The following is a 144179-nucleotide window of genomic DNA, read 5'->3' as shown; positions in this document are numbered from 1 at the left end:
CTGACTTACACTTTTGTCTTCGCTTTGTACCAACTTTTCAATAGCCTCATCATAGAAGGCAGCCGCCAGTGCTTTCCGCCAATTCTCCACGCTGGCCTACACCTCGTTGTCTGTGTCAAAATGTTGTCTTCAAAGACAGCGGTTCATGTGACCAGAGATGAAACTCAGGGGGAGACAATTGCGGACTGTATTGTGGGTAATCTAACATTTCCATTTGAAAACGATGCAGGAGCATCTTCATTGCCCCTGCAGAATGCGGCTGAGAATTGTCGTGAAGACGAAACAGCACGACAGTTATGTAATGTTAGCTGCATAGCTTCAGGCGAAATTTCTCACCAGGCCCTCGTACTTGGCGGCAGACACTATTTTCTAGACATCTTTACGCACTCACTGCGAGCTCAGAAATGAGAAGAGCGACGTGATGCTAACTGGGGTTATACTAGAGACACTACCCAACACATCTGTGCAAAGCTTTATCGGACTTTCATAGTCGTTTCCATTTCGCGACCGATCGGAGCTTACTTTCTGAACGCCCCTCGTAAATGCATAAAAGATTTAATTAACATTGACACATTTATTTGCTACAGGAGTACTGGAAAATATCCACCTATCATTGCTCTGAAAGCACGACTTAAGGTGATATGTAACAAACCGTCCTCCAGAGTACAGTGTTCGACAGTACAAGCCAATCTGAAATTATAACAAATCGTTGGTCTTACACTATAATGTGGACTGCTGTAAATCAGATCATGAACCGAGCAGAGCTCTAGCGCCCTCGACACTACACTGAGCGCAGTATGAGGTCACTGCTATACAGAGAGGGAGGGCGTGTCTTTTGAGTGCCCCCCATTGATCATTGCAGATCGCAGCGACCCCTCTCTACTGTCTGTGGTATCGACCTGCGTTGCGACTTTGGCGTATGATCTCGACCTCTGGACGATACTAAAAGCGGCACCTGGCGAGCCGCTTGAATTGGCGCGTGCAACGGTGCGATTGGCTAACTTCAATATTAATTAACTCGGAAACAGCGCAACATGTCGAGCTTTTTCCTCAACAATTATTCCTCTAAGCAACCTAACCTGCAACACAGTTGCAAACTTTTCAGACTGTTTCTGACCACTCTGTTAAGACTTATACAAAACTGAGTCCATGGCAACAATTTACTGAAAATTTTCTAATTTTATTTCCATGGCAAAAACCACCAAACGCATGGTATTGTCATTGTAACAGAACGAGCAGTATTTGGATTCGTGTCGGATAACTTAATTTCTATAATAATAGAGAACAGTAAAAAGCCGCAATGCACTGGGGGACTCTATAAATTATGCGGGAAAGGGGACCTCTACAAATTATGCAGGAAGTGATGAACATCAATACTTCGAAGAACCTACACCAGTACACACACCGCAGGCTACTATAAGGCACGATCCGTACCGCAAACTACTGGAACCACCCGTCAAACTGTAAGAGTTCACAACCTTCATATGAAAGAGTCGCGTGAGTTTCTCCGCAGTCTACGAGTTGATACAGACCGCCATGGACGTCCCAAGAGGGATCACTAATGTTATACAGGAGGAACTACTGGAGAATGTTAAAAAATCCTAAACAGAAGCATCACATGACGCAGAAGGATGCATGTATTTGAGACGATTGTGTGGGAGTGTGTCGTAGGAAACCAACGAGAACCTACCAGAACCTACAGGGTGTTACAAAAAGGTACGGCCAAACTTTCAGGAAACAATCCTCACACACAAAGAAAGAAAATATGTTATGTGGACATGTGTCCGGAAACGCTTACTTTCCATGTTAAACCTCGTTTTATTATTTCTCTTCAAATCACATTAATCATGGAATGGAAACACACAGCCACAGAACGTACCAGCGTGACTTCAAACACTTTGTTACAGGAAATGTTCAAAATGTCCTCCTTTAGCGAGGATACATGCATCCCCCCTCCGTCGCATGGAATCCCTGACGAGCTGATGCAGCCAAGGAGAATGGCGTATTGTATCACAGCCGTCCACAATACGAGCACGAAGAGAGTCTACATTTGGTACCGGGGTTGCGTAGACAAGAGCTTCCAATGCCCCCATAAATGAAAGTCAAGAGGGTTGAGGTCAGGAGAGCGTGGAGGCCACGGAATTGGTCCGCCTCTGCCAATCCATCGGTCACCGAATCTGTTGTTGAGAAGCGTACGAACACTTCGACTGAAATGTGCAGGAGCTCCATCGTGCGTGAACCACATGTTGTGTCGTACTTGTAAAGGCACATGTTCTAGCAGCACATGTAGAGTATCCCGTATGAAATCATGATAACGTGCTCCATTGAGAGTAGTTCGAAGAACATGGGGCCCAATCAAGACATCACCAAAATTGCCTGCCCAAACGTTCACAGAAAATCTGTGTTGTTGACGTGATTCCACAATTGCGTGCGGATTCTCGTCAGCCCACACATGTTGATTGTGAATATTTACAATTTGATCATCAGAATCGAGGAAGTACAGTACATACTGACGAAACTAAAATGAGCTCTAACATGGAAATTAAGCGTTTCCAGACACATGTCCACATAACATCTTTTCTTCATTTGTGTGTGAGGAATGTTGTAACCTCCCCACAAAAATTTTAAAGGAATGTAAAAACAATACTTAATAGAAATGGGAGCCAAACGTAACCTCCCTGCAATTAAATTTAATGACAATAAAAGTGAGAATCGCAATCTGACTCAAATATAAATTCCTCACAAAAAAATTAAAGTCTATTCAGTGATAAGAAAATTCAATTAAACCGAAACATCGGTGTTTGGCCCTGTGTAAATCAATCAGAATTAAAGTCTTACCTCAGAATAACTGGATGTCAAATTTCTGCTCTTATCTTTGCGCACGGCTTGGAGGAACTGCATTGCAAATAATAATATTCCTTTTTTTTTGTAATTTTACTGAAAATTTTGTTTAAAAGAAGTGGAATGAATTGGGAAGTGCAACGAAATCTTTAGTTCAATAAAAAATAAAATTTTTGAAAAAATGCTTTTGAAATTAAAAATTATTATTGGGGCACTTGTTGGAGAATAATTACAATAAATAAATTTTTACATTATCTAATGATTATATTAATCAACAGTATACCTCATTCAGCATCTTGACCAGTGTTGCCGACCGCCTACATCACACAACCGCACTGGGCTGCTACTACTGACCGACCGCTCTGCATGACGACTATTAGCGTACTGCAGTGCACGACTACTACTGGAGTACTGCTCTGCATAGCGACAACTAGACAGAGCTACAGACTCGCAACGACTACTGACAGACTCGCAACGACTACTGACAGACTCGCAACGACAACTGACAGACTGAGAACCGCTCGCAACACTCGCGCGGTCAAGCGCAAACTCTCTGGTCACAGATGCTACAATGCCTCGCCATCGCTGCTATGTTACATACGTGTTTCAATGTTTCCTGAAAGTTTGGCCGTACCTTTTTGTAACACCCTATATATGTAAATAAACGTGGCGTAACCATATCCTGTTGTTTTCCCCTTTCGGGTACCGTGACTTCCTAAAGTGGCATTTACCATGGAGTAGGTTACGAATACGAATGATAATACCATATATATGTTCCAATGTCACGATAGATGAATATTGTCGTGGCCTCTGAGTTAGTGAACTCTGTATTTTCTGCTTCGTCTCTAGGCAAAAGGGCGCAACAAGTACGTGGGAGACCTAGTGCTCACGTTCATCGTCAGTCCGAACCCACCCACTATCTACCGGAATACCGTACCACTATCTTGCATTGAATGCCGCTGAGTTTACCCTGTACGTCCAACATTTATTATCCATAGCTCAGTTATTGTATCAATTGGTGGGTATCTACTAGCACGACGAAGCTGCCGTCAGTGTAAACGGTCAGGTCCATGAACCACAGTCCTCCAGTTCTGATACGACTACCACTTCATCTGAACTTTCGTCGCAGTTTGAGGCTAATGGATGAGACGTTTCTCTCGCGGCTCGTTACAGCTAACAGCGCTTACATCTTCACTTTGAGCCCTAAACAAAAAGCCAGTCACTGGAGCGTAGCCGTCCGCAGCCTCCAAAAGGAACTAAAATTCAAGGCAAAACTATCTGCTAAGTCATGATGACAGTTTCTTTAGATTATGATGTTGTTACTCTCGTAGATGTGATCCAAAAAGAGACTACCATTAATGCAGTGGCACGTGTGAAGGCTGAACAAACTCAAGTATTCTGTCTACTAGAACCTAAAAGAAATCTTGCACCAATATGAAAATGCACGCTCGCATACGTCTCACAGCCTAGGAAAGCATTGCCAAATTTAGTAGGATATCATTGCCTCATCCACCATTTACTCCAGACCTAGTGTCGTTGGACTTGGATTTGTTTGGGTCACTTAGGATAGGGTTAAGAGCAGAGGACAATAGCTTTTATCAACAAATAATACATTTTCTCACATTAAGCTGGCGTAAGGCCATATAATGCGATGGACACTATGTAGAAAAATACACTATCCATTCACATTAATGTCGCCACCACATATATGTTCCACGTCATCGTGCAATAACCACTCACAAATGGCAGGTAGCAACACCAGCAGTGGAAGGTACAGTCGTGCTCAAAACTATCCGAACGACCTGAATTGCATTTCGCCTGATTCGCATGCAACCGGCATAACGCAGCTGTCTAGCAGGTCCTCTAATCGCTCCTTGGTACAGTCGTTTGACTATTGAAAATGGTTCCAACAAGTCACCACTAGATAATACTGCTCTGTATCGCAATAACTCAAGATGTAAAGTAATACCACGATACTATAAATATCGGGGAACACCTTATCACAGATAAGACTGTCCTTAAGGCTTGTAAGCTCACATTTATTACAATAAATGACATACCTGAAACTTTCCCACTCTCATTATTACGTCAGATAGGTAATGCACGTAGTAAGTTCGTGGTAGTCATGATTTACTCTTGGAAGTAACATACCGTACTTATTATTTAACACAAAATGACATTAAAATTTTAAGTTATTCACGTGCAGCTAGCTGAGAATATGTATGAACTTCAAATGACACGACGAACCGTCTCGTTCTGCATATCGATTCAAACCGAGGTCACGCAGACTAAGCAAAGATTTCGTGACTGACGGAAACTAACAGTCATTCCTGATTAGGCATACAGAGAGTGATATACCTCGATTTTAGATAGTATTAGTTAACAAATATCAACTTTAAATTACACAACGCAGACATTTTTAACGGACGCGAATTAATACCCAGCATCTACTGTCCCTGTTAACGAACTACGAGAGATGTTAAATATTGCTTCTTCACAAGTAACTTACTTGAAATGCCGTGAGGTAAAGCTTTGTGTTGGACAGGGATTCGAACCCATAACCTAATCGGATTTTTATCGAAGAACAATCAACTGTGACATATCGGATTTTCTCGGCAGTAGCTAGATGTTTTAACTGAAATGACGAGATGAAACATTAATTTTTTCCTTCCCAGGACTCCAACCCGGCACCTATCGCTGTAATATTCTAGAGAAAATGAACGTTAAATATGGGTTTGTTGCAACAGCAGCGACATGTGAGCATGTTTGAACGAGAAATAACATGACGAATAGTTCAGTGCTGACTGGGAAAAGAGGCCCTCTCATATCGTTGTTGACGGTACACAAAGAGAGGTCAGCTACCGAATTTTTCTCTACCAGCAGCTCGGAATAACATCTTGAACTTACAGTGATCTCGCAAATAGGTCTGTGTCTCACTGGGAGTCAAAAACGTCAAATATCGTTAGTGTTGACTGTGGTGTCACCGCCAGACACCACACTTGCTAGGTGGTAGCTTAAATCGGCCGCGGTCCATTTAGTACATGTCGGACCCGCGTGTCGCCACTGTGTGATCGCAGACCTAGCGCCACCACAAGGCAGGTCTCGTGATACGAACAAGCACTCGTCCCAGTTGTACGGACGACCTAGCTAGCGACTAGATGTACGAAGCCTTTCTCTCTCATTAGCCGAGAGACAGTTAGAATAGCCTTCTGCTAAGTCTATGGCTACGACCTAGCAAGGCGCCATTAGCCTTACCTACTTTGAGAGTTATAGTATAAATGTCTCAAGAAGAACGCTGTATTCATCACATAATAAAAGTTAAGTATAAAGCTGCTACGTACTTTTCTTGCTACCATTCAATAGTTATCCTGTTCCAGAATTGACGCCAGTCGGCGTGTGTGTACGCGTGCCTTTCTTTCAATCGGCTACCTCAAGTGGCGTAACAGTCTTGTTACGTCACTACAATGACAACGAATGAAAATTCATTAAACATCAAAATAATTATCCACCAGCAGACATGTGTTCTCATGCTAGAGCTTGTTAATACATAATGAAATCTTTAATGCCGGACCAGGATTTGAACCCATTCAGGCGCAACATGTGGAGATGTTGAGGAATCTGCAGTTTTGGACAAACAACAAATTGCAGCCGAGCTGTTTGTCACGAAGGGATCAAATTCTGCGTTAAGGGCGATCTGAATTGCATTCCCAGTTCAGAACCAATTTTATCGACATACAGAAGCTCAAATAAAAGATGGAATAAGTGTCCTGTGACGCTACATAACATTTGTTTCGTCACTAGAAATAAATAATTAGTATAAGCAAGGTTACTGGTGATAGAGTTTCTACGTGTCGCGACTCCAGACTTTATAGTGGTTCAAACTAACGTCTACTTGGCAGAGAAGGAATATCAGTTTTAAAGCGAATTTCAGACGGCAATGCCATTATATCATCTTTGCTTGGTGTGGCCAGAAGAGAAAGGAATCTGTCTCTTCCTACATGAAATCATTGACAGGAGTTGGAAACGAACCCAGACCGTAGGTATGTGAACCTATCATCAGTCCAACAGACCACCAAATCCCCTTCTCTGTGGCTCATTTTTCAATCGTAACGCCGTTGCGCCACACTGGATGAGAATTCTTACACACAGGCTCCCTGTAGTAATTTGCAGCATATTCAATAAATTCATTTCCCTGGTTGACCGAATCACCATAAACTAGCTGCATCGGCTACCCAGTGCATACATTGGACTCTATTTTATAATCACCGAAATAAAGTCACGTAACTGCCACCTTCACAGAACAGCCAACAGTGTAGGATGCAGAAATTTAAATAGAAGTGTTCCTTTCTACTTGAGCTACTGTATTGCGCTTTCTGTTTGTTGAAAACGTCGTGCAGCTCTCAGAAGTCTAGACCCGGCCATATGCATTATCTCACAGTGCAGTGGAATGCAGAAGCTATGGAGGAATTGTTGAGTTCAAGGTAAGTGTCGCGCACTGTAGATAAGATGTCGCGAGTTCGAGTACATTCACTTCTACGTCTTTTAAAACGCAATTCAGCTGTCTGCTAAAGTTATCAATCTAATGGAACTTTGAACATAATTCCCTTGACTTCTCAACCCAAAATTGTCACATGTAAAAAAAGAGCTAACTTCTGCGACATTTTGTTCTTTTCAGGTTTAATAGACAGCCAGGCAGCAGATGCATCTCGAAACTTTTGTATTATGTATGGGGAGAGTGCATCGTGCCAAAATACGTCAGAAAAGCATTTTCTACATTAGCTGTGGTGTGGTAGTGACATTTTATTCTTCTTCAAACCTTGTTTGACAGCTTTAACTCAGAACAAGTTTTCTACATGATGTAATCAATAAACTGCATGTGCATTGTCAGACTGTTATAGATAACATCAGAGAATTCGCATGTATTCTTGATGATTAATATCTCTCCCATATTTGCTATTGTTTTAACAACACCAAAGGAAAACTTACGAAAATTGTGCACTGTGTTATAAGAAATGAAATAAAACTACCCACGATAACCTTACGACGAAAGTCTGTCTTAATAAAACTGAGTATCTGTACACAAGCGTGCCTCTATGGACACGAATTAGTAAAATACTACTCATTTAGATTGGGTCTGTGTTTAATTGGTATGCTGTGACATAATCAAGGGGTATACAAATGTGGCATTTCATAGATGAAGTTACATATTCCTGGAACCCAAAATTTGCTTGCCAGCAGCGGAAAGAGGGGTTACCTGTTGTGCAGCATTCTAAGTTTTTCACCATTGCACTATTAGCCGAAATTATTTTCTTGCGATTTCCTTATCGATGTTTGACCTGACTGCTTGAAGCTCTTCCACAGAAGGTATAAAACATTACAGTTAGTGAGACTGGAACTGCGAACCATAACGGACGCTTTTTTACAGGTCAGCACGTTACCAAAGAGCTGGCGAAGAGGTATGTGTTTTAGCTTCGTCTAATGAGGCCAATGGTTACAAGAACTCGTAAACCGCTACTTAAAGGACGAGATTAGTTGCGATTTCCACGTGCATCGACTGTTCTGGGATGAAAACCGTAAATTTTCAATCTTTTGCTACACCTCAAGCGATAATAACTCAGATTATTCAATGGAAATGATAGCAAAATCAAGTGAAGTTTGAGACTTATTTCCGTGCACACCAGGAAGTAAATCATCGATTACAGAGTTGCCAAACATACCCTGCCTTGTTGCCAAATCTCAGTTACAGTACCAGCAGGAAGAAGACGAACCGATGTGATCCTACAGTGGGCTGGGAAGTGACCATAACTGGCGTCTCCAAGTCGTGGCTGCCACGCCCTGGAATACGTAATGCGTCTGATTCGCATTTCTGTAATTAGGTTTAGGGACTGGAGCGTAGTTACTAATAATACTCAGAACTGACTGCAAACTAAGCATCATAAATCAGTAATTCCCATAGTTGTTTTTATATTTCTTTCGTAAGTGTACTCAATACTAAGGACTCATTCACAGAAATTTTCGTGCCTCGCTGATAGTCGAGCACAACAAACAAATAAAAATTTTAAAAAAATGTGTGTGTGTATGTGTGTTTTTGTGTGTGTGTCTGACAGAGAGAGAGAGAGGGAGAGGGAGAGAGAAATCAAAACGAATAAGAGAGAGAGAGTAAAAAATTGTTGTAAAGAAATTAAATCATGGTATGTAAAGAACTCTTTCATTATAGTAACGCGTTCCACATCATTACGAAATGTATTCATGATCTATGGAACAATAATTAGTCTAATGTAATCTAATCTAATCATATCATATTGAGAAATGCAATGAAGAGTCATGAATTACCGAAACTTTTTCCAATTCCAGTAACCAAATCTAAACTTGACAATAAAAGACGACATTTTTTGTAATAAACCGGGACTCCTATCAAGACCATTCGTCCCTGTTAACTAACCACGAAAGATATCTGATAGACCTCCATTCTGAAGTAACAAAGTGTGCATGCATTTAAAGATGAAGTGAATGATGTGGAGTTCTGTGACGGAGATACGAACCCAACATGTAATCGGACTGTTAACTAAGTAAAATCAAATGTTACGTATAGGTTTTTCTTACCAGCTGCTAGGTGTTTGAATCTAAAATAATGATACAGACTTTTGTGCCTAAGCGACGATCGAACTGCACACCTACCGTGCATCAACGAATATAGCTTAAGTCTCAGCTGCTTACTCAGCAACAGTAAGATGTGTGCGTGTTTGACCAGAAATAACGGCACCTAATGCGATTGTTGGCAACACATAAACAGACATTAAAAATGCAACTTAATTTTCACTGGCAGGCCGGTAAGCACGTGATAGGGCTTGAAATGATATTATGAATATTTTTGTATTGGATCAGTATTCGGACCCACATACTTACCTTTGGAGGAGACCTGGAGAAGCTGGCAGAAGGGCCGAAGTGATGAACTATACTATTCCGAGAGATTCAGATCTTTGAAAGAGGAGATACGAATTCGAATCACAGTCCAGCACCAAGTTTTCAACGTCTCTAATTCAATCAAGTATCAGTAAAATAAGAGCCCTGTTCCTTTAAATGGCTATCGGTTCATCAAATAAAATAAAATTTTCTAGTGGAAGTAAGCTTACTGGCGACTGTATTTCTGTTTACCATGACTTCCGCTATGTCAATTCCCAACGTAAACCGGCTCTGACCAGTTGGTAAGAAGGAACTTGATGTTTAATGCGGATTCTGGATTATAACGCCTTTCTCTTGAGGTTACCAGTGGTAAAGCAAATCGGTATGCGCCTCTTAAAAGTAAATGCCTGAACCCATGCTTTGCACCTGTGACAGTCCGTTCCACCAGACCATTGTGGCCACATTTCCCAGCCCCAGGAGTGTGCTGTAACGGATGATGTGCTTCGGTTACAAAATTAGTCACGGTGGAAAAAATGCGATTCTATTCAATGGTTAAGTAGAAGCAAGCTTCTGACGCTTCGTCCTTTAAGTAGCGGTTTACGAGTTCTTGTAACCATTGGCCTCATTAGACGAAGCTAAAACACATACCTCTTCGCCAGCTCTTTGGTAACGTGCTGACCTGTAAAAAAGCGTCCGTTATGGTTCGCAGTTCCAGTCTCACTAACTGTAATGTTTTATACCTTCTGTGGAAGAGCTTCAAGCAGTCAGGTCAAACATCGATAAGGAAATCGCAAGAAAATAATTTCGGCTAATAGTGCAATGGTGAAAAACTTAGAATGCTGCACAACAGGTAACCCCTCTTTCCGCTGCTGGCAAGCAAATTTTGGGTTCCAGGAATATGTAACTTCATCTATGAAATGCCACATTTGTATACCCCTTGATTATGTCACAGCATACCAATTAAACACAGACCCAATCTAAATGAGTAGTATTTTACTAATTCGTGTCCATAGAGGCACGCTTGTGTACAGATACTCAGTTTTATTAAGACAGACTTTCGTCGTAAGGTTATCGTGGGTAGTTTTATTTCATTTCTTATAACACAGTGCACAATTTTCGTAAGTTTTCCTTTAGTGTTGTTAAAACAATAGCAAATATGGGAGAGATATTAATCATCAAGAATACATGCGAATTCTCTGATGTTATCTATAACAGTCTGACAATGCACATGCAGTTTATTGATTACATCATGTAGAAAACTTGTTCTGAGTTAAAGCTGTCAAACTAGGTTTGAAGAAGAATAAAATGTCACTACCACACCACAGCTAATGTAGAAAATGCTTTTCTGACGTATTTTGGCACGATGCACTCTCCCCATACATAATACAAAAGTTTCGAGATGCATCTGCTGCCTGGCTGTCTATTAAACCTGAAAAGAACAAAATGTCGCAGAAGTTAGCTCTTTTTTTACATGTGACAATTTTGGGTTGAGAAGTCAAGGGAATTATGTTCAAAGTTCCATTAGATTGATAACTTTAGCAGACAGCTGAATTGCGTTTTAAAAGACGTAGAAGTGAATGTACTCGAACTCGCGACATCTTATCTACAGTGCGCGACACTTACCATGAACTCAACAATTCCTCCAGAACTTCTGCATTCCACTGCACTGTCAGATAATGCATATGGCCGGGTCTAGACTTCTGAGAGAAAAAGAGTTACAGATTTTCTTTTGCACTGCACGACGTTTTCAACAAACAGAAAGCGCAGTACAGTAGCTCAAGTAGAAAGGATCACTTCTATTTAAATTTCTGCATCCTACACTGTTGGCTGTTCTGTGAACGTGGCAGTTACGTGACTTTATTTCGGTGATTACAAAATAGAGTCCAATGTATGCACTGGGTAGCTGAGGCAGTTAGTTTATGGTGATTTGGTCAACCAAGTAAATGAATTTATTGAACATGCTGCAAATTACTACAGGGAGCCTGTGCGTAAGAATTCTCTTCCAGTGTGGCGCAACGGCGTTAAGATAGAAAAATGAGCTACAGAGAAGAGGATCTGGTGGTCTGTTGGACTGATGATAGGTTCATATACGTATGGTCTGGGTTGGTTTCCAACTCCTGTCAATGATTTTATGTAGGAAGAGACAGATTCCTTTCTCTTCTGGCTACACCAAGCAAAGAACATATAATGGCACTGTGGTCTGAAATTCACATCAAAAATGACATTCCTTCTCTACCAAGTAGACGTTAGTTTGAACCACTATAAAGTCTGGAGTGGCGACATGTAGAAACTCTATCACCAGTAACCTTTCTGATACTAGTTATTTATATCTAGTGACGAAACAAACGTTATGTAGCGTCGCAGGACACTTATTTCATCTTTTATTTGAGCTTCTGTATGTCGATAAAATTGGTTCTGAACTGGGAATGCAATACAGACCGCCATTAACGCGGAATTTGATCCCTTCGTGACAATACAGCTCGGCTGCAATTTGTTGTTTGTCCAAAAGTGCAGACTCCTCAACATCTCCACATGTTGCGCCTGAATGGGTTCAAATCCTGGTCCGGCATTAAAGATTTCATTATGTACTAACGAACTCTAGCATGAGAACACCTACCTGCTGGTGGATAATAATTTTGATGTTTAATGTATTTTCATTCGTTGTCAACACTAACGATATTTGACGTTTTTGACTCCCAGTGAGACACAGACCTATTTGCGAGATCACTGTAAGTTCAAGATGTTATTCCGAGCTGCTGGTGGAGAAAAATTCGGTAGCTGACGTCTCTTTCTGTGTAGTCAACAACGATATGTGTGGGCCTCTATTCCCAGTCAGCACTGAACTCTTCGTCATATTATTTCTAGTTCAAACATGCTCACATGTCGCTGCTGTTGCCACAAACCCATATTTAACGTTCGTTTTCTCTAGAATATTACAGCGATAGGTGCCGGGTTGGAGTCCTGGGAAGGAAAAAATTAATGTTTCATCTCGTCATTTCAGTTAAAGCATCTAGCTACTGCCGAGAAAATCCGGTATGTGACAGTTGATTGTGCTTCGATATCAATCCGATTAGGTTATGGGTTCGAATCCCTGTCCAACACAAAGCTTTACCTCACGGCATTTCAAGTAAGTTACTTGTGAAGAAGCAATATTTAACATCTCTCGTAGTTCGTTAACAGGGACAGTAGATGCTGGGTAGGAATTCGCGTCCGTTAAAAATGTCTGCGTTGTGTAATTTAAAGTTGATATTTGTTAACTGATACTGTCTAAAATCGAGGTATATCACTCTCTGTATGCCTAATCAGGAGTGACTGTTAGTTTCCGTCAGTCACGAAATCTTTGCTTAGGCTGCATGAACTGGGTTTGAATCCATATGCAGAACGAGACGGTTCGTCGTGTCATATGAAGTTCATACATATTCGCAACTAGCTGATCGTGAATAACTTAAATTTTTAATGTCATTTTGTGTTAAATAATAAGTACGGCATGTTACTTCCAAGAGTAAATCATGACTACGACGAACTTACCACGTGCATTACCTATCTGACGTAATAATGAGAGTGGTGAAGTTTCAGGTATGTCATTTATTGTAATAAATGTGAGCTTACAAGCCTTAAGGACAGTCTAATCTGTGATAGGGTGTTCCGTGATATTTGTAGTATCTTGGTATTACTTTACATCTTGAGTTATTGCGATACAGAGCAGTGTTTTCTAGTGGTGACTTGCTGGAACTATTTTCAATAGTCAAACGACTGTACCAAGGGGCGATTAGAGAACCTGCTAGACAGCTGCGTTATGCCGCTTGCAAGCGAATCAGGCGAAATGCAATTCAGGTCGTCCAGATACTTTTGAGCACGACTGTACATAAAGCGTGTCGCAGGGGTGCGGAAAGACAGGGCAGTAGTTGTCCTAATGCAACATGGAGCGTTTCATGTGACGTCCAAAAAGTCTTGAATGTAGGCTTTCGTGACAGGGATGGAAGCATTTCCCAAATGGATATATTTTGTAAACTGTTGGCATGTTGCCACGTTTAAAGTATAACATGGATGGCAAAATGGAGCTTCCGAAACAGGCGCCGAGTCAATTGTGCTGCACCACTTACTTTATTACTTCCGAATTCCTTAACATCAACCGTATTAGGTATAGATCTACTACCAAATAATGAGATACGAAAATTTGTGCCGGACTGGAACTCGAACAGGATTTCCTGCTTCTCGCGAGCTGTCGCCTTAACCAGTTAGTAGACCCATGCATGCTCCCGAGACTGACTCAAACTTCCAGCTGTCACACTGTCTAAATCCTTTTAAGGTAGTCCACCATATTTATCACTTAATGCTCGCAACATTACTTGGATTCCTAAAAGAGGAAGACTGAGACAACGAGAAATCGAGTCCAGTGTTGTTATCGTCATGTGTTTCCTAGGCGCCGGCTGGAGTGGCCATGCGGTTCTAAGCGCTACAGTCTGTAACCGAACGACCGCTACGGTCGCAGGTTCGAATCCTGCCTCGGGAATGGATGTGTGTGATGTCCTTAGGTTAGTTAGGTTTAATTAGTTCTAAGTTCTAGGCGACTGATGACCTCAGAAGTTAACTCGCGTAGTGCTCAGAGCCATTTGTTTCCTATGCTTGTGTTACTTGTTCTCATGTCTGAAAGAGCAGACGCTGTTGAGAATAATCAGCTGAACGAAGTATTTAGAAATAAATTTACTGCCTGAGAATACTTTGAAATCAGCTGCATTAGGTATAGATCTACTACCCAATAGTGCCATACGAAAATCTGTGGCACGCTGAAGAGGATGTCAAGGAATTCACGAGCCGCGAATTTATTTCGAAATATTTCGTATAGTTGCTGAACATTAACAGTTTCTCTTCTTTCAGACATGCGCGTAACGGTCAAATTTCTTTTGGTCATATTCAGTTCTATCCTTTGGATCCATTAAAGTCGCAGGCTTCCTCTGTTTGTTACGTTTGTCGCCCCACATTCAAATATATTTTCGACATTCTTCCTTCTTCTATTCTCTTTAAGTGGCTACACCAAAAATGTTATTTACGTTCTTTTTCATGTATTATGCTACCTTTCATAAGTGTGTGTTCTTTCTCGTATATCCTCATTTCTTCTATGTGTGAAATTAGAGATTCTTGATGCTTGTGTTAGAATGTTTGTTTCTACAGCCTCGATGTCGTTGCGTAATCGTGCTGCACTCCGAAGCGTACATGGTAAATCCAAGTCTTGCAGACCACAAACGGGGTCTCTATTTTGATAATTATCTTCTGTCTGAGCTCAATCTGTTTCTGAAGTCTTCTTCATATGTACCGTCTTTATTAATTATATTGGATTCGTATTTATAGCGTTCATAGTATTGTCAGTGGTTGCATTGTCTGATATTTCAAGACTTACCGACTGCATTCCCTTCGTTCCGTACTCTGTCTTCTATCTTCGCCCCCCATTTGCTATATTCTTCTGCTAATTTTCTCATCATATGAGAGATATCTCTTTCAGTGGTCTCAACCACTACCTGGTCATTTGCGAATAAAAGATTATACTCATTGTAGTCTTCTAACTGAATTTCCTTTTTTTTTCCAGTTCCCCAAAGTAGCTAGCAGATATATTTTGAATAATGTTGGGAGATAATCAGCAGCGCTGTTTTAATTCTTTATTTATTATAAACGATTTACAGTTGATAGATCCTATCCTTATTTTTCTGTACGTATCTTTGTACACGATCTAGTCACACTAATGAGAACACCGCCTATGTTAGACTTTACTACACCCATACACGGCTGGTGGCAGCACGAGTAGTGGAGGATATAGGAAGCGTGATAGGGTGGGGTTGCAACAACAACAACGCTGTACTATTGAACATATAATAATTTTTTCTTCTGATTTTCTATAAATTAATGTAATCGATGTTCTGAATTCATTTCTTTTCTTTTCATGTCATTATGTTAAAGAAACTGTATACAATTTTCGATGTAAATATTAATGTTTATGTCAAATTGCAAGCAATATTATAACAAAATTGAAATGTAAAGAAATGTTGAAACTGTTGTAAGATGTTAAAGTTGTAATTGTGCGCCTGGTCCATACGTAGGCAATGTATTAGGATATGTAGAATGCAAAACCTCGGGTGAATACCCTATCTGTAGGGGAGCGGTAAAAGGTGGATGGTAGGCGAGCGCGGGAAAATGCACACGGGCACTGTACGGCATAACGGGCTCAGCAGTAGGAGTCGGAATTGGGCATCGGTCTGAGAAACACGTTCTGGATCGAGGAGGCTCTCCTGGAAAACGTGATTTCGTTAAGCCTCGGATGTGCCGTTTCCGACGCCTATACAGCATGGCAATATTCCATAGGCACTAAACGGAAAAGTATTGCGACGCTAAGAAGAAGCAAAGTGCCGATACATCAAGAGCCATGGCTGTGATTGTATGTGTGCTCTGAGCCTCGCCATCTCGCCGCCCGCCAACCGCCACATCGATACAAACAGGTTGAAACTTTTAGTACTGTATTCGTGTGGACCAGTGTTACTTTTGTTCCATTCTGTTCAATAACAACTTAAATTTTACCAGAACTGTCCTATCATTTAATTATCCTCACAACTAACCTAGACAGGGTCCTTTCCACATGTTGTGCAATCCGAGTGTCCCGAGATGAAGAATTAAAATTTATGTTAATAATAATTACCTGCAGACCTAGCTATGTTAGAATGATGTTTAAAGAATTTTGTTGTTAAAGAAATAATAGACAAATAATATATGTCTGACAAAGTTGGAAGATAATGTTGAAATTGGTTTAGCAATGAAGTTTAATTAATTTGAGACAAAAATAATGGTAGTTAAATGAGCAGGAAATACGATAAAAAGAGTAGTAATTCATATGTTGGAAATCTTGAGTGCTTAATGCTTTCAATAGTTAATAATTTCAATACAGTGATCATAACAGTTTCAGGCCCCCCCCCCCTTTTTTATTCATTTGAATTCTGAAGTGTTCTAAACTGATTAGAACAGTAAAGTTAAAGCCAATATAAAACCCAAAATTTATCAGTGTTTTACATTTATCAAAATTGACATTGTGTGTGTGTTTCGAAAGTGCTATTTCTAGGGTAACCTATGCCCGATTTTAATCAGATCAATGGACAGTAAGAAGTTTTGTAGTAAACATTATAGCGTAATGTTATGTACTTATGGTTTATCCATATTGGTACTGAAAGTGAAATTATCAGTTCGGTAGATTTCCTGGTTCTAAAATTTGCCATAGTATGCAGTGTTGTTACGTGTTCTTTGGTATGAACGTAAATCAACTTGTACTGGGAAGAAACTCAGTTAATGCCTAATTAGGCTGGCGACCGTATTATTAACAATTTGGTATCATCTGCTGTGTTGTTTCATGTCCGTCCTAACGTGTAGTTGCACTTCAGACTTGCTTGACGTATCATTGTTGTTACTGAGTGGGTGAAAGTCTGACTTTGCCTCCATTCAGGTACACGCGGTCAACATCTATACCAAAATCCTTTCTTATAAGGTGAAGCCCGTCAACTTACCATAGTACAGGCTTTAATAAGTATCGTGCGCCTGAGCGTAGTGTTACAGGGTGGGGGGGGGGGGGGGGTGGCTAACAAGTGGAGTAGTTGCCATAGTGCGGAAAAAGAGCAGCTTATCTGATGCCTAAAAGAGCATAATCATTGGCTGTGCGATCGGGGATGGAAGCAACCGCGAAGCAACTAAGACTGTGAAGTGTTCACCTGCTACCGTGGTTAAAATATAGCGTGCATGGCAAAATGGTGCTGTCCAAAACCAGTAAGGAGGAAACTGTGATGGATAGATGACAGGGGTGAAAGACGGCTGTGGATATGTGTACAGGAGATTACACGTACAACTGTTGAGCAGCTGACTCACCCAGGTGAACCAATCGGCTACTAACAGTGGCCCTTTAAGGACCGTTCAGCGAACGTTGCTGCACATACATCTCCGCAGCAGGCTTCTGATTCGTGCACCCATCCTAAATGCTGTTCATTGGTGGCGACGCCAGTACCGTAAGTGGTCGTCCACTGAGCGGCGAAGGTTGCCTTTTCAGATGAATCACGTTCTATGCTCCATCGGACACTTGGCCATTGGGTGGTCGGAAGGTTCCAGGTCAGAGGCGGGAGAGTTGTGGTTTCATGCCGTTCCCTGGATGACGTCGTCAATTTGATACGCACAGTAGATCAGCACAAGTATGCATCTATCCTTGGGGACCATGTCGACACCTACAGGCAAGTTGTTCGTTCTCGGTGCGATGGCATCTACCAGCAGGATAATGTAACGAATCATAGAGCTTGCAGTGTACGTACGTGGTTCGAAGAGCACCAGATGGGATTTATCATAGTTCCCTGACCACCAAAATCTCGTATTTAAACGCAGTCGAGAATTTATGGGACCACCTGTCGTTCCCGAACAGAACCTCACTGCCTGTCTTCCTGTGTTGGACAGAGCCGGGCAAAGTGTCCAGCTTAAGGTACTCCTTATTTTTAAGCAAAGATCAGCGGTCAAAGTGGCGGCTTAATTTGAAAGTCAAACATAAAGGATAAAAACTGTTTTAAAAGAAGAACTAAATATATTTTACTGCAAAATATGATTCGAATTGAATCAGTTACACTTCTCACAAACAAAGTCAGTCTGTCTTCCTCAAATCCTGTACCGAGTTCGTGGACCCAATGTGAACTCAGTCGGCAATAAATCCACTGTTCTTCTGGCGTTGAATTGGAAAATATTTCTTGGCAATACAATGCGTCAAAAACAGATCTTCTACGCTAGTTCCATGCACTTCCCACTCTTCGTCGTTCTTCTTCTCTTCGACTGCGTTCCGTTTCTCGTTCTTTTTATTTCATTTTCTTCTCTTCCCTTTTTTGACGCTTCTAGGTCGCTCTTGTAAGGACTTCCTGTAACTAAATTTTATTCCTGCCCAATCGCTGACTGGCGGGCAAAATGGCAGGAAACGACAGCCGGCCGCGCGGGATTAGCCGAGCGGGATGAGGCGCTGCAGTCATGGACTGAACAGCTGGTCCCGGCGGAGGTTCGAGTCCTCCCTCGGGCATCGGTGTGTGTGTTTGTCCTTAGGATAATTAGGTTAAGTAGTGTGTAAGCTTAGGGATTGATGACCTTAGCAGTTAAGTCCCATAACATTTCACACACATTTGAACATTTTGAAACCACAGCCGAGATGGACATTTTGACGCCATCGAACAACAGCTGTAAGCCGCTAAAAGCATGACAGCGATTTCAATAATGAAAGTATGATTATGGTGTCAAGATATGAAACTTTCAACACTATTTCATTAAAAATACGCAATTCACATTACTCCTCCACAATAAGTACACAAACTTAACAATTACCTTAGATCAGGATAACTAAAATACAATAATTATTGTAACTCCAAGGAGCTGTGCAGCAAGCAGGTTAAACTTCTTGGGGTGAGTGGGCCCTCCACGTAGCATAAGTTAAAGAATTTCTCGCTACATGCCAGCACTTTATCGCCTCATTAAACCACAATGGCCACTTTGCCCTCATTGGTCTCATTTTCCTGGTTCTCCCCTACTTGACCTCTTCTGGTGTAGATGTTTCCTCTCTTTCACCATTTCCTCATATCCCATTGCTCCCCATTACGGATTTATATTCTTAAAACTATCCTTTATTCCTAAGCTCTCTCTTACTGCGAAAAATATACTCTTCATCTCTCTGTAAAATGATGCCGCCATGGATTCAATGATGTCCATAATATTATTAAATTTGTAGGTCAATCTCCATTTGTATAGGAATTTTACAGAAATTGTCGTTAATTTTCAAAATTTTATCTCATAGCTTCAGCTGTTTTTATGTTCCCTTCTGCCAGCCCGTGTGGCCGAGCGGTTCTATGTGCTTCAGTCTGGAACCGCACGGCCGCTACGGTCGCAGGTTCGAATCCTGCCCCTGCATGGATGTGTGTGATGTCCTTATGTTAGTTAAGTTTAAGTAGTTCTAAATTCTAGGGGAATTACGACCTCAGGTGTTAAGTCCCATAGTGCTCAGACCCATTTGAACCATTTTGAACCATATGTTATCATTCTTACCGTGGGTGTTTTTTTTTTTTTGTAGAATACAGAGCCTTTGCGTTGAATATAAAATAGCTTTGGCTGTAAAATGCTATAAAATTCAGCACTCTAATATATTGCGTCTTAAATTCGGAATTTTTTGTTTGTTTTATGTAGTCTGTTATGAACGTTAAATTTCTTTCAGCTTGCACTCAGGTGTATTTATGTATTTCATTATTGGGTAAGTAGCCGTTCTGTGTTGTTAATGAGTGTGGTTCCACAAAAACCCACCAATCTCTTGACACTTCCGTTCTCTGTTTGCTCACCACATCTTGCCAAGCTTCACTGTTTTTTGTCTTTCTGGCCCGGGAATTAAAGTCTCCCACAGGGTATATCTCTTTCCACAGATTAATGACATTTACAACGTTCGATAAATCTTTATAATAAACATCTATGATAACAACAACGGAGTCAAGAGATGGTGAAGACACACCAACTAATACTGTCTCGAGACCTTTTTTCAGTTCTAAGGACATCATTCTCTTGGGATCATAAACAATCAAATTCTGAAAATTTGCAAGAGCTGAATCATCAGAGAAGAATTGTATTTAGTATAGAACGCCTTCTGTATACCACCAGCAGTAGTACAAATGTGATTCTTCAGTTTAAAGCTCAAACAGTGCACAGATGTACTGCCGGTCCATAGTGTCCAACGGGCAACGGGCACAATATTTTGGCGATCAGAGACGTCGCCATCGTCAGTTGCGCTGACGAACTGAGCTCCTGAGGGTGGAGGGCCGTCTTAAATCCACTTCCCCTGCGAGGCATTCTCTCCACAGTCCGCGCTCGCGGCCAAGCATCAGCGGTCGTTGATACGCTGGTGTCGGCGTCTGTGTTGGCGTCTTTTTAATTGCCTCGTCCGTCCTAGTCACCCGTTCGTTTCCTTTGCTGAGCGTCTTTTTAATTATACTCAACGCTGGTTCCCATCTCTTGTTGTGTTACAAGGGTGACCGCCGATTCTGCACATAAGAAGGCCTCAGAACGTCAGATATCTAAATTCTCTCGTCTCTCTTACAAACCATTGCTGTAGGCCCCACACAAAATGGTCATCAATCTCACGGACTTTGAGTTGACTGGGGATGCAGTTTCTGTTCTGGAGAAGAGGCTTAATTTTGCTCTCACACCTAGTTTAACGCCGGTAGCGGATATTGTCAGTGCGGTTGAACAGGTGCCGTGCAACTATCACCTGAAGCAGCTGAAGAAGTGGGCCGGGAAACCTACCGTATTCTGACAAGGACTAAACCGATCAATTCGAATATTACCAGCAGGGAAAGGGCAGCCATTCGAGATCTGAGGCAGAGCCCTGAGATGGTTGTATTGCCAGCTGACAAAGCCAATGCTATAGTTGTACTTTCCCATAAGGACTACGTTGAGAAGATGCAGAACCTGCGAAATGACGAATCTTACAGGAAGATCAACGCTGACCCCACAAACAAGGTGGAGTACAAGACTAGGGTTATTCTCAAGGACGCGGATTTACCAGAAGGTGTCGCCAAGAAACTGACACCCTCAAGGACCTGTACCGCCTAGACTTTATGGGCTCCCTAATGTCCACAAAGAGGGGGTACCGTTACGCCCAATTGTCAGCAACATTAGGGTACCTACATATTTGCTGGCCAAATACCTGGCAGAATTACTAATCCCTTATGTGTGCAAATGCCCTCATCCTGTTCATAATTCTGCGGATTTCGTAAAACGTCTCGACAACTGCAAGCTGAAAGACTCAGATATCCTGGTGAGTTTTGACGTTGTTCCATTATTCACCATCGTGCCTCTTCGAGAGTCAGTTGAGCTTATTTCACAGAAATTTGACGATAAGGCGACCAGCCTTTTGAGGCACGTTCTGACCTCCACGTATTTTCTCTTTAATGTAGAATACTATGAAAAAACTGGAGTCGCAATGGGGAGCCCACTCTCACCTGTGATCGCGAATTTCTATATGTAGTACTTCGAAGAGGAAGCTTTGGCGTCATCCAAATGGAAACCGGTCTGCAATTCATGGTCTTGCGGTGGCATTCTCACTTCCCGCGCATGGAGTCCCAGGTTCGATTCTCGGCAGGGCCAGGGATTTTCTCTGCCTCCAGATGAATGGGTGTTGTTGTGTCGTCTTCATCATCATCGTTCATCCTCATTAAGGCCGGAGGAAGGCAATGGCAAACCACCTCCGCTAGGACATTGCCTAGTACGGCGGTGAGGGTCTTCCGCATTGTCCCCTACACTCCTCGTAGTATGGAACTTCATAATCATCCAAATGGAAACCTACTTTTTTTCTCCATTATGTGGAAGACATATTGGTGATCTGGCCCCATGGCAGGGACAAGCTCCTAGGCTTCGTTACACACCTGAACTCCATACATCCGAACCTCAAATTCACTATGGAGACTGAAGTAGAAGGAAGATTACTATTCGTGGACGTTATGGTCAAAAGAAGAGCTGATGGTACCGTGGGCCATAGGGTATACAGGAAGAAAACGCACACCGACCTGTATTTGCATGAGAATAGCTGCCGCCACCCCTCGCAGAGGAATGGGGTGCTAAAAACACTGGTGTACAGGGCGCACACCATCTCTGACGCAGAGAGTCTGCCCCATGAGTTGGTAAACCTCAAAACTATATTCCGGAAAAACGGGTGTTCGGAATGGCAGATCAGATGCGCTGTCCACCCCACCTCTACAGTACAGCATGTGGAGACGGAAGAAGTCACGGAGGAAGAAATAGCCACTGCCTATATAGCGTATACTGGCGCACTGTCGGGGAAAATACGACGAATATTGAGGAAACACCGAGTAGGAACTGTCTTTTGCCCACCCAATAAAACACGTGCGTTATCGGGAAGTGTCAAAGACGATGTCGGTTTGCGGAAGGCCGGAATATACCAGATTCTGTGTCAGTGTGGGAATACTTATATTGCCTAGAACATCAGAGTCACACTCGAGTTAGGTGCCCCAACAATTAGGCGGTCGCAGAGCACTGTTTGTCCGAAAATCACGAAATGGACTACCAACTTACCAGGGTCTTGGCACAGACATGTAAATACTGGGACAGCGTCGTTAGAGAGGCTATAGAAATTCCTAGCAGGGTCGGACTTATCAACCGAGATTGCGGCTATAGCCTCAGCAAGGCTTGGGAACCAGCACTGAGCCTAATTAAAAAGACGCTCAACAAAGGAAACGAACGGGCGACCAGGGCGGTCGAGGCAGTTACACTGCCGCCACCACAGACGCCGACGCCAGCCTCTCAGCGACCGCCGACGCGTGGTCGCCGGCGCGGACCGCGGAGAGAACGTCTCACAGGGGGAGGGGACTTAAGATGGCAGCCCTCCCTCAGGAGCTCAGTTCGTTAGTGAACCTGACGATGGTGACATGTCTGATCGCCGAAATACTGTGCCCGTCGGACACTATGTGACCGGCAGCACACCCGAGGACTCTTCGGGTAGTAGAAATGTTTTATTTACCAAGACCGGTTTTCGGGTTTATAACCCTTCACTAATGGCATCTGATACAGAATAATAAACAACTCTATGTACATCGGTTTCTACAAAATGAGAACTGTTCATATAGTAGCAGTAATAAAAGTTTACTTACATTACGTATTGCTATAGCAATGGTATGTATCTTCCAGAATTTGTCTTAAAATATTTCATCCTTTTTTTGACACAACTGAATTTTTAAATCTCCAGCAATTTAAAATCTCATAATGAAATATATCTGTCACACGTAGAGCATAAAAATAACAAATTTAAATAACAATTAAAATGGAGCTGAATATAAATGCATTAACCAACTAAAGAGGACAGACTTGAGGTCATCCTATGCACCACACAGCTTCCTGATTCCGTTCAGACTCTAAAACACCAAAAAAGATATAAATTAAAATCATCCAAAAGATTGCAGATTGCATGTGAGTCTTTAACCTTTGGATAGTGGAACTAAAGCAAGCGAAACTCTGCCCGTTTAACAGAGGAGTAACAAGCGCTTTACTATTAACAGAGGCATAAATGTATTATGACAGTTTAAAGTAATGAATGTTCAGAACTATACAGTGGTTTACAATTCTACACGAATCAACATTTGTTCTCAAGCATACTACACCAAGTAATAATAGGACTTGAATTTGGCAAAATATACGCCTCTCGTCTTAAGAATTACTTGGGAATGTTCGGATTACTATGGATGCTGATCCACATTAAACATACAGGCTAGACAGTGCTATGCGCGAGAATCAAAGAACCAATTTCGGTGATAAGTGCTTAGTAAAGAACTGGGTGTTTTCGCGAATTGCGTCCAACGCTTAATCACGCGCAATACATTATGCTCACCGTTAGTTTTTACGTTGGTCCATGGTGAAATAAGGAAAGCTAATCTATTAACATGCACCAACCAGGACAGTAGAAAGAGAATCACGCCGATGCGTAAGATGCAATCCAGGGACCACGAGGCAAAGGTAAGCAGTGATTCTTCAAATAGCATCGGTACACTCTTCACTGAAACGATCGCCAACCAAAACACTGAAACGATCGGCAACCAAAACATGCCGACCATACCTCAGTCCTAGCGGAGTATCCCCCGTTACCACCCGGAGTAGCCAGAAAGACAAGATTCCCCAGAGATCCACGCGTGTTATCTTTCAGAGAGCCGCCTTGCCGCCCCTCGTGGAAGGGAAGCCGTCGCTAAGAAACGAAGACCTGAGAAGTTCAACAAGTGGCAGCAGTCAATCCGACAATAAGAGACCACGCACCACTCACTCTCTTCTTTTAGGGTTCAGACCTTGTATATACCAAGATACAGAGTTAATTAACCTTTTCTTCTGGCTATTTGGTTTTTCCGTCCAGATTCAGAGGCTTAGAGGTGAGGTTTTTGATAGGGATGCATTGTTTTGCAAGAGATTGGTTATTATCCCAACGCCTTGCACCCGAGCACGGAAGACCAAAATTTTCTCTTGGGTTGTAATGCGTCAGGAACTCATCTTTCAGTTTCTTCCATCTGCTACATAATGTACACCCATAGTACGCCATGCAGCGCGCGGATTATACGATGAGAAGTCGTAAGTATGGGGCTGAGCTGATGTGTGCATTTTTGGAGAATTTAATCTTATGCAGATATCGGCAATCCAAAGATCCCCCAAGACCCCTTAGTAACCTTTATCCTCCAGAAAAACTGCACACGTAGAAAAAATGTTGACTGACATTCTCAGCTCTTACGAATAAAAATATACTGAGAAAAAGTTGTAGGGCATTATTTATTACGGACCCTGGTACCGAGTGCTTCGAAATAAATATACGGGGTTTAAGGCTTTGCAGCATTTATTACATTCAACTTACAATTATAAATAATACGTCAATTCAAAGAGGAGCTCAAACAGTTTGTTTGTATACCTGTGCGTGTTGAAAGAGAGAATCTTTCACTCGTAGTCCCAGTAAATCAGTTCAGAAACCTAGTCATCAATTAACAATTCCAATGACACCTCTTTGGACAATTCTAACGAGACGTTTGCAATTACTTCATTACCATTTGTAGTTTTTACAAGCTCTATAGCCAAAAGCCATCTTTTCAAACGAAATGTTGCTGCATGAGATGAAGATTTTTTGGACCGTGTCGTCTTCAGACAGGAATCGACATTTTCCCTATGAGGAAATGTGAACACATATAATGTGTGCATGTAGGGATGGAGGGGGTCAACAAATCCCCGAGAAGTGTGCAGCTGCAACGAGACTCCCACAAATTGAATGTTTTTATGCCATATTCCGGCGAAGGGCATGGACCTCTCTTTTTCGGCAAAACAACTGTAACTGATGTTTCTTATCTTCATGCAATATAAATATGACTCCTTCCTCAATTGGAAAAAATCGAACAACAGAACTGTATTTGGAAGTTAGATGGGGCGTCGCTTTATTGGCGTAACTCGCTATGCGATTGGTTAAACGACGTTGTATCCGACCGCTGGGTTGGCCGCTGGTGACTGGATGACAGAGTATGTTTCACATGAGCTCCACATTCACACACGATTTAACGCCAAGCGATTTTTAACTTTGGTGGTTCATAAACGATCATGTGTAGGTGCCTCCGCTAACAACTGATCTATCCGATTTTAGGAATAGGGTCATTGCAATTGCATGGGGGCTTAATTATTATTAAATTTGAAAATCATTTTTTATTTTTAGTAGCTGGAAGTCCGATTACGCTGTTTCGTAAACGGTTGGCCCTGACTAGTCTTAGTACGCAATCTGACTGCATAGAACAACAACAAAGAATGAAAGAAAATTTCCGTTAACACAATTAATTAATTAAGTCCCCAGCAACTATAAAACCTACGAAACCAAAGCACAAGTATAACTGTTCTGTGTGTGGAAGTATGACTCAACGTACACATCTGGCACGGTTCTTCTTCAATTAGGCAAGAAATTTTAAATATCATTTATACTGAAGTAATTAAAAAATTGAAATACTATAATTGCGTAAGGAAAGCAGAATTACAATCTAATACAAGAACACAAGCCAGATGCTTTGTTGACTGAACCTGTAATGACGCATTATTTAAGACATTGAGATAATAAAAAGAAAGGAAAAAATTTTTTTCTTTACCTTCATATATTGACGAAAAGCACTCTAATCATTACAATATATCTCCACACCGACTCGCCACTACCACATCTCAACAAGAACTTTTCAGTATCACATCTCAGCAAGCACTCCTGCTACTAGTTCTCAACAAGCACTTTTCACTAGCACATCTCAACAAGCACTGACTACTACAAGTTCTCCCCAAGCACTGCCTACTACGAGTTCTCGACTAGCACTGCCAGTGGAGGCGGCTGAATAATACTCTTTGGCGCAAACTCTGGCGCTGTGGCTCAGTGTAGCCACCTTTCATATGCCCCTCCTCCACAGGCCAGAATTTGATGGTATTTTTGCCAGCATTGGTGGTGAAAATACCACCAAATTCGTCCACAAAAATACAGACAAAAATAAAAGATAATATTAATACCTAAATATCACATAATTAGTTTAAATTTTGGCTTTGCACTGACCTTTCAATAACCTAATATATAAAATACAGTAAGCAATACAACTTCTTTTCATACATTTGACTTTACATAATAGTTCACACAATACACAAAAAATCAGTTTATACAAATGTTCACATAAAATACTTTTAATTATTCAAAAAAAAAAAAAAAAGCCAAGTAGTTGATAGTTCCAGCAGTAGCACCCAGCAATGGTCAACAGGTGCAAACACCAACAAGTGACATCATTTTAGTAGAAACAGTTCCATTAGTGGCACCCAGCAATGTTGAACAGGTGCAGACAGCAACAAGTGACATCATTTCAGTACAAGCAGTTCATCAGTGGCACCCAGCAATGTTGAGCAGGTGCAGACAGCAACAAGTGACATCATTTCAGTAGAAGCAGTTCCATCAGTTGCACCCAGCAATGTTGAACAGGTGCAGACACCAACAAGTGACATCATTTTAGTAGAAGCGGTCCATCAGTGGCACCCAGCAATGTTGAACAGGTGCAGACACCAACAAGTGACATCATTTTAGTAGAAGCGGTCCATCAGTGGCACCCAGCAATGTTGAACAGGTGCAGACACCAACAAGTGACATCATTTCAGTAGAAGCAGTTCCATCAGTGGCACCCAGCAATGTTGAACAGGTGCAGACAGCAACAAGTGACATCATTTCAGTACAAGCAGTTCATCAGTGGCACCCAGCAATGTTGAGCAGGTGCAGACAGCAACAAGTGACATCATTTCAGTAGAAGCAGTTCCATCAGTTGCACCCAGCAATGTTGAACAGGTGCAGACACCAACAAGTGACATCATTTTAGTAGAAGCGGTCCATCAGTGGCACCCAGCAATGTTGAACAGGTGCAGACACCAACAAGTGACATTATTTCAGTAGAAGCAATCTATCAGTGTGTAACGCCGGAAATGCATATCCTCCTATTTCCATCTATTGTACTATAATTTGTTTTCCTTATTTTTGTTACCTGAATATATGACATTTCTGTGTCTTTACATATTGTAACTGTTTTACTATTTGTATATATATATATATTTATGCATTTATGTCGATGTATAATTGGGTTGTTTCGTAAATATTATTTGTATTTTACGCTGGGTCTTGCCTAGGGAAAACTGCTATCGAACGATTACATCGATGGGTCGTGTGAAGAATCAAAGTGTGTAGGATCTTTGGTAGTGTTAACTCTGCCGCGTGGAGGGCGGGCAGAGAGAGAGTCTGGCTGGAGTAGCGAGTGGAGCAGGTGTGCTGTGTGACGCTTCCGCGAGTTGCCGCGCTTTCGGGGTTTGGCAGCATGTAATTGCGCTCGACTCGCGATGATAGTTTCTGACATGGTGTCGCGGACGGGAAGCATTAGCTGGCGCACATCAAGAGCCCGTTTCGCCTGGTGACCGTGTCGAGAAGAAGGCGCGCCAACATCCAGCTTCTGCAACAGCGACGGCCGACAATGAGTGACTGTCGCCACCTCCTCGATCGACGGCTTCAAACCTTCAATCAACCAACAAGGAAGACTAAAAGCACGTAACGTTTCAGAACTGTATGGCAGACCTCAGCTTTTCAAATTGTTCCATTTGCCTCGCAAAATTACAGCAACTTAGCATGAACCTTTGTTGCTCATTGTCCCAATTGCATTGCCAAGCAGGGTCCCTTCCTTTTCCGAAATGAACCCGAGTGTCGTTGAAATTCAAACGCCAGCATAATTCCATTTCACTGCTTTAATTTCAAAGTTCAATTTAAGCACTAGCTGGCTACAATAGTTAGATTACACAAGCACAAATTAAGAGTGCGAGTTTCGTTACCGTATTTTAGCTTACCTGTGACTGCAGCTCAGCTTGGTACGTACTAAATTTTACTATTGTTAATTGTTCAGAATCGTTTAATTCAAGTTCAAAGTTAAATCTCTTCTTTCTAAATTGCGTAGATTCAAGTAGCTTTAGAAATGATTGTTGAGGTAGTCCAAGACTAACTGTATTTCGACGTGCTTCAGAAAGAAAGCTCACTATTAACTTCAGTCACTAAATTAACTTTAGATTTTCCGGTTTCATTAATTCTTTTGCTAAATTAAGTGTAGCGAAATTTATTACTTCTGACAAACTTTCAGTTTTCACACTACACGTGTCAACCTTCAGTTGCCACGCTTCTAGTGCTAAATTATATGTGTAATAACCTTTCTTTTTCAGTTATTATAGTAATTGTCCATACGACTGGCGACCGTAATTTCCCCCAAATCTCAAATATCTAATTACCGCTAGTTGATTGTTAACGTAACGGCCGCACATTTACTTTCTTTATTAACTTTATCCCTATTTCAAAATTAATTTCCACCAGTTTCACTTGCATTTTTCCTTTCATTTAGATGTAACCCTTTCCCCCCTCTTTACCGACAGGTTAACTTCGGTGACGATTGCTTTTCCAAAATTCCCATTAGGTACATGCGGTTTCATTTTTCACTGTCATTAAGGTCGATAAGTGAGGGGGAGGTTACAAGTGACACCCAGCAATGTTGAAGAGGTACACACAGCAACAAGTCACATTATTTCAGTAAAAACAGTTCTAAAAGTGGCACCCAGTAGTGTTGAACAAGTGCAGACACCAACAAGTGACGTTATTTCAGTAGAAGCAGTTCCATCAGTGCCACCCAGCAATGTTGAACAGGTGCAGACACCAACAAGTGACATTATTCAGCAGAAGCAGTTCCATCAGTGGCACCCAGTAATGTTGAACAGGTCCAGACAGCAGTCCATAATATTCACTATCACTAATCACACTGTTCATCAGCAGAAATTAAACATGTCCTAGTGGCACCAATCATGTAGAAAAAGTACAAGTAACAGTCCATAATATTCACTATCTTAATCACACAGTTCATCAGCAGAAGTTAAACATTTCTAAGTGTCACACATCAATGTTGAACAAGTGCAGGTAACAGTTACATAATATTCACTATCACTAATCAGACAGTTCAGGCATGAACAATAGTTTGAATACACATACAAATGCTTTTACACACTAAATATATAAATTCTAATAAACACACAAATGATATCAGATAATTGTCATATTGACTATTACAAATACTCAAATATCAGTAAACCTATAATATTAATAGGTGTCAGTGCAAGCCACAACAAACAAGTAAAATAATATTTAGAAAATAGGTGGGTAGGATTAGGAAAGGAAAACACACAAAACACACTCACTCATCTTTCATCCACATTAAGTACTACTGTGTAATTGAATAGTGTTAACTGTGTAAATGCAATTCTGTCAAAATTTGATGTTCATAATGTGTATCAAGTAGTAGTGGCAGCAATGTATAACAGTCAATTATAGTTAAGTCAACGTCATAGTCATCATGTCAAGACCAATGTTTGCCAAGCCAAATCAAATGTACTGTTGCTGAACAACTGTCAGTGTGCCCAGATATGCAAATACTTCCTCTCTTCAAAAAAAAATATGTACTGCTTATTGATTTAACAAAGTGTGTGTAGACAATCTTCCTTCTACTTGAGTGTTCTAGTCTGCTATCCTCATCCTCCTTGTTCCATATAGACCAACCAAAAAAATATGCTCCTCACTTACTTTACCTCTTATACACCAAAACTCCAATAATCATCAGCATCACATAATCTCAATACTTCAATAATACCTCTTACGTCGATAAATATAAATCTTATCATCAATATTATTTACCTTACCGCTTGTCCACCAAAACTCCAATAATCATCAACTTCATATAATCTCAATAATACCTCAATAATACCTCTTCAATACGTCGACACATATAAACCTTATCGCCAATATCATTTCACTTCCATAACAACTCTTTCCTCTAGTCAGTCTCCTCGAACAAGTACAGATAAAATCCTAATGCAAACCTCATCATCCTATACAATCCGATGACCCACTGTCAACACACAACCTCTGTGTAATCCATCTGAGCCAAATCTTCTACTCATTATGAATTATAAACAATAGAAATGCATATATGACCTCTAACAGACTTAGTTCGAATAACTCTCAGTAATTAAGTACGATTACGGAGTGTGAATGATCATAATATTTCACAGTGTGTACACCACTTCAAGAATTATGGCAAACAGAAGCAAACATGTGGAGTATTTCTTGTGTCAAGTGTCACTTCCTATTTCAATTGCTCACGAAAAATGCAGTGTAATAACTGTCAATGGTCTAAACCTAGTTTTGGTATGTCATGTCGTTAGCTTCCTTCCTATTAGCATACATTTATACAGCTTTCATAAAACCTCCAGCTCATGTGACTTCTATGAAGTTTCTTGTACTAATGTCGTTTATGTCGAATTATAGCAGTTCATTTTCCTATCTTAAAAATATAAGGCACTAAGCGTAAGCAAAACATGCAATAGCGAGTAAATATACCAGTAGAGAACAGAATATCAACAAGTGGATGCAGAACAATTCTTACAACGAGGCTCCGCCAAGTGAACAATCTATAATTAATACAATAGTGTGACCTAAACTCTATGTTTGTACACCTTATATCAGCATTTCTATATACCAAATTAAAGAGTAGTTATGACAACAAAACAGAAATGTGTAAATATGCAATCCATAAGCAAGCAGCAAATATGTTATCTAACATAGTAAACAGGTCATTAGCATCATATCAGCATAAGCAAATAAACGTTCATATGTAATCTTAATAAGTAAACATGAAGGCGCAAGCAGATAAATCACAAAGTATAACTTACATACATAACCACAGTCAGCACAATTAATCAGGTGACAATTATAATTTAAATAAATAAGCACAGCAGGCACATAATAGAAAAATATGACATCAGTGAAAAAGCAGTGCAGCCAAGTGATGCATAATATACACAAGTTACAACCCTGTTCATTAATAAAACGTTGACAAAAATCAGCAAATGTACGCAAGCACGCCGCTTCACAAGTAATTTCATAGAACATGAAATTAGCACAAAGTATGAATCACGTAATCGCGAGCAGCAAATTACGTCTAAAGTACGTACCTAAGTGGAAATATGTTATCTGAAAAATGAACTCAATTAACAGTTACCTTTTTTTTAGTTTATTAGTTTCTTCTTCGAAATTACATTCTTCCTGAAAATTTCTCGATAGCAAGTCGTCTTAACGTCGGACACACACAGAATTTACCTGAAGTTCTTAAATATTTTATAGAACCGTATCCTGAAAAATACTGAATGTTAATAACATAATTCATCAAGTAACTATAGCTTTATACTGAATTTAATCGGAGAAATTAAACTGTGTATTTGTTTACGGCTGTCAGTGCATTCGCACTGAGCGCTCGATCAGCTGTAGGCGCGTGACGTAGGAAGCAATTGTTTGCGGTCAACGACTGCCTTGTGCGGCGCGCAGACTTGACTGTTGCTTTGAGTATGTGCCGCCGCCAAAACACAGCGCGGTATCCTTGTATTCTCTGCATGTTTACGTAAACTGTTGGTTTCTCGAAAGTATGTCATTCCACAAAAATTTTAACGTTTGATATATGATGTATTCCCTTAGAGCGTCGTGATTTAAGAGTTTCTATTTCAACAGTGTTATCATGAATAATTTTGCGAATTCTATATGGCCCGTTATCAAGCAGAAAAAATTTGCGACACAAGCCTTTTCCTTTGTGTGACAAACGATGAGACTTAATTAACACCTTTTGACCAACTGACAAGGTTTTTAAACGACCAGGATGTTTAGCTGATTTCTCTCTTCTAGCAGCCGCAGATGCAATATTTTGTAGAGCCAGGTTGACAACTTCAGAATGTCGAAGTTTCTGTGAAGGCGGAAAAGGAACGATTTCAGATATGCGATTTGTTGGTACTTTGTTTTTTAATATCAGTATTGGCAGTAAAGAAGTTGAGTCATTAGGAAGTTCATTCAGAATGTTTTGAAAAATATGAAGACACTGATCCCACGTTCTGTGATTCTGATGACAGTAAAGACGACACAATTTATTGATTTCCTTCATCCATCTCTCTGAAGCGTTAGATTGAGGTTGAAAAAGTGAAATGAAAATTGGTTTAATCTTACGACGCCGTAGAGTACGAAGCCAAATTTTAGAACGAAACTGTAACTCTTGCAAAAATACTTAATAATGAATCCAAAATTTTGTTGTGCTCACTCCCAGAACGTTTAGCAATAACAATATCGTCAACATATGAAGTAATATTGTCACGAAGATAAACAGGTAAAATTTCATTTAAACTTGGAATGAATGCTGCTGTAGGTACAGTAAGTCCAAACGGTAATTTCCAAAATCACATTTAGGTAAAACAGTCATATACGGTTATTGTTTACTTACTCTCTACATAGATTGATAGTCGAAGAGTTGTATTGACAGATGCAACGAATAGTAAAAGAGTAGGCAGCGGTGCAGAAAACTAAAAGAGAAATAGCACCACTACAGCTCGGGGCCCTATGCACGCTACGGCACATATTCACTTAGAGTAGTGAATCCCCTGAGGACATTAATAGCCGCACATAATTTCCAGTTTGTGACTTAGTGGCAAATTTGGTGGAAGTGCGTACATAAATTGATCTAACCATGAACATGGATGTATGTCATTCTTAGAATTGCGGAAGATCTTAAATTTCCGAACAGTCAAAAAGTGTTTATAGTCAAAGTTTTCGCCTCGTGGCGACAAAGACCTACCGCGTCTGTCCCAGTCACAATGACGATTATTGTTAAATTCACGCGCCTGGCGCTCTCTTGTTGCATCCCGTACATGAAACAAATTACTTTCTTCAAACCCCTCTGCTATCTGTGATTCCATATTTCTTTTTCTGTCTTTTCCTACGATTTCGCCTTCAATTTGTTTGACTTGCTTTCGTAATGCCTCAACTTCCCTTTTAACGCCTTCATTAAATTTTCCCTGATTTTCAACATGTCTATTTATGTTCTGGTACTCTTCGGTTTCTGCAAATGGTAATGGAGCTGTATCATCCGAATCTCTGTCCCCATTTAAACTAAGACTTGTCAATTTATCTGAAATCTCCTCAACTCTTTCCGATAAGTCACCTATTTTCTCTTTCTGTTTATTTACGTCTTCCGTAAGTGTCGCGACTCGGGTTTCAGTATTGACACATTTGGTAGTTAACTGTTCATATTGTTGTGTTAGATTATTTATTCTGTCATTTGGTACGGATTCCTCGATTCTCTCAAATATTGCTTCCTTATCCTGTGCACGTTGTAAATTTAACTCTGAAAATTTTTGTACTATCACGCGATCTCTTTCCTCCTGTTCTCTATCCTGTTCCTTTTGTCTAATCTCTACTGAAATTAATCTATTATTGCGAGAATTCAAAATCGGTTGTACTTCTTCTCTGATTTCTTTCTTTAATTCATCTTTCATGTTTTTGAAACATGTCCCTATTCGTGAGTCTAACCGTGTTTCCATTGTTTCCATCTCTGTTTCTAAACTGGTTGCCACTGTTTTTAATTCAGATCCTAACCGTGTTTCCATTGTCCCCATCTGTGTTTTTAATTCAGATCTAAACTGTGTTTCCATTGCTCCCATATCAGTTTTTAATTCAGATCGTAAAGTTCCCATCTCTGTTTTAATTGTTCCCATTTGTGAGTCCAACCGTGTTTTTAATTCTGATCCCAAATTTAATATTACACCCATCAACTGCTCCTTATAAACTTGTTCGAAATTCTTTTCGCCCCTAACATTTCCCACAAAACTAACTTCCTTCTGCATAGCCATAAAGCTATCTGTGTTCGATACTATTTCAGAATCTTCTATCGTTAATCTCGTATTCTGTGAATTTTCTGATTGGGAAAAATTTTGAAGTGGTTCCGGATTATTTTCCCGATTTATTAAATTGTTTCCCACTTCATTATTCATCATACTGTTCTCCTGTGTTGGCGAGTTCGCCATGTTAACAATTTCGTCATTCTCACTATTCATCATTTTTGCCTTTTTCATTGATCGCGTAATCATTTACAAAATATACAAAACTCGTCACTATATGAAAATTGCACACAATGACGCTTTATCTCCAACAATACCATTCACACGAAATGTTTCCCTCAAACACGATTAACGAACAATTGAAATAATTGCACTAAATTGTCAAACGCGTATACAAGACAACAAATCAAATTCTGAGAAAAAAATACCATTAGAAGAATGACAATTACCAAATCTACACATGCAAAATAGACTACAATTACTAAACTAACAATTACTACAACAATACTACTGTCTACTATTTTTACAATCAGAAGAATTCCAAGGGACGATCCGAAGCAGCGGTCGCCACGTGCATGGGGACTTAATTATTTATAATGAAAATACTTTTTAAATTTTTAGTAGCTGTATGTCCGATTACGTAGTCTCGTAAACGGTTGGCCCTGACTAGTCTTAGTACGCAATCTGACTGCATAGAACAACAACAAAGAATGAAAGAAAATTTCCGTTAACACAATTAATTAATTAAGTCCCCAGCAACTATGAAACCTACGAAACCAAAGCACAAGTATAACTGTTCTGTGTGTGGAAGTATGACTCAACGTACACATCTGGCACGGTTCTTCTTCAATTAGGCAAGAAATTTTAAATATCATTTATACTGAAGTAATTAAAAAATTGAAATACTATAATTGCGTAAGGAAAGCAGAATTACACTCTAATACAAGAACACAAGCCAGATGCTTTGTTGACTGAACCTGTAATGACGCATTATTTAAGACATTGAGATGATAAAAAGAAAGAAAAATTTTTTTTCTTTACCTTCATATATTGACCAAAAGCACTCTAATCAACACAATATATCTCCACACCGACTCGCCACTACCACATCTCAACAAGAACTTTTCAGTATCACATCTCAGCAAGCACTCCTGCTACTAGTTCTCAACAAGCACTTTTCACTAGCACACCTCAACAAGCACTGACTATTACAAGTTCTCCCCAAGCACTGCCTACTACGAGTTCTCGACTAGCACTGCCAGTGGAGGCGGCTGAATAATACTCTTTGGCGCAATCTCTGCCGCTGTGGCTCAGTGAAGCCACCTTTCACAATCCACACGCACAGATCAAGATTCGGGAAGAACTAGCCTTTCCGCTCCATGTTTGACTAATGATACTCACTTTGCGTACTTGTAAGAAAACTGTTTGACTGGCTCGTTTATGTAATCTATTATTTATAATTGTGCTACAAAGCCTTGAAACCCTTATATTCATTTTGAAACATGTTGTGTCCCTTGGGTAGAGAAATCCAGAAATCGTACATACCGTTCAGAAAAAGTGACATTAAAAATTAACAAACATTATTTTTAAACGTATAAAAATGAACAAACACTGCTGTATGGATTTTTGTGTAATTATGTTAGATATTAAAATACGAAAGACAATCAAAGATATGTAGATGCAAGCAGATATATAAGAATCGCTGTCATTTAAAAAGGTGCATAAATAGCAACTCACAATTATAACCTCTATCTCTATTGAACTTTATCTTCCGTTTGGTTTTGCTCATGTTGTTCATATGTCGTATCGAGATACTTTTGCTTCATTTGTTATAAGAGCGATTGTTCTTACCTGTACTTTGTTGTTGTTGTTGTTGTTGTGGTCTTCAATCCAGAGACTCTTTTGATGCAGCTCTCCATGCTGCTCTATCCTGTGCAAGCTTCTTCATCCCCCAGTACCTACTGCAACATACATCCTTCTGAATCTGTTTAGTGTACTCATCCCTTGGTCTCCCTCTAAGATTTTTACCCTACACGCTGCCCTCCAATACTAAATTGGTGAGCCCTTGATGGCTCAGAATATGCCCTACCAACCGATCCCTTCTTCTAGTCAAGTTGTACCACAAATTTCTCTTCTCTCCAATTCTATTCAGTACCTCCTCATTAGTTATGTGATCTACCCATCTAATTTTCAGCGTTCTTATGTAGCACCAGATTTCGAAAGCTTCTATTCTCTTCTTGTGTAAACTATTTATAGTCCACGTTTCACTTCCGTACATGGCTACACTCCATACAAATACACTCCTGGAAACTGAAATAAGATCACCGTGAATTCATTGTCCCAGGAAGGGGAAACTTTATTGACACATTCCTGGGGTCAGATACATCACATGATCACACTTACAGAACCACAGGCACATAGACACAGGCAACAGAGCATGCACAATGTCGGCACTAGTACAGTGTATATCCACCTTTCGCACCAATGCAGGCTGCTATTCTCCCATGGAGACGATCGTAGAGATGCTGGATGTAGTCCTGTGGAACGGCTTGCCATGCCATTTCCACCTGGCGCCTCAGTTGGACCAGCGTTCGTGCTGGACGTGCAGACCGCGTGAGACGACGCTTCATCCAGTCCCAAACATGCTCAATGGGGGACAGATCCGGAGATCTTGCTGGCCAGGGTAGTTGACTTACACCTTCTAGAGCACGTTGGGTGGCACGGGATACATGCGGACGTGCATTGTCCTGTTGGAACAGCATGTTCCCTTGCCGGTCTAGGAATGGTAGAACGATGGGTTCGATGACGGTTTGGATGTACCGTGCACTATTCAGTGTCCCCTCGACGATCACCAGTGGTGTACGGCCAGTGTAGGAGATCGCTCCCCACACCATGATGCCGGGTGTTGGCCCTGTGTGCCTCGGTCGTATGCAGTCCTGATTGTGGCGCTCACCTGGACGGCGCCAAACACGCATACGACCATCATTGGCACCAAGGCAGAAGCGACTCTCATCGCTGAAGACGACACGTCTCCATTCGTCCCTCCATTCACGACTGTCGCGACACCACTGGAGGCGGGCTGCACGATGTTGGGGCGTGAGCGGAAGACGGCTTAACGGTGTGCGGGACCGTAGCCCAGCTTCATGGAGACGGTTGCGAATGGTCCTCGCCGATACCCCAGGAGCAACAGTGTCCCTAATTTGCTGGGAAGTGGCGGTGCGGTCCCCTACGGCACTGCGTAGGATCCTACGGTCTTGGCGTGCATCCGTGCGTCGCTGCGGTCCGGTCCCAGGTCGACGGGCACGTGCACCTTCTGCCGACCACTGGCGACAACATCGATGTACTGTGGAGACCTCACGCCCCACGTGTTGAGCAATTCGGCGGTACGTCCACCCAGCCTCCCGCATGCCCACTATACGCCCTCGCTCAAAGTCCGTCAACTGCACATACGGTTCACGTCCACGCTGTCGCGGCATGCTACCAGTGTTAAAGACTGCGATGGAGCTCCGTATGCCACGGCAAACTGGCTGACACTGACGGCGGCGGTGCACAAATGCTGCGCAGCTAGCGCCATTCGACAGCCAACACCGCTGTTCCTGGTGTGTCCGCTGTGCCGTGCGTGTGATCATTGCTTGTACAGCCCTCTCGCAGTGTCCGGAGCAAGTATGGTGGGTCTGACACACCGGTGTCAATGTGTTCTTTTTTCCATTTCCAGGAGTGTACTTTCAGAAACGACTTCCTGACATTTAAATCTAAACTCAATGTTGACAAATTTATCTTCTTCAGAAACGCTTTGCTTGCCATTGCCAGTCTACATTTTATATCCCCTCTACTTCGACCATCATCAGTTATTTTGCTCCCCAAATAGCAAAAGTCATCTACTACTTTTAGTGTCTCATCTCCTAATCTAATTCCGGCAGCATCACCCGATTTAATTCGACTACATTCCATCATCCTCGTTTTGCTTTTGTTGATGTTCATCTTATATCATCCTTTCAAGACACTGTCCATTCCGTTTAACTTCTCTTCCAAGTCCTTTGCTGTATCTGACAGAATTACAATGTCATCGGCGAACCTCAAAGTTTTTATTTCTTCTCCATGGACTTTAATTCCTATTCCGTATTTTTCTTTTGTTTCCTTCACTGCTTGCTCAATACACAGATTGAATAACATCGGGGAGAGGCTACAACCTTGTCTCACTCCCTTCCCAACTACTGATTCCATTTCATGCCCCGCGACTCTTAAAACTGCGATCTGGTTTCTGTATAAATTGTAAATAGCCTTTCGCTCCCTGTATTTTACCCCTGCCACCTTCAGAATTTGAAAGAGAGTATTCCACTCAACATTGTAAAAAGCCTTCTCTAAGTCTACAAATGCTAGAAACCTAGATTGGCCTTTCCTTAATCTATTATCTAAGATAAGTCGTACTGTCAGTACTACCTCACGTGTTCCAACATTTCCAGTTTTTCCATTCGTGTGTAAAGAATTCCTGTTAGTATTTTGTAGCCGTGGCTTATTAAACTGATAGTTCGGTAATTTTCACATCTGTCAACACCTACTTTCTTTGGGATTGGAACTAATATATTCTTCTTGAAGTCTGAAAGTATTTCGCCTGTCTCATACATCTTGTTCACTAAATGGTAGAGTTTGGTTAGGCCTGGCTCTCCCAAGGCTGTCACTAGTTCTAATCGGATGTTGTTTACTCCCGGGGCCTTGTTTTGACATATAGGTCGGTATTGTGTTAAATGTATGATGGTTATGTTTGTTAATACATTGGAAAGCAACATTGAGCGTGCATGTATTCACTTTTTAGATAGTATTCGACTTTTTAGATAGTAACCTCCATTTGCCATTTATTTAGCTTAGCTGCCACGGAGGCGAAAAGGATTATCGCTGGCCGTCATTTGATCCACCATTACACGGACTGTACAAATTTCAGTATATTTAAAACTAACAGCGCACTCTAAGGCGCATCAAATGATTGAAATTCGGAATAAATGATCCTAGCGAATGTTTAAACACCAAAACTTTGATTTAAACGCAGAACTTGACGAAGGTAGAAAAGGTAAAAACGTACGATCTTTGCTTGATTGTATGAAACTGCTTAAGTAGTTGGCATTTAATGTCCAAGTGTACTTATAGTGAAGAGTGACTCATTTCTTACAAATTATCTTATTGCCTCATGAGTAGATGTGTTTTGTGGAGGATATACACCCACGTAGATAGTGCAGCAGTATAACGTACGCGACTGTTTGTTTCACTAGATGCTAACAAGCATTAATCATTTAGGCTTCAAAAGTGTTAACTTAACATTACTGTAAATTTTTACCACTTGCAAAAATTTTGAAAATTTGTAGTAATGAAATGATCGTACGTCATTTATTGGCCGGAATATGCCCTTCGGGGCTCGGCCCCCGTATTACAAGTCATTAGTTGACGCCACTTGGGAGACTTGCGTGCCAATGATCATGAAATGATAAAGGACACACAACACCCAGTCCTCTGCCAGTAATCAAAGCCGGTCCCTGTTGCGTGCTAGGCGGTAAGGCTACCGCTGCGCTACGGAGGCGGCTTATGGGACAAAACTGCTGAGGTCACCGGTCCTTAAGCCTACACACTACTTAATCTAACTTAAGCTAACTTACGCTAAGGACGACACACACACGCATGCCCGAGGGAAGACTCGAACCTAAGACGGAAGGAGCCGCGTGGACCGCGACAAGACGCTTGAGACAGCGCGGCTACCCCGCGCGGCTCACCACTTGCAGGCGACATTAATACGAACCACGCATACAGCACCGAATCTGCATTTCTACCATCTCAAGCATCTTAACACAACTTTTTATAACTTATACATCACAAATACCTTCCATAATAACTCTTATTTATAACATACACTACTGGCCATTAAAATTGCTACACCACGAAGATGACGTGCTACAGACACGAAATTTAACCGACAGGAAGAAGATGCTCTGATATGTAAATGATTAGCTTTTCAGAGCATTCACACAAGGTGCTGACATGAGGAAAGTTTCCAACCGATTTATCATGCACAAACAGCAGCTGACCGGCGTTGCCTGGTGAAAAGTTATTGCGATGCCTCGTTTAAGGAGGAGAAATGCGTACCATGACGTCTCCGACTTTGATAAAGGTCAGATTGTAGCCTATCGCGATTGAGGTTAATTGGTTAAAATGGCTCTGAGCACTATGGGACTTAACATCTGTGGTCATCAGTCCCCTAGAACTTAGAACTACTTAAACCTAACTAACCTAAGGACATCACACACATCTATGCCCAAGGCAAGATTCGAACCTGCGACCGTAGCGCTCACGCCGTTCCAGACTGAAGCGCCTAGAACCGATTGCGGTTAATCGTATCGCGACAATGCTGCTCGCATTGGATGATATCTAATGACAGTTAGCAGAATATGGAATCAGTGGGTTCAGGAGGTGCTGTATCCCAACGGCCTCGTATCACTAACAGCCGAGATGACAGGCATCTTATCCGCATGGCTGTAACGGATCGTGCAGCCACGTCTCGATTCCTGAGTCATCAGATGGGGACGTTTGCAAGACAACAACAATCTGCACGAATAGTTCGACGACGTTTGCAGCAGCATGGACTAGCAGCTCGGGGACCATGGCTGCGGTTACCCCTGACGCTGCATCACAGCAGGAGCGCCTGCGATAGTGTACTCAGCGACGAACCTGGGTGCACGAATGGCAAAACGTCATTTTTGCCGATGAATCCAGGTTTTGTTTACAGCATCATGATGGTCGCATCCGTGTTGGGCGACATCGCGGTGGACGCACATAGGAAGCGTGTATTCGTCATCACCGAACTGGCGTGTCACCCAGTCTCACGTCTCGGTCACCTCTTGTTCGCATTGACGGCACTTTGAACAAGGGCCGTTACATTTCAGATGTGCTACGACCGGTGGTTCTACATTCGATCCTGCGAAACCCCACATTTCCGCAGGATAATACACGACCGTATGTTGCAGGTCTTCTACGGGCCTTTATAGATACAGAAAATGTTCGACTGCTGCCCTGGCCAGCACATTCTCCAGATCTCTCACCAATTGAAAACGTCTTGTAAATGGTGACCCAGCTACTGGCTCGTCACAACACGCCAGTCACTACTCTTCATGAACTATGGTATAGTGTTGAAGCTGCGTGGGCAACTGTGCCTGTACGCGCCATCCAAGCTTTGTTTCCCTCAATGGCCAGGCGTATCAAGGACGCTATTACGGCCAGAGGTGGTTCTTCTGGGTACTGATTTCTCAGGATTGCGTGAAAATGCAATCACGTGTCAGTTCTAGTATATTTGTCGAATGAATACCTGTTTATCATCTGCATTTCTTGTTGGTGTAGCAATTTTAATGACCAGTAGTGTATTTTTCTTTTTAAAGACACTATACAGGAGCAGAGCCTGGTGGTCAGGAACTGTACGTCAGCACATCAGCCCTCTGCTTGTCGCTCATCCCGAAGACGATTTGTTTTTACCATCGCCTGCATTCGAACCGAATACTTCCTGGACGAACACCACCACACTTAAGCGGTTAAACGTCTTGTGCTATGCAGGTGGGCACACTTTGCGGTGGTGGTACTGAGCTGTTGGCGGCCGAATGTCAGCTGCGGGAAAAACCACTGTGGCGCGCTTCCTTACGTCGGAGGCGGATACAGCAGGTGTTTTGCGGGCAGAGGCTGCGTGCGGGCTCTCCCCCCGAGCAGCGGACGCAGCCAGCGGGCCCCAGGGGCGTGGCGGGCGCGGCCCGGCAGAGAGGGCCAGCGGGGGACACGCGCAGGAATGTGGTGAGCCCCAGCCTGGCCGCGCTGCGCCACACGTCGCAGATCGCATTTCCAGTCGTCACGCTTTATGTCCGCCGCTGCCGCCCAAGCCGCCTCCCACCGTCTGCCGCTCCAGTCGGCTCCACTGTTTGGAACCCACCGCAGCAGCTTGATCTTTGCCATTTCAGACAACTACAAACCGTGTCGCGTCCCTGTCCAACTGACTTTTCCGTGTTTATGGCTGTGACAGCGGCAACGGAGCACATGTTCATCTACGTGACTGAGTGCAGTTCGCATGTAAGTGTTTGGCAGAGGCACATTTAACCCTCCCACTGCCACTAGGGTCAATACGACCCCAAAAGAACATTGGACCGAGTGAGGCAGCGCAATGGTTAGCACACTGGACTCGCATTCGGAAGGACGACGGCTCAGACTTGTATCTGGCCATCCTGATTTGGGTTTTCCATGATTTATCTAAATCGCTGCCAGCCGGTGTGGCCGAGCTGTTCTAGGCGATTCAGTCTGGAATCGCGTGACCGCTATGGTCGCAGGTTCGAATCCTGCCTCGGGCATGGATGTGTGTGATGTCCTTAGGTTAGTTAGGTTTAAGTAGCTCTACGTTCTAGGGGATTGATGAGCTCAGATGTTAAGTCCTATAGTGCTCAGAGCCATTTGAAACATTTCTAAATCGCTTCAGGTAAATGCCAAGATGGTTCCTCCCATAATCCGATGTTACCAATGACCTCACTGTTTGGCCCATCCCTCAAATAAACCAACCAACTAAGAACGCTGAAATTCTGCAAAGATGTCCCGCATAAAACCGGCGCCCCTCAGGCACCGGTTAATCATCTGTAGTCAAACTACTTGTCAAGTGGCAACACTGTCTCGAATGTTGGCTACGCTGTATTTTATCAGAAAGTTGAGTACAGCTGTGTGTTCGTTCGTCAGTTGTTGTGAGTAGCTCGTTTGTTTTGCCTTAGAACAGCGAATTGATATTGTGGAGTGTTACGTAAAGACAGGCTCCACCAAGGAATGTAAAGACATGTTTCAAGCGAAGTATCTTGGTAGGAATCTCCCCTCGACGATGAATACTCAAGAAATACAGGGCTTTAGGATATGTTCAAAACATGTAGAGTGATAGGCGACCGACAGTGAGACTCCCTGAATTCGCTTGGACATTACGAGAAGTTGCCCCAAGCCGGCAGGGAGGTTATCGCAGTAGATTGGTACTCCATACCAGCGTGTAGCAAAAGATATGAAATCGTGTTAGTGTGGTGCAACAGTTGAAAATTGAAAATCAGAAAGAAAGACTTCATTGTTGTAAATGGATGCTAACATCAGTTGCTAACTGTTAATTGGACTCCTTGCTTTTCCTCATGTCAGATGAGACCTGGTTTCATTTGTCAGGTTACGTAATCTCCTAGTATTGCAAGTGCTGGTCGCAGAGCAACCCACAAACTCTGCTTGAAGAACGTCTCCACCCAGAGAAGATTGGTGTGTGTTGTCTGCCATACGCATTATCGGCCCCATACCTTTCAATTACAGCTTAAACTGTCCCAGATATCTAGAGATCTGTAAGTCTATCTAGGTACAATGGAGCAACCGCTCACACATCCAACGTGAGTGTGGCCCACGTCACCAAAGTATTCCCTGAAGGCAGACTTGTCAATAGAAGCCCCTGGCTCCAAAGGTTCCCTCACTTAACATCGTGTGTATTCCGGCGTAACGACAAGTACCTGCACGAAGATGAAAAACGCAAGAGCAGAGAAGGCTGTGAGACGATGTCAGCCAATAGGAACGCACCACGACAGGAGCGGCCTCTAGCCAAAGAGAATATAAGCGCCGCTCCTGCCCTCGGCTGTACAGCACAAGGTGGACACTAGTAGACCCGGACTAGAAGAGAGCACTAGAAGAGCTGTTACTTGTGATCCATATCCATTACTTGCATGGACATTGATTATTTCCATGTCGCCAATAGCTTGCGACACGACATTGTAAACCAAAGTTGAATAATGTCCGAGTAAGCAGCATCCTCTAGCCACCCTTTAAGAGACTAGTGGGCAGGATCCCACAGTGTGATTTTTAGTTATGTGGCACACAAAAAAGCAAAGAGTACGCCGACAATCCTCGCACAATTGACAATCCTAAACGGAACATTGCTAGAGAAATGAACATCACGCCATCAGAATTACAGTGTGTTGTTGTTAACGTCATCACACGAAGTCAAAATGGCTCTGAGCACTATGGGACTTAACATCTGTGGTCATCAGTCCCCTAGAACTTAGAACTACTTAAGCCTAACTAACCTAAGGACATCACACACATTAATGCCCGAGGCAGGATTCGAAACTGCGACCTTAGCGGTCGCGCGGCTCCAGACTGAAGCGCCTAGAACCGCTCGGCCACACCGGCCGGCCGTGGGAGGTTCGAGTCCTCCCTCGGGCATGAGTGTCGTGTTGTCCTTAGAGTAAGTTAGTTTAAGTTAGATTAAGTAGTGTGTAAGCTTAGGGACCGATGACCTTAGCAGTTTGATCCCACACGATCTTACCACAAATTCGCAATATTTACGAAAACAGAATGATTATTTATGGTGAACAACTTTAGTGCACGTTTTTATATTAGTTCATCAAAATACTATTAGCATATCCCGTGTAAATTACTTGGGGTCTATGTGGCCCCAGTGATACTCAGTGAGGGCTAACTACTTTCAGACTTTCTCTTGGACGTTCATCTCTTCAATGGCGCACGGGAAGAATGAACACACAAATCTTTCCTAGAAAAATTGTGATATATCTTATTTTACGACGTTGTTAATTTATCACTGTGTAAGTGGAAGTAAGTAAAATGTTTCGACACTCTAAGGAAAAAGCTAATGGTAGAAATTTCGTCTTAAGACGACGAGAAATATATTTGTTTTAATGATCGCCACCTCAACTCGCTACCCTGTTTCGGGATAGTGCTAAACAAGTTGCCTTCCTCTGAACTTTTTCAGTGTCCTCCCTCAGTCCTCGTTGCAAAGGATAGAATACCACACAGTAATACACCAAAACAGGGCAGACAAGCCCAGTGTAGGCAATCGCTTTCATTGATTTGTTGCTGCTTCTAAGTATTCTGCGAATAAAACACAGTGTTTGCTTCCCCTACACCACAAAGTTTTCTATGTGGTGTTTCCGACTTAAATTGTTCATGAGCTGTACAACACCACTGGGCTCTGCATAAACATACACGATGCCTTTGGTCGGAACCGAGTGAACCGGTTCGATATGCAGGCCGTCCTCCCCACTATTCAGCTGTTGTTATTAAACTGTGCACAAAGGAAACAGAAAGAGAAGTGAGTCGAGGTTAAGGTTCTTGTTGAACTTAATAGCGTTAAGTGAGATGAAGAGGTTCATATAGGTATAAATACTCAAGTGAAAGAGTGGCAACTGAGACATAATTTATTACAAAATATTCCACACGAGAAGCAGCACGCGAAAAAAAATGCAGCAGTGAACGCACCCACACACTGGAGATGAGCAACTATCATGACATGAGGTCCGTGCCTTAAAACGAAGTCTCCCACTGCGTAACTGAATAGGCTCCTACTCCTACCTCATCACTAACGTCTCGCCTGACTGCTGCCACAATGTACCTACTTTAAGCTGTGAGAAGACGAGCTGCGACCTCAGCAACTGCAGGCATCATCTGTACTACTAATGCAGCTACCACCTGCAGACCGGATTAATTTCACGTCTAAGATTCAAATCAAGAGTCGGTACAACTTCGCGTCGACAGATTCTTTTATAGCCTCACGTCCTCAGCAAGAGTAAAGTTAAAACGACGCTTTCTGACAGAGAGGCCACCAAAAATTACTGAGTGCCCAATGAGACTGAATGTTAGAAACGCCACTAATGAAAGGCGATGTAGCAGGCTATTCCCTCTCTCTTATGAAAAGTTTGTAATTATTTCCGCCAATCACGTACTCTTTTAGAACAAATTTAAAACAGTTTCGTGCTACACTAAAATCCTTAGAACTGGAGACAGCCCAGATCAATGTAAGAGAATGGGCTTATACCGCCTCTTAAAAAGACCTGCCTCTTAGAAAGACGTGCCAGCCCGCCCAATCGGCTAGTTTTTTAGGACATCGCCCACCACTCCAGTCGCTATCCTCCAAGGATCGGTCCCAGGGAGTTGAAGGTAAAATAGAGGAATGACCCTAATGCGAGAAATTTTTCTTGACCCTTGCTCAATATTATCTGTCAAACAGATTGCTTCCTAAAATTTCCAATCTGCATACAGACAGGCCGCCAAGTGAATCAGCCCGACTCATTCTTCACTGTGTGGAAAATTTTATAGTGGTCAGGGTTTTGTGACGGTGGTTCGTAGAGACAAACAATTCGCTGTAGAAACGGCTTACGAAGTCACCGCCACACTTTTAATAGCGGGCCGACCGGTCCGCTGGAACAGTGAACAGAAAGATGAAAACCCAAACACTCTGATTAAATAAAAGTCGGTACTTATCTTTATTAACGAAGATACAGCAACACCATAGTGAACTCCGTGTCTACAGAAATCTGTCTAGTTCGAGTCGGAGCGGCTAGGTCAGCGTCGGCTGACGACAAACAACAACTCTGCTGCGATGAACACACGACTGACTAGCAAGTACACTATTCGGTGGCGAGTATACAACTGAGCGGCGAATACAGAACTGTCCTAGCGCTCGCGACTCCAGCGCTTAAGAAGCCAGAAGCCAGCGGTGGCGCGCGCAGACTTGCGGCGATTTCCTGTATCGCTGGCGCTGCTTATGCGGACGGCGTCCGGACTTTGATGCGGCCAACCTTTTGGCAGCGGGCTCGGTTGGCATTACTGGCTAGGATATAACACAGGGGCCGAATTCTGGGTACATCAGCTGAACCAGTGCACCACTACCTGCAACCCTCAACCTTTCCCTGCCACACCTCACACTATCTTTCTGTTCTGGCATGGTGAAAGCTGCCACACGACTGGGTGTAAACAGGGCCCAACACGCTGTCACAGGGTGTCCACACACAGTCAGATGAGTTGGCCACCCGCTCAGCGGGGAAGGATGGCTGTGGTTGTCAGCTGTCTCGTCTGCCTATGAATGGGCATGCAGCGCTGCACCAAAAAACAAGGCCTCCCGAGCACTGCACACTGAGGGTACTGCCCGACCACCGATGCCGTTGCCTGAGAAATCAAGTATTCTGGTGACCTCGCACACTGCAGAGACGCCTTCCCACTTGCGGATGTTTGAGTGCCGCCATGAGTGTGGCCATGCGGTTCTAGGCGCTTCAGTCTGGAACCGCGTGACCGCTACGGTCGCAGGTTCGAATCCTGCCTCGGGCATGGGTGTGTGTGATGTCCTTAGGTGAGTTAGGTTTAAGTAGTTCTAAGTTCTAGGGGACTGATGACCACAGACGTTAAGTCCCATAGTGCTCAGAGCCATTTGAACCATCGAACCAGTAACCTCCGCAGTCATTATGTAAGATTCATTTGTGTATCAACACTTAATAAAAACAGCAAAAGATCTCTCCATCTTTCGACTGAGTCGCTAGTATTCTTAATGACAAGAAAACCGGCAGGATGGCTCTAGTCTGACGCATTTCAGAGTCTAATCCCCAGCCGTTTAGTAGAACAAACATTAACTTTGTGTGATTTATGGTGTAAATGAAATTAACGGAATTTTTCCAGTAGTTGTATGGAGATACACTTGTTATTGTTTCGGAGTCAATTGCCATGAAACCATTTTGCAATTCGATTTGCTCTTCTGATGGTTTTCTGAGTCGGTAAACTACAGCACCAATTGTAGACCATCTAAGAGTTTTCAGAATAAGATTTTCATTTTGCAGAGCAGTGTGCGCTGATACGAAACTTCCTCGCAGATTAAAACAGAGGGCTCCTCTTAACCTAGGAGACGAGGAACTGGCAGAAGTACAGCTATGAGGAGGGGCAGTGAGTCGTTTTTGGGTAGCTCAGTCGGTAGAGAACTTGCCCGCGAAAGACAAATGTTACGAGTTCGAGTCTCGGTCCGGCACACAGTTTTAATCTGCCAGGAAGATTCAATATGAAACTACTGTTCAGATTGTCTCCTAAATAGTTTATAAAAATGAAGAGCAGCAGAGGGTCTATAGAGCTTCCTTGGGAGGTCTTGATATCACTTATGATTCACTAGAAGAGTTCCCGTCAGCTACTATGAACTGTGACCTTTCTGATGGTAAATCATGAATCTGGTCATATAACTGAGACAATACTCTATAGGGAGGCAATTTGGAAGCTACTTGTGATGAGTAGTGTCAAAAGCCGTTTGGAAATCTACAAATATGGAGATCCCTTGTCGATATCGATCATTACTGCATGTGATTAAAGGATTAGTTACAGAGTGGTAGTTAATGAACTACGAAATATAATCATCAGAACTTGTGAACAGTTGGCCTTAGAACGTTGAACCTACACTGTTGGTCACGCGGCATGATGGGAATTAATATGCGCTGTATGGTTTGGTTTAGCTACGAAACCCACTTTCATTTAGATGGGTTCGTCAATAAGCAACAATGGTGCATTTGGTGGACTGAGAATCCGCATTTCGTGATTGAGAAGTCTCTTCACTCTCAACGGGTGACTATGTAATGTGCAGTGTGCAGTCACGGAATAATCGATGCTATATTCCTTGATCGCACGGTGACCACCGAACGGTACGTGAAGGGTTTGGAAGATGATTTCATCCCAATTATCCAAAGTGACCATGGTTTCGACGAGATGTGGTTCATGCTAGAGGGAACTCGACGGCGTCGAAGACAGAGAGTGATGACCTGGAGGAGCACCCGGGGGGACCTCATTCTGGCCCTGGGGTATCCAGAAACCACTGGCATGAGCCTCGATTGGCCGCCATATTCTCCTTTTTGTGGGCCTATATTAAAGAGAAAGTGTACAGCAATAACACCAAAACCATTGCTGAGCTGAAAATAACAATTCAGGAGATCATCGACAGCATCGATATTCCGACACTTCAGCGGGCCATCCAGAATTTCGCTATTCGTACGCGCACCATCATCGCCAATGATGCCAGGCGTTTCGAACATGTCCTAACCTAAATCTGACTATCTGTAGTGACGTTTACATGTTGAATAAAGTGTATGCACACCGTAGTTTGTAATTAACTTACGGTTTTTTTCATGTACTTCAATAATTGTCACCTGTATGTTTCACAAGAACGAAATTTTCTGAATCCGTGTTAATTATGTGTCAATAGATAACTTCATTCGAGGTATTTCATAATGTACGAACACAGTGTACACTGCAAGCCCAAAGAACTGAGAGATTTATTTTATTCCTAGCATACAAGTGACAGCATCATAGTTACTACTGTGACAGCTTGAACTAAAAGCAGTGAAAACAGATGAGCGTTCTACCTGTCAGCTGTGAACTGGCAGTATTAAGTAGTGAGGGTGTGACATAGTGCAACAACATAGTTGTGTCACAAATTGCAATGGAGCAATATCTCTAAATCAAGTGTTCAAGATGTACTCTAAAATGTTTTGAAGAAGATAAACGTGTGTGCTATGGTTTTTCAGTGCAGTTTGTAAGGCGGCGGTATTTTACCTCCTTAAAAGATCAAGTAACATAATTAATTTGTTCTAGTATATCATTTGGGATCGAAGGTTAAAGGGAGTAATCGATTTAATTAATCGTATCGCTTAATGCAGGACAGCTTCACGCTGAAAACTGTATAACGGACGTTCACAAAGAAACAAGCCGGAGGCATAATTACAGAAACCAGTACCTGTATGTAAGAAGTATTGACCTTAGCTGTTGAGACATTCGTCCCACTGTGACACAAGGCGGCGAATGGCTGTATCATAAAATTCCCGGGGCTGCGATGTTAAATATGTTGTGCCGCCTGCTAGACTCAAAAAGTTATAGAAATGATAATGTCTTACAAAATCAATGCACTGACGCAGTAAAGGCAAATTTCAGTCGAGCAAAGTGTGCGAGGGGGACTGATTGAACTAAGATGGCGTGGATCTGGTCTGCAACGTGTCCCGATATGTAAAATAAGAAAAAAATTCCAATAGTAGCATTTCATTCAACACTGAATGTCGCAGGAATAAATATATAAGTTGTGTGCACTGCCTGTCAGTAAAAGTAAACAAGTCAACAGACATGGTTGGATGTCAGCGTTACTTTGTAGACACACACACAGTCGGCGGGTACGTAAATGATTACAGGTCAGCTCTCTTTGACGCAGAACAGCGAACAGGATGCATTGGTGTTGTTCGTGTTTAGCGCTGTTTCCAGGCATGGTAAAGTATTCGGCATGTCCCGGAAGGAAATGTCAGTATTTATCAATATGGCAGGAATGATTATTTCAAGCAAAAACTTCATATGGAATAAGCCCTGGTGTAAGTGGTTTCCGAGATAGAACGCATTTAGTTCAGATTTCGTTTTGGCTTGTGAGGCGCACATATGTGTCTGCTCCATCCACCCTCTTTGTTAGACGTTTTATTCCAGCACGGCTTACCTCGGTGTATGTTCTCGTCTTCTGTGATGGTAATATTCCTGTTGTTGTCGAAGAATAACGTTTCTTTCCCTCACGTCGAATTCCTGAGCGTTCCGTATTTACCAGAGATTTCGGTATTCTTCTAGGTTCTCATTTTTCTTCTGGACGTGTAATGCAACTGCTTGTGCAGGAGGAGCAACACATTGTGTACTATAATGCGTAGTAGTGACTGTGTTAAAAATACGTATTTTTCAGTTGATACTTTTCAATATGCATGTTGTAATGTTTGTTATGTATGAATATCAAGAGCTCAGATGGAAACCCAGTTCTAAGCAAAGAAGGGAAAGCAGAAAGGTGGAAGGAGTATATAGAGGGTCTATACAAGGGCGATGTACTTGAGGACAATATTATGGAAATGGAAGAGGATGTAGATGAAGATGAAATGGGAGATATGATACTGCGTGAAGAGTTTGACAGAGCACTGAAAGACCTGAGTCGAAACAAGGCCCCCGGAGTAGACAATATTCCATTGGAACTACTGACGGCCTTGGGAGAGCCAGTCCTGACAAAACTCTACCATCTGGTGAGCAAGATGTATGAAACAGGCGAAATACCCTCAGACTTCAAGAAGAATATAATAATTCCAATCCCAAAGAAAGCAGGTGTTGACAGATGTGAAAATTACCGAACTATCAGCTTAATAAGTCACAGCTGCAAAATACTAACACGAATTCTTTACAGACGAATGGAAAAACTAGTAGAAGCCAACCTTGGGGAAGATCAGTTTGGATTCCGTAGAAACACTGGAACACGTGAGGCAATACTGACCTTACGACTTATCTTAGAAGAAAGATTAAGGAAAGGCAAACCTACGTTTCTAGCATTTGTAGACTTAGAGAAAGCTTTTGACAATGTTGACTGGAATACTCTCTTTCAAATTCTAAAGGTGGCAGGGGTAAAATACAGGGAGCGAAAGGCTATTTACAATTTGTACAGAAAACAGATGGCAGTTATAAGAGTCGAGGGACATGAAAGGGAAGCAGTGGTTGGGAAGGGAGTAAGACAGGGTTGTAGCCTCTCCCCGATGTTGTTCAATCTGTATATTGAGCAAGCAGTAAAGGAAACAAAAGAAAAATTCGGAGTAGGTATTAAAATTCATGGAGAAGAAATAAAAACTTTGAGGTTCGCCGATGACATTGTAATTCTGTCGGAGACAGCAAAGGACTTGGAAGAGCAGTTGAATGGAATGGACAGTGTCTTGAAAGGAGGATATAAGATGAACATCAACAAAAGCAAAACAAGGATAATGGAATGTAGTCTAATTAAGTCGGGTGATGCTGAGGGAATTAGATTAGGAAATGAGGCACTTAAAGTAGTAAACGAGTTTTGCTATTTGGGGAGCAAAATAACTGATGATGGTCGAAGTAGAGAGGATATAAAATGTAGACTGGCAATGGCAAGGAAAGCGTTTCTGAAGAAGAGAAATTTGTTAACACCCAGTATTGATTTAAGTGTCAGGAAGTCATTTCTGAAAGTATTCGTATGGAGTGTAGCCATGTATGGAAGTGAAACATGGACGATAAATAGTTTGGACAAGAAGAGAATAGAAGCTTTCGAAATGTGGTGCTACAGAAGAATGCTGAAGATTAGATGGGTAGATCACATAACTAATGAGGAAGTATTGAATAGGATTGGGGAGAAGAGAAGTTTGTGGCACAACTTGACCAGAAGAAGGAATCGGTTGGTAGGACATGTTCTGAGGCATCAAGGGATCACCAATTTAGTATTGGAGGGCAGCGTGGAGGGTAAAAATCGTAGAGGGAGACCAAGAGATGAATACACTAAGCAAATTCAGAAGGATGTAGGTTGCAGTAGGTACTGGGAGATGAAAAAGCTTGCACAGGATAGAGTAGCATGGAGAGCTGCATCAAACCAGTTTCAGGACTGAAGACCACAACAACAACAACAATGTTTGTTAACAGTTGTACCGTTGCACTACTGGCGATGTACTGAATAACAGATGCCATAAATAACAATGGTCGTTAAACGTATCCTACCTCAGAAGCCATTCGGAAAAGGGCGTGTGTTCACATACAAGCTGTTTGCTTCAACCTATCGTTTCTGTCATATTCCTGAATACTGTCCGATCCTTCTGGGTAATTCTGTAGAAGAGAGGTGAACAGCGTCAGGTCACTGTAAAGAACATGGAGATGCAGTTACAAGTGTAAATGTAAATGTCCTGTGACTAGGGCTTCCCGTCTGGTAGACGGTTCACCGGGTGCAAGTCCTTCGATTCGATGCCACTTCGGCGACCTGCGCGTCGATGGGGATGAAATGATGATCATGAGGACAACCCACCACCCAGTCCTGAGCTCAGAAAATCTCCGCCTCATAATGGAATCGAACCCGGGCCCTTAGGATTGACGGTATGTCGCGCTGACCACTCAGCTACCGGGGGCGGACAGTTACATGTGTAATACAGTTTCATTAGCACGTGGGAGAGTTTGACCAGCTGGTCGAATTGTACATTAACATGATTTGTGGGGAAGTGGTAAGAAAAAGGACTGTTCAAGCTGGTGTGTAGAGTTTATGAGTCTGGCGGCATACCATGTGACTTTCTGAAAAATATCAACCATACAACTCCGAAGACTGCAAGAGCTGTCAAGAGGGAGAATTATCGCAGAATCATTTTAACGGCTCGTGCATCCAAGTTGCTGACAAGAATAATAAACACAAGAATGGAAAAGAAAACTGTGGATGGGTTCGATGACGAACATTTCAGCTCTATGAAACTTAAGGGTATCAGAAATGCAATTATGACTTTCTGTTGATAATGGAAGCAAGACTAAAGAAAAATCAAGACACGCTCATAGACTTTCTCGGCCTGGAGAAAGCGTTCATCAATATAAAATGGTGCAATTTGTTCGAAATTCTGAGCAAAATACGGATAAGTTATAGGGCGAGACAGGTAATATACAATATGTACAAGAGCCAAGGGGGAATATTAAGAGTGGACGACCAACAAAGAAGTGCTCGGATAAGAAAGGGTGTAAGACAGGGATGTGGTCTTTCGCCGCTACTGTTCAATCTGTACATTGAAGAAGCCATGATGAAAATAAAAGGAATACTTAGGAGTGGGATTAAAATCCAAGGTGAATGGATATCAATCATAAGATTCGCTGATGACGTTGCTACCCTGAGCGAAAGTGAAGAAGAATTACATGATATGCTGAATGGAATGAGTAGTCTAACGAGAACAAAATATGGATTGAGAGTAAATCAAAGGAAGACGAAAGTAATGAGAAGTAGCAGAAATGAGAACAGTGAGAAACTTAAGATCAGGATTGATGGTCACGAAGTAGATGAAGAAATTCTACTACCTACGCAGCAAAATAACGGACGGAGAAAGAAGGACATCAAAAGCAGACTACCACTGGCCAAGAGAAAAAATAGGCCTTAATGTGAAGAAGAAATTTCTGTCAATGTACATTTGGTACCCAGCAGTTTACAGTAATGATGCTTGATCCTTAGGAAAAACGGAAGGCAAGAGAATGGAAGCATTAAGGTGTTGCGTAATAGATGAATGTTGAAAATTAGCTGAACTGGTAAGGTAAGGAATTAGGAGGTACTGTGCAGAAACGGAGAGGAAAGGAGTGTATGGATAACTCTGACAAGGAGATGGAACATGGTGATATTATATCTCTTAGGACATTTTAGGTAACTTCCATGGTACTAGAGGGAGCTGTAGAGGGCAGAAACGTAGAGGAAGACAGATTTTCGAATACATCCAGCTGAGGAGTGGTGCCATCGAATTAGTAGACTGTTCGTCTGGCGCCACTAGCTCAGGTGTAGTATCGACTATCCGTCTTGCGGCCCTATTGCCAATTTCTATGAGGAAGAGTTGCTATCTGTGGGTTGTATCCTTAGAAGGTCTTTGCTTGACGATATATATACAGGGTTAGCTGCCCGAGAAGGAGGCACGAAGTTTGGTGATTGGCGGTAGCGTCGCAAGAAGTGGTCACGAGGTCCGAGCGGCCGAAGCCACGAGCAGCGCAAGGAGGGCCTGCGCAGAGCGAAGATACCGGAGTACTTCACCGGTGTCAGCGTCGACTATAAGCAGCAGGCCGACATCGCGTCGGACGACCGCTCGTGGCCTGGATGGCCTCTTCAAACTGGCTTTATCGGCACCACTCAGTAACCGCCGCGATGCACCGTGGATCCATGGAGCTGCTTGCTGATAAATAGGAGTGACGGTCGGCTCTTTGGTAGTAAATGTAGGCGGTGGTATTGCACCAAGACACTAGTTGTCGCTTAAAAATTAGTCCCGCTACCATATCGCCTTTCCTTATTTTTTTCTGCTTTGTACTGGACCATCAGTTTTTCACTCAGTCGTCCCTCTGGTCGTAAATATAGGACATAGTATTGTACTAAGACACTAGATGTCGCTCGAAAATTTGTTCCTTTCTCGTTTATACCCGATCATTAATGTTCTTATGAATCAGCTCCTGGTTGTAAATACAGCCGGAACAATTGTACTATGGCACAGGTTGCCGTGAAACAAAACAGGAATCTTGTCGTTAGATACAGATGTTAACCGTTTCAATTCTTTGGTTGTAACTGCGTTAGTTGTAATCTGAACAACCTGTTGTACTAAGCTGTGCGTTGTTGTTCAAATGGTTCAAATGGCTCTGAGCACTATGGGACTTAACAGCTGAGGGACCTTGTGGTTCCGCCGAGTGAGTTCTCTTGTAACAAGTGTTCACAAGTAATGTTTTAAGACATTCCTTCAGAGCTATCTTAACAGATGACAGTCAGTTTAACTGGGAAACTATTAACAGCCAACTCTCATTAGAGCTTTAGTCAAAATAAGATTGTCAAAAGGTACGGGTTGGGGTCCAGTCGCACCTCGGTTGCCGATTGAAATTAAGAGGTTGCTTGTTTTGAAGTAAGCCTTATCGCTGTCATATTGTTTCATAATCTGTTTAACTTTTAAGCACAAGTGCGCATCCTAACCCCGATCCTCTCGACATATAGCTTTCAAATTAAAAGTTAAATCATCTGTTTTGACTAAATGAATCACTCTTTTCATCGGTGGTGCTTATCTAGTTTTCATGTGTTGCAGAAGGGCATTTAGCAAGACAGAATGTGTCCAGCGCGGTAGTAAACACCGCTGTTTCACCCGATTGCGGGCGGGCTGCAGGTCCGGTTGTCTTGTAATTATTGTAATATTGTTTACTGTTTTGATTTCTCTTGCAAAAGCTTATTCGTGTTACAAATTTGTTCATTTTGTAAAAAAAAATATGGTTATATATTGTTAAGTAAACAGGTTGTGTAAACAGAAAGTCGGAAGTCGAGCATTCTGCGGATCGCGCTTAGTTAAAACTTACCGCGATCCTCCCAGCCCTAGCGGCTGCCGAGCGAAACTCGTTCAAGGTCACCCGCCAATATGGCGGCGCACACAGCCATGATGTAATACCCACCCACCTCCCCAGGAGTAGTAACTCCCGCACCCATCAGTGCATATGTTCCAAAGGAAGGAGACTGGAGCGGGAACGACCGTTGGTTGGTCGCTCGGTTGGTCGTCTCATCGGGCGATGTGTATTTGGTCCTTTGACCGTTTCTGGGTCTCGTCAGTTGGTCAACTTGCCGGAAGTGGGTCGGTTCCTGCCTTGTGCTGAGATGTCGAGGCCAATGGGCGAGAGTTACCTCTGCATGGCTAGGTCCGAGCCAGTGTGCCCGGGTCGCCGTGTCTCCGAATTGCGAATGGACATCGAGTCGGGTTGGAGCTGCAGTCAGCTTCAGCCAAGACTCGCCCGACCGTTGCCGACACACCTAACTTGAGTGGGAACGACCTGGGTTGGTCGTTCGGTCGGTCGTCTCATCGGACGACGCGTATTTGGTCACCGACCGCTTGTGGAAACTCTCTGTGTGTCGAATTGATTCGTTGTTCCACAGTGATTGCTTCTACGATTGTTCGAGTTCTTGCGCAAGTGTGTTTGCGAGGAACTGTGTGTAGCCTGTGTGATTTCCACTGAGCAGACGAATGCTGTCTGCGGAATGGAGTAGTCAGTTGGTCGGTTGCGACAGAGAGAATTAATTAGGTTGTTGGTTGGTTCTTCAGCCGTCCCTAGGTCGTGTTGCCAGCTAATTATTTAGTGTTACGCTTGGCTGCCTGTCTAACCTAAACTCCTTTGGAACACTTCCGAGCACCACTGTTCTGTTGTTTGTGATTGTGATTTTCTCTTGTCACAAGTACTGTGCCAGGCCTTTAGCCGTGTATTAATTTTGTTTGTTCTTTATTCAAAATGTCCGTCAGCTGAAGCTTATGTAAAATATTTTAAAATTAGGTCTTCAGCTGTATTTTATTAAAAATTCTTGTTGATCTGTATTAGGCCTTCAGCCGTGTTTGTTTCAGAATCTGTGGCTTTAATATGTAAATCCTTGTCTGTAAGGTTTCATCATAATTATCTTGAATTCTTCAAACGGCCTTCAGCCGTATTCCGTGTATTTTAAGGTGGTCTTTAATTATTCTTGAGTAATTGTTTGGGCCTTCAGCCGACAAGATACTTAAAGTTTTCTTAAGATGTTTTTGTTGTACTGTGTAAAAGCTTATCTTTAAAGTTTCTCTTTTATTGAGTGAAAAAAATTTTATTGGGCTTTCAGCCGAAGAATTTATTTGAATTTCTTTAATATGGCCTTTAGCCGATAATTGTAAATGCTTGACTTCTGTAGAATTCCCTTAGCTCATCTGAAATATTATTTCGGCCTTTAGCCGAGAAGATATTACAATTTTATCTAAGTAAGGCCTTCAGCCGTTACTCTAAATGGTTCAAATGGCTCTGAGCACTATGGGACTTAACTTCTGAGGTCATCAGTCCCCTAGAAACTTAGAACTACCTAATCCTAACTTACCTAACGACATCACACACAACCATGACCGAGGCAGGATTCGAACCTGCGACTGTATCAGTCGCGCGGTTCCGGACTGAAGCGCCTAGAACCGCTCTGCCACTCCGACCGGCTTACTGTAAATCCTGGCGTTTTTAAATGAATCATTTAAACTTATTCTGGAGAAGTTACTTTGGCCCTCAGCCGTGAATTGATCTTTGTTGTTTTAAAGAGAAAACTGTGCACTGGTTCGAGCGATAAAGTTGTGTGTTCTTGTATAACTAACAGTAATTGACCTTGGCCCCTTTCCACAATCTGATCCTCTCTCTCCTGCGAAACCAGATTTCAATACTCATCGTCGTCATTCCATTTTACAGCTGACGGTTGCCCATATTCGCAAATGTGAAAGGAACATTGTATCGAAATTCGGAATAAGACAGACACTGCAATATCTTATTTCTTCACCGACAATGGGCAAGCGACTTTCAAGTAAAATGTACGGAAATATACATTATGGATATATGAGAACATGTTGTAGACACGTGTATGACGATATATGGAAGTTTGGGTCCGACCCTGAGTCGTGCTCGGGTAGCCAAATGGTAAGGCGACCACTCGCGTTCATCGGGAAATCTGTGTTCGAGTCCCAGTCTGGCAAAAATTTTCACTGTCGTAATTTGGTTATACACCTGATGGTTGTGTATATTCGCAACTTCGAATACATTTCGTGTACTTTAATTATTTATTGGTCCTACACTGTGATATTGACTGCTGTAGCTGAGATCAGGAACTGGGCTGAGCTGTTGCAGGTTCCACACTAAACTGGCCTCAGTGTGAGGGCAGTGCTGTGCTGAGATGTAGGTGTTTTTTCTGGAGGCCTCCAATTGTTTGCTGCCGATTAAAGAGACCCCTCTCTAATACCTGTGGTATCGATTCGCATTGCGACTTTGGTGTGGCACCGCGATCTCTGGACGATACCCCACTTTACATGGCAGTCAGACACGGTGACCGCTCTGCTACCTACGTGCACGTTCGGGGACAGGTAACGCTATATAGATACGTAATCGACTCATAGAACGGAATGGTTTAATTTACGACATCGTAATCGTCCCGGTAGCTCGGGTATTACCTGCAGTTTCTCAGACGTCCTTCGTAGAGCAGGTGGACGGTCGTTTCATCATAATATGCTAACGCGATAGTCGTTACAGGCGTAGAGACTCACTCGTCGGCACTATACGGCGGCCGACCGCCCGGGGCGGTATTTAGCAAGTACGGCGCGGCACATTCAGTCAGTAGCCGCGAGTTCGCAGCCTTTCCCGACATCGATCAGTTTTCATTGTGCCGTTGTTTTTGACTCGCAACTGTGCAAATAAAATACGACCGCGGTGTCCCACTAAAGGTGACCGGCGCGAGATGCACGCCGGCGATACAGCGCGGCGGCGCGCCGCTGTTTCGCAAATGGTGCCGCCAGGTGCTGCATATGTGAGAAGTGAAAGCGCCGCACACCGCGCGCGGGCCACTGCCCACATTCGTTAGCCGTCCATCTGCACGCCCGACAATGGCGCCTCGGCTGCAGTCTCGGTACCTGCGGCGAGTGCTGCGTGAGACAAACACCTGCCAGCCTGCTGGAGATGTGTCGCCTACATCAACAAATATACCTGCACCTCATAACCTACCTCAAAGTGTGTGGCGGAGTGTATTTCGGGTATCATTGTCAATTCCTCTCTTCCTGTTGTATCTCCTGCTCGAGAATAACGACTCTTTGTTATGGAGCAATATGAACTCTAAACTCTGTGACTTTTTCAGCGTCATCATTTAGCGACGTGGGAGAAGTAAAAGTTCCATAGGCAGTTTTGGAACGTAAGCTCTCGGGACTTTAATCACAAACCTCTCAGCGATGCACGATGACGTTCTTATACACTGAAGAGCCAGAGAAAATAGTACACGTACCTAATATACTGTAGGGCCCCTGCGAGCCGCTGAAGTGCCACAACACTGGAGGGATTTGACACCATGGTTCCTGCAAGGCTGACCATAAATCCGTAAGATTACGAGGAGGTGGAGCACAACAATTTGCAAGGCATCCAGATATACTCAATAATGTTCATGTCTGGGGAATTTGGTGGCTAGAGGATGTGTTTAAGCTCAGAAGAGCGTTCCTGGACCTACTCTGTAGCAGTTCTGGATGTGTGGTGTGTCGCATTGCCCTGCTGGAATTACCCAAGTCCATAGGAATGCACATTGGACATGAATGGATGTGGGTGATCAGAGAGGATGCTCACGTACGTGTCACCTGTCAGAATCGTATCTAGACGCTATCAGGAGCCCTATATCACTCCAACTGCACACGTCCCATACCATTACAGCACCTCCACCAGCTTTAACAGTCTCCTGCTGACATACGGGTTCCATGGATTCATGAGGTTGTCACCTTACCCGCACAAGTCCATCCACTCGATACGATTTGAAACGAGATTCGTCCGACCAGGCAACATGCTTCCAGACATCAACAGTCCAATGTCGGTGTTAATGGGGCCAGGTGAGGCGTAAAGCTTTGTGTCGTGCAGCCAGCAACGGTACACGAGTTGAGCCTTGGACTCCGAAAGGCCGTATCGATGACGTTTCGATGAATGGTTCACACGCTGACACTTTCTGATGGTGCAATATTGAAATATACGCAATTGGCGGAAGAGTCGCACCTCTGTCACGTTGAACAATTCTATTTAGTCGTCGTTGGTCTCGTTATTACAGTCTTTCTCAACCCGGAGCGATGTCGTCGATTTGATGTTTTACCGGATTCCTGATACTCACGGTACACTCGGGAAATGGTCGTCTGGGAAAATCCCCACTTCGTCGCTACCTAGGAGATGCTGTGTCCCATCGCTCGTGCGCCGACTATAATGCCAAGTTCAAACTCACTTAAATCTTGATAACCTACCATTGTAGCAGCAGTAACCGATCTAACAACTGCGCCAGACACTTGTCTTATATAGGCGTTGTCGACCGCAGCTCAGAATGTGCCTGTTTACATATCTCTGTATGTGAATACCCACGCCTATACCAGTTTCTTTGGCACTACAGTGTATACTCTGTAACCTACCTTGAGGTGTGTGGCTGAACGTATTTCGGGTATCACTGTCACTTCCCCTCTTCCTGTTGCATCAGCGCCGGCTGGTGTGGCCCTGCGGTTCTAGGTGCTTTAGTCTGGAACCGCGTGCCCGGTACGGTCGCAGGTTCGAATCCTGCCTTGGGCATGGATGTGTGTGATGTCCTTAGGTTAGTTAGGTTTAAGTAGTTCTAAGTTCTAGAGGACTGATGACCACATATGTTATGTCCCATAGTGCTCAGAGCCATTTGAACCATTTTTGTTGCATCAGCAAATGTTGCACGAGAATAGCGACTCGTTCTTATGGCGCCGTTTCAGCTCTAACTTGTCTCACTTCCTCGGCGCGTTCATTTAGCGACGTGGGAGAAATAACAGTTCCATGGCCAATTTTGGAACGTATCCTCTCCGTATTTTAATAATAAACCTCTCTGCGATGCTCGATGACTTTCTTATATTGTCTGCTACTGCAGATTGATGGTAATCTCCGTTACACTTTCGCGCTTACTGAAACAACTGTGACGAAATGTAGCGTTCTTCTTGGGGTTTTACGTCTCTTGCATAGGATATCAGACGATGAGTAAGATTTAAGAGTCGGTGAAACGAGTATTTTGTAAGCTCCTTTCTTCGGGAGTCAGTTCCATTTCCCTGTGATACCTAGAATGAATCTAACATCTGGGCTCGCAGCAGTTGCTCCCGTACCTACGATTATATAACCAGTCAGGAACAAAAATTTACGATTTGTGACAGAGTCACGAAAACTTTTTCTGCGGTCCAGGAAAATATTTGCGTTATTATAATTCCCGTCTTGGATCTCATTGGTTACTTGTAATCAGGTAACTAATTTCGGTTGGTAATGGTCATCTTCTGACCTAGAAAAATATAAAGACATTGAGGTAGCCTACATTACAAACGGCATCCAGAAACACAGTAAAACAACTGTATTTACGGAGCATCACTGATGTGTACACACCGCATATCAAGAGAGACTCAGTTATAATGCCGTGTAGCGGCAACAAACGTGTTGCCATTACTTATTAGGTCACCTTCATCTGTGTCCCCCCCCCCCCCCCCACCCCCACCCCGAGTCAAACAACAACATTGTGTCGATATGGATGTCGTGTTAGCAATTTGAGCCTCCTTGATCTTGTACTGTGTTATTTCCCCCACACTACTCACATTGTGATGCATTCACTCTTAACTACACTACAGGCCATTAAAATTTCTACACCACGAGGATGACATGCTACAGACGCGGAATTTAACCGGCAGGAAGAAGATGCTGTGTTACGCAAATGATTAGCTTTTCAGAGCATTCACACAAGGTTGGCGCCGGTGGCGACACGTACAACGTGCTGACATTAGGAAAGTTTCCAACCGATTTCTCATACACAAACAGCAGTTGACCGGCGTTGCCTGGTTAAATGTTGTTGTGATGCCTCGTGTAAGGAGGAGATATGCGTACCATCACGTTTCCGACTTTGATAAAGGTCGGATTGTAGCCTATCGAGATTGCGGTTAATCCTATCGCGACATTCCTGCTCGCGTTGGTCGAGATCCCATGACTGTTAGCAGAATATGGAATCAGTGGGTTCAGGAGGGTAATACGGAACGCCGTGCTGGATCCTAACGGCCTCGTATCACTAGTGGTCGAGATGACAGGCATCTTATCCGCATGGCTGTAACGGATCGTGCAGCCACGTCTCGATCCCTGAGTCTACAGATGGGGACGTTTGCAAGACAACAACCATCAGCACGAACAGTTCGACGACGTTTGCAGCTGCATGGACTATCAGCTCGGAGACCATGGCTGCGGTTACCTTTGACGCTACATCACAGACAGGATCGCCTGCGATGGTGTTCTCAATGACGAACCTAGGTGCAAGAGCGGCAAAACGACATTTTTTTCGGATGAATCCAGCTTCTATTTACAGCATCATGATGATCGCATCCGTGTTTGGCGACATCGCGGTGAACGCACATTGGAAGTGTGTATTCGTAATCGCCATACTGGCGTATCACCTGGTTACACGTCTCGGTCACCTCTTGTTCGCATTGACGGCACTTTGAACAGTGGACGTTATATTTCAGATATGTTACTACCCTGGCTCTACCCTTCCTTCGATCCGTGCGAAACCCTACATTTCAGCAGGATAATGCACGACCGCATGTTGCATGTACTGTACTGACCTTTCTAGATACAGAAAATGTTCGACTGCTGCCCTGGCCAACACATTGTCCACATCTCTCACCAACTGAAAACGTCTGGTCAATGGTGGCCTAGCAACTGGCTCGTCACAATACGCCAGTCACTAATCTCGATAAACTGTGGTAACGTGTTGAAGCTGCATGGGCAGGTGTACCTGTACACGCCATCCAAGTTCTGTTTGACTCAGTGCGCAGGAGTAGCAAGGCCGTTGTTACGGACAGAGGTGGTTGTTCTGGGTACTGATTTCTCAAGATCTATACTCCCATATTGCGTGAAAATGTAATCACATGTCAGTTCTAGTATAATATATTTGTCCAATGAATACCCGTTTATCATCTGCATCACTTCTTGGTAGAGTAGTTTTAATGGCCAGTAGTGTATTTCGTTATAGAACAGTTACTATTTACTGTAATACATTTGATAAATGCCACGAGTGATAAACACTCGATTTGGAGTTACCTACCTAACGTCATGACCAAATATTCCGTGCAGTTATTGACGTCTTTAGTTTGCAAACCAGTTTATTTGTGGATGCTAGGTTCTTATATCCTGGTGACGACCTAAGGAACAGAAAAGAAGATATTAACGAATAAATATTTGTTGAAAATAACGCATTTTGTTTGCTTTTCGCCCTGAAACGTGAAGATGTTCTATCAAGAAGGGTGCGAGCATCGATTGACACGAAACTGCCTCCTCCTGTACTCCCCCTTCCCCCAACCTCCATCCCTCTCCCGCGAAGTACTGTAACCACACTGCAGGCGCTACCACATCGAAGGGGTATCTGTGGAGTGGCCAGTTTATCGTATGGTTCCTGAAGAGGGGCAGCAGGTTTTTCGATAGTTGCAGGGGCAACAGCCAGGATGGCTGACTAATCTGGCCTTGTAACATTTCCCAACATGGTTTTGCTATGTTGGCACTGCTTACAGAACACGCCAATGGAAAATTAAAGCCGTTATATTTCCATAGGATTCACAGCTCTGATACACGAAGCAGTGAGCTGCATAAAATGCGTCTTGGGACTGAATTTGAGCAGAGGAATGTCAGCAACAACAACTGGATTATATTTACACTGTTAAACTCACGCAGTATCTTTGACCTTCCTCATAGTACACACTTGTTGTCCCAATTGAGACAACAGCGTTTTAAATGCTCCTTTGGCGAATGTATGACTTTTCAGCTTGCGTTTACGCCCCGTAACATTTTGACAGGTCTTGTATAAACTTACTACAGGGGGCCGAAAGTAACGTAAATTATTCGGACATACACTTTAAATTTCATACAATATTTATACAGCATGGCACCGCCTAAAGTCGTGTCCGTTGGATCCCAACGTTCTTCCATGTACTGAAGTAGTCTGTAAGGTTATGATACGCAAAATTCTTTCAGCACTTGAACTTACTAATTATATTCAGCAGTGATATCATAGGAGAAAAATGTTGTGATGGTTAAAGTTTCTGTATTAAGTTCGTTTCCACCTATTTAGAAGAAAAAAGGAAAGAAAGAAGATTAGAGTTCAATGTCCCATCGATAACGCGGTCATTAGAAACAGAGGAAGGAAGGGGAAGTATATCGGCCGTGCCATTTTCGGAGGAAACATCCCGGCATTTGCATGGAGCGATTTTATGGAAATCACGGAAAACCTACATCGGGAATTGGAACCTCGTCGTCCCGAATGCGAGTCCAGTGTTCTAACCACTGCTCCGTCACCTATTTTGGTTCGTCTTGTCACGGTAATTACACATTCTTCCACTTCCAATATGATGCTTGGAGTCGGTGACATTGTGGAAAACACGTTTTACTTAATAAGGTGTATAAATTAACGTAGAAAAGTTCGTTCATCACTTAGGGAAATTTTAATAGATAATCGCATGTATAAAACTGAAAAGTCACAATTTATTTTTGTTAGATAAAAGAATTATCGTTTATTTCATGAAATACTGGACTGATGTAAAACTGGGGCACTGTCAGCCATTGTACACCACGTTCCTTAAAGTTTGCCGTTCCGTTTTGCGTTTAGTTTGTAAGTTAGTTAGCTTTTTACTTACTCTGCTTTGGAAAACATGTTGATGGCGTCCTCTTCAGGAAACATACTTTCTAAGCTTTTACCTTGTTGGTTGCTTATGTTTTGTCTTTTTCTTCATTTCACAGAAAGATCTTACCCTTTACAAACTCTTGTATCCCTTATTTGACATGATGTCTTATCGATTACCAAGTTGTAGTCAGTTATTGGTCTAAAACTTTTACTGAACCAAAGATATTGATGTATACCTCTTTTCTTAAGATGCGTGATTATTGTTTTTAGATTATGATATGTGGCCAATCTCTTACTATATATTTTCCATTTATATTACACACCGGTTCTTGAAAAGACCCTATAGTATTCGTTATCGTGGTATTTCCTTTTTTGGCATTGTTTTTATTCACCATCTTCTGTAGTTATTCGTAGGAGGTTCTACAATCATCAGTTTTCCTTGTTGGTGCATATACGCTCCATTCTCCCAAGAATTTCCATTTAAATTTCCTGGGCGTTTGTGCGTCTTGTGAACTGCTCCGACTTACCGATATCTTAGAAATCGGTAAGAATTCCTCTGAGATATTTCAGTAGCCCGATTCCACAATGATGCCATAAACGGGAGCACTGCTTTCTACGGTGGATGGGTACACTGAAGTCTTGCCTATTCGTCTGCAATGGATGCAATGAGTCTCCCCAGGATTCTCCTAAGATCTCTAATTCTACCATTCACAGTCCATACTATTACTTTCAGAAGCTCGTTGTATGTAACGGCCTTTCTCAGAGTTACTCGTACGTATCTGTCCGGTGTTGGGATCCCGGAAGTTTAAAACTATCGCTGTAATCGTATACTGCACGTCTTATTCTTGCTTCTTCATATTGTCTTGCATTTTGCCTCATTTGAAGAGTGTTACCATTCAACACATCAACGGTAAGCAGAGTACAAATGATCTTTTGTTTACATGAAATAATCGAGGATAATCAGCACAATGTCCTTGAAGGAGGCACACCCTGTGTCTTTCACGTTTATGCCGAACGTTCCCCGTCCACTGTTACTTATTGCGATTCTTACAGTCAGTCACATACTTGAGGTCAAACATTGTAATATCAAAACATAGTTATCTATTGTTTTTGGAATACATCAACGAACGTCTTTCGGATACTTAAGAAAGCAGAATCCACACCCTTTATACATTCGCAGGAGTTTTAGAAGAACTGTGAATAAGGAGTTAGTTAAAATTTAACCGGGGGACACCGTTTTCAGTAGACATCTCTTATCAGCCGTTTAAGGCGTTCTAAAATTCTTTACATTAAAGACCGCGGAGGAGGATTTTCTAAAGCGTAATTCTCTCATACCATTATTGCCTTCGCCCTTTTGGTCGTAACGATTATTAAAAATTTTTATTGGAGATTATCCAAAAGGAAGACCAGCATGGCGAGCAGATTTTATTACGCCTGACAGTGTGACTCAGGGATCATGGACGTGTCGCAGACAACGACAAGGACACGATGAAGGCTGTTCTCCAATACGACGCGGACGGTAAGTAAACTGGCGAGGAGGCTCTCAAAGAGTATGTGTGTGCACACGAGCGCGTGTGAGTGTGTGTGCGTGTGTGTGTGTTTGCGTGCGTTTGTGTGTGTAAGTGCATGCATGAGTGTGGTTTAGGGGCGTTTAACGTCCAAGTTACCAATGCCCGTACGAAGATTAGGAGAAAAGAGTGTGGTTAAAGCAAATAAAATGCGATAAAAGAAATAAAAAGCTGCATGAGATAAAATAGCACTCACTCTCTTCCAGTTTCACTCATGTTCACCCGCGCTATCATACAAGCTCACACCTTCTACTATAGCGTTAAAAATGGTGAGGCCTAATGCTGTCAATTAAAACATAAGTAAGACGAGAGGAAAACTGAAATAGATTCACAGGAATTTGTGACTAGCTGATCTTTTTTCAAAAAAACACGAATGTACCAGTCACCCTAACAACACATTAAAACTGCCGCATCAGAATTTTAGGAAACTCTTCGGATATTGCACGAAATTTAAAAAGTACGTGTCAAATTGGTGTCATTCTCATTTAAACTAGAGGGCAAATTGGTTGACAAATGAGCTGCTGCCCTTTTGTCTAAATCTAAAACATAGTTTACGACAATGTGACACACTGTAAACTGCGTGCCACACTCACAATAAATTGTAGGGGTCCTCTCGCCGGAGGAAGAAGCCATGTGTCAGTGGGCTGTGCCCTATGCGAAGACAAGTTTTCGTGGCTGGAAGGGGGTACACCACGGACGAACTGTGTGTTTTAGCAGACGCAGTTTGTTGTCTGCCACTTGCAGCCACTGGTCATCCCATCGACGAGTGACACTGAACCTCAACAACGAGGCAATAACAGGCCGGGCACATTGAAGGAAATGAGGGTCGCGGCACGCTTGCTTGGCTGCTACATCCGCCATTTCATTCCCCTTAATACCCATGTGCCATGGCACCCTGTAAAAAGACACATCCTTCCCCAGCCTTCGTAAGTGGAGAAGGACGTCCTGGACATCCCGAACTACTTTGTCTGCTGGATACAAGTGTTCCAGAGACCGAAGGACACTGAAGGAGTCGAAACAGACGAGAAATTTAGCTGGCATGGCTCATCACATCTGTGCCAGCTTCATCAAGCTCGCATATAATTTGGCGTCTAACGCCCTGGTGTCTTGAGACAACCGAATCTTGTTGACATGCTCAGGGAAAACAACAGAGCAGCCGACTGAATGCCCCTGTTAAGAACTGTCTGTGAATACAGCTACGTTGTTGCGGCGCTATTTCGGAAAATACCTCAGTAATGGGGGTAAGCAGAAGTGCAACCTCTCCTGTACGGCACTAAATCTACATTTACTCTGGCCCTCTGCAGTACCCATGATGTCAGGCAGTTAAAACTCTGGATTTGGGCTTGTACGTGTCCCACACCAAAGGACTCCATCTCACGCTTCTCATGGATTTGAAAGGGCCTATTTGCTCGTGGAAGACCGCAGAAAAGGCGTTCCATAGCTGCACGAGCGATAGTATGGTACGATGGGGAATTTGGGGCAGCGAGGATCTCATGTGCTTGACGTCCCGTGGTAAGTGACGGTTCTCCAGACTCAGCACAGATGCTGTGTACGGGGCTGTCTGTAAGTACCCGTAACCAGCCTGATCTCATGGTGGGTGGCACAACGATCTTCTAGTAAGAAATTCTTGCTGATGTATATACCGGTCACCCACAGTCCAGCCACAGCTTCACGAAAGCTCTGTGAAATTGAAGCAGGGGGTCTGCTTCCCAAGGCCTGTGGCTAAGGCACTTTAAAATATTCAGTGTCTTTTGGGCTCTTGCCTTCAGGTTCTTTAGGTGTGGCAACTACAACAGTTTGGAATAGTATGGTACCCAGAAACCTCACAGACTCTTTAAAAGGGTTGAATGTTTTCCTTCATATGCAATTGATAGAAATTAAATATGTGAAAACTACGTGAACGACTAAACACATTTATCTGTTGACAATGTAACACGTATGTTTGTAGCCCACTCCTCCAACCTCTTCACTGTAAGTTGCAACTGACGATACGCTTCTGCAGTGTTGGAGGAGAATCAGAAAACTATAAGATCGTCCGCGGATGAGAAGCATTCTGCGGAACTCCTGACCGTAGATGTGATGCTGTTGACGGCTATGACAATGAGGGTAACAAAACACTGCCCTGGGGGACAACGTTCTCGTGGTCAACTTGGTTGCTAAAAAGCGATTAGACAAGAAGGACCGAATGAAGATGGAGAGGTGGCCACAGAAGTCCCATTGGTGAAGCTGAGATAGAATACTGTTTCTTCAACTTGAAGCCTGCTATATAGCCGCCTCTAGCAGGTTCAAGTTGTCGACAACAGATAGACATTTCCTGAAACCACACTGAGAATGGCTAAGGAGCTGCATGGTCTCTATCATGAAGACCAGACGATGGTCAACAATTCGCCTCTAGTTATTCCCTACAGAGCTCTTTAAGCGATGCTCTAGTATGCATTGGGACACGTTCAGTATCAAGATTGCCTTCCTTCATGAGTTGGGAATATCACATGCCTGCCGTATCAAAGCAAAACATTGTAATAAGACTTTCTTGGACGCTGTTTCCAAATTTCGCAGCATGTGGTATCGGATTTGGTCGTGACTGGGCTCAGTATCACGAAACTTAGGCGATGTCAAATCCCTCACCCACATGGGCAGTCGGCAGTTATAGGACTTCATATTGTTGGGCCTGAAGTCCAACTCATCCATCCTCATGGTGGCACGATAACAAAGAAAAACTGCATTTTGGGTAGCAGTGGCAGCAGTCATCACAAAATCCTCTGCCATAGTATGTCTCACAACGTCGCCAGATGTTGTTTGGAGACTCCAATTTCAGCACTGCTGATATAGGTAACCCACTGCATTTACTGGAGATCCTCAGATTGCTTCCCACACTTTCGTATAACAAGTGGAGTTGCTTAGAGAGTTCAGGCCTCTTGCCGTAACATTTTCTTGTTTTCCTCTTTTGTGAATCGATTCTTGACTTCCGTTAATCGAAAAGCTGCAAGGTGTCCTGCCGTTGCGTGGCACTTACGCCATCGCGGTGCTACACACCTGACCCAGACCGGTGAGTGCCACTCATCGGTCCACCAAGGTACAGGTTGACTCCTAATATGACGTGAGGACTTCAGAATGGATACGTCAGTAGCGTGGTGCATCACTAGATACTGTCTTGGTGTTCAAGCATGGCTGAATAGCGTCCACTTAGCTGTGCTGAAAATCCATCTCGGCAGCGCCCTTTCAGGGAGTGCTCCATGTAGAAGGTAAATTAACCTGAGTGGGAAGAGGTCACTGGGATGCAGGTCATCAGCTACTCATGAGTCGAATCGGTGATGGCTGGACAGCAGAAAAGAGAGGTCGATGGCAGAGGATGACCCATTAGCAGTGTAGAAGCGAGTATGATTGTGTATGCTTACGATACACACCTTCAAAGATATCATGAGGTTCTCTAAAACTCGACTTCTGGGACTAGAAATGTGGGAACCTTATAATTCATTACGGGCATTGAATTCACCCAGTAGGAGAAGTGGGTAGGGGAGCTCCAGCAGAATCTATCGCACCCATTGGTGGCAAATAAAGAAAGCAGATGGTAATCCGTTGATCAACTGCTTGTGATCAGTAGGCAGGGTTGTATTTGAGGAGAGGTGTATGTTACTGACAAACACAGCATCCCCTCCCATGGCTCTCTCCCTGGAAAGGTCACCTTTGAGACCTAGGGTAAGGCCTCAGAGCTCTGGGGTGCCAGTAGCTTTAAAATGTGTTTCTTATAAATGTAAGCACACACCGCATTCCTATGCTATGCGTTCCACTGTAGTAGGGGATCCATTTATGTGGGAGGAGGCGGGTGAAAGCTCTCCCTGTCTCACAACTGAGGTTGAGCCTACAGATGGTGCAGACTCAGTCTTAGGAGAGTTGTTTAGGTCATGCTCACTTCATATTCCATCGGCTAAGAAGAGGGATCATGAGCACCGTCAGATAAAATAATGGCTACATGTTCTAACAGTTTGAGACATGCCTTCTTCTGTGCTTGACGCTTATCCTTTGCTTTCTTCGGCAACGTAGCTGTTGTAAGAACGACCGCAACTATGTTAGCGTCACTGCTCATCTGTTTACTGGAGCTTCCCATTTGAGTTTCGAGAAGCTACTAATTATCGGCAGTCGTGTCGATTTCTGATGTATTTGGGGAGTGGAGGAGTTATGGGATCTGGAAGAACAGCACCTCGAGAAGTACACTGACAAGCCCATGTCATAGTGCTACCACTGCCAACCATGATTTGCACAGTGACATTAGCTACTGGAATAGGCTTAGTAAGGACTGTAGCGAAAGAAGTAGTGAACAGAGGAGATAGCACGGCTTTATAGATTTTCTTGACCTTACCATATGGGATACACATCGTTTTCTCCAGTTCCTGTATCTTCCATTCTTCAAGGAAAACACAGCAGTCCATAGTTCAGACAGGTGACACCAGAACAAACCTTTGTGGGCGTCTTTACAACATTTGCCTCAGACGGCTTCCTAGTACATCCCCTTACATCCGAGAGCAGTGTGTCCAAGAGCTGGATTTGCAACAGCGCATTGTATTGGTCATAGAAGACTGCATGTTTAAGTAAATAAAAAGTCTTGACATTTTCTGAAAAGTTCGTGCTATTGAAAGTGATGATAAAGGAGTCGAATTTAACCAGATAGCCAATCGCCCGTTTCATTATATTTTGCAGGTCGATCATACCTTCTTGGGCCCACTCAGCTTTCAGTTCCTCTTTGGCAATATGGACTACATATCTGCACAGTACAATCTTTGCAGTAGCTCAAGGTGCAATGTGTCACACTTTCGACTGCTTTTTTTCCGAGGCATTTAGCTTTCTGGAAGTTCATTACGTGTTGGGAACAGGAAGTTTCGACTGACAGTGCTGCCCCATTATGCAATTGATTCACAGATGTTAATGTGGCAGCAATGTCCTCCAAACCCTTTTCAATGTAGGAAAGTGAAACTTCCTCAAAACTGCCCCCTTACCTATCAGCTATAAAAACACTTTCTGATCAGCAGCATGCATTCTGTTAAAATCAACCGAAATTCTCATTATAATATACTAATGGCCTTTAAAATTGCTACACCACGAAGATGACGTGCTACAGACGAGAAATTTAACCGACAGGAAGAAGATATTGTGATATGCAAATAATTAGCTTTCAGAGCATTCACACAAGGTTAGCGCCGGTGGTGACACCCACAACGTGCTGACACGAGGAAAGTTTCCAACCGATTTCTCTTACACAAACAGCAGTTGACCGGCGTAGACTGGTGAAACGTTGTTTTGATGCCTCGTGTAAGGAGGAGAAATGCGTACCATCACTTCTCCAACTTTCATAAAGGTCGAATTGTAGCATATCGCGACTGCGGTTTATCGTATCGCGACATTGCTGTTCGTGTTGGTCGAGATCCAATGACTGTTAGCAGAATAAGGAATCGGTGACTTCAGGAGGGTAATACGGAACGCCGTGCTGGATCCCAACGGCCTCGTAGCACTAGCAGTCGAGATGATAGGCATCTAATCCGCATGGCTCTAGCGGATAGTGCAGCCACGACTCGATCCCTGAATCAACAGATGGGGACGTTTGCAACACAACAACCATCTGCACGAACAGTTCGACGACGTTTGCAGCAGCATGGACTATCAGCTCGGAGACCATGGCTGCGGTTACTCTTGACGCTGGATCACAGACAGGAGCGCCTGCGATGGTGTACTCAACGACGAACCTGGGTGCACGAATGGCAAAACGTCATTTTTTCGGATGAATCCCGGTTCTGTTTACAGCATCATGATGGTCGCATCCGTGTTTGGTGACATCGCGGTGAACACACATTGGAAGTGTGTATTCGTCATCGCCACACTGGCGTACCACCCGGCGTCATGGTATGGGGTGCCATTGGTTACACGTCACGGTCACCTCTTGTTCGGACCGACGGCACTTTGAACAGTGGACGTTACATTTCAGACGATCATTCGATCCCTTCGAAAACGTACATTTCAGCAGAATAATGCACGACCGCGTGTTGCAGGTCCTGTACGGGCTTTTATGGATAGAGAAAATGTTCGACTGCTGCCCTGGCCAGCACATTCTCCAGATCTCTCACTAATTAAGAACGTCTGGTTAATGGTGGCCGAGCAACTGACTCGTCACAATACGCCAGTCACTACTCTTGATGAACTGAGGTATCGTGTTGAAGCTGCATGGGCAGCTGTACCTGTACACGCCATCCAAGTTCTGTTTGACTCAATGCCCAGGGGTATCAAAGACGTTATTACGGCCAGAGGTGGTTGTTCTGGGTACTGATTTCTCAGGATCTATGCACCCAAATTGCGTAAAAATGTAATCACATGTCAGTTCTAGTATAATATATTTGTCTAATGAATACCCGTTTATCATCTGCATTTCTTCTTGGTGTAGTAGTTTTAATGGCCAGTAGAGTAACTGAGCCAGGAGAACTGGCTGCATGCGCCCTCCTGCTAGGTTAGGTATTGATACACACCAGCGGTATACCCATTCCGCTGAGGGTAAAGTTCGAAGATTCCATCTCAGTCACAGGTGCAGCTATGGAAATACGTGCCCACCCAGACTGGCTTGAGAGGCTGGCTTGCCTGGGTACGCCTTGTATAATTGAAGTACGGCGGTTTCCTCAGAGGTTGTCCGCTGCAGGCCCGTCCAGACAGAACGCTACTGGGCGGTGAGACTTGGGACCTTGGGCCGAGGCGGCCAGGCCGCTACGTTGAAAAACGCTCATTACTGCCACGTTGTCTGAGAGAGAGAGTGCGTCCATGATGCTGCGCCTTCAGCCTCCTGCAGGGAATTGTCACCCAGAATACAGATTCGCCGGAGGCAGCAGCGGCTGGGAGCACCTGCTGGTGCATTTTACTGGTGTGTGGCGGCAGCGTCGGGAGGTAGCTCTTCAGCGTTACACACGTGAGCTACTGATGAGTTTTCGGCCGGTTGTACTGTGTGACACCTGACGCAGCAATACCAGCCGTTAAGGCCAGCCGCTCTTGCCTGTGTGGCGTCTTTTGCAGCTGAACTCCCCGGCCATCAGCTGCCGTGAGTGTCGCAGTGGCCTTCTGTCTGGCCAGCCCATAGTGACAGTTCCATCAAGAGATGGTGTTTATCACCGAAACAACAGGTTTTAGGTTACGTCGGTTATTTCCACGCCATTTTAACCAGACTATTAAAACTGCTCAGTAGGTTTTTTCAGTTTTTATTCATATTGTTTCCGCTACTAAGCGTAGAACCATGGACCTTGCCGTTGGTGGGGAGCCTTTCGTGCCTCAACGATACAGATGGCCGTACCGTAGGTGCAACCACAGCGGAGGGGTATCTGTTGAGAGGCCAGACAAACGTGTGGTTCCCGAAGAGGGGCAGCAGCCTTTTCAGTAGTTGCAGCGGCAACAGTCTGGATGATTGACTGATTTGGCCTTCTAACACTAACCAAAACGGCCTTGCTGAGCTGGTACTGCTAATGGCTTAAAGCAAGGGGAAACTACAACCGTAATTTTTCCCGAGGGCATGCAGCTTTACTGTATGGTTACATGATGATGGCGTCCTCTTGGGTAAAATATTCGGGAGGTAAAAATGTCTCCCATTCGGATCTCCGGGCGGGGACTACTCAAGAGGTCGTCGTTATCAGGAGAAAGAAAACTGGCGTTCTACTGATCGGAGCGTGGAATGTCAGCTCCCTTAATCGGGCAGGTAGGTTAGAAAATTTAAAAAGGGAAATGGATAGGTTAAAGTTATATATAGTTGAAATTAGTGAAGTTCGGTAGCAGGAGGAACAAATGAAGATTACATGGGTAGATTACATAACTAATGAGGAGGTATTGAATAGAATTGGGGAGAAGAGGAGTTTGCCGCACAACTTGACAAGAAGAAGGGACCGGTTGGTAGGACATGTTCTGAGGCATCAGGGGATCAAAATTTAGCATTGGAGGGCAGTGTGGAGCGTAAAAATCGTAGAGGGAGACCAAGAGATGAATACACTAAGCAGATTCAGAAGGATGTAGGTTGCAGTAAGTACTGGGAGATGAAGAAGCTTGCACAGCATAGAATAGCATGGAGAGCTGCATGAAACCAGTCTCAGGACTGAAGACCACAACAACAACAACAACAACATGTGTAGAAATCGAAAAAAGGTTGTGGCATAGAATCAAAACATTAAATTAAATCGGCAGCTAAAACAAAACTTAGTCCGTCCAATGTTATTTGATTTCCGTGAGAATTGGTAAGTGGTTGACTAACGCAAAAAAAAAAAGTAAAAAGTAATCACCAGTATTCTCCTACACATTCTGTTTTTTTCGTCATTCTGTTTAAAAATCATCATGTAATCGGAGACCATTCCACTATTTGGACATCACGAATAGTCAGTACTGAAGAGTAAAATCTGAAGCTGAATAACTGTATTTTTTGTGTTAATTCATCAGTTGTCAAAGGCTAAAAGCACGTTACGTAGACACAAGCAGCAGATCAGCCGCTTTCTTTTTTTGTTGAAAACTATCAATGAAATATTAAGTTTTAAGATTTTTCTTTACATTAGGCCACAAGTTTGTTGCGGCTGCTCCCACTTTTCATCTTTTAAAGAGAATAGAACATCGTACTTCATTGATACTGTACTTCGTGAAAACTTTCAGATTCTGGCATGGTGCCATTCTGTAACACACTGAAGCACCAAAGAAACTGGTGTAGGCATCCGTATTCAAATACACAGCTATGTAAACAGGCAGAATACAGCGTTGCGGTCAGCAACTCCTATATTAGTCAAGTGTCTGGCACAGTTGTTATATCGGTTAGTGCTGTTACAATGGCAGGTTAGGAAGATTTAAGTGAGTTTGAACGTGATGTTACGGTCAGCGCACGAGCGATGGGACACAGCATCTCCGAGGTAGCGATGAAGTGCGGATTTTCCCGTACATCCATTTCCCGAGTATACCGTGAATATCAGGAATCCGGTAAAAGGCGGAAAAAGATCCTGCAAGAACGGGACCAACGACGACTGAAGAGAATCGTTCAGCAGGAGAGAAGTCCAACCCTTCCGCAAATTGCAGCAGATTTCAATTCTGGGCTATCAACAGTTGTCATCGTGCGAACCATTGAAAGAAACATCATCGATATAAGCTTTCGGAGCCGAAAGCCCACTCGTGTACCCTTGATGACTGCACGACACAAAGTTTTACGCCTCGTCTGGGCCCATCAGCACCGACATTCGACATCAGACTGTTGATGACTGCAAACATGTTGCATGATCGGAAGAGTCTCATTTCAAATTGTTTCGAGCGGATGGACGCGTACGGGTGTGGAAACAACCTCATAAATCCATGGAACCTGTATGTCAACAGTGGAATGTTCAAGCTGGTAGAGGCTCTGTAACGGTGGGGTGGGGTGGGGGGGGGGGTGCATTTGGAGTGAAGTGGGTCCCCTGATGCGTCTAGATACGATTCTGACAAGTGATACATAAGTAAGCATCCTGTCTGATCACCTGCATCCATTCGTGTCCATTGTGCATTCCGACGGACGTGGGCAATTCCAGCAGGACAATGTGACACCCACACGTCCATAATTGCCTCAGTTGCTTCAGTAACACCCTTCTGAGTTTAAACACTTCCGCTGGCCACCAAACTCCTCAGATATGACCATTGTTGAGGATATCTGGGATGGCTTGCAACTTGCCCCTCATACTCTTACGGATTTAAGGACAACCCTGAAGGATTCATAGTATCAGTTGCCTCCCGCACTGCTTCAGAGATTAGTCGAGTCCATGCCGTGTAGTGTTGCGGCATTTCTGGGTGCTCGAGCGGGTCCTACGCGATATTAGGTAGGTGTACCTGTTTCTTTGGCTCCTCAGAGTACAACTTATGTCCGACGGCGACAGTGAGAAACTTCCATACAGACCATGAGGGGCAAGTTATGTACATTGCATGTACATGAGTATTACTTAATAGGCCACACCACATGGTAATAGGTGTATCGTTTTCTTGGCAATGCTGTACCAACTCTTATACCATGTGTCTGTTGCTCGTTTCTGTCAGCATTGCTATTAAAACAGCACTGATCGCTTTTCCCATTTTCTATAACAATGCAATATTTCAAAGTAATCAAAATCATGAGTAAAAGTTTTTTAAAGAAGATATGGTTAAATGATATTACGGTTTTTTACCTAGTTATTAGTAAAAATTAAATGAACCTGTATAACCGAGACCAGACAAATACCGAAACATATCGGTTCTCAGAACTAAAATACCGGTAACGGTTTTAAGGCTGGCTTTTCCCACGCCTACCTTCCGCCTCAAGAGCAACGCGTCTCGTTGACACTCCTAGAGACTGGGGGTTCCGTCTTTTTAGTGTGGTTTTGACTATCCTTGCGATCCGGTCAACTAAGCCAAAATACCCGGTCCCTGTGACACCCGATGTTCAATCGCTACGCTGCATTGTGGTGGTCGCTGAGACAAGCCCAGAGTTAACGGTTGTAAAGTACTGGCGACGCTTTTATCTGTCCCCAGCTCAGGAACCCCGAGCTCGCCAAGCCCGTATTCAGTAAACGAATGCTGATCTCCGTGAGGTGCTCACCTCGTGCGGCTTATCGAAAGCCACGGTCGCAGCTAACAGTACCAACCAGATTCTCGAGGAATCATCAAAAGGTAGCAGTAAATGTGGCTGTCGTGTTAAGAGAATTAACTGTGACGTAGGAAGACCGATGTATACGTACTGAACTCAGGGAATATTTGTCTCACCTTGTGCAGAGATACTCACACGTCATTCGACATCGAACCAGACACATAATTTGCACCGTGAATTGAGATGAATTCGTGTGTCACGAATGGATCCTCATACACAGTGAATGTTTATGTAAACAGTCCGTCACCATGTTGGAACGGTAGGATGATGCACCGAGTACTGCATAAAAACAGACTTAGGACTTGTTCCAGCAAAAGAAGAAATGGATTTTCACCATCGTTCCCTAATGGCTCGGTGTGGTAGACCGCTAAACGGATCCAGTTCGCCTGCCGTAAACATTCCCCACGTGAAGACTTAACTCCGGATCTGAACAGTACATTGCTAGCTACACTGAAGAGCCAAGAAACTGGTGCACCTGCCTGATTCCGTGTAGGGCTCCCGTGAACACGCAGAAGTGCTACAACACAACGGGGCATGGACCCGACTAATGTCTGAAGTAGTGCTGGAGGGAATTGACACCATGAATCCTGCAGGGCTGCCCATAAAACCTTAAGAGTACGAGGAGGTGGAGATCTCTTCTGAACGAGATGTTGCGAGGCACCACAGACATCCTCAATAATATTCATGTCTAGGGAGTATGGTGGCCAGCTGTAGCGTTTAAACTCCGAAGAGTGTTCCTGAAGCCACTCTGTAGCAATTCTGAACGTGTGGGGTGTCGTATTGTTCTGCTGGAATTACCCAAGCCGTTGTAATACACAATGGACAAGAATGGATGCATGGCATCAGTCAGGATACTTACGTACGTGTCTCCTGTCACATTCGTATCTAGACGTATCAGGGGTCCCATATCACCCCAACTGCACACGTCCCACATAATTACAGAGCCTCCACCAGCTATAACAGTATCCTGCTGACATACAAGGTCCATAGATTCGTCATATTGTCTCCATACCCGCACACGTCCATCCGCTCTATACAGTTTGAGACACTCATCAACATGTTTGCAGTCATCAACATTCCAATGTCAGTGCTTACGGGCTCAGACGAGGTGTGAAGCTTTGTGTCATGTAGACATCAAGGGTACACGAGTGGGCCTTCGGATCCGAAAGCCCATATCGATGATGTTTCGCTGAATGGCTCGAACGCTGACACTTGTTGATGGCCCAGCGTTGAAATCTGCTGCAGTTTGTGGAAGGGCTGCACTCCTGTCAAGATGAACGATTCTCTTCAGTCGTCGTTGGTTGAGTTTTTTCAGGATCTTTTTCCAGCCCCAGCAATGCCGGAGATTTGCCGCTTTACTGGATCCTTGATACTCATGGTGCTCTTGTGATATGGCCGTACGGGAAAATCCCCACTTCATCGCTACCTCTGAGATATTGTGACCCATCGCTGGTGCGCCGACTAGAACACCATGTTCAAAGTCTCTTCAATCTTGATAACCTGCCATTGTAGCAGAAGTAACCGATCTAACAACTACGCCAGACCCTTATGTCTTATATAGGCGTTGCCAACCGCAGCGCCGTATTCTGCATGTTTTCATATATCTGTATTTGAATACGCGAGCCTATACCAATTTCTTTGGCACTTCAGTGTAGAAGAATATGTTGCCATGTGTGATTTTCGAGTTACTTGTGTCAAGCGACCGCCTTGCACAGGAAGTTCTCTGGTGTCCTATTGACGACGACCCTGAACTGCTTGATTCCCCCAAGAATTGTGATCTGACTTTGTTACCTATTGGCAACCCGTCAACATTTGTCTAGCACTCCGACTTGCCTACCTGTGTAATGCGGTACAGTTTCATCATTGACCCGACAGTTGTGTTTTCGGTGAACGAACCGACGCGCATTCAGAGCGCGGTTCGTATTTGACTGATTCTCAGTCAAATCTACGAACCATGTTCTCCTGCACTAACGTGAAAGTTCTTCAATAATCTTCTATATTTCTGCGCTGGCCAAGAAGTATGCACCTAAAGAAGCTTTTCCTTTTGCGCTTTCCCAAAAGAACCAGGAGCTGTTACTTTCTGTAATTTATTAAACTGAAGGTGAATGGGGCGGAAGCAAAGGAAAATGAAGTAACTCATGATGTCTGCTGCATAGGGACTTCGTACAGACTCAGCGGCGCCAAGTGAAAATGTATACCGTACCGGAATTCGAGCCTGGGATCTCTTGCTTATTGGAGGGTTGCGTTAACCACCGAAACACAATGTCCATAGCAGCTGTGCGGACTATGGCGGTATGCCCGTCGGCATGTTCACGTAGCGCCACCGATCCACAGTCCCGGTCCGTGTCTTCCGTGATCGATACTTTGAGCTTCCTGCAGGAGATCCACCGTGATTGTGTATTCACGCTGAGGGTGATGGATGACTTTTTCTGCTTACCGAATTGCAGTTACTGCTGCAGTGTGTGAACATCGCAGATGCAGACCGCTGCCTCTGAATTCCAGGCCTTGGAATTACTTCCGATGCCGAATGGTCTGATGACTGCGTCGCGTTGCACGCTTCTGGCACCAGTTTCATAGGACTGAGCTAAGGAGTGAAGTCAGAATAGCTTTTGGGATCCCGTGAAGTCTCAACGACGCTAGTAAGACATTAATAGCGTTCAGTACTTTATACCCAATGTTTACAAGTAGTCGTTCTTCCGCATCAGCCTCGGCTGTTTGCTAATTCAGCTGCGTGTTGCTTTTTTAACTGATGCACACCAAGTCAGCTCAGCAGTTGCACGTCCAGGATAAAATGTGTGCGACCATGGCGCCGCGGCGGACTGCCGGCGAGCAGGTGCGACCGTTCACCAGCACGAAGTACTTCTGCCGCTGGCTGCTGGAGGGTACTCGACCCCACTCTGAATTCTATGTTGACCCTTGATAATCCACCTGCGATGTACCTGATGTCAGTACTTTTGTGTTTGGCGATCTCCTCCCAAGCCCTGATAGGTGTCAGCACTGACTGAGTGCTGAATAGGAACGTGGACCCCATGATATGCCCGCTAAACCCGCTGGGCAGAACAGGTAATAGGATTGTGGAAAGGGCCAAAGGGTGAGGTCAGTTTCTCCTTCTAATTGTCATTTATTGTAATTTAAAAATTTTTACAACCAAAGCGGCACATAGCCGGACCTTTACCGAATGCAACTCTTTCACGGCTGATGTCCTCCAAACAAGAAACCTTAACAAATCAACAAGATAAAAATCCAGTTAAGATAGCAATAAAATAATTAAAAAACAGCAAACATATGCAAAGTGCAATACAAATGGCTGAGGGACACAATTACATTTCAAAATTTAAATATATATTACCATAATCTTTTAAAGGCAGAACTCCGCAATGTTGAAGCTTGAAAGATAAATTAAAAATATAATTTTGCAAAATTTTTTTAAGATTAAAAATTACCATACGTCTTGAATTTAAAATAGCTGACAACAGATAATTACACACCCTTGGCACTCAGAAGCCTCCAGGGAGGTCGGTCTGCCCTCGTTCACTAAGGCGAGACAGGTGGTGAGCCCAACTATACTTGATCCGTCGGAACCCAACCAGGGGACAGCCACGGACCGACCGACACAACGGCTTGCTTCCCGTCAACCAGTACATGAGATCTCAAACCGGAAAGGTTACAAACTTGATAATCCACAACCAGGTATGTATTAGCAGTCAAAATTACACACCATGTTGGAAAGCAACAACAGGTGAGGAAAGGACGCTGCCTGAAATTACGTTAGTGGCCGGGGCAGGTAACCGAAACACCAACGGCCACTAGACAGAAAATTCCGCTGGTACACTTGAATTTGAAACACGGTAATATAGTCAACTTCACTCAAAAGAACACTGCCTCAATTTACGCCAGTGCCCAGGGCAGGTAACCAGAACACTAACGGCCACAATACAGAAAATTCCACTGGTGCACTCAAACTGTAGTCGACCAAAATAGTTAGTAGCACCGCATGGCGGCTAAATTTCAGCAGTAGAAACACTCGGTGTTGCTCACAGGAAAACCTCGCCAACAGCAAACCACTGAAACGAACCACCACAACATGAATGGACGTGGCTTGGGTGGTTGACGTCCTAGGTCGGTGAACCACGAATCTCGTAGCGATCGGAGAGCTCCACACACGCTCCGACACTGCGCAGGAGCTGCCAGCGGTCCCAGCCGACAGCACCGTGCGGAAATAACTTCCCTCGTCCGCAGCAACCGACCTACTGCCTCCAGACCCCCTAGCCGGAAACTATATGCACCAAACCAAAGATGGTACACGGCGCAAATATCGATACACATCACTGCTGCCGCACGTAAAAGGAAGAAGAACCACGACGTAACCGCAACAAGGGCTGGAAACCAAACACAGATAGACAACGAAGTTCATGAAAACACACAGTTGGAAGTGAGCACGGCTCAACCCAAGAAGCACTGTTGCTGGTTTCTTTGTTGAAGTCCGGTACTGGCAGCGCTCTGCAATGTGGTGTTCCCAGAAGACAGTCCGTTCCTCCATCAATAGACGGTAGTTGGATAGCAGCAAGTGGAGGGGACCATCTTTGGCTAGTTCATAGACTGTGCTGGAGGACCTAGGACATAGATTCACTACAGTATCGTAATCATGGAATACAGTGCTATTACTGTGAATGTCATTTGTGCAAACGATCAACTCATGACGTGATCTGGAGTACTGGGTTATTTAAAGGGGGCTATGATGCCAGGCTTTGTTCGTATTGACTGCAAGTGTCGACATTATTCTGCTGTATTCAGTTAACAGGATGTTAACTTCTGTGTCAATTCTTCAATAAGTACTCTTGTAGAGGGGATGGATTGGCTTGCAACATGTCTTACGAGCTAACGAATGTGCTCGTCTCATTCCTTTGGTCTGCCACAGTCTCTGTTCTGCTGAATGTTTATTCTCACTGGGCAGACAGAGTCATAATGTGTCGTCGATCTGACCTACTTGCGAAATACTGGCTCGCTTTCTGCTTCTGCTTCTGTCTCTGGCTTGACTTGTCTGGCAGTGGCAATGTGAACAAGTTTTACTAAAATTTTCTAATTTTTGCCCCTTTACTATTCTGTGCCACAATAGATGTTTAAACTCTCGGTGACGGAGGAGAACACTGGAAATCTCAGTCGTGACTGGATGACCTACAGAGGCTGTGGGAAACTGGGTGGGGCAACAAGCAAATCTGGTCAATTGCTTTCTTTGATCTCTCATTACTTGATGCACTTTGATGTGGTGCTCAGTGTGTGGACACGGTTACATCGATGCTCAGTGCAGTGTGATTTAGCTGACTTAACACCAATTCCATGCATCCCCATGGGCGACAGCCAGAAGGTGCAAGCCTGTAGGGAGTGACTACGTGTGATCCCTTTCGGAGGGCCAGATGGGCCAGTTTGGTGCTGACTCGATCTTGAGTTCGATAACTCGATTAGGTTTTACATGTGCTACCATTCTCCTGCAGTTGGCAGGGGCAGCTCTGGTGGCATCATCTTGGGTTTTGACGAGGCTTTTTTTAGCGAGGAGCGAGAGTAAGTCAGCCCGGGAAGCGAAAGAGTGAAGTTCTGCCCCATGGCGGTGACATATTGTCGACATCAGCCAGTGTCTGTTTGTGGTGTTGTGCTCAGAGTCCGTAACGAGTGGAGGCGCAGCCGTGGTAACGCTGATGTCCGAGTCTGCAAGGTGTAAGGGGCAAACCTCATTCTCTCTCAACTATTGACATCCTGTGTATCCTCGTGCCCGGTATCACTAGTGAATTATGGGACGCGATGGTGCCTTGGTAGAGATGAGTCATTAGTTCGACGTCGAACATATTTGGTTATTTTGGGATAAAGTGCTATGTGATACACTTTGCAGTATGGTGGACGCAGATAAGAGGCTCGTTTCCAGCAACTTTCGACCCGAAGCGTTGGACCCATTGCTCGGTAGGGTGCTGTTTGGAAAAGAAGACCATCGCGTGTTTTCGATGAGTGAGCTGTTTGCAATGCCACTTTATTCTCGTGTTATTGTCCTAACGATTCATCTTGAACACCATTTACGCAGTTTACTGTCGTTTTAATTATCAGTTTCTGATTGTAATTTGCTCTCTGCTTAACTTCTAAGTTGAACACTAATCTCACCACCGATGCAAGTTGTGAACTCAGATTTCTTTTTTATTTCACTGTGAACTGCTGTGCACTATCGCAAGTACGTAAGCTGTTTGCTTTATATCATTCGTCTAATTTAGTGCGGCAACAGAGTTATTGGGTTTGCTGTAAAGTTTACCTTAGTTAGAGTCATGACGTTTTCTAGTAGGTTAGTGATATTTAAATGTTCTGAAACAGTTTATTACCTGCAGTAGAGGCCACAAGTCTTGAATTTTACTTGTTGCTGAGCTTTTTGTAGGTTCCTTGTTTTAATGATTTTTTTCAGCTGTCGAAAGCTAAACTCAAAGATTTTGTTATTTAAGGTCTTGTTGCTCAATGTTAAAAGGAACCTTTAGAACATAACTGTTGTTATGGAGGTCGTCAGTCCTGAGACTGGTTTGATACAGCTCTCCATGCTACTGTATCCTGTGCAAGCTCCTTCATCTCCCAGTACCTACTGCAACCTACATCCTTCCGAATCTGTTTATTGTATTCATCTCTTGGTCTCCCTCTACGATTTTTACCCTCCACGCTGCCCTCCAATACTAAATTGGTGATCCCTTGATGCCTCAGAACATGTCCTACCAACCGATCCCTTCTTCTAGTCAATTTGTGCCACAAATTTCTCTTCTCCCCAATTCTATTCAATACCTCCTCATTAGTTATGTGGTCTACCCATCTAATCTTCAGGATTCTTCTGTAACACCACATTGCGAAAGTTTCTATCGAAGAGAAGAGACCTTCACTATCTAGATTATTTGGGGCCGATCGTGGCTGGCCTTAAGGTTTTACGTTTTGCATCTTTTACAGTGTACCTTCTCTCTCTTTTAGTTGTGCCTCAAATGTCCAAGGGGCCAATTAGAGAATCCGTTCCGTGAGGGTCGGAACTATATTACTGTAAAATTAAATTTGAAGTGTTCTTTCTGCTGTGAAATGATAAATTTCGTAACGAGATGTTGCCTTCCTTGTTCATTGATTCACTTGTGCTGGGTGTGTCAAATATTCTCAGATATCAATAAAAACACACTTTGGTTTAGTAAATATTTTCGTGGCCTACACGCTTACCGCTGAACCTAAATCCTCGCTCCGTATCAAACAGCTTCGCCTCGCCGTTATCCTGTAGGCAATGGATAATGCTTACCAACAACGACTGATACGTATGGAAATGCACGATAAGTTCATCAAGCCATCGGAGTCTGCAGGCCCCATGTCATTAATTTTTTTTTTTTTTACTTGAATCTTCAGGCTTTCTCAGTGAGTCTCTTCAGTATGTGCCTCTGGGGGTCTGCCTCCGTATTACGTGTAGTAAATTACACAATATTTCTTCCAGTCAACTGCCCGGCATCATCAGGTGGTGGCTGATGGTTACTGATGGCAAGCATCATCTGCCAATATCGAGACGGTGGCGGCTTAATTATTGAGGACTAATTTGACGAAAGTTGCTTCTAAACAGGTGACGGTGGCGTGTCCAAAGAGCCGTATTCCTCGAACAGAGCTGTTGCCTTCTTCGCATGGACCCAGCAACAAAGCTTCGCAGACCACTGATAGCGCGTTCCTATCAAAATTGAATTCACTCCACTGTGGCATGAGAGAGAGAAAGGATATGTAGGTGTGTGTGTGTGTGTGTGTGTGTGTGTGTGTGTGTGTGTGTGTGTATGTAGATGTGGGTGTGAATAAACTTCGAACAGCTTGGATGAAGTTGCCGATGATGGCCAACGAAACAGCCGCTTGCGCGTGTTACACAGCCGCGCAGATACCACGTGATGCACATTGGCCTCGAATTTGTACTGTTCTCAGGCTCGACACTTTTCGTTAAGCATCGTGCTGCATTGAGATGTTGCGGATCTCTATGTTTCCTTAGCCTCTTGCAAGGTACCGTGGACTTGTTGCTTTGAGACGTTGCTAACCGGTACATTTTCTTGGCCGCTTACAAGTTGCCACGGACTTTTTGCTTTGAGACGTCGCTAACTGCTATGTTTCATTAAACGCTTGAAAGGTGTCACGGACTTACTACGCTGAGACGTTACTAATAGCTACGCAGCAGTGATGTAGGCTACTAATAAAAATGCCCTCGGTCTCAAGTTCGAACGGCCCCACTGCTTAATTTTTGAATAAAATATTCATCAGCAATCGCAGCCGAAGGAGTCCACCATAAGAAATGCCCCTTATTCTTGCAACAGCCTTTTCAAAGAGGGCGGAAGCGTGGACAGAGGGTTGGCGCACTCTCTTGCCCTTTGGGTGGGACACTGCCCATAAAAGGCGGACGAATCAGCAATGATCAACTGCACGAGGAAGCAGAAGGCAGGGAAAACCACTATATTAAAGTCAGATAATGTGTTCCCACAGGACATGTGGCCTATAACTGAAAAAGTGCCAGATGATCTCTCCATTGGAAAAAGATTCCGGACTTGCCACAGATTCGAATTTCCGAGAGATGACTGCCCAGGGGAAGGTGATAATTAGAAGAAGACTGAGTAGTCAGTTAATGGGCAGCGTTCTACGAGTCGGGGCGTGGGACGTCCGGGTTTGAACTTGGTAGGGAAGCTAGAAAATCTGGACAGTAAAATGCTAAGACTCATTCTAGATATAGGGGGAGGCGGCGGGTGAGGGGAGTCGATGAAGTGAAACGGAAAGAAGAACTTCTCGCTAAACCAGTATAGGGTAATTGATATATAGCAGCAGAAAATCGTATAGCAGGTGTAGGATTCGTTATGAATAGGAAGATAGGCGAGAGGATGAGTTGCTGTGAACAATTCAATGACAGTGTTGCTCTCATCGGAATAGACAGCAAGCCAACACCAGCAACAATAGTTCAGATATAGATGTCGACATCGCAGGCAGAAGATGATACGATAGTGAAGATCATTGTGATACTGAACGGAAAATTCAGTACGTAAATGGAGATCAAAACCTATTAGTCTTGGAGGACTGGAATGAGTTTGTAAGGGAAGCAGTAGAAGAAAGCTGCTTGGTAGTAGAAATGAGAGAGGAGGAAGACTAATTGGATTCTGCAAATTGAAGTAGTAATTGCTAATACTCTGTTTAAGAATCGGAAGAGGAGGAGGTATACTTGAAGAAGGCAGGGAGATACGGGAAGGTTTCAGTTAGATCACAACATGGTAAGGCAGAGATTGCGAAATCAGATATTGGATTTTAAAGCGTACCAAGGAGCAGATATAGAGTCAGATCACAATTTATTACGTTGGTGCGTAAGTTCGTAGTGCTTTAATTTTGCGTTTTCGTATTCCGGTTTATATGAGTTTATTTAGCGATTGTCATTTTCTATTTGTAGTTCACTGTCGCTATTTCCATACTGTCATTTTTACATATGGAGATAGTGAATGGAGCTGTGGACACAAGGAAATGGAGAACTAATTCCAAGAATCGGAACGTTACCGACATATTCTTCTGTTTCAGTACCGTAGAGGTATCACAGCAGAGGAGGAAGTCAGGAACATCCACCGTGTATGGGGATAATGCCATTCGGATAGAGCACGGCATGAAAACAGATTTCTCGTTTCAAAGAGGGCCATTTTGCATTAGTGACTACACGATCAGGAAGATCTTTGGGGTTTGATGCAGACGATTTAAAAGCATTAATTCACAATGGGACCGTGCCACTGTACTCATGAACTGCAAGATGTGATGAACTGTGATGATTCCACCATTGTGCGACATTTGCACGCAATGGGGAATGCTCAGAAATCGGCTGTATGTGTACCGGATGCTCTAGGCTACAATCACAACAATAAGCGGGTACCCATATGTGCAAGTCTGATTGCTCGTCATCAGCTGACTCGTGTACAACACCGACCATTCCTACCCTGTATTGTTACTGCCGATTACAAATGATGTCTTCATGGTAACATAAGGAAAACAAAGGAATGGATAAGACCAAACAAAGCAGCAACTCCCCGAGCAGAAACCTGACAAAGATAATAGTACGCATCTGATGGAATAGCGACGGTGTGATATGGAACGAATTACTTCCCCGAGGTGTAGCCATCACTGCTGACATTCGTTGTCAACAACTGCGACGTTTTGCAGGCGCAGTCCAAGAACAAGGACCAGGAAGACCGCATGAAGTGATACTACTCCATGATAACGCCAGCCCGCATAGTACTAGACGGAAAAACCGTACCAATCAGTTCCACTCATTGTGCATCCACCATATTCAGCTGATCTTGTGCCCTCAGATATTCACCTTCTCCACACTCTATCGTACAGCCTCGTGCACCGAACATCGATCGACGTGTTATTCGCCTCAAAAATACGTGATTTCTATATTCGTCAAATCGAAAGTTACTCCAGCGTCGGGAGACAGTCTCCGTTAGGAGTATCTGTTGTGTTTATTAAACTTATGGAAGAATACTACTAACTTACTCACCAACCTAATAGTAATGGTGAAAAGTAGGGTGAAATTTAACAGACTAATCATGAAGAATCAGGTGGGGTTGGGTTGCAGGTGGGGTTGGGTTGGGTTGTTTGGGGGAAGAGACCAAACAGCGAGGTCATCCGTCTCATAGGATTAGGGAAGGACGGGGAAGGAAGTCGGCCGTGCCCTTTCAGAGGAACCTTCCCAGCATTTGCCTGGAGCGATTTAGGGAAATGACGGAAAACCTAAATCAGGATGGCCGGACGTGGGATTGAACCGTTGGCCTCCCGAATGCGAGTCCAGTGTGCTAACCACTGCGCCACCTCGCTCGGTCAATGCGCAGGGAAGTGGGATAGCCGGCCGCGGTGGTCTAGCGGTTCAGGCGCTCAGTCCGGAACCGCGGGACTGCTACGGTCGCAGGTTCGAATCCTGCCTCGGGCATGGATGTGTGTGATGTCCTTAGGTTAGTTAGGTTTAAGTAGTTCTAAGTTCTAGGGGACTGATGACCACAGATGTTAAGTCCCATAGTGCTCAGAGCCATTTTTGAAGTGGGATACAGAAACACAAGGAAATTAAGAGTTACGCTTTCAGTTCTACTCTGAGGCTGTAGATATTGTGATAATGAATAGCTTAATAGGCAGTACAATTGAAGAGGAATGGACGACTCTAAAAAGGACAATTACCGAAATAAGAAAGAAGGTACAAGGAAGGTAACTGTGAAGAAACTGTGGTTAACTGAAGGAACAGATCAGTTAATCGACAAAATAAGCACAAAAAAAGTATCCGGAAATTCAGGAATATAGAAATACAAGTCACTTATCAATAGGAAGTGCATGGAATATAAGACGAAGCCGTTGTATGAAAAATGAAAAATGTGAACTAATCGAAGCAGAAATGATTGTCGGAAGGGCTGACGCAGCATATAGCAAAGTCAACAAAGCCTAGGTGAAATTAAGAGAAAGGCGGTAACATTAAGAATCCAACTGGAATTTCGCTTTTAAATGCAGAGGAGAGAGCGGGTAGGAGGAATGAGTATGCTGAAGGCCTGTATGAGCGGCGGGGGGGGGGGGGGGGAGGACTTGTCTATCGGTGTGATAGAGAAGGAAACAGGATTCTGTAGGAAGGAAATTGTGATGTCGTCAGTCATATGACCACACCGCCGCCTGAGAGATCGATCCGCCGGATGCGATTCACTCGATCAATGAAGAACGGCTATGCTAGCCAAAGGGTACACAGCCAGTCGCAGTACTCAGGCTCGCCGCGAGGCGCCGCTAGGCCACTTCATGTGTTGCAGGAGTGTAGTGCAGTTGTGCCAGACTACAGTTGGTAGCCGCGCTCAGTGGTCAGCCAGCACGGATGTCAGTCATCCTCTGCAGCTCAGTCATTACTGCCATCAAGTCTTGGTAGCCCAGTGCCAAGTTAGTGTTCAAATCCAGCGGATTCGACATTCAAGATTACGAGAGATTAATTCGCCACTGCAAGATTTGTGACTTGAAAATTATGTCATTCTACAGACGCTTAGTCTAGTCGCGTCTTCTATAACTGTCAACCAACAGTTCATGGACTACATCATCATCATCAGTGCTACGCTAAAATGCAGGTTTTCAAATGGTAGTTCTCCAGGCTGTCCGGTGTTTTGCTATCCTCTTCAGGTGTGCATAATTTCCTCTTCCCTTTATGTCGTCTATCATCTTGTATCTCCTTCTTCCTCTCTGTCTTCTCCCACAAACCAGTCCTTCCAAAGCATCTGCTAGCAAGCACTCCCTTCTCAATGAATGTCCTAATGAGTTCTTTCTCCTTTCTCCTACAACCTTCAGCAGACATCTTCTCTCACCAACCCTTTCCAATAATCTTTCATTACTCATTCTTTCCATCCAGCTTATTCTCTCCATTCTCCTCCACATCCACATCTCAAATGCTTCTAACTTTTTTCATCCTCTCGTCTCAGCGTCCATGTTTCTGCCGCATATAGTAACACACTCCAGACAAAACATTTTCCAAGCCTTTTCCTTAGACCTTTATCTAATTTACCACATAAGAGTCTCCTCTTTCTGTTGAATGCCTCCTTCGCTATGGCAATTCGAGTTTTCACCGCCTGGTGACATTTGAAGTCTTCAGTTATTGTGCTTCCAAGATATGTAAATGCACTTACTTGGCTAATGGTAGATTGTCCTATTTTAATATTGGACAGTCTGCGCCTTGTACTGGTGACCATACCCTTTGTTTTTGCTGTGTTTATTTGCATCCCATATTCCACACAAGCTTCATTCAGATCTTTCAGCATGTTATTCACTGTCCGCTCACTTACTGCCTCTAATACACAATCATCAGCAAATCTTATACATTCTAATCTCTTTCCACCAATATATATTCCTCTTTTCCCATCTAAGCTCTTCGCAGCAAGGAATCAGCATTGGACGAGGTGTTAGACGAGGTTGTTGCCTTTCCCCGCTGTTGTTTAACGTATACCTTGAAGAGATTATTGCAAAAAGCTTAGATGGACAACAACAAAGTTAAGTAATAAATACTTTCTTATTATTTACTCCTGCTAATTAATTGTGTTTTCCTGTTGTAGCTACCAAGTTGTCTTGACATAGTAGAACCCACGTTTCCACCTCCTTGACTACCTCATATTTGCTACCGATTGTTGATGGACTCGGTTATTGTGGAAGATCGAGAGCCATCAGAAATACGGGATCCAGAGTTTTCAATGACTTAAAATCAAATAATGCAGAAGGAATGCATAACATTCCTACGGAATTTCTAAAATCATTGGGGGGGGGGGGGGGGGAGCAACAAAACGATTACTCACGTTGGTGTGTAGAACTTATGACACTAACGATATATCATCAGACTTTCGAAAAAACCTCATCCATGCAATTCCGAAGACTGCAAGCGCCAACAAATGAGAGAGTTACCGCACAATTAGCTTGAATGCTTGTGAATCGAAGTTACTGACTACTGGCAACAGTAATATACAGAAGAACTGAAAAGAAATTTAGGATCTGTTCGACGACTATCAGTTTGGCTTTAGAAAAAGTAAAGCCATCAGACAGGCAGCCGGACGTTGCGGTCGGTAATGGAAGGAGGACTGATGGAAAATCAAGACAAGTCCATAGGCTTTGTCGAACTGGAAAAAGCGTTCGACAATGTAAAATAGTGCAATGTGATCGAAATTCTGAGAAAAACAAGGGTAAACTACAAGGTAAAGTCGGTAATGTACAATATTTAGAAGCATTAAGAGACAAAAATATGAGTGGAAAACGAAGTATTCCGATTTAAAAAAAGTGCAAGACAGAGATGTAGTCTTTCGCTCCTACAGTTCCATCTATACATCGAAGAAGCAGTGACGGAAATAAAATAAAGTTTAAAAAGTGAGATTATAACTGAAGATGAAAGGATGTCAATGGTAAGATTCGTTAATGACAGGGTTATTCTCAGTTAAAGTAAAGAAGAATTTCAAGATCTGTTGGACGGAATGAACAGTCTAATGAACACACAATATGGGTTTAGAGTATATCGAAAAAAGACAAAAGTAACGAGAAGTATCAGAGATAAGAACAGCGAGAAAGTTAAAATCAGTATTGGGGATCACCAAGTAGACTATGTTAAGGAAAATAACCTATCATGGATGAAGCAACGAGGACTACCAGTGGGAGAAAGGACATTCCTGACCAGAAGTCTACTTGTATCAAACATAGGCCTTAATTTGAGGAAGAAATTCCTGAGAATGTATGTTTGGAGAATAGAATTTTGCTGAAATATGGACTGCGGGAAAAATGGAAAAGAAGAGAATCATGCTGCTGCACAAGAGTGCTGAAAATTAGGTGGACTGATAAGGTGAGGAACAAGGAGGTTGTCTGCAGAATCAGTAAGGAAAGGTATACATGGAAAACACTGACGAGTAGAAGGGACAGGATGGTAGAACATGTGTTAAGACATCACGGAATAACTTTCTTGAGACACACTGTACGTGAAAAGTGCACCACGCCTCTTAAAGGAGACACCATGAATTTTCGTCAATGCCTGTTGAATGCAAATTACGTAAAGTTCACTAAATTGTCTCAGAAAATAACAAGAGCTGCTAGGAAAATATCTCTAATGGCCTTCAAAGTAATCACCATTGCCGGCCGGGGTGGCCGAGCGGTTCTAGGCCCTACGGTCTGGAACCGCGCGACCGCTATGGTCGCAGGTTCGAATCCTGCCTCGGGCATGGGTGTGTGTGATGTTTTTAGGTTAGTTAGGTTTAAGTAGTTCTAAGTTATAGGGGACTGATGACTTCAGAAATTCCCATAGTGCTCAGAGCCATTTGAACCATTTAATCACCATTAGCTACAAAACACTTGTGACACTGGCTGCAAAGCTATCGGAAAGTGTCAACAAACGCTTCTTGTGAAATCTCCCGAGCCGGCCGTGGTGGCCGAGTGGTTCTAGGCGATTCAGTCCGGAACCAAGCGACTGCTACGGTCGCAGGTTCGAATCCTGCCTCGGGCATGGATGTTTTGATGTCCTTAGGTTAGTTAGGTTTAAGTAGTTCTAAGTTCTAGGGGGCTGATGACCTCAGATGTTAAGTCTCATAGTGCTCAGAGCCATTTGAACCATTTGAGCTGAAATCTCCCGAAAACCCTAGGCACCCACAACGTCGGCGAAGCGTAAGCTTTTCGTTGCTAGTTTATGGCAGGGAAACAGGAAGAACCCTGTCGGCGACGAATCTGGAGAATGAGAAGTTTATTGAAGAGCATTCGCCCAGGGTTCAACGAGAACGTTGAGCATGCGAACGGTTCTGGATAGCCAACAATGCTTGAACGCGTCGCTTCGAGCGATTTCACAAGAAGTTTTTGCTGGCAGTTTCCAACAACGTTACAACCAATGTCAGAAGCGTGTTGTAGCAAATGGTGGTTACTTGATAGTCCAGTAACGGTATTTTGCTTGTAACTCTTGTTTCACTCATTTTGTGAGACCGTTCACCAAACTTTCGAATCGCACTTTGTAGATCCAACTTCATCGACAGCGTTAGAACTGACACGCTCTCATTTAACTACAGAGGTAGAGTACGAGCCGTCAGTAGTAATGTTAGTGCTAACTGCTTTATTTTGGCTAGTAGGCTGAATAGGCCCTAGATTGAAAGTTACGTAACGGAAACGTTAACTTCGCAAGTGGAGCGAACACCACGTTTAATTTCGAAAGGCGCTAGTGTTCCGTCCCTTCCAAACATTTTCACTTGTGCTGCGTGTTGCGTAAGCGTTAACTCATTTAATTTTTAATTAATTTTCACGGTACGTTGTCGCGCGGATAACCTGTTCTGAATTTCTACCGCCTTGCCAGCGTCGTTCGTCTTAGATGTACAGCATTGGGCGTAGTTTTAGCTGCGTGAAAATCACTGGATACGTAAGCCCCTGTTCGTAATCATATCGTGAATGAGCACTTTCCTTACTAGAGCTGTAATTTATTTCTTTCATCCGCACTGGGTATTGCACGGTAAATTGTTGGTGCTGGTCATTAATATTAAATTTTCGTAAATAAGAAGCAACATTGAATCCAAGAATACTCATACCCATTAAAAGAAATGAGAACACAATATTGAAATCAGTTGTTACATCGCCTTAATATACAGGGTGGTCCATCTGAAGTTTCGGATAGGATTATCTCGAAAACTATACATCGAGTAAAAGTAGTGTGTAAGACAAGTTCGTAAGCTCACAGAGGGACATCAAATGATACTGCACCTGACCTCCAGCCCCTGCCCCCCTTGGGTGGGCCTGGGGGTGCAACTTTTAAATCTTAAAAGTAAAAACCCATTTTTATTTCAGATTCGGAGTCTCCATAAAAAAGTTATCAAGTTTTCTTTGAAAGATTTTTTCGATCCATCGACAGATGGCGCTGAAATCGAGAAAAAGTAAAATTGGGGAAGAACTCCGATTTATTTAGAATTATCCGAAAAGACGCATCAAATCGATAAAAAATGTGCACCAATTCTTTCGTTACTCCAAATTAAGCTATTTTTGTACAAAATGCGCTCTATCCTACTTTTAGCCTAACCCAGGAACATCGACATGGACGTAGTAGAATGACGTTCCCATGAGGTGCTTCATTAGTGTGCCGGCCGGAGTGGCCGTGCGGTTCTAGGCGCTACAGTCTGGAACCGAGCGACCGCTACGGTCGCAGGTTCGAAACCTGGCCTCGGGCATGGATGTGTGTGATGCCCTTAGGTTAGTTAGGTTTAATTAGTTCTAAGTTCTAGGCGACTGATGACCTCAGAAGTTAAGTCGCATAGTGCTCAGAGCCATTGAACCATTTCATTAGTGTGAGTCCCCTTGCCTCTCACAATTTGTGGTGCTTAATTAATGAAATTAGCCACGAAGAAATTGTTCAAAATTATCCCCATTTGCTTCAGTGCATAAAGTCAATCGTCTGGGAAAGTTGTCCACAGTTTTGAGCAGCACGTCCCGTGGTATGACTGCACACGCTCTTCGAATGCGTTGCTCCATATCGTTTCTGGTTGTGGGCAGTCTTTCATAAACAATATTTTTTAAATAACCCCACAAGAAAAAAAAACGATGTGTTAGGTGTGGTGAACGTGGAGGCCACTGAATTGGTCCGCCGCGTCCTATCCACCGACCAGGGTACCGTAAATTCAAAACGTTCGGCACATTTTTAGCATAATGGGGAACTACTCCGACCTGTTGCAACCACATTCGTTGCTAGTTTCTAAATCAACAACTTCCATTATCTCCATCAAATCATAGCGTAGAAGTTGTAAATAAGATTCCCTAATAACATTTCGGTCAGAAAAATACGGTCCCATCAAGTAACCGTTTAAAATTCCACACCAGACCATTAACGACCATTTGTATTAATTGTCAACGGGTCTGTGACAGTGTGGATTGACAGGGGACCAAAATGACGATCATGACGATTTAATTCGCCATTGTTTTCGAATGCGGCGTCATCAGTGAACATAACGTATCTAAAAAAAATCATTGTCACCTGTTATTATTTCCTCAGCCAGTTGGCAGAAATGCACGTGTATTTGCATATCTTTCGGCGTTAATGCCTGTGTCAGTGTGATATGATACGCATGATATTTACGTGCCTTCAAAATCCTCAAAACAGTTGATTTCGGTATTCCAGTTTGTCTCTGAATCACACGACTACTGATTTCGGAATCCAGTTGAACACAGGCGACAACGCTAAGGGTATAAGCGTCATTTTCATTGTATTCGCGATGACGAGGTGGACGGTGCATGTATCCATTTCGAACTCGTTGAGTGCAATTTCATATAATGTTTTCGCACGGATGTCGTCGGTTTGGGAAACGATCCGCATACAACTGCGCAGCTGCAGCGGAATTGTTACGGCATTCACCTAAAATTAACATCATATCAACAATGTCTGTAGTAGGATAGTGAGCCATGTTTCGCTAAAGAATAATTTACTTTCGTCAGTTGATGTTTACGGCTTACAATCTGAAAGTGAAGTGACATCTGATCGCAATTCACCGACCTTTATACTGAGCCATAGTTCGCAGTTTGGCCACGGTAGCGCCACAGTCGGTTGAGTAATGCAGTTGTGAAGAGTTTTAATACCATTCCGCCTCCCTCCATCAAAAACTGTGGCGGATAGGATACATTGTATAAAAATTAGCTTAATTTGGCGTAATGAAAGAGTTGGTGCACATTTTGCATCGATTTGATGCGTCCTTCTCGGATCATTCTAAATAAATCAGAGTTCTTCGCCAATTTTAATTTTTATCGATTTCAGAGCCATGGTTTAAAACAATGTTTCAGATAAAACTTGATTACTTTTTTATGAAGAATCCCAATCTGCAATGAAAAATGGGGGTTTCTATTTAAGATTTAAAAGATGCTCCCCGACCCACTCAAAGGGGCAGGGGCTGGGCGTCCGTGTAGTATCATTTGATGTCCCGCTTTGAGCTTACGAACTTGTCTTACCCACTATTTCTGACCGATGTACAGTTTTCGAGATAATTTCATCCGAAACTTCAGACGGATCAGCCTGTACGTTTCCTTATTTACTCCACGAAAGTGTGTCGGAATACTTACCGACAGCTTCGATGTGGAGCTGTTTTTTGTGCTATCGGTTTCAGTGTGCAAGACAATGATGATGTCACGAGTCAAACGCAAAAGTGTTCCGATTCCCATATGGTAAGAGATAATAGGGCCGAGGGTTCCCGAACATAACAGCAGGATTTTGAAACAGTGCATTCTGCGTATCATTCTTGACACTGCACATTTGCGGGTCAGATCTGAACAAGGCAGCTTACATATTAAATCACGAGAAATGTTCCTGGTTAGAGAAAATTTTAACGTTCTGTAATTATTCTGGACGACATACAGCCGAGTAAATGATTATAGTTTACAATGAAAAGATAATAACTAAATGATCAGTGGTTGTAATAACAGCCAAGAGTTGTTTACTTTGGCGTAGCTGTTTAAGCTTAATCATAGTAACTTACAGTCTGAGTTATGGCGTGCTGATAACTGTTTTAATACTTGTGGTGGAAAGAGTCTGTGGAACTAATGTGAGTGGGGGATGACGATAGTGAGACTGGGGAGCTTGATTTATTTGTATTTTCTTAATTTAAACGCAGAAATACAAGTGTTTTTAATAGAAATCTAGCTACTTATGGGTAACAGTATAGCAAATTTTAGCATTTATAATGGTATGATCCAAGGAAAGTATCTGAAGTTGGTTGTGTTTGCTGTATGTACGGCAGTGAACATTCTTCACAATAACTTTCATCACGATTCTAGAGCATCGTCAGCTTACAGCTGATAAAATATTTGCTGAAGCAATGTCATCACGTCCATATCGATAATACTGAAGCAGGTAACTCGTTTTGTATAAGTTACGTTTGGGTTACTTTGTTTCATTAAGGTTGGTCAAGCAACGTGGCAAAATCTTCCAGTTACGCGGAAACTAAGTAAGGTTCGGTTCTTTGTGTGAGCCCACAGTTTCCTGATGACCGCGAAACGGAGACGAACTATTCCCGATGGACAACGCTGCACTCTGTGGACAGCAGAAACTCCATTACTCTTAAACATGTATGATGGAGCGCCTTTGATCATTGTTACGATATGTGTTATCACTTAAAATTTCGATTGGTTGGTTTATGCGAATCTTAAAGGTGCATAACAACCGATTTGTAATTCGCCAGGTGTTCTAGTCCACTTGGACGTTCCTGCTCCCCATATACATTCATTGTATTCACTTGTGCCCTTTGTCAATGTGTTTTTAGTGACTTGTTGTGATTAATGTTATAGTTCACCTGGCTTATGGTCACGTATTGTGTGCCGTTAGTATTTGACCATATCTACGCTTGCATTTGATTGGAATCTAAGATCTACTTACCGTTTGGCTTAACAGGCCTTAACTGGAGACCCCCCTAACAACGTAGACTCCCAAATCCACAACACCCGTGGATGTACTTGGCTAAGAGTCGTTTGCTGTCCAGAGCGCTGGTCCATGTCTTCATACACTTGTGTAAGGCGATCTTTAAACTCAATGAATAATAAACACATACTTCGAATAATCTCGGTTCGCTTCTGTGTATGAATAATACGACATCGATGCACTGAACGACTTGTGAATAAGTGTTGTGGCCTTCATCTTGCAACATCACCCTTGAACATGCAACTAATATCGTAAGAAAGGATGTTCCAAAGCCGATTACAAAACTTATACGAGACAGAAAATCCATTTATATATCTATCGGAAGAATGTGCACACCATACAGCGCTTATATATATATATATATATATATATATATATATATATATATATATATATACCTATCGGAAGAATGTGCACATCATACAGTGCTTCTTTTTCTTTTTTTTCCTATCAGAGTCCTGTCTGGTTTGATGCGGCCCGCCATGAATTCCACTCCTATTTCAACCTCTTTTAAAATCAGAGGAGTACTTGCCAACTACGTCCTTAACTATTTGCTGGATCTGTTCCAACCTGTGTCGCCTTTTCTGCGAAAAACCTCTTCAATTCCTACCTTTTCAGGACATCTAATTTTTACCATTCTTGTGTAGCAGCACACCTAAAATTCTCTTCTGTTCTAGTTATCCCACAGTCCATGTTTCATTACAACACAATGCTGACGTCAAAACGTACATTTCTGTTCTTTCTGAAATGAAGGCCTGTGTTAATACCCGTAGACTTCTCTTCCCGAGGAACGAACCTTTCGCCAGTCCTACTCTGTTTCTTATGTCACTGCTCAGTCTGAGACGGGTTATTTTGCTGGCTAGGTAGTAGAATTCCTTAACTTGGAAATCCCCAATTCTAATGTTACGAGTCTAGCTGTTCTGATTTCTGTTACTTCTCGTTACTTTCCTCTTTCTTCGACTTACTCTCAGTCCATATAGTGTATTGTTCATACTGTTCAACAGATATTATAATTCTTCTTCACTTTCACTAAGGATAGCAATGGTCTCAATGAATGTTATCATTGAGATATTTTCATTTTCAATTTTAATCCCACTCTTCAACCCTTCTTCGGTTTCCTTCATTGCGTCTATGATGTATAGATCGAACACTAGAGGCAAAAGACTATATCCCTGCCCTACACAATTCTTAATCCGAGTACTTCGTTCTTGGTCTTCCAGTTTTATTGTTCCCATTTGTTTCTTTTACATATTATGTATTACCCATCTTTCTCTACAGTTTAACCATATTTTTCTCAGAATTTCTATCATCTTGTTCCATTTTACATTGGCGAACGCGTTTCCCCGATCGACAAATGCTGTGGATGTGTCTTGATTTTTCGGTAGTTTTGCTTCCATTACCAAGAGCAATGACAGGATTGCCCCTCTAGTACCTTGACCTTTCCTACAGCCAAACTGATCGTCATCTAACAGAACCTAAATTTAATTTTCTTTTCTGTTCCGATAGCGTCAAGCGCCGGCACGCTAGAAACGTTAGAGTAGAGAGAGCTTTGAAGACGTCAGCCAATAGCGCGCTGGCCAACCACTCCCTAGAACAACAACGCGTCGACAGCGCCCTCTACGGGAACAAAACATAAGCGCAGCACTCGACTGGCCGCGGCCGAGTTCTGCCAGTTCTACAGAAGCATCAAGACCAGTGACCTGGGTAGAAGAATCCAGTGTATTACTTCACTTGTATTGGAATCGTTGTACTGAAGTAGATTGATTACACTGCATGTCGCCCTTCGCTTGCTACACATCTATGTATTTCTCAAAATTAAGTACTGTCTTTTATTTTCTGTAATATAATTCATTAATACGATTTGCTTGAATTGTTTCCTAGCGATTCAAGAAGCAGGTTTCCTGGACACCCTATTTTTGACAGCTAGGCAGTATAAACAAATTCTTTGTATATTATTTTTGTTAGCAACTTACATGCATCAGCTGTTAAGCTGATTGTGGGATAGTTCTCGCACTTGTTGGCTCTTTCAATCTTCAGAATGGTGTTTTTCTTCTAGAAATTCTGATAGTATACCACTAGTCTCCACACACAAACGTGAATATTGGTTTCGCTGGTACTTCACCTTCACCCAATGATTTCAGGAGTTCTGATGGAATGTTATCTATCCCTTCTGCCTTAATTGAACTTAAATCCTCCAAAGTTCTCTTAAATACTCGATCTATTACTTGATTCCCTATCTCTTCCCTGTAGCTCCTGTTTCTTCTTCCATTACATCAGTAGACAAGTCCTCGCCCTCATCGAGGCGTTCAATGTCTTCTTTCCACCTACCCGCCACGAAAGTACTAAGGAATGAACACGTACACTTGAAGTTCGCTGAGGCTACAGATACAGCAATAATGTGTAGCCCAGCAGACAGTTCAGTTCAAGAAGAATGGACATCTCTAAAAAGGGCAGCCACAAAAGTTGGAATGAAAAACATAGGTACAAAGAAGGAAACGGCAAGGAAACCATGGGTAACAGAAGAAATACTTCAGCTTGTCGGCGAAAGAAGGAAACACAAAAATTTTAAGACAAACCCAGGAATACAGAAATACAAGTCATTTAGGAGTGAAATAAATAGGAAGTGCATGAAAGCTAAGGCAAAATAGCTACATGAAAAATGAAAAGACGTAGAAAAATAAATAATTATCGGAAGGACTGACTCAACATATGGAGAAGTCAAAACAACGTTCCGTGAAATTAAAGGCAAGGGCTGAAACATTAAGAGTGCAATGAGAATTTCAGTGTTTCATCCTGCATTACAGGATAAAAATTTAAACATTTCACACTTCCTTCAGCACAAACTAATTACGCAAATCGTTTTCTTCTTTTTCTTTAGGTGAGATCCAGGGTGGGCCTTAGGCCGCTTATAAAAGCACCACTTGTTTATTTATTTATTTACACGCCTAGTTCCGTAGGACCAAATTCAGAAGCAAATCTCGAACGTCATGGAACATGTCAGCACATGAAATTACAACATAAAAGTAATAACAGATAAAAATAAAACAAATATGAACAGAAAACGCCAAGCCATAAGTTTAAGTAAACGCAATCAAAAATATAACAACGGAATCAGTTTCATTTGTCAAGCAAATACTCAACAGTGTAGAAGGAGTCACCCGTGAGGAAACTCTTCAGTTTCGATTTGAAAGTTCGTGGATTAATGCTAAGATTTTCGAATTCTTGCGGTAATTTATTGAAAATGGATGCAGCCGTATACTGCACATCTTTTTGCACAACTTAAAGAAGTGCGATCCAAATGCCGACTGGATTTCTGCCTAGTAATAACTGTGAGAAAGCTGCTAATTCTTGGGGATAATCTGGAATTGTTAACAAGAAATGACATTAAAGTATATATATATATATATATACCCCCCATGAACCATGGACCTTGCCGTTGGTGGGGAGGCTTGCGTGCCTCAGCGATACAGATAGCCGTACCATAGGTACAACCACAACGGAGGGGTATCTGTTGAGAGGCCAGACAAACGTGTGGTTCCTGAAGAGGGGCAGCAGCCTTTTCAGTAGTTGCAAGGGCAACAGTCTGGATGATTGACTGATCTGGCCTTGTAACAATAACCAAAACGGCCTTGCTGTGCTGGTACTGCGAACGGCTGAAAGCAAGGGGAAACTACGGCCGTAATTTTTCCCGAGGGCATGCAGCTTTACTGTATGATTAAATGATGATGGCGTCCTCTTGGGTAAAATATTCCGGAGGTAAAATAGTCCCCCATTCGGATCTCCGGGCGGGGACTACTCAAGAGGTTGTCGTTATCAGGAGAAAGAAAATTGGCGTTCTACGGATCGGAGCATGGAATGTCAGATCCCTTAATCGGGCAGGTAGGTTAGAAAATTTAAAAAGGGAAATGGATAGGTTAAAGTTAGATATAGTGGGAATTAGTGAAGTGGCAGGAGGAACAAGACTTCTGGTCAGGTGACTACAGGGTTATAAACACAAAGTCAAATAGGGGTAATGCAGGAGTAGGTTTAATAATGAATAGGAAAATAGGAATGCGGGTAAGCTACTGCAAACAGCATAGTGAACGCATTATTGTGGCCAAGATAGATACGAAGCCCACACCTACTACAGTAGTACAAGTTTATATGCCAACTAGCTCTGCAGATGACGAAGAAATTGAAGAAATGTATGATAAAATAAAAGAAATTATTCAGATAGTGAAGGGAGACGAAAATTTAATAGTCATGGGTGACTGGAATTCGAGTGTAGTCAAAGGGAGAGAAGGAAACGTAGTAGGTGAATATGGATTGGGGCTAAGAAATGAAAGAGGAAGCCGCCTGATAGAATTTTGCACAGAGCACAACTTAATCATAGCTAACACTTGGTTTAAGAATCATGATAGAAGGTTGTATACATGGAAGAACCCTGGAGATACTAAAAGGTATCAGATAGATTATATAATGGTAAGACAGAGATTTAGGAACCAGGTTTTAAATTGTAAGACATTTCCAGGGGCAGATGTGGACTCTGACCACAATGTATTGGTTATGACCTGTAGATTAAAACTGAAGAAACTGCAAAAAGGTGGGAATTTAAGGAGATGGGACATGGATAAACTGAAAGAACCAGAGGTTGTAGATAGTTTCAGGGAGAGCATAAGGGAACAATTGAAAGGAATGGGAGAAAGAAATACAATAGAAGAAGAATGGGTAGCTCTGAGGGATGAAGTAGTGAAGGCAGCAGACGATCAAGTAGGTAAAAAGAAGAGGGTTAGTAGAAATCCTTGGGTAACAGAGGAAATATTGAATTTAATTGATGAAAGGAGAAAATATAAAAATGCAGTAAATGAAGCAGGCAAAAAGGAATACAAACGTCTCAAAACTGAGATCGACAGAAAGTGCAAAATGGCTAAGCAGGGATGGCTACTGGACAAATGTAAGGATGTAGAGGCTTATCTCACTAGGGGTAAGATAGATACTGCCTACAGGAAAATTAAAGAGACCTTTGGAGATAAGAGAACCACATTTATGAACATCAAGAGCTCAGATGGAAACCCAGTTCTAAGCAAAGAAGGGAAAGCAGAAAGGTGGAAGGAGTATATAGAGGGTCTATACAAGGGCGATGCACTTGAGGACAATATTATGGAAATGGAAGAGGATGTAGATGAAGATGAAATGGGAGATACGATACTGCGTGAAGAGTTTGACAGAGCACTGAAGGACCAGCGTCGAAACAAAGCCCCCGGAGTAGACAACATTCCATTGGAACTACTGACGGCCTTGGGAGAGCCAGTCCTGACAAAACTCTACCATCTGGTGAGCAAGATGTATGAAACAGGCGAAATACCCTCAGACTTCAAGAAGAATATAATAATTCCAATCCCAAAGAAAGCAGGTGTTGACAAATGTGAAAATTACCGAACAATCAGTTTAATAAGCCACAGCTGCAAAGTACTAAGACGAATTCTTTACAGACGAATGGAAAAACTAGTAGAAGCCGACCTCGGGGAAGATCAGTTTGGATTCCGTAGAAATACTGAAACACGTGAGGCAATACTGACCTTACGACTTATTTTAGAAGAAAGATTAAGGAAAGGCAAACCTACGTTTCTAGCATTTGTAGACTTAGAGAAAGCTTTTGACAATGTTGACTGGAATACTCTCTTTCAAATTCTAAAGGTGGCAGGGGTAAAATACAGGGAGCGAAAGGCTATTTACAACTTGTACAGAAACCAGATGGCGGTTATAAGAGTTTAGGGACATGAAAGGGAAGCAGTGGTTGGGAAGGGAGTAAGACAGGGTTGTAGCCTCTCCCCGATGTTATTCAATCTCTATATTGAGCAAGCAGTAAAGGAAACAAAAGAAAAATTTGGAGTAGGTATTAAAATCCATGGAGAAGAAATAAAAACTTTGAGGTTCGCCGATGACATTGTAATTCTGTCAGAGACAGCAAAGGACTTGGAAGAGCAGTGGAATGGAATGGATGGTGTCTTGAAGGGAGGATATAAGATGAACATCAACAAAAGCAAAACGAGGATAATGGAATGTTGTCGAGTTAAGTCGGGTGATGCTGAGGGTATTAGATTAGGAAATGAGACACTTAAAGTAATAAAGGAGTTTTGCTATTTGGGGAGCAAAATAACTGACGATGGACGAAGTAGAGAGGATATAAAATGTAGACTGGCAATGGCAAGGAAAGCGTTTCTGAAGAAGAGAAATTTGTTAACATCGAGTATAGATTTAAGTGTTAGGAAGTTATTTCTGAAAGTATTTGTATGGAGTGTAGCCATGTATGGAAGTGAAACATGGACGGTAAATAGTTTGGACAAGAAGAGAATAGAAGCTTTTGAAATGTGGTGCTACAGAAGAATGCTGAAGATTAGATGGGTAGATCACATAACTAATGAGGAAGTATTAAATAGGATTGGGGAGAAGAGAAGTTTGTGGCACAACTTGACCAGAAGAAGGGATCGGTTGGTAGGACATGTTCTGAGGCATCAAGGGATCACCAATTTAGTATTGGAGGGCAGCGTGGAGGGTAAAAATCATAGGGGGAGACCAAGAGATGAATACACTAAGCAGATTCAGAAGGATGTAGGTTGCAGTAGGTACTGGGAGATGAAGAAGCTTGCGCAGGATAGAGTAGCATGGAGAGCTGCATCAAACCAGTCTCAGGACTGAAGACCACAACAACAAACATACATATATATATATATATATATATATATATATATATATATATATATATAAAAGGGAAGAGTTACCCCAAAATATAATGCCATAAGATACAAGCGAATGAAAATAAGCGAAGTAGACTAATTTTCGTGGCGAACGATCACTTACTTCAGAAGATACCGTTCGAATAGTAAAAGTGGCAACATTAAGAATCTAAACAAGATCCTGGACGTGGGCTTTCCATGACAACTTGCTATCTATCTGAACACCTAGAAATTTGAACTCTTGAGTTTCAAAAATCATTTGCCCATTCTGTGAAATTAAAACGTTGGGTTTTGTAGAATTGTGTGTTAGAAACTGTAAAAACTGAGTCTTACATTCATTTAGTGTTATTATATTTTCTACAAGTAATGAAATTATGTCATGAACTGCACTATTTGAAACAGAGCCAATGTTGCACACAACATCCTTTGCTACCAAGCTAGTGTCATCATCAAACAGAAATATTTTAGAATTACCGGTAATACTAGAGGCCATATCATTTATATAAATAAGGAACAGGAATGTCTCCAACACTGATCGCTGGGCCACCCCCATTTGACGGTACCTCACTCAGACCCCATTCTCAACTATGTGAATGACAAGTATTTGCTGTCTGTCGTTAAAGTAAGAGGTGAACCAATTGTGAGCTACTCTCCGAATTCCATAATGGTCCTACTTCTGGAGCAATATCTTGTGATCAACACAGGCAAACGCCATTCTTAAATCACAAAATAAGCCTAGCGTTCCAAACGCTTTGTTTAATCCATCCATACATCACAGAGAAAAAGGAATATAATATTTTCGGTTGTTAAACGACTTCTATAGCCGAACTGTACATTTCATTGTAAATTATGTGTGTAAAATGATAAATTATCCTTACATACACAGCCTTGTCAATAAATTTAGCAAAAAATGATGGCATAAAAATAGCTCTAACATTATCTACATTATCCCTTTCTCCCTTTTTATAAAATGGCTTTACTATCGAGTACTTTAATAGTTCAGGAACCTGGCCATTCTTAAAGGAAAAATTACAAATATGGCTAAGCACAGAGACAACATGATCAGCACAGTACTTCAGTGTTCTGTTAGGCACTCCATCACATCCGTGAGAGACCTTAGTCTTCAGTGATTTAACTATTCACTCAATATCCCTCTTGTCAGTATCACGGAGGAGTATTTGAGATATCAATCTCGTAAAGGCAATTTCCAAGAGAATTATATGAATCCCTGTAGAAACTAAGTTTTTATTTAATTCACCCGCAATGCTTAGAAAATGTTTTTTAAATACTGTACGTATATTTACTTATCACTAACAGAAATATTTTTACTGTGAACTGACTTTATACCGTCGGCCTTGTGCTGCTGATCAGACACTTCCTTCATAACTCACCATATGGTTTTAATTTTATCCTGTGAATTAGCTACTCTATGTACGTACCATATACTCTTTGCCTTCCTAATATCATTTCTAAGCACCTTAAAATACTGTTTGCAATGAGCTAATGTTGCTTGATTCGGACTACTTCTAACATTCTGACATAATTCCCACTTTATTCTGCTTGATATCCTTATCCCACTAGTCAACCACCAAGGCTGCCTTTTACTGCTGGTACGCCATTTAGAACGTTGTAATGGAAAGCAACTCTCAAAGAGCATGAGAAATGTGTTAAGGAAAGCATGATATTTGTCATCTGTGTTACCGGCACTAGAAACAGCCTGGAACTCTTCTTCCTTAAAGAGGTTTAGAAAACTCTCTTTTGCCGCTGAATAAGCTTTGCTACATAGTTTGTAATTATATGTGACATTTGCTTGAGTACAAAAACCTTTTACTGTTAAAATTTGTGCATCATGGTCTGAAAGGCCAATGACCCTTTTACTAACAGAATGCCCATCTAGTAATGAAAAATAAATAAAAATATATTCTGTGGCTACGCTACTGTTCCCTTGCACACTAGTTGGAAGAAACACAGTCTGCATCACATCATATGAGCTTAGGAGATCTACCACGATCTTTTTCCTTTCACAATCATATACAAAATTGACATTGAAGTCATGACGTATAACCAATTTTTGGTACTTCCTATAAAGTGAACCAAAAACTCTCTCTAGCTTGAGAGGAAATGATCTGAAGTCAGAGTTAGGGGACCTATAAACAACAATAATCAGAAGTTTTGCTTCACTAAATTCAACTCCCCATGCACAACACTCAAATATTTGTTGAGTGCAGAGACGTGGTACGTCTGAGGACTCAAATGGACTACTGTTTTTTATGTACATGCCACTCCCCCAGTCCACGAGGAATTCCTTGAAAAACAGCCAGCTAATCTGTATCCTGGTAAAGGAATTCTCTGAATTGTTAAATAATGTCAGAGTCATCATCTATAATCAGTTCACTAACTTTTTTTCTAATACCTCTTATATTTCGATGAAATATTCTAACGCCTTCTCTACTTGGATACCTAAACTCAGCAGAAGGTGATTCCTTTGTTAGAGGGGCTTCCTTTAAGCAGGGATACCTATCAGCTGACTTCAACCTAAAAAAGTTGCAGTTCTAAAATCAACTACTACAGTAATTTTTCCACGCGCGATCCCACCACCACCCACTACACTGTCACCTATAAGCTTTGCCAGCCTTCCCTTCCCATACCTATTGAGATGCAGGCCATGCCAAGTGAAAACCAATCGATTGATGGATATTGTTTGTGGGCTTTTTCTGAGATAACCCAGAAAAACTTTTTTTTTTTGCGTACGAAAAGTACTAAGTGTGAGGATGACCTATAATTTCTTCTCGTATCAGATCGTCGATGTGTTTCTCATATATTCGTAAGATTATATTCTCGGGTAGATGTGAATCTTTTTTCGGTATAATTATCCGTTACCCAGATAAAAAGGTACAAAGTTAACGTACTTATGCATGTTAAATATCTTATCTTAGGCGTAAATGTAGTTTTAACGGACGTAGTAAACACATGGCAAGCGTTCTAGGCGCATCGCCTGGGTATCAGCACCAAACTATGTTTTGAGCCAGTATTTTTTCACCAAAAAAACTTCTGTGTATAATGGGCACGGCACGCTACGCCTATACAAATGTGCTCGAAGTGGTACTGCAGTGATAAAAAAAGTGCTGAAAAGTATCTTAACATGCTTGAAATAAGCTTAAAATGAATCCCAAAAATTATATAAAACAGGGAAGACTGCATATTCAGTAAAATATTTCAAATACCATTTTTACTCTTTTAATGTAAAAATCAATATGAGGTGCGATCGATGAGTATAATTCCAATAAAATATGTAAGGCAAACTGTTTTGTGCTAATCTTATATTATGTGCACTTCTCTGTTGTTTATATTTGTCGAAGCATATAAATAAACTGTCAAAAAATTACTGACTACACTCCTGGAAACGGAAAAAAGAACACATTGACACCGGTGTGTCAGACCCACCATACTTGCTCCGGACACTGCGAGAGGGCTGTACAAGCAATGATCATACGCACGGCACAGCGGACACACCAGGAACCGCGGTAATGGCCGTCGAATGGCGCTAGCTGCGCAGCATTTGTGCACCGCCGCCGTCAGTGTCAGCCAGTTTGCCGTGGCATACGGAGCTCCATCGCAGTCTTTAACATTGGTAGCATGCCGCGACAGCGTGGACGTGAACCGTATGTGCAGTTGACGGACTTTGAGCGAGGGCGTATAGTGGGCATGCGGGAGGCCGGGTGGACGTACCGCCGAATTGCTCAACACGTGGGGCGTCAGGTCTCCACAGTACATCGATGTTGTCGCCAGTGGTCGGCGGAAGGTGCACGTGCCCGTCGACCAGGGACCGGACCGCAGCGACGCACGGATGCACGCCAAGACCGTAGGATCCTACGCAGTGCCGTAGGGGACCGCACCGCCACTTCCCAGCAAATTAGGGACACTGTTGCTCCTGGGGTATCGGCGAGGACCATTCGCAACCGTCTCCATGAAGCTGGGCTACGGTCCCACACACCGTTAGGCCGTCTTCCGCTCACGCCCCAACATCGTGCAGCCCGCCTCCAGTGGTTTCGCGACAGGCGTGAATGGAGGGACGAATGGAGACGTGTCGTCTTCAGCGATGAGAGTCGCTTCTGCCTTGGTGCCAATGATGGTCGTATGCATGTTTTGGCGCCGTTCAGGTGAGCGCCACAATCAGGACTGCATACGACCGAGGCACACAGGGCCAACACCTGACATCATGGTGTGGGGAGCGATCTCCTACACTGGCCGTACACCACTGGTGATCGTCGAGGGGACACTGAATAGTGCACGGTACATCCAAACCGTCATCGAACCCATCGTTCTACCATTCCTAGACCGGCAAGGGTACTTGCTGTTCCAACAGGACAATGCACGTCCGCATGTATCCCGTGCCACCCAACGTGCTCTAGAAGGTGTAAGTCAACTACCCTGGCCAGCAAGATCTCCGGATCTGTCCCCCATTGAGCATGTTTGGGACTGGATGAAGCGTCGTCTCACGCGGTCTGCACGTCCAGCACGAACGCTGGTCCAACTGAGGCGCCAGGTGGAAATGGCATGGCAAGCCGTTCCACAGGACTACATCCAGCATCTCTACGATCGTCTCCATGGGAGAATAGCAGCCTGCATTGCTGCGATAGGTGGATATACACTGTACTAGTGCCGACATTGTGCATGCTGTGTTGCCTGTGTCTATGTGCCTGTGGTTCTGTCAGTGTGATCATGTGATGTATCTGACCCCAGGAATGTGTCAATAAAGTTTCCCCTTCCTGGGACAATAAATTCACGGTGTTCTTATTTCAATTTCCAGGAGTGTATATAAACAGTACAGTATGATATAGCAGGAAAAAGAGGGGAAGAAGCGAAAAAATCCTCTTACCGGGCCGCAGGAAAGGCGAATATGTCCCTCTTTAAAAAACTCTGCCATAAAATTGGGAAACCATTTGCCTCAATCCTCTCTGCTACTTCCTCACCAAAAATATTCGCATGCGAACATATTCGCTCTGTTTTGTGTTGAAAGAGAGTGGCAGAGAGATAATGACTGTGTAAGAGAGGAAACCATGCCAGTGGGACAGAAAGAGAGAGGAGAGAATGATGGTTGGAGAGAGAAGTTGGCGGTGAAACAGAAAGAGAAATGGATGAAGGCTTTAACAGTGGGAGCCAAAGAGAGAGGAGATATTGACGGTCAGTGAGGGGTAATGGCAGCAAAAGAGAGATAAATTGAGGTAGAAACCTTCGAAATGCGAAATATAGACGAGTGAAAACCATATACAGACTTGGGGCAGTGTACACACACAACATACACACATACGCACCCACTCATTTATTAATTTCGACGTGTGCTCTTTCGATGTATAAAAGTGATTCTTTATTAAGTGAACAATAAACATTTATTTGACATTACGTAGATTAAATTTGGAAAAAACTCAAATAGAAGTGGCATTTATTATAGTTCACGTAAAGTAAATCCCAGCCCGCCCGGTTAGCCGTGCGGTCTAACGCACTGCTTTCCAGGCAGGAAGGCGTGCCGGTCCCCGGCACGAATCCGCCATGCGGATTAGTGTCGAGGTCCGGTGTGCCGGCCAGTGTCTGGATGCTTTTTAAGGCGGTTTTCCATCTGCCTCTATGAATGCGGGCTGGTTCCCCTTATTCCGCCTCAGTTACGCTATGTCGGCGATTGCTGCGCAAACACTGTCTCCACGTACGCGTACACCATGATTACGGTACCACGCAAATATTTGGGGTTACACTCGTCTGGTTTGAGACGTTCCCAGAGGTATCCAATGGCGTCCGAACCGCACAGTGACCCTGGGTTCGGTGTGGGGCGGCGGTGGGGTAAGTGGACTGCTGTAGCCTGTTGTGCGGTTGAGACCCACTGAGGACTGCGGCGGTGGCGAAGCCTCTCCGTTGTTTCTAGGTCCCCAGTTTCATACAATACAATACAAAGTGATGCCCACAGGAAAGTACTTCTTATGAGCAAAAACCTTTAGTGGAGAGAGCATACACATATGTGTCGCATTAGTAGCAACATACGCACATATGTAGTCTGCTATAGCTCTGCTAAGACTCTTACCAAAACATCCGACTACTCACTTTCTGCCACCGAAAAGGAGCCCACTCAGGCGACGCTGCTGGGTTTATTCTAGGGCCTAGTGACGTCATTCCCATGGCGTCAAAAACCATACGTTATCATTACATGTGTAATTGTTCAAATTAAGTATTGTAGAAATTTAAGTTGTGTTAATGGCTAATAATACATACAAATACCGCTGGAGTCTCTCGCAAATTTCGAGTTATTGCAGCTTGAAAAAAGTGCTTACAACGTTTTTATTGAACCGCGCTGGAAGGAGTGGAAAGGACTGAAAACGTACAAAAACTATAACCCCGAGAAAACGCCATAATAAAAATCTAACAGTGCGTTATCATGATGTACTTCAAACGATTTCGCTTCACCCGAGGATTACAGAACTATAATTGAACATCGTTTAGGCAAAGTATTACAAATACTGGTGTATCTTTATCGATGATTTAATTAATAAAAAGTAATTAAAACATGATATTTAAGTGAACAAGTTGTCAGAAGTCAGGTATTTCGACATTCTGATTCAACTCAAATAGATGATAAATAAAATATTTTGAAAACATTATCCGCGACCTTATATTAATATGATAATTAAAAATGTCTTGATCGCAAATTTCTTTTAATCGGAGTGACCGGTTTCAATCCTTAGGGATCATCTTCAGACTCCAGAACGGCAGGTGGACTTCCATGGAGCAGTCAGTTCAGCGTCGTGGATCGGCGCAGCTTGTTCCTTGGAAGTCCACCTGCCGTTCTGGAGTCTGAAGATGATCCTTAAGGATTGAAACCGGTCACTCCGATTAAAAGAAATTAGCGATCAAGATTGTTTTTTAACTATCATATGAAATAGATGAGTTGCTCCAAAAGATGTTTCTAAAAAGTGTCAAAATGGAGATGAGTAGTGTTCTCATATATGGTGTAGTTGATGAAAGCCATCCCCCACAAACTTTATTTTAAGTCAATGCGAATAAAAAGTCTTGATTTATAACACATATCAGTAAAGCTGGGAATATTTTCCAAAAGGGAAACAACATACGAAAACTTTAACCACATTAAGAAATCTGATAAAGTAAATGTAAGTAATGTAAAGTTACTTCGAAACAACTTTTAATACGAAGACAACCCCCCCGAGAGTTGAGTGGTCAGCGTGGCGGTCTGTCACGCCAGGGCCCGGGTACGATTCCCGGCTTGGTCGGAGATTTTCTCAGCTCAGGAACTGGGTGTCGTGTTGTCCTCATTATCATTTCATCGGCACCAGTGGAAGGCAACGGGAAACCACCACTGGAATCACTTCCCTAGAGGCTCCCCCATAACAAGACCTGCCGTAAGGCAGAACACAAACCTTTTTTAGGTTATGACAAACGAAATAGATTTTATTTGAAGCAGTCAATTAGCAACAGACAGATCGGCCCCAATCAATCTTGAATTTACGAAAGGCGCGCGAGTTTAATGAAACTATGACGCAAAACGTCGCTGGTATTTGCGATTTTCAACTCAATATAGATTTATTCGAAATTGTTGCTCTGATTTTAAACATCCTCTGCATAATTCTCTGCAGTACTCAGCACATATTTTCCATGTTCACAGTTTCATCTTCTTCTAGCAGACTTAATTACGTCCACTGCACACGGGTACTCTTTCAGTGTCGAGGTAGGTTTGTTGTGTTTCAGTGTACGAAATGCTGGACAGGTGCGCACAGAGGTATATTGCGCAAATTATTGACAAATCGTATCGATTCATTAAAGGGATAAATCATCAGTAAGAGGGATTGTTAATGCACGTTAGGTGTGTACCTCACCTCCTAGAAGAGACGGTGTCAGTAAGGTGGATCGCTCATAATCATAAAGATACTTGAAATCTGTCTATCCTTCTTGAACTAATATGCAGTGTTCATACATGTATGTGAAAACTCTTCATTCCCTGATACATACCCCTAAACAGAAACTGTAAGGTGCAGATAAGGCGATCTGGCTTCCGGTTACAGTAAGGAGATCGTAAAACTCCTGCAGCGAAACATCGAATAGGTAATGGAAAGTAAAATCTCTGCTCTGCACGAAATCAATGCATGATAAATTGCAACTGTAGTGCCGAATACATCTATTAACACAAGCCTACCTCAGTAGCAGTAACTTATCGCCACATAGTGAAATGGGAGACAATTATCGTTGATGAATGTTGTTAATTGAAAATTTGTCTTTTCCAGTGTTGATGATCTCGGAATGGTGCATCAGCATTCAACATATCTTGTTGTTGTTGTGGTCTTCAGTCCGAAGACTGGTTTGATACACCTCCTTAGGTTACTTTACCCTACGAAAGCCTCTTCATCCTCGAGTAATTGCTGCAGGCTACATCCTTCTGAGTCTGCTTACTGCGTTCATGTCTTGGTCTCCCTTACGATTTTGCTCCCCACGATTCCCTCCCTGGTGATCCCTTGATGTCTAAGAATGTGTCCTACCAAGCGACCCCTTCTTCTAGTCAGGTGGGCCGCAAATTTCTTTTCTCCCCAATTCTGCTTAGTACCTCCTCATTAGCTGCGTCATCTACCCATCTAATCTTCAACATTCTTCTGCAGCACCGCATTTCAAATCTTCTAAACTATTTAACGCCTATGTTTCACTTCCATACAAGGTACACTCCATACAAATGCTTTCCGAAGAGACTTCCTGACATTTAAATCTATTCTCGATGTTAACAAATTTCTCTTCTTCAGAAACGCTTTTCTCGCCATTGCCTGTCTACGTTTCATGTCCTCTCTACATCAACCGTCATCAGTTATTTTGCTGCCCAAATAACAGAACTCATATACTATTTTAAGTATCTCGTTTCCTACTCTAATTCTCTCAGCATTACCTGATTTAATTAGACTACATTCCAGTATACTCGTTTTGCTTTGTTGATGTTCATCTTTTATCCTCCCTTCATGACACTGTCTATTTTTTTCAACCACTCTTCCAAGTCCTTTGCTGTATCTGACAGAATTACAATGTCATTGACAAACCTGAAAGTTTTTATTCCATCTCCCTGGAATCCCTACTCACGTCTTTTTATTTTATTTATTGCTTGCTCAATATACAAAATGAATAACATCGGATATTACCTATAGCCCTGACTCACTTCCCTTTCAACCACTGCCTCCCTTTCATGTCCCGTGACTCTTATAACTGGCATCTGGTTTCTGTACAAACTGTAAATAGCCTTTCGCTCCCTGTATTTTACAACTGCCATCTTCAGAATTTGAAAGAGAGTGTTCCAGTCAATATTGTCAAAATATTTCTCTACGTCTACAGGTGCTATAAACGTAGGTTTGCCTTTCCTTAATCTATATTCTAAAATAAGTGGTAGGGTCGGTATTGCCTCTCGTGTTTCTACACGTCTCCGAAATCAAACTGATCTTTCCCGACATCGGCTTCTACCAGTTTTTCCGCTCTTTTGTATTGAATTCATATTGGTATTTTGCAGCACTGACATATTAAGCTGATAGTTCGGTAATGTTCATACATGTCAGCACCAGCTTTCTACGGAATTCGAATTATTATTCTTGGATTCTGACGGTATTTCACCTCTCTCATACATCTTGCTCACCGGATGGAAGCATTTTGACACGACCTACTCTCCCAAGGCTATCGGCAGCTCTAACGGAATATTGTTTACTGACGGGGCATTGTTTTGATTTTGGTCTTTCAGTGCTCTGTCAAATTCTTCACGCAGTATCATATCTCCCATCTCACCTTAATCTTCGTTCTCTTCCATTTCCTTAACATTACCCTCAAACAAATCTCCCTTGTATACTTCTTCCACCTTTCTGCTTTCCCTCCTTCGCTTGACATTCATGCAGGTGATTCTCTTTTATCAAAAGGTCTCTTTAATTTTCCTGTAGGCGGCATCCGTATTTCCCCCCGTGATACATGCTTCTAATTCCTTACATTTGTCCTCTAGTCATTCCTGCTTAGCCGTTTTCCACTTCCTGTCAGTCTAATTCTTTAGACTTTTTTAATCCCTTTCGCCTGCTTACAAATGTTCCAGTGTGTGTGAAATCTTATGGGACTTAACTGCTAAGGTTATCATTGCCTAAGCTTACACACTACTTAATTCTAAATTATACTAAGGACAAACACACACACACATGCCCGAGGGAGGACTCGAACCTTCGCCTGCTTCATTTACTGCATTATTATATTTTGTCCTTTCATCAATTGCATTCAGTATCGCTTGTGCTACCCAAGGATTACTCCCATCTCTCGTCTTTTTACGTGCTTCATCCTTTGCTGCCTTTACTATTTCGTATCTGAAAACTACCCACTCTTCTTCTACTGTTATTACGGCTGTAGCTCCCCCTTACTTTCACCATTCGGAGTACAAGCACAGGAAGGCCGTTTTGGTTGATGTTATAAGGCCACATCAGTTAGTTATCCAGACTGTTGCCCCTGAAGCTATTAAAAAGGCTACTACGCCTGTGCAGAAACCACACGTTTGTATGGCCTCGCAACAAACACCCCTCCGTTCTGGTTGCGCGTACAGCTACCTGTGTCACTGGGACACGCTACCGTCCCCACCAACGGTAAGGTCAATGGTTCAAGATGAAGGGGGAGGGGGGGTAAATTACCTACTGGTGACTGGTGAAAATCCGTTTCGAAAAGTACACCTTAAGGGAACAAGAAAGAGATCGTTTAAGAAAATACAGCGTATATTCAGTAGCTACATTGTCTCATGGGACCAAGTTCTGAAACTCCACCATAGACGCTGTTACTCGTGGTAGAAACGGAAAAACGGGAAAAATCGTGTGGGACAAATTAAACTGGAAGTCCGCTGTCTTAAGGTAGGCAAGTGCCTCGTTACCAGACAAAAAACATCATTGCAAATTGGCAAGGAAGTAAACTTTACAGTTTAGCCCTGACAGCTGTCATACACATTCGAAGTGGTCTAAAACCTTTCAGTCTTGTACCTTTGCGCTATGCCACAAAATTAAGGGAGGACGTCATGGAAGTTATTTTCTTAATCGACAAAGTTTAATCTATGTTCCATATGAATTTTATCTTCGCAGCAGCGTTAATAATACCTTAAAGTATTAAACTGCTTACTGCAATAGCATATTAAACTGTTTAACTCTGCAGTACCAGCCGCTCGCATCTTCGCGGTATTTGGGAAACTGCTTGCTTATGCGGAATTTTTGTGGGTGTAAAGGCTATTTCCTTTGGATGTCGCTGGATGACACCTGTATCTTTGGCTGACATCTATATATTTTGCTGACAAGTTTCATGCATGTAATTTATTTACGTTTTGACGATACTAACACATATTAGTACGTAGAAGGTAGAATTAGCGACCTTTTACGTGGATGTTATTTTATAAGAGAGCTATCAAGAAAAACCCAAAACATTTAAAGTCAATGAGTCCCGCTGTGTAGGCAATTTTTTTCGACAAACTGTTCACTGACCAAACACCAATGCATGATCTATCTGTGGACGAAAGACGATTGATGTAAGTACAACAAAAGAAATGAGACGCATTCTCATAAACACTCTGTACCCGGACCTGTTATGAATGCAATTAAACTCACATACAGGTGTCTTGCAAAACGCTGATGTACTCAGCAAGTGTCTTCATGGGAAGCCACAGAACGCAAATGAAAGCCTCAACAGTTAAACCTGGATTATGTGCTCAAAAACGACATTCTGTGGACTTGAAATACACAAAATAGGTCCTATGATGCAGTCCCATGTTTTAATGACAGGAATAACGGTAGAAGTTATGAAGAGAGCTGGTACAGATCCAGGTGTGTTTACAACAGAAGCATTTTACATCACCGATGACAGCAGGGTCAAGATAGCTACCAGGTCACTACCTCACGTACAAATACAGGTCAAACAGATTCAAAGGAGAGAGAAGAGAAACATGGAGGATGAGGCGTATCAGTATGCAGAATTTTAAAATAGAGGCAAGCTAATTACTTGTGAAAGTATGAGAAGAAAATATTTGAACCCCATTTACTCGATTTTATACACTCCTGGAAATGGAAAAAAGAACACATTGACACCGGTGTGTTAGACCCACCATACTTGCTCCGGACACTGCGAGAGGGCTGTACAAGCAATGATCACACGCACGGCACAGCGGACACACCAGGAACCGCGGTGTTGGTCGTCGAATGGCGCTAGCTGCGCAGCATTTGTGCACCGCCGCCGTCAATGTCAGCCAGTTTGCCGTGGCCTACGGAGCTCCATCGCAGTCTTTAACAATGGTAGCATGCCGCGACAGCGTGGACGTGAACCGTATGTGCAGTTGACGGACTTTGAGCGAGGGCGTATAGTGGGCATGCGGGAGGCCGGGTGGACGTACCGCCGAATTGCTCAACACGTGTGGCGTGAGGTCTCCACAGTACATCGATGTTGTCGCCAGTGGTCGGCGGAAGGTGCACGTGCCCGTCGACCTGGGACCGGACCGCAGCGACGCACGGATGGACGCCAAGACCGTAGGATCCTACGCAGTGCCGTAGAGGACCGCACCACCACCTCCCAGCAAATTAGGGACACTGTTGCTCCTGGGGTATCGGCGAGGACCATTCGCAACCGTCTCCATGAAGCTGGGCTACGGTCCCGCACACCGTTAGGCCGTCTTCCGCTCACGCCCCAACATCGTGCAGCCCCCTCCAGTGGTGTCGCGACAGGCGTGAATGGAGGGACGAATGGAGACGTGTCGTCTTCAGCGATGAGAGTCGCTTCTGCCTTGGTGCCAATGATGGTCGTATGCGTGTTTGGCGCCGTGCAGGTGAGCGCCACAATCAGGACTGCATACGACCGAGGCACACAGGGCCAACACCCGGCATCATGGTGTGGGGAGCGATCTCCTACACTGGCCGTACACCACTGGTGATCGTCGAGGGGACACTGAATAGTGCACGGTACATCCAAACCGTCATCGAACCCATCGTTCTACCATTCCTAGACCGGCTAGGGAACTTGCTGTTCCAACAGGACAATGCACGTCCGCATGTATCCCGTGCCACCCAACGTGCTCTAGAAGGTGTAAGTCAACTACCCTGGCCAGCAAGATCTCCGGATCTGTCCCCCATTGAGCATGTTTGGGACTGGATGAAGCGTCGTCTCACGCGGTCTGCACGTCCAGCACGAACGCTGGTCCAACTGAGGCGCCAGGTGGAAATGGCATGGCAAGCCGTTCCACAGGACTACATCCAGCATCTCTACGATCGTCTCCATGGGAGAATAGCAGCCTGCATTGCTGCGAAAGGTGGATATACACTGTACTAGTGCCGACATTGTGCATGCTCTGTTGCCTGTGTCTATGTGCCTGTGGTTCTGTCAGTGTGATCATGTGATGTATCTGACCCCAGGAATGTGTCAATAAAGTTTCCCCTTCCTGGGACAATGAATTCACGGTGTTCTTATTTCAATTTCCAGGAGTGTATTTTTTGCATTATTTTCGCAAAAAGTATGTGCGATGATGCTATGAAAATTTCAGGAATGTTCTAAGCGTGTTACTGTCTCATTGGAACTAAAAAATACGAGATCCTGCGATTACATTATGATTTTTATAGGATTGAATGTAGAAAATAAATCTTAATTTTGGATGTGCAAAATTGAAAACCCTGTAAATATTATAATTTGTGCCATAAATTACTGATTGTATTTCATTTTAGGATACCGCAATACCTCTAGTGACGCCATATCCATAATTTTTATTCTCTTCCTCGTCTTCCTGGAGTAATGTCTTCCCGTCCCTCCTTTGCGCAACCAACGTTTACATTTTTCCCTCTCCTTGCCTGAGCTTTCTCCAGTCGTGCTTCATCGATGCTTCTGAATATCTTGAGTGTGAATGGAGCTGGATTGAAGCCTAGTCTCTGCTGGTACTTAATCCTATCTACATTTACGCCACTAAACACTAGACAGGCATCACATGCAGCTGTCTTCAGAACAAATGACTCAAATACTGTCACTATCATTATATAGTCTAAGGCCCTTTGACACACAATTACCAAATGTACATGAAACATTTATCGTATGGGAAAGTATTTCTAGTTGAGTTAACGTAAATCCACTGGTAAAGACTTTCTTGGAACACATTTCTTTTTAAAGTGAGGAAAGATGTGAAAGATGAATGATATTTAGTGTGTGTGTGTGTGTGTGTGTGTGTGTGTGTGTGTGTGTGTGTGTGTTTGTGTGTTGTTAGAATGAATGAATGAGGAAGGAATTTGTGGTACATCGCAAGTCCTACCCACAACACCTTCTTCGATAAGAAAGCTAACTTTCCACAGTGAGGGTAGGCACTAGTTGCAAAACATACTCCCTCTGCATTACTCCTCTCGATTGCGGCACTTGCTTGAACTGCACGCTGCAATCCCATTTAAAATCAATCAAGCTAAAGTGTGTGCGCTACACTTAGTATTGGTAAATCACTTCATGGATAAACTGAACTGGCAGAAACTGGAAGAATTCAGGCTGTTAATGCTTTGCGTCTGATTACAGCCACTGATACTACAACTACATATACATGGTTACTCTGCAATTCACACTTAAGTGCCTGGTGGAGGGTTCATCGAACCATTTTCATTCTCTACCATTCCACTCTCGAATGGCGCGTGGGAAAAAGGAACACCTAAATCGTTTTTTTCGAGCTCTGATTTCTCTTATTTTATTATGATGATTACTTCTCCCTATGTAGGTGGGTGTCAACAAACTATTTTCACATTTGGAAGAGACAGTTGGTGATTGAAATTTCGTAAATAGATATCGTCGCAAAGAAAACCGCCTCTGTTTCAGTGACTGCCACCCCAACTCGCGTATCATATCAATGACACTCTCACCCCCATTGCGCGATAACACGGAACGAGCTACCCTTCTTTGCACTTTTTCGATGTCTTTCGTCAATTCTACCTGGTAAGGGTCTCTCACCGCGCAGCAATATTCCAGCAGAGGATGGACAAGTGTAATGTAGGCTGTCTCTTTAGTGGGTTTGTCGCATCTTCAAAGTGTTCTGCCAACAAAGCGCAGTCTTTGTTTCGCCTTCCCCACAATATTATCTATGTGGTCTTTCTAATTTAAGCTGCTCGTAATTGTAATTCCTAGGTACTTAGTCGAATTGACAGCCCTTAGATTTGTGCGATTTATCATACACCCAAAATTATCGGATTTCTTCTAGTACCCATGTGGATGACGTCGCACACTTTTTTTTTTTTTTTGTTCTTTTAGTGCCATTTGCTACTTTTCGCACCATACAGAAATTCTCTCTAGATCATTTTGTAATTGGAACTGATCGTTTGATGATTTTACTAGACGGTAAATTACAGCGTCATCTGCAAACAATCTAAGGGTCTGTTCAGATTATCACCTAGATTTATGTAAATCAGGAACAGCAGAGGGACTATGACACTACCTTGAGGAACGCCAGACATCACTTCTGTTCTGCTCGATGATTTACCGTCTGTCACTACGAATTGTGACCTCTCTGAGAGGAAATCACCAATACAGTCACACAACTGAGACGATACTCCATATGCATACAATGTGATTAATAGTCGCTTGTGAGGAACGGTATCAAAACATTCTGGAAAACTTGGAATATGGAATAGATTTGAGATCCCATGTCGACAGCACTCATTACTTCATGGGAATAAAGAGCTAGCTGTGTTGCAAAAGAACGATATCTTCTGAATCCGTGTTGGTTATGTATTAATAAGTCATTTTCTTCAAGGTGATTCATAATGTTCGAGTACAGTATACAGTGGGTAATGTTAATTTATAGAACGCTTTCCCTCACTTTTATTGCATTTCCGCACTGTTGCTAATAATAATAGTAATACTAATAACACTCAGTACCCCAGGTTCAAATTGAGCGTAAACATAAACACACAAACCTTCAGCGTCCTTTGGTGAACCGAGTTCCTGATAACGGAACTGCACCACAGGAATGCCTCTTAAGCGACAGAAATGACTCGCGCCGCCGTATCAGCTGCAGCGGCTCCCCGTATGCATTCTCGTATTACGGCCCCTCGGAGGGAATGGCGCGCACACACCCTGCGACGCTGAAATCTCGTCGCCGGGAGCACGACAGGGTCGCGCGGGGACAGGCAGATGCACGCTGCCGATAGCGGAGCGGGGACCTTTGGCAAATGCCAGCGCCGCGCATGCTAAGCAGGCGCACGGGGCGGGGGGAACGAAGCAGAGGGAAGGGAAGGGAAGGGAAGGGAAAGCAGTAGGTAATGTTAATTTATTGAACGCTTTCCCTCACTTTTATTGCAGTTCCGCACTGTTTCCTCTGCCGTTTACCTCGTGTTACTCGAAGCATGTCATGAACCTGATTCAACACAGATACACCACCACTTTGCGGTCGTGTGTCATTTCGTACCGATACTGTCTGTGGAAGGTTCGCCAGTACTCGTCGTAGAGGGAAATGTAGATGCCTCCATGAGATTTCCTTCAGCTCTTAACGAACCATAGTATTAGATTTCAGTGAAGGATTCAATAAGGGAAGAGGTGTTAAGGGAACTGTAGCTGCTTCTAGCTCAGAACGGATGGCATCTAGCAACATATTTACTTGTTATTCTTCCCATATTGTGTTACCTCCTAGCCTTCACTCAACATTTCTAGACCTATCGAATATGAGAACGAAATCACGAACTCTGTTGGGAATAATACTAGAAAGGTAACTGCTGTTAAAGGAATTATCCAGCGATTGGCCGTAATCAATTCGAGTAGTACTTAATAATGATTCCAACCAAATCGTTTTTATTACTCCTTCGGGTCAAATATTCGGAAAATCGTAAGTTAAGTTCATAAATGAACAACAAGGACAGCAGTAAACACCACTAATCCATACATCTAGTAGCCACACCTCAGACATCCGGTATTTGAGAATGAGAGCACTTACTGACTTGTAACAAACTTTACACATAATCTAAAATATTTACGCTTTTACTCGCTGACAACCACAACAAAACGATTATAGTGTGGTATGGTGCAGAGATCACGGTGTCACACCAAAGTCGTCAACGAGCATCGATACCACAGATATTAGCAATAGCGAGTCAGGAAGGCTGAAGAAGGCACCCTCCCTCTCAGCACAGCAACGCCCTCTCACGGAGGTCAATATAGAGCTGAATATGGAACGCTCCGCCCCAGTTCGTGACCTTACCTGAAGCGGTCAGTATCATTGAGCAGGACTAAAGAACAATTCATATTGAAACGTCCCCTTAGAAAAATTATACATGACTGTGCATAAACTGACGTACAATATTTTTTTTAGCGCAACGCAATCTGACTTTCAAAAATCCCTACAAAAGAATGGCCCTGACTAACATTAACCTACACGTTTCACAAATCACTTACCTCACAAAAATCTTCGTTACTAGAACTACTGCAATACAGCGAGCGCCACTACTGTCAGCTAAATAAAAGATTGAAACTACTAAAGGCACTAACTACTGATAGGCGTAGTTAGAAAGATTTTGATAGAGAGGAAACGATGTATTTACCTCAATAGTGTTCAAAAGTGATAATATAAATCGGTCCATGATATCCAATATCACAAATTTACTCTTTCTGATGGATACACGTCCAGATCGTCCATACTCAAAATTCCGCCATCTCTCTCCCCACATCCACCACTGTTGGCGGCTCACCTTCAACTGCGCAACGCTACACGCTGTTTACAGCCAACTGCCCAACACTACAATAGGCAACAACAATGCAAATCAGCCACAGACTGCACACAGCACAGCCAGTGATTTTCATATAGAGCGCTATGTGGCGTTACCAACATAAAAACCTAAACAACCTACTTACATAGCCGCATGCTCCCCACAAAAAATTTTACAAATTGTTTTGGGCAGTGGACAATACAGATTTGAAAAATTTTTTCATAATTACAATAACAAAGAAATCAAATGCACATACTTATTGATACAATGTTGGTCAAAAGATAAAATTTTCTCACAGTCCATAAAGACAGTCCTGATCATTCATCACAGTAAAATCGCAGTGTTTTTTTTTTTGTCAAAGTCGGAGCAGTAAAAGAAAATGCACACGGAGGTAGTGGATTTCCCTGCAGTCTTGAAGAAGTAGTGTTGTCCTACCAATGGAAAGACAGTGCTGACTCTTGACATGCAGACAGGTAATGGGCCACAACAGAGCAAACCCACAGGAAAGTCAGTCGAGGTTGAAGAATATTGGTTGGTGGGTCATCACAGAGCAGACCCACTGTAGTCCTGGTAGAGATTATGGTATTGGTGGGCCACCAGAGGTGCAGACCCACTGAGTCCTTTTCGAAATAATGGCATTGGTGGGCCATCAATGATGCAGACTCACTCTAGTCGTTGTAGAGACGGCCAGCAGCCATTTGTTGCGACTCTGCAGGTGCACAATCACCATCAAAGAGTCTTGCGGACAATATAGCAAGTCCATAAGCCACCACTTGTGCACTCACAAAGTTTTTGGAATTATCCTTAGAACCAGCAATGCTGTTAAACAGTCCCTTGCTGATTTATCAACACACGTGCAAACACTAACAGTCCCTACTTCTCACATATTGTCCATATACTATGACCAACAGAAATGTGTGCAGTGAAATGTAACTTACAAGTTACTTAATTTGATGATCTGGTCTCAATTACAATTTTATAACATAAGAATACAATAACAAAGGTACAAAATACATCATTAAAGAACATAACAATACAGATAACATTTGTAGTAAAACATGCTATAAAAAATAATAGAAATAAACATGTACATCAGTGTTACAAGAATTATGATATAAGTACATACATAAAAGATCAGAATAACTTTTGAAACATTAACTTCACACATGAGCATTAAGACAAAACAGAATAAATAATGTCTAAATATCTTTACAAAGTAAATAACATATTATCAGAAAAATTCTACAACGTAAATCTTATTAGCTAAACACAGAAAGACAGGAAAAACACAAATTCACCTAGCATAATAACATAAAAGTAAAGGACAGGGTTTGTTTTCAGTGTGACATTTGGTACTGCAGTCCAACCCAAAACTTCATTCTGTAGATCTTTGCTCTTATTTCAGCATTTGTTTCCACCAAAAAAATCCAATCCAAGCATGCTTCCTGTATTTATATGTTCACATATTTCTTACCTCATTATTTATTTTCCATTATCTTACCTCATCATTTAATTCCAAGAGAATCCTACCTAAACCTGTTGTCCCTAAACCCTACATTTTTGTTCATATCCTCTTTCAAAATACTTTTTTGGCCAAACAATTTTCTTATAGCTTCTCAATGCATTTCTTCCAATTCATCACAACTCGTTCTCTCATATAGCCTGCCCCATCTTAAGCTAACTTAAATCTACTGAGCTCAGAAGGTAAACTAAGGGACGAGTCACTGTAGCAGCACAAAACAATTAACACAAACAGCAATGACAAAAAATTCAAATTGGCAAAGCAAGCAGCAACATATATAAGTTAGCAAATGAAATGCCACATTATCAGTAATATGAGCCAATGTGCGGCAAAAAGAAAAATAAATCAGTAGTAAAACTGGCTTAACAGTGTAATACAAAGTGAAATTCAGAAGCACTATGACTGGCAAACAGCAGCAGCAAATGCTATAACTTATATCTAAACATGACAAAGGTCAAGCAGAAAAAACAGTACACTAAAGACAACAATGCAGATAAGGGAAATGTCTATTCACATCCTAATGTCTATGTAATTAAATGGTGCATGACAACTTATTCTACAAAATAAATTACCAAGTACTTGAAAATAAAATTATGTATGCAGTTCCTGTGAAGGGAAATGTCTTGTTGTGCTCCCTCATTTTTTTGGAAGTAGATCATAAAATTATTATTTACTGGATCTGTAGACAGAAAATATTTGTATTAGTACATCTATTAAATTTTATTTTAACCAGTGCTGCAGTGCAGCTAGAAACTAGATATTAAACGAAATGAGCAAATATATATATATATAAAGCAACATACGAAACGTCATTCTCTAGGCAAATGGCGTCTCCAAAGGCAGTAAAAAATCTCTCAACTAGAAAGAAAATAGATGTAAAACTGTTCTCATCATTTCCTTTGGCAGTTTAGTAAATATCATAAATTAAGAGCTCCTAAGTGTAATCATATGTTTTCAAGTTTGGGCGTGTCGTATTTGCGATGCTTTCTGCAAAGAAATGTCAATAGCGAGGATAATGGCCTCTTTTTTTCTCAAAGGCACACACTAATGGCTTTTTTCCTGGCTACTGTCGCACAGCTGGGTGCTTACAGTGCATTACGTCAAGATGACCTACCTTCCTTACCGAAATATTTACGACATCAGTTTCCGCTGAAGTGCCAGTCTCATATAAAATAAAAGAATTCAAAGGTTAGAAATTTACATTAGAAGTGTGTAGAAACAAAATCTCATGTATAACAGTGTCCAAAAAGTTTTGTCAGCATTGTGGTAATTAACATTCACGTATGTACACACATTTCATAACTCTTAAAGTACGATTCTGGGTTTAAAACATCCTAACCACTACTCCTTATTCCTTACCTCATTACACATGTACATATTCATATTCATCAACATGTCTTTAATATTTCAACATAATAAATACATAGCATAATCAGATTCCTCATATAGCATCATCTCCTTGATCATAAACATACCTCAAAAGCATAATACATATGGTCGTCGTAATAATATCATAACACCTCAGTCAAATCTCAGAAACGTTGTAGCTTTCTGCAATAATCTCAAAACCTAAAAAAAAAATTCTCTGCTGATTTAAATAGTGTCATCTACCTCAAACGTACTTTAAAAATCATGATCCCATACCAAATAAATCATTCAAAGCTCTCATAGTATCACAATGGTTCCAAAAATATATGAACAGTTCACAAAGTACAGGCGAAATACAATTTCATAAGTATGAAGTTATCCGACTGTGTAATTATATAAACATCCATCACTGATGTAGTAAAAGAAATGTTTGTTTCTCTGTTAAATAATCAGATAGCTGTGTAATTCTGTGTTAGAGAAATATGGTAGCGAAGTGTAAAGTTGTATAAGCAAATACCATATTAGCTAGGGCTCCCTGTGCATGCCAAACGCATGGTACACGAAGTAAGCGTGTACCCCCCTGAGGATTAATGTAATTATACCCTCAGGTGTTACAGATTACATCAATGGAATGAAATGTATCACAGAAAACCTTTGTATCATTGTAACTCAAAATTCTTTAAACATACATGTTTTAAGTACAAAATTAATCACTCAAATACGTGTCCCGTAGCACTAAATGTGCGTCTTGCTGTAAGATAATTCTGTGGACGTGTCGTAGTTATCGTCCTCTATAAGCAAAATTCTGTAGAAGTCAATGTACTTACCTCGTAATAAACAAAGTGATTTGCTATGCGTATAGATATCGTAGTTGTTACGCTTATTGCCATATTGAAGTAACTACTGTTCTGTAACGTATTGTTGTGCTGCAGAAAAGGCTGTCTCATTTAGCTATACCACAAAAATTACTACTAAAGCATGTATTCCTTTCCAGAAGAATTCAGAAAAACTCTGCAGATATAAAACAGATACACCACAAAAGCAACCATGTAAATTAGGTCACACATTTGTAGCGTCGTGATATAGTCGTGTAGCTGTCAAATAAACTAACCACTGTCTCATCTGGTATCTCTCAGAAAGTACTTTAAATCCAGAATGTATTTTCAAGTAAACCAAAATGTTGCATTAAAATCTCATTAGCAGTACCGGTACATGTTCTAAGTATGTGAGCCCTATAGTCATTATGTAATCGTGCAATTAACTAGCAAGAATGTACACACACAATAACACTGTGTCGTCTGTTCACTATAACAATGCATTCGTAATTACTGTCTAAATATGTTCCCTAGGTTCTAGACTGGATAGTTAATTTTAAAACATAGTTACATGTTAACAGTTTCTAAGTGTGACAAAGAGTACTAGTAACGTGAAGTGAAAAATTTTATAGCAAAGACTAAGTTAAAAAGCAGATTATCATTCAATAAACTCTTCATAGTACTCAGAGTTTCAACTTGAATGCAATTACCATGCGGTATATGTTGGTAAAGAATACTGGAATTTCTCTCAAGGTTAGCGTCTATGTTATTTTTCTCTGTGCCGGCCGGCGCACGTGGCTGCCTGCGGTGCGAGTCATTGTCTGTCTCTTTGTTGGCGCACGTCGTTATTGGATTAGGAGACCTAACTTATACAAATTCACCTTGTCGAGAGGGCCCTGCCCTGTTTGAATCCCGCCAGTTCTGACGAAATTCAGGTCTGTCGTTACGATTATATCGTCTGTTCGTCTGTCGTCATGTCGGTAGTTCTTGTAGTTTCTTTCTTGTCGGTTAAGTGGTGGAGAATTTCTCCCTGAACTGTAACTGTGCGCTGGAGGGTTGTGTCTGAAGTTATTCTGTCTCCATTGATAATAATTGTTTTGGTTCCCATATTGTCTGTTTCTATGGTTCTCTCTGTCACTTTCATTACTACGGAAATGCCATCTTTCTCTGTAACTATTACTCTGCCAGTGGTTGTCATATGGGTGGTGTCTGTTTTGTTCACGATGTGCGTTGTAACAATAGCCTTGTTGTGTCCAGTTATTATTTATTTCATCGCAGAATTGTGACGGATGTGACGTGTAATTGTTGTGTTCCTGTTTTCGCGTTCTGCGATTGTCAGTGTCAATTTCCAATTCTTCTAAGGGTCCCTGAAAAGCTTCAATGTCGTCTTTGCAAAGTCCTCCCAAAATAATACGTCGTAAATGTTCAGGCAGTTTCATTAAGCAAATGCGAATGAGTTCTGAGGGTCTGTAAGCGTTTGACATCTACTAATTCTTGTTTTACTCGGTCTTCTGTGGCTTGAGACCAATATGCTGAGAGGAAGGCATGATAAAATTCTCCTTCACTGTGACAATCGAGAATGACTGATCGCATTCTTTCAGCTGGTTCATTCTGTAAGTAGCCACACACAAATTCTAATCTGTGCTCTAATGACCAGTTGGGAGGAAAACAATGAGAGAATTGATGGAGCCACACTTGTGGATGAACGTCATTGCCAGAATTCTTAAATGTTTTGAATTTACGTGGTGTAATGAACAGCTTATAGTCAAAATCATCGTGTCGGCGAGTCGCATATCGGTCGTTGTTACTTCGTTTCCACGGTTCCATCTCAAAATTCAATGCGCCTTGCCAATTTCTTTCATAATTTCCGAACTGCCCTGTGTTATTATTTCGTGGCTGTTCCGTATTTCTATGTCCCTCTTCCCATGCTGGAGCGCGAGTCTCCCATGAAATATGTAATTCTTGTATTACCTGTGTCACCTGATCTTGTACTTCCCGGATTTCTCTTTTGTACTGTCTATTGATTTGATTTTGTTTGAATTTCCTAATTTGTTGGCACTCTTCTGTGTTATTAAAGACTATCGGTTTTGTGTCATTCAGATTATCATCTACCTTCGTAGATAAATTATTTAGTTGGTCCGAAAGTTCAACTACTTGCTCTGATAATGAACTAATTTCCTCCATGTGTCTTTCTGAACCAATTTTCAGAGTATCTACTGTGTCCTTTAAGTTTTCCTGAGTTTTTGCAAGTTGCGTAACCGAGTTGGTAGATGCAACTGAGTCAATTTTAGCTTCCAAGGTCTCATGATTTTCGTGAACAATAGTTTGCAGTCCTTTTATGGCTGCTTCGTGATTCTGTAATGCATTTTCATGCTGTGAAAAAAAAAGGTTGAAAATGCTCACAAATTTGTGTTTTTACCTCATTTCAGGCTTTTTGACATTTCGATTCAATGTTATGTAACTCAGTAGTTAAATATTCACGTGTTCGTTCAAGCGTGGTGTCTAAATTCCGAAGATTTTGTTTCATTGCGTCTAACTTTTGAAGCTTTTGCTGTGTTTGTCTCTAATTTTGTTCCATTGTGTCCAACTTTTGAAGCTTTTGCTGTGTTTGTCTCTGATTTTGTTCCATTGTGTCTAACTTTTGAAGATTTTGTCCCATTTGTTTCTGATTTAGTTCAAGTGTTGTGTCTAACTTTTGTAGCCTTTGTCCCATTTGTTGCATTAACTGTAATAACAATGCACCGGTGTCTGAAACATGTTCCTCAGTGCTATTCGGCAGTGCATTTGAACCGGCAATATTCGCGTTTTGAAAAGCAGAAAATGTGTCTTGACTTGTTTGAGAAAACGGTGGGGACCCAAAACCTGAATCTACAGTATTTGCGAGATTGTGTCCTGTCATTTCGGATTCCTAAGGAGAGCTGTTGCCGACCGATCGATCGATAATGCTTCCCTGCTCACTAATTGTTTCAATGTCTACACCATTATTTGCAGCACGCTCCATTTCCCTATGCACAATTGCCAAATTACTACTTTGAACATTAGTTAATTCATTACACGGTGGTGCTGACGCACTGCTTTTATCTCCACTGTCATTTCTCAGTTTACTTTGGAGCCAAGTATTACGTTTTTCACACACCATTATTGTCACAATATTTCACACAATAACACAGAAAAGCACAGTTTGAAGAGCAAAATAAGGAAACACGTTAATATAGCATTGAAAATAATATGTAGTTGATTGCAAGCGCAGCTGCGAAATACTTGGTGCAAATCTACATGCATGCCACAACTGTTTTACTGTACAACAATGAAAAACTACAACTACAAAGGGAATTCTCTCTATAATTACGCGCTAGCAATAAACAATAGCTACACTAATTACAGAAACTACAAGAAAAATCTGAAGATTCCAGTGAAGTATCCTCGGCTAAGGGGCGATATATGAAACGCCCCCTTAGAAAAATTATACATGACTGTGCTTAAACTGACACACAATATTCTCTTAGCGCAACGCAATCTGACTTTCAAAAATCCCTACAAAAGAATGGCCCTGACTAACATTAACCTATACGTTTCACAAATCACCTACCTCACAAAAATCTTCGTTACTCGAACTACTGCAATACAGCGAGCGCCACTACTGCCAGCTAAATAAAAGATTGAAACTACTGAAGGCACTATCTACTGATAGGCATAGTTAGCAAACGAAAGATTTTGATAGAGGAGAAACAATGTATTTACCTCAATAGTGTTCAAAAGTGATAATATATATATCAGTCCCTGATATCCAATATTACAAATTTACTCTTTCTGATGGATACACGTCCAGATCGTCCGCTCTCAAAATTCCGCCATCTCTCTCGCAACATCCACCACTGCTGGCGGATCACCTCCGTCTGCTCAAGGCTACGCGCTGTTAACTGCCAACTGCCCAACACTACAATGGGCAACAACAATGCAAACCAGCCACAGACTGCACACAGCACAGCCAGTGATTTTGATACACAGCACTACGATTCGTTACCAATATAAAAACCTAAACAGCCTACTTTCAATATCTTAGATGAAAATGTACTATCGTAATTGTCGAACATTGCATTTCAAGAGAACAGTTTGTGAATTAGTGCCTGAAGTGATGCTTTCACAGTCAAAAACAGTTGTAAACTGTCAAGCACACCTATGACAAAGTATTGTACATATCAAGTTAAGTAAATCTTTTTATCATTCGTGTAATAAAGTGCACTAACATTCAGCGAGTTGTAGTTCTAATAAGCTATTTCCCAGAGCAGACATACGACCCACAGTTACGGCTGGACGATTATAGCTTCATTTGTTCGTAGCTGCTTATGCTTCTAAAATGTCTCATGAAGCGTAACGTTTTACTTTATTACTTCTTTACTACCAACAGTATTGGCGACACATTTTCCAGACACTATCCGAGCCGTGGCGGCTGGCGCTAGGGTGTTCTACTTGCATCGCTGATATCGATATTCGGCTGTCTCGCTATCTTTGACTGCTCCCCTGGCGGGTTTTCCGGGTGAACGTGTGGTGTCACCGCCAGACACCACACTTGCTAGGTGGTAGCTTTAAATCGGCCGCGGTCCATTAGTACATGTCGGACCCGCGTGTCGCCACTGTGTGATCGCAGACCGAGCGCCACCACAAGGCAGGTCTCTAGAAACGGAATAGCACTCGCCCCAGTTGTACGGACGACGTAGCTAGCGATGCACACTGACGAAGCCTCGCTCATTTGCAGAGCAGATAGTTAGAATAGCCTTCAGCTAAGCCAATGGCTACGACCTAGCAAGGCGCCATTAATAACATTGCATGTATCTATGGAGTCTCACTTATATCGTCAATAGCGATGTACCAAGGATGGATTAAGGTTAAGTATTCCAGAAGCTACGTACTTTTCTTTATAGCATTCATTACGTATCCTGTTACAGACCTATCTCTTGCCTGCTAAACGCGTGCCTTTCGGCTACTTCCGTGGCGTGGCTGTCTTGCTACGCCACAACAGAACGTGTGACGAGTGAGCCTCCGGCCGGCGTTCAACGAGCCAACTTGTGTCGAACACAAGCCCGCGTCCCTAACCGTGGTGCATGGGCCTCGCCGTGCTCGCCGCTCTTGTCTTTTGGAGCGCACCAGATGTACGGCGCCGTTCATTGGGCGCCTTGACGTAGAAAATTGTGGTGGGTTCGTCGTCTCACGCTGAACAGCTTTCCAGCTCGTAATTGGAAGCTCCAAGTTAGATATGACTTTTATTCTTTGTTTAACTCAGAAGATTTTTGAAACTTATTATGACATGGGTAGCTGCTGGAGATGGTTCTGAACTTGGTTCCACAATAGCTATTTTAAGGAGGCTGATGTTCCTCATTCCATTTTTGATCATCCGTGGTGTGTGTGTTTAAGTGGTTTTCATGCAAATTTTAATTTGTTTTAAGACATATTATCCACGTTCGGACTGGTTGCGGTTGTGTACGTGCCCGGCAGCCGTAGAGTTAATGGTTTAATCATTTGTCACGGCAATATTTGCTATGTTTATTTAATGTTTAAAGTACCTTAAGGAAACTGGAAGTGATCTCTAAGTTTCCTGCTAATTTACTGGGAGATGGGTAATATTAGAATATTGCTCCTTAAGAATTTGGAGGCGTGCTTGTTATATATTCCAGTGAGGCTGTGATTTGACCTTGTTTCCATTGCATTCTATTTGTGCTGCAGGCAATTTGTTAAGACTAATCGTTCTCTGGCGTCGGCGTGGTTATGGATTCTTGTCAGGACCGCTCATTGTGTTGCTGGTCGGACTATATATAACTATATACCGCCTGCTATGTGACCCTGTGCACAAGCCGTGGGGAGTGAACGCTTGTATTGCCTGCCGGCAGTAGCGTTATTGCTTCCAAATACTGCTATGGGCCACAACGATGTTGTCTAAAGTTGATTTGGGAATCATTCTGAGAAATTATGTGCGTTAGTTAAGTGATGCCACCTTGTTAATATTAGCGTTTCTGTAAGTCATTTTATTGGTTGAGTTATTAGTAGCCCTTCTTATTTAACACTTATGTTAATCATTTGTGTATCTTTAATGAACCTCAGACTTGTTATTATTCCTGTGTGCAAATTGGTTGGCCCACTTTGTATTTGTAGTATAAGCATGTTCCACTGTGGGCCTTTATGTGAGCAGTTCAGTTTTATTAAGCTTATTTGTTCTTCATGAAGTTGTGGTATTATGTGGCTGTGTAACTTTGGTTGGAAGTGTATAGCGTTATGAGTCTCTTGAGGTTTGGTTAAACAAGAACGATTGTTTGTATTCATTATTCACCGTGCCTACTATCAATGATTTTGGTTGCGGACGAAAAATAATGATTGTTATTCGTGTTTATGTAATTCAGTCAAAGTGAAGATTTGTATATTGCCTCAGTAATAGGAAAAATGTCCGAATTGAAGTTTATGATAAAGTCTGTTTTGAGTTAAATTAAAATTATTAAACAATCACAAGCTTGTCCATCACCAGTGATCCCTGGCTTCCTACTTCCTTTAAATAACTGCGGTGAGCTTGTAATTTTGATTTTCTAAGGAATTGGGTAGTACCACAGTTCACTATCCACACATGTCGCTGAATGTACCTAGAAATATATATCAATGTATGGCAGATAATTCATGTCATTGAATGTTATAAACATGAAGCTGCCTGAAAGTGAAACTGCAGGGCAAAATCAGCTAGAGATACAGATGAAACTTATGTATAAATACCTGTGAAATATGTAAATACACTCCTGGAAATTGAAATAAGAACACCGTGAATTCATTGTCCCAGGAAGGGGAAACTTTATTGACACATTCCTGGGGTCAGATGCATCACATGATCACACTGACAGAACCACAGGCACAGAGACACAGGCAACAGAGCATTTACAATGTCGGCACTAGTACAGTGTATATCCACCTTTCGCAGCAATGCAGGCTGCTATTCTCCCATGGAGACGATCGTAGAGATGCTGGATGTAGTCCTGTGGAACGGCTTGCCATGCCATTTCCACCTGGCGCCTCAGTTGGACCAGCGTTCGTGCTGGACGTGCAGACCGCGTGAGACGACGCTTCATCCAGTCCCAAACATGCTCAATGGGGGACAGATCCGGAGATCTTGCTGGCCAGAGTAGTTGACTTACACCTTCTAGAGCACTTTGGGTGGCACGAGATACATGCGGACGTGCATTGTCCTGTTGGAACAGCAAGTTCCCTTGCCGGTCTAGGAATGGTAGAACGATGGGTTCGATGACGGTTTGGATGTACCGTGCACTATTCAGTGTCCCCTCGACGATCACCAGTGGTGTACGGCCAGTGTAGGAGATCGCTCCCCACACCATGATGCCGGGTGTTGGCCCTGTGTGCCTCGGTCGTATGCAGTCCTGATTGTGGTGCTCACCTGCGCGGCGCCAAACACGCATACGACCATCATTCGCACCAAGGCAGAAGCGACTCTCATCGCTGAAGACGACACGTCTCCATTCGTCCCTCCATTCACGCCTGTCGCGACACCACTGGAGGCGGGCTGCACGATGTTGGGGCGTGAGCGGAAGACGGCCTAACGGTGTGCGGGACCGTAGCCCAGCTTCATGGAGACGGTTGCGAATGGTCCTCGCCGATACCCCAGGAGCAACAGTGTCCCTAATTTGCTGGGAAGTGGCGGTGCGGTCCCCTACGGCACTGCGTAGGATCCTACGGTCTTGGCGTGCATCCGTGCGTCGCTGCGGTCCGGTCCCAGGTCGACGGGCACGTGCACCTTCTGCCGACCACTGGCGACAACATCGATGTACTGTGGAGACCTGACGCCCCACGTGTTGAGCAATTCGGCGGTACGTCCACCCGGCCTCCCGCATGCCCACTATACGCCCTCGCTCAAAGTCCGTCAACTGCACATACGGTTCACGTCCACGCTGTCGCGGCATGCTACCAGTGTTAAAGACTGCGATGGAGCTCCGTATGCCACGGCAAACTGGCTGACACTGACGGCGGCGGTGCACAAATGCTGCGCAGCTACCGCCATTCGACGGCCAACACCGCGGTTCCTGGTGTGTCCGCTGTGCCGTGCGTGTGATCATTGCTTGTACAGCCCTCTCGCAGTGTCCGGAGCAAGTATGGTGGGTCTGACACACCGGTGTCAATGTGTTCTTTTTTCCATTTCCAGGAGTGTATATGTCAAATATAAAATTTTAGAAGACATTCAGCAATTGGAGTGCAGCGATCGATATAAAATGTTGAAAATCCAATAACAGCAATTTCTATCACGTTTTCATATTCTTTATTTGTTAGCAACCGGTTTCAACCCTTTACTCAGACCATCTTCAGGCTTTTCCCTGCTATTATGGCGGCTGCTAGCGGCAAACGGAGCGAGAGATCCATCGAAGTAAGAAAATGCGATCGAGACTGATATTATTTGATTTTTAATATGTGGAATATGTTTGACATGTCGATTCGTGGGCAAAGCCACATGTATAAACTCATCCTAAGCCCTTGGAACTATTTCAGCCAAATTTGGTATTCATAATAGTTATCCACAGGAAAGAAATACTTTGGGGGTAAGTACTAATTTTGGGGTGAGCTTGATAATGTGGAGAGGTAAGGGTGGTGGAGGAGTGGGTGGACAACGAGGGTAATGCGGACACAGATACGGGAGAGAATGAGATGGACACAGAAAGGGGGAAGTGAGAATGGACAGTGAGAGAGGAAAGGGGGGAAAGGGACAGAGAAAGGGAAGAAGATCGACAGAGAGAGGACAAAGGAGGAGATGAGCCCAGAAAGGAAAGAGGAAAGATGAATAGGAAGAGCAGGAGGAGGAGATGGACACAGAGGTAATGAAAGATAAGCTGGTCAGAGAGAGGGGGAAGATAGAGATGGAATGATAGAAGATTGAAATAAATACATACCCAGGCAAGACCAGGTCCTCAGACAGTATCCAATAAAGCAAGGCACGTAGTCAGAATTGGAGGAGTCTTGTGTAGTTGTTCTATTCAAAGTACTAGCCATTGTGTGTACTTGCACTTTGTGGGTGATAATGGCACGTGTATGTGCAAGGAAATGCTCTATTTGGGCGTAGTGGGTAGATATGAATCGGAGGAAGGGAAAGAGTGAAACTCGCTGGCAGTATGCAATCAACTTCCTTGGATTAAAATCAAGCCATCGCATGGCCATCATCCTATAATATACTTTCAAAACATCCCTCTCGTCCATACCTCGGAGCTTCTGAGGTGTCGCTGGAAATCACATTCGCGGCCGTGGCCAGAATCAACGCCTTCTTGGCCATTATAAATTACCCAACGAAGTGCTCCTTAGCTTTAATTGGAAACGTCTCTTGTCGGTCCCGGTTTAATACTCCACTCTGCTACACTAACGAATCTCGTTTTGACCAATGAGACAGGGTTAAACTTTTCACTGTCCCAACCTCAATATTTATGGCCCTATAGCAATCCAAGGAAGTGTTATAGGCCCTCTCCTGTTCCTAATCTATATGACTGATTTAGGAGACAATCTGGGTAGCTATATTAGATTGTTTGCAGATGATACTGTCATTTATCGTCTAGTAAAATCAGCAGAAGCGCAAAAGCAATTGTTAAATGATTCACGCAAGATATCCGTATGGTGCGAAAAGTTGCAATTGACACTAAATAATTAAAAGTGAAAGGTCTCTCATATGAGTAATAAAATGAAGCCGTAAAAATTTCTGTTACACGATAAATGACACAAATCTAAACGCTGCCTAAATACCTAGATATAACAGATACGAACAACTTAACCTGGAATGGTCACGCTGATAACGTAAAGCGGAAGGCGATCAAAATACTGCGTTTTATCGGCATAGCCCTTAGAAGATGCAACAATTCCAATATAGAGACTGCCTACACTACGCTTTTAAGTCCTGTGCTTGAGTATTGCTGGCCCTTATCTGAAAGGGTTGTGGAGGACATCGAAAAGGTTGAAAGAAGGGAAGCTCGTTTTGTATTATCGCGAAATAGGACAGAGAGTGTCAGAGATAAGATACGCGAGCTGGAATGGCAGTCAGTAAAACACAGGAGTTTTTACACGTTGCGATATATTTTCACGAAATTTCAGTCTCCTGCTTTCTCCTCCGAATGCGAAAAAATTTAGTTGATTTCTAGCTACATAGAGAAAAGATCATCGTAATAAAACAATAGCAACAAGAGCTCACGTTGGAAGATTGAAGTTACATAGAGAGAAGATCATCGTAATAAAACAATAGAAACAAGAGCTCACGTTGGAAGATTGAAGTTACATAGAGAGAAAATCATCGTAATAAAACAATAGAAACAAGAGCTCACGTTTGAAGATTGAAGTTACATAGAGAGAAGATCATCGTAATAAAACAATAGAAACAAGAGCTCACGTCGGTAGATTGAAGTTGTTTTCCCCAAGCACTGTTCGACAGTGGGTCAGTAAAGAAATAGTGTAAAAAAACACAGATATAGGTCAAAGTGCATTCTTAAAGGAGAAGTTTCCTCAGAGAAAATATAGCGAATAGTCCTGCACAGGATTATTCAGTAAGTAATTCTTAAGAACTATGTCAAATATCAGGATGTTAGCTTTTGTAGTTCCTGAGAAAACGTACATAATAGCTCAGAAAAGTCAGTTTATGTCTATTGCTACGCCTCTAGTGACTCCTTATCCATAGTTTTTATTCTCTTCCTCGTCTTCCCGGAGTAATGTCTTCCCGTCCCTCCTTTGCCCAACCAACGTTTACATTTGTCCCTCTCCTTGCCTGAACTTTGTCCATTCGCGCTTTATCGATGCTTCTGAATATATTCAGTGTGAATGCAGCCGGATGGAAGCCTAGTCTCTGCTGGTACTTTAACCTACCTACATATCCACAACTAAAAACTAGACGGGCATCGCATGCAGTTATCTTCAGAACAACTGACACAAATACTGTCACTATCATCATACAGTCTAAGGCCCTTTAACCCACAATTACCAAATGTACATGAAACATCTAAGATTTGAGCAAGTATTTCTGGGTTGTTGTTGTTGTGGTCTTCAGTCCTGAGACTGGTTTGATGCAGCTCTCCATGCTACTCTATCCTGTGCAAGCTTTTTCATCTCCCAGTACCTACTGCAACCTACATCCTTCTGAATCTGCTTAGTGTATTCATCTCTTGGTCTCCCTCTACGATTTTTACCCTCCACGGTGCCCTCCAATACTAAATTGGTGATCCCTTGATGCCTCAGAACATGTCCTACCAACCGATCCCTTCTTCTGGTCAAGTTGCGCCACAAACTTCACTTCTCCCCAATCCTATTCAATACTTCCTCATTAGTTATGTGATCTACCCATCTAATCTTCAGCATTCTTCTGTAGCACCACATTTCGAAAGCTTCTATTCTCTTCTTGTCCAAACTATTTATCGTCCATGTTTCACTTCCATACATGGCTACACTCCATACAAATACTTTCAGAAATGACTTCCTGACACTTAAATCAATACTGGATGTTAACAAATTTCTCTTCTTCAGAAACGCTTTCCTTGCCATTGCCAGCCTACATTTTATATCCTCTCTACTTCGAACATCATCAGTTATTTTGCTCCCCAAATAGCAAAACTCCTTTACTACTTTAAGTGCCTCATTTCCTAATCTAATTCCCTCAGCATCACCCGACTTAATTAGACTACATTCCATTATCCTTGTTTTGCTTACTTAATGTTTCCATTTCTGGGTATGTTAACGTAAATCCACTGGGAAAGTCGTATTTGGCACTGTACACATCATCATTAATTCCTTCACGAATTTTCTTCTTCGATGAACTGAGTGATTTAGTCGAAAGCTATTCTTCGCACTTAGATGCAGCATCTGGAACACTGTTATTTATATTTCCTGAAATTCGACATTTCCTCTCCTTTTTGAATGTGTTTCCTCTGTTTCGACCCATTTAGAGCAAAACTGGTTGATATATGCAAAACTAAAAACTGAAATATGTTTGTAGCGTGTTCTGTTCAACAAAACAATATTGTAAACCATGGAGGTAAGAATAGAGGGAGACGCCGTGACGTCACAGCTGTGAAGCTATGTGAAGCCGAGGGTAGCCATCTCAGTCAGACCAAAACATTGCTGCTGTAAGCTTGTGTGCATAGGCTTGTCGCTCGCTTTTGGAAGGATTTTGCGTTATTATGGTGACTTGTGTGGTGTTCGGATGTACGAATCGTTCTGATAGTGATTCGAAATCGAAGGGAATAACATTTCATGTGTAAGTTGTCTCGTTAAGTGTGATTTTACAACTTCATTGTGAATGAACGTGTGCTACATCGGTACTTGTACTATAGCGTGTTTTTCTCCTGTATGATTTTAATTTCCTAAAAATGAAAGTCGGAAAGATCTGTGGGAGAATGCCGTGAGGAGGAAGAATTGGCGTGCGTCTAAATGGAGCACTATATGTTCTCAGCATTTCCGAGAAGAGGACATAGACCGAACTTCCCTTTCAACAGTAAGGCTCCGAGAAAATGCTGTACCATCAGTTTTCCCTACACACCCAAAACATTTGCAAAAGGTATGTTAATTCAAAGAATTAAATTCTTAGTTTTCAAGTTCACGTTTCAGTATAATACGTACGTATCGTTGATAATCGAAGTGTTGAGTAACTCACTTTGTCTTCATCATGTACCAAATTAAAAGCTAACACTACATTAACTGGCGTAAAGTACAGGCCTAAACAGGACACTGTGTAGATTTGCCATTCTATGTACCGTATTTGAGTAAATATTGGTGGTAGTGAACAGTGTTTCCCATTAGTGTAACGTAACTGAAATGTCCCAGTACGTATTACAAACAAGATGTACTTATGGGGCTTTGGAGGGAGGGTATAGCTAACTTAGTTTTCAGTTTCTATTATTTAGTTTGTGATACACGTTTATTACTGAATTAACAAAATCGTATAGTTTACATTGAAGACTAGCTATTCGTAATATTACATTAAAAACTATTTTTAATCAGAAGAGACGCGGAATTTCGCCTTTACGAGATTTTATTTTAAACAAAAACTTTGAAACAACCAATCTGATGACGTTACATGCGTATATGGTGCAATTAGCGACTGTAATACACGCAGCGCTATAGCACACTGGCAATGTTTTGGTCAGAGTGTCATGGCAGCAAGCCACGCCCCCATGGCTTCAAAACGTAGTACGGCTGGGATACGTAGCGCCACCTCCCCTTATTCTTACCTCCATGTTGTAAACAAAGGAACATGCGAAGATAATCTTTCTCACAGCCTTCTAGATTCATCTGCTGTTGTTTCGATTCTGTGAACGAAAAATTAACGCAAAAAAGATTTTTAGCGTAGAGGAGGTGTGCTTCACAGCACAGAAAGTTGGGCCATGGCAGGCGAAGATGCTCAAACAAACTTTTATAAAACATATTTTTAACCGTAATTATATTATGAAACTCTGAGATGTTATTCTTAAAGAATCAGTATAATAAATTAAGCAATAAAAAGAATCTAATTTTTCGCAATTGTGTCCTACACCTGTCTTAAAGTGTGAATTGCCGAGTAGTCATGTAAACATAGATGTAGACAACCTACTTTCAAAAAGTTTGAAATTAACTACAAAATAATCTGGATCAGAAAACGCACGTTTATTACAAGTGGACCAGTTTCGATCATCACAGGATAATCTTCAGATCTTCAGAACCACATTTTTGGACAATGGCCGTACACTGAGCAGGAACTGGCGAATGGTATCAGTTGACTGTCGTCATTCAGCAGTTCCTGCCCTGTGTACATCTTTCGACCATCAATTTGGTTTTGAACATCTGAAGAGAATCACGTGATGATCGAATCTAGTCACCTGGTGATAAACATACTTTGTGATCTAGACCGTTTTATAATTACTTTCTTCGGCAATATTTTCAAAAATAATAACTTTGAGAAATTTTCTGAGATCCGGACCCAGGATTTGAATATATACACCTCAAACAGTTCATACACTCCCTCCATCTAGCCAGTAGCAACTCCCTCCGGTAACGACCGCAACAGCAAACAGGACCAGAGTTCAAAGTCGATAGGGAAGGAGTCGCACAAAACGCGTCGCTCTGAAAGTTACACGGAAACATACGAAAATTGTTGGTTTGATTGAACACAAATCAAGTCTGTCGCTTTTATCCAATATCACATACAACAAGATAATGGTTCCACGCTCTGGCCTGAGGTCTCTCTTTTCACCGAACTAGTGCACTTTCAATAACTCGTAATAATTATCAAGAGAAACGGGCAAGTTCGTAAGCGGAATTCGAAGCCTGCTCACGGGAAATCACTCTTTGTAAGACTTCTGTGCAGGAAAAGTAACCCCGTTTATCACCAACTACAACTAACTCCAGAATCATAAGCGGTGGTGGTTAGTGTTTAACGTCTCGTCGACAACGAGGTCATTAGACACGGAGCGCAAGCTCCCCTTTCAGAGGAACCATCCCGGCATTTGCCTGAAACGATTTAGGGAAATCACGGAAAACCTAAATCAGGATGGCTGGAGACGGGATTGAACCGTCGTCCTCCCGAATGCGAGTCCAGCGTGCTAACCACAGAATCATAAGCACTTTAAAACACAAACCTCACCTCAGGAGCTATCGGCTGACTCTTCGATTTCCGGAGCTGGGGGACGCATCACGAAATTGATATTCAGGCCTTTCAGCCAGTCACAATCAGGAGCCATTCCTGCTCCCACTGTTTCTGTAGTTTTTCTTATTGGCAGATCTTTATAACTCACTTTCAGGGAATGTTGGACACAGTAGCACTACTGGGGAAGTACTCGCCCTCAAAAGCCGCCTAGGCTGTTCTGACCAACAACAATTTAGGAAGACAAGAGAAAGAAGGGCCCATCGCCTTCACGCCGATCAGAAACCTGTTTCCCATGTGAACAGCAACTGGCTGAGATGAGTGGAGTAGCTAACAGGGCTAGCACACACAGGCGGGCAGAGAATGGTATGTTACAGCTTCTGATACATTCGGAAATCGTACCTAGGATATGGACGTACAAAAACATGCACTGTACGCAATGATCCTGCACTAGCCGGTCAAAGACGGAAGGGAGAGTAGGGCTGTAAGTTTTGTAAGCGCCACAACAGAGTTGATAATTAGTGCGACAAGCATTGTGGATGAGGTTGGCAGTGGTGCAAACAAGAAAATACCCCCGATATTTATCTGAAGGAGATTGAGGAAACCACAGTCTGAATGACAATAAAGTGGATTTTATGCCCACTTCCACGCCAGACTTTAGTTTTGTTTATTCACCCTGACCATACTACCTCTTTCGTGGTTTTTCTTACGCCCAATCCAAGCTTTGTCATAAATAATGATCTGCATTACAGTTTCAGTAACTTATACTGACGAAAAAACAATAGCAGCACCAAGACGGAGTAATGCAACGTAAACAAAAGGCGTATTTTTACAGCTGAAAGATGAAGTCTATAAAAATTCCTCACCAGTCGCTTAATAATGGCTGTAGTAACGTTACTATAAGGATTAAAATCAGGTTCGCTTCAAGTACACGCTGTAGCGATCGTGAGCGACAGTTACTTTTGAGATTCGAAGTGCTGAGTTGATGTTAGTCAAGTATACCTCCAAGGCGGCAAAGACGTTATTGTCAACACCTCATTGTGTTTGAACAAGGTCATGTCTACGAGAATTGGATGTTCCTTTGGCGATATTGCAGAGAGACTCGCCAGGAATGTAGCCATTGTACACTACTGATGGCAGTATTAGTCACTAGAATGTACGGTCACAAGAAAACTGGGCTATGGACGGCCATGCGGCACTGCCTATAGGGAAGACCATAGTGTTCGTTGTATGGCTCTGGCGTATCGTATTGCATCTGCAGCAGCAATCTGAACAGCAGTTTGCGGCACTGTGACACAAGGAACTGTTACAAATTGGTTACTTTAAGGACGATCCGAGCCAGACGCCTTGTAGCGTGCATCCCACTGACTCAAATCACAAGCACTTGCGACGTTAGTGGTGTAAAGCGAGAGCTCATTTGTTCGTAAGATGGAGGTCTGTTGTGTATTCAGCAGAAAGCTGTTTTGCCTCGGTGTCTGTGACAGCGTTGTGTTGATTAGAAGTTAGTCAGTTGAGGGCCTGCAACCAACCTTTTTTCGTGCTGGACCTACTCGACCTACACCTGCAGTTATGATTTCGGTTTCAGTTTCATATTACAGCAGGAGCACTCTTTTCGTTGTTCCACGCACCTTGACTCTATATGCCAGTCTGGCGATTCGACCTGTAGTGCTCTCACTCATTAATAGCATACCAGCAGATGTTTTCCAACAGGTTGACGCTCACCCACACATCACTGCTGTAGCCCATCATGCATCAGAGAGTCATCCAGAGTCATCCACAACCAGGGAGTTTTTCTCCAGGCCCTTGAACATATTCTGCCCTGCATGACAGGCATGTTGTCTAGGACTTCTATTGGCCTGCCAAATCAACATGCTTTGAGGGCCACTCTACATATCACGGAGAAGAATTTGTTTAATTGGTCCCAACATGAAGGCTGCCCTGCATGATGTGCATGCTGTCTTGGAATAGTATTGACCCACTTTGCATGGCACCGCCCTGTATTGAACGAGCAAGTACAAGAGGTATGGAACTCCATGCCACAAACCGATTTCTGGCACCTGTACAACTCAATGCATGCATGTTTGCATGCTTGCATTCGACATTCTGGCGATTACATTGGTTATTAATATACCAGAATTTCACATTTCCAATGCCTTAGCTCACTCTTACATTACCCTGTCGACTTGTAATTTTAATGACTTACATGTGTTATCCAAACAAATTAATTACTGAAATTTCATTACTGTACACACAGACATACACACACACACACACACACACACACACAGATATATATATATATATATATATATATATATATATATATATATATATATATATCTGTGTGTGTGTGTGTGTGTGTGTGTGTGTGTGTGTATGTTATATGTAAAGCAGTGTGTATGTATTTATGCGTGCATGAGTGCATGTGTGTGTGTCTGGGATCTGCTTCCAAATCGCAGGATCGATTTCACTCTAATTTGGCACAGAAACAACATGGCTCATGAGTATCAGCAATGTAGGATTGATAACCTTGTAGCTTCAATAGGAGTGGAGATATGGGAGTTTTTCTCCAGGCCCTTGAACATATTCTGCCCTGCATGACAGGCATATTGTCTAGGACTTCTATAGGCCTGCCAAATCAACATGCTTTGAGGGCCAGCCTACATATCAGGGAGAAGAATTTGTTCAATTGGTCTCAACATGAAGGATGCCCTGCATGATGTGCATGCTATCTTGGAATATTACTGACTTACTTTGCATGGCACACTGTAAGTCATGGACAAATAAATGATTTTCTCGCCCCTGATGTGTAGCCAGCCCTTCACAACAGGTGCATTTGTGAGGGTAGTATCAGCCTGCTTTATTGAAATGTACTGCAGGAGCTACACAGGTCCGTGAGCATGGCTGGGAACAGCTTGGAATAGCTGGAGGAGGTGATGGACAGGACATGGGGAGGTGGAATCAACAGAGAGAGGACATAAGGGGGATGTGCATGACACAGGTAGGAGGGTAGTCGGCAGGTGGGGAAGGACAAGGGGAAGGCAGAGATGCAAAGAGAGAGGAGGAGGAGAATATGGCTAGAAGAAGGGGGATGAAGATTTGGTCAGAGAAATAGGTTGGAGGAAATGGACAAAGGGAGGGGGGGGGGGGGGGAGGGAAAGAGATGAATAGACCCAGAGAGTGAGGAGTAGAGGATATCCAGATAAATGTGGGTGGGTGTACAGACTGGTAGAGGAAGGAAGAGGTGGATGCAGAGGTTGGGGTAAGTGTGATCAATATATGTGTCGAACACATACGTGGGCAAGGCTTCAGTGAAAATTCTATTATAAGCTGAGTGTATGTGTGTATGTCCAAAATCTTCTTCTGAGCTCTTGAATCGATTTGGCACAGGAGGTTTGTAACCTCCTAGATCCAATACGAGTGGGGATACAGGCAAAAATGTGCTTTTAATGCCCCCACTGTCAAGGCTGCTCTGCATGAAGGCATGTTGTGTTGATACAGTATGGAGAAAGGAAGTGGTGCACAAATGGGAGGAGGGGTGACGCATGGCACATGCGGCAGGTGTAGAACTGTAGCGTGTAGGTGTAATACACTCCTGGAAATTGAAATAAGAACACAGTGAATTCATTGTCCCAGGAAGGGGAAACTTTATTGACATGTTCCTGGGGTCAGATACATCACATGATCACACTGACAGAACCACAGGCACATAGACACAGGCAACAGAGCATGCACAATGTCGGCACTAGTACAGTGTATATCCACCTTTCGCAGCAATGCAGGCTGCTATTCTCCCATGGAGACGATCGTAGAGATGCTGGATGTAGTCCTGTGGAACGGCTTGCCATGCCATTTCCACCTGGCGCCTCAGCTGGACCAGCGTTCGTGCTGGACGTGCGGACCGCGTGAGACGACGCTTCATCCAGTCCCAAACATGCTCAATGGGGGACAGATCCGGAGATCTTGCTGGCCAGGGTAGTTGACTTACACCTTCTAGAGCACGTTGGGTGGCACGGGATACATGCGGACGTGCATTGTCCTGTTGGAACAGCAAGTTCCCTTGCCGGTCTAGGAATGGTAGAACGATGGGTTCGATGACGGTTTGGATGTACCGTGCACTATTCAGTGTCCACTCGACGATCACCAGTGATGTACGGCCAGT

Source organism: Schistocerca serialis, chromosome 1 (assembly GCF_023864345.2).
Source record: "Schistocerca serialis cubense isolate TAMUIC-IGC-003099 chromosome 1, iqSchSeri2.2, whole genome shotgun sequence".
Lineage (NCBI taxonomy): Eukaryota > Metazoa > Arthropoda > Insecta > Orthoptera > Acrididae > Schistocerca > Schistocerca serialis.
This window is presented reverse-complemented; position numbering follows the sequence as displayed.